This window comes from Eubalaena glacialis, chromosome X (assembly GCF_028564815.1).
Source record: "Eubalaena glacialis isolate mEubGla1 chromosome X, mEubGla1.1.hap2.+ XY, whole genome shotgun sequence".
NCBI classification, from domain to species: Eukaryota; Metazoa; Chordata; class Mammalia; order Artiodactyla; family Balaenidae; genus Eubalaena; species Eubalaena glacialis.
The window spans coordinates 73,136,745-73,280,923 of record NC_083736.1 but is presented as its reverse complement, the minus strand read 5'-3'; the positions used below and the strand labels follow the sequence as shown (position 1 = coordinate 73,280,923).

The following is a 144,179-nucleotide window of genomic DNA, read 5'->3' as shown; positions in this document are numbered from 1 at the left end:
CTCCCTACTTCCAGTTTTAATATTCTAATATCTGCCCTTTGCATTGCTGTTAAGTCAGGACTTTTCAACCTTCACTGAACTTTGGAATCACCTGAAGAACTTGAAAAACCATGTCTGGATCCCACCTTTAATGATTTCAATATGCACCTAAAGTTGTGAACAATAGAATTAGAGAGATCTTTCAAAACATAAGTTTAGTCAAGTCTATGTAGCCTGCAGCAAAATGTTTCTCATAGTGTGGTATAAGAAAACCACATTCCTCAGAATCATCTGGATAACTTAATAAATATGTAGATTCCTGGACTTTTCCCCAGACCTTTAAAGCTGGGCAAAGATATTTGGATTTTATATGAGTAGCTTCAGATACCACACTAATTTTTGAGAAGTGCTTATCTATAGGTTAAAATCTAAACTCCATATTCATTCTCTGAAACAAAATTCTGTAGATCATTTTTTTCACACTTTTTAGTTACATCCAACTGTCTCCACCATTAACCCTACTTACATGTTTGTAGTTTCCTGGATGTATCAGCTTTGCATTATCTTGCCTTTTTTTTTGTACACACTTGCAGGCTTACATCATCCCACCATCTGCTTGACAAATAATTACTGATATTTCAAGTAAAACTCCTCTAAGATGCCTTTTGTGACCTCTTCCTCCCTTAGAGAATGAAACACCATTTTTCTTTATGACCTAGATGGTACCTACTACCTATTTTATTGCAGCACTAGTAACAGTTTAGAACTTTCGCCTCCCTTGAAAGTCATAATTGTCAATACTTCTTCAGTGTTCACAATGTTCCAGACACTGTTCTAAAGTGCTTTATATGAACTTACCTTATTTAATCCTTACAACTCTATGAGATAGATTCTATAATCATCCTCATTCTACGGATGAGGAAAATGAGTTGCCAAGTAGTAATTTTCAAAAAGCTACACAGCTAATAAGTGATAAACCTAGATTTTGGAGCCATTGCATAGATGAAGTAAAAGGCTCTTAATAAGAAGAGGATCTGAAAGGAGAGAAGGCAGCAAAAAAGTGAGTCAGTGGTGTGGGTCCCTATAAAAGAAGTCCCACAGATTGGCCCTTCTTATGGTCAAAACCCCCAGAGAGATGGGAGATAGAGTCCTTAAAACTCCCAGCTAGTTTTAGGGGAACCAGAAAACAGAAAAGAGTGGTACCTCTTATTTCTAAAGTTGAGCCAGAGAATTCTCACAGCCTCTCACTGCACCACAACTGGGAAGTTGCAATTCTTAAGTGAGGGTCTAGGATAATGGGACTGAGGGCAGCCTTGTAAAGCCTTACATCTCCATTACAGTGAGTGAAAAAGCACCCCAAACTTTCCCATGCCTCTTATGGGAATAAACAAAGACCAACCAAATGAGAACAATTAAAGGTTATTCAGAGATTGCTATAACTAGTAGTCAGCCACCATCACTTACATTTTTCAGAAGCTCAAAGGCAGGCAAAGGAGTGGGAAACTTTATAATGGAAAAATAGGAAGGCTTCAGATATGTCCTGATTGGAAGCTGTTCACCTTGGGGAAGCTGGAAACAGGCTAACTAGAAGCAGGGCATCCTAGATTAAATCTGTTAGGGGGGCATATTTGGTTTCCTCCACTTAGTTCCAATTTGTAAGCAGGACCAAAAATTAGGGAAGCTGGCAGTTGTTTATCATGTTCTGGTCTTTTTGGACTGATTGTTACAGGAGGTTGTTTGACTTCCTGCACAGTTTACTGCAGAGGTTGGGGTTTGGCTTCCTGAGTTAGCTGTTGCAGGTTATGTGTTTCAGTTCTATTTATATATGAGGATTGGCCTTTGTCTGTTTGTGTATTCAGTTTCACACTCCACTCTAAGAAAGGATCAAAGGTGGTTGAGTGTGAGCCAGCAGATATAGAAACCTTCAAATTCAGGAAATGGATGATGAGAGATGTTATGAACCTGGTGACCAGAGAATAGAGGGATATAGGCATAACATCCGCAGTTTAAAATCAGTTTATTCTTTAAAATAGAGAAAATGCCTATTATGTGCAAAATTTTCCCTCCTTTAACACCTTATTCCTCCAGCTTTCAGGCAGAGACTAAGAAAACTGAGGAGGATTGTCATTCAGCATAACAACATTAACTGGAGCTGCCCAAAGGACTATTAATCTGGGTAGCATAAAAAGTGCACTGATTTTGCAGATACAACACCCTAATATCCATCCCCTGAGAAGACATTTTTCTCATGTCCCCTTCTAAATCCCCTGTAATGGATTGAATGGTGGCCCCTGAAAAGATATGTCCACATCCTAATCCTTGCAACCTATGAATATTAGCTTATTTGGAAAAAGGGTCTTTGTAAATGTAAGGATCTTGAGAGGAGGAAATCATCCTGAATTATCCAGGTGAGTCCTAAATATAATGACAATAATCCTTATTAGAGTGATATTATAGAAAGAAGAGAAGGCACCATGACCATTGAGGGAGAGATTGGAGTGATATGACCTCTTGCCAAGGAATTTCTGGAAACAACAGAAGCTGAAAGAGGCAAAGAATGGATTCTCCCCTAGAGCCTCCAGAGGGAATGCAGACCTGTTAACACATTGATTTCAAACTTCTGGCCTCCAGGGTAGCGAGAAATTAAATATCTGTTTTTTTAAGCCACCCATTTTGTGGTAATTTGTGATGGAAGTCACAGGAAACTAATATTATGCCCCATGTGCAATTTCCCACAATTAAGATAAAAGGGAATAAAACCATCTAGGGTCATGGGTGAAGTCAAAAGAGGAAGAGGTTTCCCCTTACCCCATTAGAGGATGAACACACGGATGCTGCTAAGTTCACAATACAAATGAGAAAGCTAGTGGAATAAAGCAAGAGTCACTCTGAAGTCCCAAGTAACTTTTATAAATTCTGCAATGCAGATATTTTGAAAAGGCAAGTGGCTACACAATGAAATTAACATAGCTGTATGCCACCAGCATTTCTTAAAAATTAAATAAAACACTAGAAAATACTATAGTACATGACACATATTTTTTAAAAGTTTTTAACTCAGAACTCACTCAGGATAGAAAAGCAGTGGGTATTGCTTGAAAACATTGCAAGGTGAATTAAAAACCCACAGCCACCTGGGGCAAAAATTATAATTAAGACATAGAATACATTGCCTAAAGCTTCAGAGGAATACCTGAGGAATGAGTTTCTTTGGGGAATTACAGCATTCAAAAGTACCCATGTATACTAGGTAATTTAGAAAGGCAAACAATGCCAAGGACAAACAGATGGAAAGTTATACTGTGTTCATGGACTGGAAGAATTAATATTGTTAATTCTCCCATACTACCCAAGGCAATCTACAGATTCAATGCAACCCCTATCAAAATAAGAAGAGCAATTTTCACAGAACTAGAACAAATAATTCTAAAGTTTGTATGGAAACACAAAGACCCCAAATAGCCAAAACAATTTTGAGAAAGAAGAACAGAGCTGGAGGAATCATACTCCCTGACTCAGACTAAAAATGCAAAGCTCCAGTAATCAAAACAGTATGGTACTGGCACAAAAACAGACACATGGATAAATGGAACAGAATAGAGAGCCCAAAATAAGCCCATACACTTATAGTCAATTGATCTATGACAAAAGAGGCAGGTTATACAATGGAGAAAAGACAGACTCTTCAATAAGTGGTGCTGGGAAAACTGGACAGCTACATGTAAAAGAATGAGATTAGAACATTTTCTCATACCACATACAAAACTAAAGTCAAGTGGATTAAAGACATAAATGTTAGACCAGAAACCATAAAACTCCTAGAAGAAAACATATGCAGAACACACTTTGATATAAATTGTAGCAATATTTTTTTTGGATCTGTCTCCTAAAGCAAAAGAAATGAAAATAAAAATAAACAAATGGGACCTAACTAAACTTAAAATCTTTTGCACAGTTAAGAAAGCCATAGACAAAACGAAAAGAAAACCTATCAAATGGGAGAAAATATTTGTTAATGATATGACCAATAATGGGTTAATATCCAAAATATATAAACAGCTCATATGACTCAACATCAAAAAAAAAAAAGACCCAATCAAAAAATGGGCAGAAGGGGCTTCCCTGGTGGCGCAGTGGTTGAGAATCTGCCTGCCAATGCAGGGGACACGGGTTCGAGCCCTGGTCTGGGAAGATCCCACATGCCGAGGAGCAACTAGGCCCGTGAGCCACAACTACTGAGCCTGCGCGTCTGGAGCCTGGGCTCCACAACAAGAGGGGCCGCGACAGTGAGAGGCTCGTGCACCGCGATGAAGAGTGGCCTCCGCTTGCCACAACTAGAGAAAGCCCTCGCACAGAAACGAAGACCCAACACAGCCATAAATAAATAATAAATAAATAATAAATAAATTTTAAAAAAAATGGGCAGAAGACCTGAATAGTCCTTTGTCCAAAGAAACCATACAGATCAACAACAAGCACATGAAAAGATGTTCATCATTGTGAATCATCAGAGAAATGCAAATTAAAACCACAGTGAGATATCACCTCACACCTGTCAAAATGACTGTCATCAAAAAGACCACAAATAACAAATGTTGGTGAGGATGTGGAGAAAAGGGAACTCTCATACACTGTTAATTGTTAATTGGTGCTACCACTATGGAAAACAGTATGGAGGTTCCTCCAAAAACTAAAAATAGAACTAACATATGACCCAGTAATTCCACTTCTGGGTATACATACGAAAAAAAAAAAAAGAATTCAAAAAGATACACACACCCCAATGTTCATAGCAAAATTATTTACGATTGCCAAGATATGGAAACAACCTAAGTGTTCATCAACAGAGGAATGGTTAAAGAAGATGTGGTATATATATATTGATACAATGGAATATTACTCAGCCATAAAAAGAATGAAATTTTTCCATTTGCAGCAACATGGATGGACTTGGAGGGTATTGTGCTAAGTGAAATAAGTCAGAGAAATACAAATACTGTATAATATCACTTATATGTGGAATATTAGAAAAGAAACAAACTAGTGAATATAACAAAACAGAAGCAGACTTAGAAATAGAGAACAAATTAGTGGTTACCAGCGGGGAGGGGGAGGGGGGAGGGGAAATTTTGGAGTAGGGGATTAAGTGGTAAAACAATTATGTATGAAATAAATACTATACAAGAATATATTGTACAACACAGGAAATATAGCCAATATTTTATAATAGCTATAAATGGCTTTAAAATAGTGAATCACTATATTGTACTCCTGTAACGTATATAGTATTGTACATCAACTACATCTCAATTTAAAAAAAATTTAAAAAGAAGCCAGAAAATCGTAAAAAAGTAAAACCACCTTTACCAGATAAACAAATGCTGAGGGATTTTGTTACCAGTAGACCGACCATACAATTAATGCTAAAGGGGTTCATGCACGATAAAATGAAAGGACACTAGACAATAATTCAAAGCCATACAAAGAAGTAAAGAATCACAGAATTGGTAACTACACAGATAAATATAAAAGCCAGTATTATTTTATTTTTGTTTGTAATTCCTCTGTTTATTTCCTATGTGAATTAAAAGATAATGAATAAAAAATCCGTGTTATTGGTTACATAATAAAGATGCAATTTGTGATAAAAACAACATATAGGGGTGTTTGGAAAAAGCTGTATAAGAGCAAATTTTTTATATGTTATTTCAGATAAGGTGGTAACAATTAGAAATATAGAAGGTCAATAAGGAAAAAGGGGACTTGAATAACAATATAACCTAAGCATATAAAGGACTCCACCCAACGGCAGCAGAGTACACCTTCTTCTTGAGAGTATATGGACTATTCTCTAGGATAGACCAGATAGGAAGAATAGAAAAACAAAAGCGCATCAACGGAATCAAAGTTTGGTTCTTTGAAAAGATCAACAAAATTTATAAAACTGTAGCTAGACTGACAAAGAAAAAAGAGAGAAGCCTCAAAATATTAAAATAAGGAAAGAAGATGGAGACATTACTATTAATTTTAGAGAAGTTGAAAGAATTATGAGAATGCTATTAATGATTGTAGAACAACAAATTAGATAACCTAAATGAAATGGGCAAAAATCTGAGAAACATGCAAACTACCAAAACTGACTAAAGAAGAAATTGAAAATCTGGAGAGAACTATATAAAGTAAAGAGATTAAATCTGTCATCAAAATTTTCCAAACAAAGAAAAGTCCTGGACCAGAAAATTTTAATGGTAATTTCTGCCAAACTTTTGAAAAAGAATTAACACCAATCTTTCTCAAACTCCTCTGAAAAATAGAAAACAATGGAATGCTTTCTAACTCATTCTATGAAGCCAGCATACCCTCAAACCAAAGCCAGATAAAGACATCACAAGAAAGGACAATTACAGACCAATATCTTTTATGAATATAGGTGTAAAGATATTCACAAAATTACTTGTAAACTGAATGCAACAGCATATTAAAATGATTATACACCACAAGCGAGACTTATCCTATGAATGTGAGTGGTTCAACATAAGAAAATCAATTATTGCAATACACCACATTCATAGAAGGAAATTACAAAAACACATAATCATCTCAATTGATGCAAAAAAAGCATTTGACAAAATCCAATACCATTTCATGATAAAAAAAAAAACTCTCAGAAAACTAGGATTAGAAGGGAAATTCTCCAACATGATAAAGGGGATTTATTAAAAACAACAACAACAACACATTGCTAACATCATTCTAAATTGGTAGAGACTGAAACCTTTCTCCCTAAGATCAGAAACAAGACAAAGATGTCTGCTTTCTCCACTGCTATTCAACACTTTACTGGAAGTTCCATCCATAAAAATTAGATAAGAAAAAGAAATAAAAGATATCCAATTTGGAAAAAATGAAGCAAAACTATTACTATTCACAGATAACATGATCTTATGTATAGAAAATCTCAAGGAATCCACAAAGAAGCAACTAGAGCTTATATTAATTCAGCAAAGTTTCAGGGTAAAAGATTAACACACAAAAAGGCAGTTGTGAGCTCCATAGTTACCTCTAACTAAGATACAAGCAGAGAGTTCGGAAGATGCTGGAAGAGTAAGACGCGGAGATCACCTTCCTCCCCACAGATACATAAGAAATACATCTACACGTGGAACTGCTCCTATAGAACACCCACTGAACGCTGGCAGAAGACCTCAGACCTCCCAAAAGGCAAGAAACTCCCCACGTACCTGGGTAGGGCAAAAGAAAAAAGAAAAAATAGAAACAAAAGAATAGGGACGGGACTTGCACCAGTGGGAGGGAGCTGTGAAGGAGGAAAGGTTTCCACACACTAGGAAGCCCCTTCGTGGGCGGAGACTGCCGGTGGCCGAGCGGGGAAGCTTTGGAGCCACGGAGGAGAGAGCACCAACAGGGGTGCGGAGGGCAAAGTGGAGAGATTCCCGCACAGAGGATCAGTGCCGACCAGCACTCACCAGCCCAAGAGGTTTGTCTGCTCACCCGCCGGGGCGGGCGGGGGCTGGGAGCTGAGGCTCGGGCTTCGGTCGGATCCCAGGGAGAGGACTGGGGTTGGCAGCCTGAACACAGCCTGAAGGGGTTAGTGCACCACAGCTAGCCGGGAGGGAGTCCAGGAAAAGGTCTGGACCTGCCAAAGAGTCAAGAGACTTTTTCTTCCCTCTTTCTTTCCTGATGCGAGAGGAGAAGGGGGATTAAGAGCGCTGCGTAAAGGAGCTCCAGAGATGGGCGTAAGCCGCGGCTATCAGTGCGGACCCCAGAGACGAGCATGAGACGCTAAGGCTGCTGCTGCCACCACCAAGAAGCCTGTGTGCAAGCACAGGTCACTCTCCACTCCTCCCCTCCCGGGAGCCTGTGCAGCCCACCACTACCAGGGTCCCGTGATCCAGGGACAACTTCCCCGGGAAAACACACGGCGCGCCTCAGGCTGGTGCAACGTCACGCCGGCCTCTGTCACCGCAGGCTCGCCCCGCACCCCATAGCCCTCCCTCCCCCCAGCCTCATTGAGCCAGAGCCCTCGAATCAGCTGCTACTTTAACCCCGTCCTGTCTGAGCAAAGAACAGACGCCCTCAGGGGACCTACATGCAGGGGCGGGTCCAAATCCAAAGCTGAACCCCTGGAGCTGTGTGAACAAAGAAAAGAAAGGAAATTTCTCCCAGCAGCCTCAGAAACAGCGGATTAAAGTTCCACAAGCAACTTGATGTACCTGCATCTGTGGAATACCTGAATAGACAACGAAATCATCCCAAATTGAGGAGGTGGACTTTGGGAGCAAGATATATTATTTTTTCCCCTTTTCCTCTTTTTGTCAGTGTGTATGTGTATGCTTCTGTGTGAGATTTTGTCTGTATAGCTTTCCTTTCACCATTTGTCCTAGGGTTCTGTCTGTCCGTTTTTTTTTGTTGTGTATTTTTTTAATATAAAAATTTTTTTTTCTTAATAATTATTTTTTATTTTAATTATTTTATTTTATCTTGCTTTATTTTATCCTCTTTCTTTCTTTCTTTCTATTTATTCTCCCTTTTATTCTGAGACGTGTGGATGAAAGGCTCTTGGTGCTCCAGCCAGGCATCAGGGCTGTGCCTCTGAGGTGGGAGAGCCAACTTCAGGACACTGGTCTGCAAGAGACCTCCCAGCTCCATGTAATACCAAACAATGAAAATCTCCCAGAGATCTCCATCTCAACACCAAAACCCAGCTTCACTCAATGAAGAGCAAGCTACAGTGCTGGAAACCCTATGCCAAACAACTAGCAAGACAGGAACACAGCCCCATCCATTAGCAGACAGCCTGCCTAAAATCATAATAAGGCCACAGACACCCCAAAACACACGATCAGACGTGGACCTGTGCAGCAGAAAGTCCAGATCCAGCCTCATCCACCAGAACACAGGCACTAGTCCCCTCCACCAGGAAGCCTACACAACCCACTGAACCAACCACAGCCACTGGGAACAGACACCTAAAACAACGGGAAATATGAACCTGCAGCCTGCGAAAAGGAGACCCAAAACACAGTAAGATAAGCAAAATGAGAAGACAGAAAAACACACAGCAGATGAAGGAGCAAGGTGAAAACATACCAGACCTAACAAATGAAGAGGAAATAGGCAGTCTACCTGAAAAAGAATTCAGAATAATGATAGTAAAGATGATCCAAAATCTTAGAAATAGAATAGACAAAATGCAAGAAACATTTAACAAGGACATAGAAGAACTAAAGAGGAAACAAGCAATGATGAACAACACAATAAATGAAATTTAAAATACTCTAGAAGGGATCAATAGCAGAATAACTGAGGCAGAAGAATGGATAAGTGACCAGGAAGATAAAATGGTGGAAATAACTACTGCAGAGCAGAGTAAAGAAAAAAGAATGAAAAGAACTGAGGACAGTCTCAGAGACCCCTGGGACAACATTAAACACACCAACATTCGAATTATACGGGACCCAGAAGAGGAAGAGAAAAAGAAGGGGACTGAGAAAATATTTGAAGAGATTATAGTTGTAAACTTCCCTAATATGGGAAAGGAAATAGTTAATCAAGTCCTGGAAGCACAGAGAGTCCCATACAAGATAAATCCAAGGAGAAACACGTGAAGACACATATTAATCAAACTATCAAAAATTAAATATAAAGAAAACATATTAAAAGCAGCAAGGGAAAAACAACAAATAACACACAAGGGAATCCCCATAAGGTTAACAGCTGATCCTTCAGCAGAAACTCTGCAAGCCAGAAGGAAGTGACAGGACATATTTAAAGTGATGAAGGAGAAAAACCTACAACCAAGATTACTCTACCCAGCAAGGATCTCATTCAGATTTGATGGAGAAATTAAAAGCTTTACAGACAAGCAGAACCTGAGAGAGTTCAGCACCACAAAACCAGCTTTACAACAAATACTAAAGGAACTTCTCTAGGCAAGAAACACAAAAGAAGGAAAATACCTACAACAACAAGCCCAAAACATTAAGAAAATGGGAATAGGAACATACATATAAATAATTACCTTAAATGTAAATGGATTAAATGCTCCCACCAAAAGACACAGACTGGCTGAATGGATACAAAAACAAGACCTGTATATATGCTGTCTACAAGAGACCCACTTCAGACCTAGGGACACATACAGACTGAAAGTGAGGGGATGCATAAAGATATTCCATGCAAATGGAAATCAAAAGAAAGCTGGAGTAGCAATTCTCATATCAGACAAAATAGACTTTAAAATAAAGACTATTACAAGAGACAAAGAGGGACACTACATAATGATCAACGGATCAATCCAAGAAGAAGATATAACAATTGTAAATATTTATGCACCCAACATAGGAACACCTCAATACACAAGGCAAATACTTACAGCCATAAAAGGGGAAATCAACAGTAACACAATCATAGTAGGGGACTTTAACACCCCACTTTCAACAATAGACAGATCATCCAAAATGAAAATAAATAAGGAAACACAAGCTTTAAATGATACATTAAACAAGATGGACTTAATTGATATTTATAGGACATTCCACCCAAAAACAACAGAATACATATTTTTCTCAAGTGCTCATGGAACATTCTCCAGGATAGATCATATCTTGGGTCACAAATCAAGCCTTGGTAAATTTAAGAAAATTGAAATTCTATCAAGTATCTTTTCTGACCACAACGCTATGAGACTAGATATCAATTACAGGAAAAGATCTGTAAAAACTACAAACACATGGAGGCTACACAATACACTACTTAATAACGAAGTGATCACTGAAGAAATCAAAGGGGAAATCAAAAAATACCTAGAAACAAATGACAATGGAGACACGACGACCCAAAACCTATGGGATGCAGCAAAAGCAGTGCTAAGAGGGAAGTTTATAGCAATACAAACCTACCTCAAGAAACAGGAAACATCTCGAATAAACAACCTAACCTTGCACCTAAAGCAATTATAGAAAGAAGAACAAAAAACCCCCAAAGTTAGCAGAAGGAAAGAAATCATAAAGATCAGGTCAGAAATAAATGAAAAAGAAATGAAGGAAACGACAGCAAAGATCAATAAAACTAAGAGCTGGTTCTTTGAGAAGATAAAATTGATAAGCCATTAGCCAGACTCATCAAGAAAAAAAGGGAGAAGACTCAAATCAATAGAATTAGAAAGGAAAAAGATGAAGCAACAACTGACGCTGCAGAAATACAAACGATCATGAGAGATTACTACAAGCAACTCTACCCCAATAAAATGGACAAGCTGGAAGAAATGGACAAATTCTTAGAAATGCACAACCTGCCGAGACTGAACCAGGAAGAAATAGAAAATATGAACAGACCAATCACAAGCACTGAAATTGAAACTGTGATTAAAAATCTTCCAACAAACAAAAGCCCAGGACCAGATGGCTTCACAGGCGAATTCTATCAAACATTTAGAGAAGAGCTAACACCTATCCTTCTCAAACTCTTCCAAAATACTGCAGAGGGAGGAACACTCCCCAACTCATTCTACGAGGCCACCATCAACCTGATACCAAAACCAGACAAATATGTCAGAAAGATAGAAAACTACAAGCCAGTATCACGGACGAACATTGATGCAAACATCCTCAAAAAAATACTAGCAAACAGAATGCAACAGCACATTAAAAGATCCATACACCATGATCAAGTGGAGTTTATACCAGGAATGCAAGGATTCTTCAATATATGTAATCAATCAAAGTGATACACCATATTAACTAATTGAAGGAGAAGAACCATATGATCATCTCAATAGATGCAGAGAAAGCTTTCGACAAAATTCAACACAGATATATGATAAAAGCCCTGCAGAAAGTAGGCATAGAGGGAACTTTCCTTCAACATAATAAAGGTCATATATGACAAACCCACAACCAACTGAGTCCTCAATGGTGAAAAACTGAAAACATTTACACTAAGATCAGGAACAAGACAAGGTTGCCCACTCTCACCACTATTTTTCAACACTGTTTTGGAAGTCTTAGCCACAGCAATCAGAGAAGAAAAAGAAATAAAAGGAATCCAAATCGGAAAAGAAGTAAAACTGTCACTGTTTGCAGATGACATGATACTATACATAGAGAATCCTAAAGATGCTACCAGAAAACTACTAGAGCTAATCAATGAATTTGGTCAAGTAGCAGGATACAAAATTAATGCACAGAAATCCCTTGCATTCCTATACACTAATGATGAAAAATCTGAAAGTGAAATTAAGAAAACACTCCCATTTACCATTGCAACAAATAGAATAAAATATCTAGCAATAAACCTACCTAAGGAGACAAAAGACCTGTATGCAGAAAATTATAAGACACTGATGAAAGAAATTAAAGACGATACAAATAGGTGAAGAGATATACCATGTTCTTGGATTGGAAGAATCAACATTGTGAAAATGACTCTACTACCCAAAGCAATCTACAGATTCAATACAATCCCTATCAAACTACCACTGGCATTTTTCACAGAACTAGAAGAAAAAATTTCACAATTTGTGTGGAAACACAAAAGACCCCGAATAGCCAAAGCAATCTTGAGAACGAAAAATGGAACTGGAGGAATCAGGCTCCCTGACTTCAGACTATACTACAAAGCTACAGTAATCAAGAGAGTATGGTACTGGCACAAAAACAGAAATATAGATCAATGGGACAGGAGAGAAAGCCCAGAGATAAACCCACGCACATTTGGTCACCTTATCTTTGATAAAGGAGGCAAGCATATACAGTGGAGAAAAGACAGCCTCTTTAGTAAGTGGTGCTGGGAAAACTGGACAGGTACACGTAAAAGTATGAAATTAGAACACTCCCTGACACCACACACAAAAATAAACTCAAAATGGATTAAAGACCTAAACATAAGGCCAGACACCATCAAACTCTTAGAGGAAAACATAGGCAGAACACTCTATGACATAAATCACAGCAAGATCCTTTTTGACCCAGCTCCAAGAGAAGTGGAAATAAAAACAAAAATAAACAAATGGGACCTAATGAAACTTAAAAGCTTTTGCACAGCAAAGGAAACCATAAACAAGACCAAAAGACAACCCTCAGAATGGGAGAAAATATTTGCAAATGAAGCAACTGACAAAGGATTAATCTCCAAAATTTACAAGCAGTTCATGCAGCTCAATATCAAAAAACAAACAACTCAATCCAAAAATGGGCAGAAGACCTAAATAGACATTTCTCCAAAGAAGATATACAGATTGCCAACAGACACATGAAAGTATGCTCAACATCATTAATCATTAGAGAAATGCAAATCAAAACTACAATGAGGTATCATCTCACACCGGTCAGAATGGCCATCATCAAAAAATCTAGAAACAATAAATGCTGGAGAGGGTGTGGAGAAAAGGGAACACTCTTGCACTGTTGGTGGGAATGTAAATTGATACAGCCACTATGGAGAACAGTATGGAGGTTCCTTAAAAAACTAAAAATAGAACTACCATACAACCCAGCAATCCCACTACTGGACATCTACCCTGAGAAAACCATAATTCAAAAAGAGTCATGTACCAAAATATTCATTGCAGCTCTATTTACAATAGCCAGGACATGGAAGCAACCTAAGTGTCCATCATCGGATGAATGGATAAAGAAGATGTGGCACATGTATACAATGGAATATTACTCAGCCATAAAAAGAAACGAAATGGAGTTATCTCTAGTGAGGTGAATGGAGTTAGAGTCTGTCATACAGAGTGAAGTAAGTCAGAAAGAGAAAAACAACTACCATATGCTAACACATATATATGTAATCTAAGGAAAAAAAAAAAAAGGTCATGAAGAACCTAGTGGCAAGACTGGAATAAAGACACAGGCCTACTAGAGAATGGACTTGAGGATATGGGGAAGGGGAAGGGTAAGCTGTGACAAAGTGAGAGAGTGGCATGGACATATATACACTACCAATTGTAAAATAGATAGCTAGTTGGAAGCAACCACATAGTACAGGGAGATCAGCTCGGTGCTGTGTGACCACATAGAGGGGTGGGATAGGGAGGGTGGGAGGGAGGGAGATGCAAGAGGGAAGAGATATGGGAACATATGTATATGTATAACTGATTCACTTTGTTATAAAGCAGAAACTAACACACCATTGTAAAGCAATTATACTTCAATAAAGATGTTAAAAAAAGGCAGTTGTGTCTCTATACAAGAGCAATGAAAAATATGAAAAAAAATTAAGACAACAATTCCATTTACAATAGCATCCAAAAGAATAAAATAACTAAGCATAAATGTAACCAAGGAGATGAAAGACTTATACACTGAAAACTGCCAATTACTCATGAAGGAAATTAAAGACCGGAGTAAATGGAAAGACGTCCTGCATTCATGGAATGGAAGGCTTAATGTTAAAATGGCAGTACTGTACCCAAATCAATCTACAGTTTCAATTCAATCCATATCACAATTCCAACAGCATTTTCTTGCAGAAATGGCCTATTGATCCTCAAATTCATATGGAAGTGCAAGGAGTCCCAAATAGCCAAAAGAATCTTGAAAAAGAAGAACAAAGTTGGAAACTCACAATTCTCAATTTCAAAACTTACTACAAAGTTACAGTAATCAAAACAGTGTGGCACTGGCATAAGGGTAGACATATAGACCAATGTAATTGAATTGAGGGCCCAGAAATAAAACGTATACATCTATGATCAATTAATGTTTGATGATGGTACCATGACTATTCACTGGGGAAAGAATAGTCTTTTAAAGAAATTATGCAGGTACACCTGGCTATCTACATGGAAAATAATTAATATGGACCCCTATCTCAAACCATATACAGGTACAGAAATTAACTGAAAATGGATTAAAGACATAAATGTAAGAGCAGAAACTATAAACCTCTCAGAAATAAGCATAGAGTTAAATCTTTGTGTCTTTGGATTAGGTAGTAGTTTCTTGCACCAAAACACAAGCAACCAAACATAAAAAGAGATAATTGGATTTCATCAAAATTAAAAATATTTGCACCTCAAAGAAGACTATCAAGAAAGTGAAGAAACAACATACAGAATGGGAGAGAATATTTGTAAATCATGTGTCTGGTAAGAGTGGAGTATCTAGAATATATAAAGAACTCATAACTCAAAAACAAAGACACAAACAATCCAATTAAAAAATGGGCAAGGACTTGAATAGACATGTTTACAAAGAAGATATACAAATGGCCAACACACACGTAAAGATGTTCAACATCATTAGTCATTTGGGAAATGGAAATCAAAACCACAATAAGATACCACCCCACACCCCTTAGGATGGCTATTATCAAAACAAAAAAATCAAACAAACAGATATTAACAAGTGTTGGAGAGGATGCGGAAAAATTAGGACTCTGTGCACTGCTGGTGGAAATGCAAAATTGTGTAGCCCTGTTGGAAAACAGTTGATCAGTCCCTCAAAAATAACATAGAATTATCATATGACCCCAAACATATACTCCTAGATATATGTACATGTACACACATGTTCATTGTAGCCCTAATCATAATAGCCTAAGGTGAACACAGCCCAAATGTCCATTAACAGATGAGTAGTTAAATTGATATATACAAACAATAGAATGTTATTCAGTCATAAAAGATTAAAGTACTGATACGTGCTATATCATGAATAAATCTCCAAAACATTATGCTAAGTGAAAGAAGCCAGACACAAAAGGTCACATATTGTACGATTCCATTTATATGAAATGTCAAGAATAGATAAATCTATAAAGACAGAATGCAGATTGTTGGTTGCCTGGTGCTTGGGGGAGTTGGAATGGGAAGAAACTGCTTAATGAACAAGGAGGTTTAATTTCGTAAAATAAACAAATAAGCAAACAAACAAAAAGCTGCAGCATTACCTCCTGTCTGAGTTTCTAGATTGCCAATCTGCTCTACAAATTCCAGACTTTCCAGTCACCATTATCGTGTGAGTCAATTCCTTAAAATAATTCATACATATTTATAATTCAGATATAAAATAATTCCTACATATATATAGGACATATATATATATATCTCAGATATGCATATATATGCTATTTGTTCTTCTGTTCCGTTCCTCTGAAGAACCCTCACTGATAGAGATTTTGGTACCTAGAGTGGTTTTACAGGAACAGAATCTTAAAGATTGAGTTTTTCTCTTTTGGTTCTGAGGTTTCTGGAATTGTTTCTCTAATCTTATCAGATTTAAATGCATTAATGACTCTATTTCCAATGGTAAAAAGGGAATCAATAGTCCAGGAATTATGTGTTAATAGAGAAATGCAAAATATCGCCATTGGAACTCCTAATAAAATACTTATAAAAGGCAAGGTCCTGGGTGACCATGTATTTGATGCCTTAGAACATTTTTGTCAAACTCACAAATATAATGAGATTGGTAGACTCTTCCTAATTGCATTAGAGAAAGTGGGGAAAGGAAAAAAATACTATTTTGTAAAATTTATTTTCCGGTTATAAACATATATGGAGAAATTGATTATGTGTATATAAATGTGTATATAGAGAGATAGGTGTAGACAGAGGTGCATACACATATAGATGTGTATTCATTTATTTATTATCATGATTTAGGATGTGTGTGTCACTGGAGATCATAAGCAACAAAGTTGGAAAGCCATTATTGTAATGGATTGAAACAGATGACCCAAACCTAAAATTAAGGCCTTTTTACATTCTTTTTTAAAAATTATACATTTTTTCAGACTCTGTGTGTGTGTGTGTGTGTGAGAGAGAGAGAGAGAGAGAGAGAAAGAGAGAGAGAGAGGCTGGCTAAAGAACATTTGGATTGTTCTGAGTCCCTTCCTTCTATGACAGGGGTGTAATAATGAGATTAGAATATATTTCAAGTTAGTTTTTAAAAAACAGAAGTATTGTGTATAACATAGCATAAGTAAGCAAGGTATATTTCAATAATCTTACCTTACTTATACAGAGATAGTCTCCTATAGCAGCATTGACCTGATTTAATTATCTAATACGAAGTCTGTTTATTAAATCAAGTACATTATAAAGATGAGTCATTAATAATTTGTTGGTATAATTTGGAGAGATAATCGATACATCAGTCTATGAGCCTTTGTGTTAAGAAAAGATATATGGTATCTGAGATGTGGAAATATATTGTAAAATATGAATATATACAGTTAATAATTCCTTAGGCATAAATACTTGTTCCTCTAGTGCAAAGGCTTTCAAACTATTCTTGTTTGAGTCTTAGGAGTTCCCTAGAATTATTTGATGTTTGGCAGAGTACGGGGGAGAAAATAGAGCCAGCCTGACTCATACTCCCCCAAATACACATATACACACACACCTATTTTAATCAGAAAAACTCCATGTGCATGTCTTCCATACCGGTCACCTACTTCATATTTACCTTGAAGAAAAAGTTGTACCGATCAGGTTTAAAAAGCACTAACTGGTGATTGCTTCGTAACCAGAAGTGATCAGTATTGGAAATAGAAATGTACGTTTTTGAAAAAAATCTTGAAGTATGCACTTTATAATGATTTTTTTGTCACTTCACCAACTTCTCTTTCAAGATGACCCGAAGAGAGGCATAGTAGAAACATCACTGGATTGAGTAAGAAACCCTAGACTCTTGACATATTCTTATTTTGCAAGTTACCAGCTTTGTGTCCTAGGGTAAATCAATTGAGTTTTCTGGATTTCAATTTCCTTTTTGGTAAAATGAGGTTGGTTTAGACAAGATTAAAGTAGCAAATAGGTTTTAACTCTTGTGCCGAATCTGGTGATTGTTATTGCCTTTCTAAAGTAATGTGTTTAGAAGGAATCTGAGGCACAGTAGGAAAGAGCACTGTGATCCTTTAACAATATCTTCCATGGACAATGGAACGGGTAAGGAAAGCTTTTGGGCAATTTATTTAATATCCCTGGGCTACATGATCTCTTAAAATCCTTTCCAATCTTAAGGAATGTAACATATTTTTTAAAAAAGTAAAAAAGTACATCAAGTAAAATGTAAAGCATATGAATAAATGACAAAATGCAATAAATTTCTGAGCAGATGGAAAATCAAATGACTTGAATGGGGCAGGGAGGGAGGGATGAATAGGTGGAAGAGAAGGGACTCTTAGGATAATGAAATTATTATGTTACTGTAATGTTATGTAACATTATAATACTCTAATGGATATGACATTACACATTTGTCAAAACCCATAAAACTGTAAAACACAGAGTGAAGCCTAGTGCAAGCTATGAACTTAAGTAAATAATAATTTATCAATATTGGTTCATCAATCATAACAAAATATACTCCAATAATGCAAGATGTTAATAATACTGGAAACTGGGAGATGGAGAGGAATATATGAGAATGCTCTGTGCTTTCTGCTCAATTTTTCTTTAAACCTAAAACTGCTCTAAAAAGTAATCTATTAATTAATTTTTAAACTGAAAAAAATTACATGGACCACTCATTACCAAAGCAGACTGCCAAATAATGGCAGTAGGAAGTTTCAAAGAAGAATAAAAATATATTAAAGGGACTTCCCTGGTGGTCCAGTGGTAAAGACTCCGCCTTCCAATTCAGGGGACACGGGTTTGATCCCTGGTCCCAGAACTAATATCCCACATGCCGCCGCAGAGCAACTAAGCCTGCACACCACAACTACTGAGCCCACGTTCCTCAATTAGAGAGCCTGCGTGCAGCAAACTACACAGCCCACGTGGTCTGGAGCCTGCACGTTGCAACAAAAGATCCCACGTGCTGCAACTAAGACCCAACGCAACCAAAACAATCATATATATATATATATATATAGAAAGACTTGCCTACCTCCCTAGCTTCTTATCTTATCACAAGCACCCCCACATTTGTAATATGTGTGCTGACCACGGATAGTCTCTACCTTAGCCATGCTGAAGTACTTATAGTTTCTTTAATGCTCCATGATGTCTCTTGCATTCAAGCCGGGGAACATACTGCTGCACTCCCCTTACTTTTTTACCTAACTCCTTCTTAGCCTCTATGCCTTAGTTTATATATCACTTCCTATAGGAAAGTATGCCTGATCACCTCCTACATACAACACATAATGAGGTACCTCTCCTAAATCTTCTCTTAGCACCACTTACCCTTCTGTATTAGAAATGCCTAGCAATTTGTACATCATCCCACACTAAACTATTAGTTTCTTAAAAGTAGAGATAATGTCTTGTTCATGGCAGTATTCTCACCCCTAAAAAAGTGCCTGCTATCAATATACAGTACGTGACTAAAAATATGGGTTGAATGATTAATTATAATTACCCCTCATAGTAGCACCTTAAAATTTAGACATTACAAGATGTAGAGAAAAAGATTTTTAAAACAAAGTTCTTTGATGACCAGGAATGCATTTTTTTCTTTTTTATTTCCTCAGAGCATATCAAATCCATTGTAGGAAACAAAAAATGTAGAATGGAGTTGGAAAGGCTATTTGCCATCAGCTATGTAGACCGATGTACCACTTGCTGAGGTGTCAGTCACTATACCAGGTGCTTAATTTGTGGTTTTTCCCACCTCCACTTCAAGCTAGTTATTATAAATTTAATACACAGTCTTCTCCAATGCTTTCACTTAATATTTTACTAATACTTAGAAATAGTTAAAACCACATGTGATTTGCATATGTTTCCTCTATTGAGAGGAAAAGTGAAAAGAAATGGAATTATCCATAATTTATCCCAAGCTCCATCTACATGAACAAACCTGTTTGTTTTGACTGACTTAATCAATTGAAGTCAGGCCAGAAGCTGTCAATCCAATACCTCATTTGACTTTTTCCCCTGAGTGAGCTGATAAAGTCAGCATAAGAATCAAAATGCTTTGTGAGTGAAGAGACAGATTTAAATTGGACAAGCAAAATCATTGAAGTAAAATCTGTACTTCCTCTTTGTTCTTCTAAATTGCTTGCATGTATTTGCCTCAGAATTCCATTTCAAAGCTCAGACTTTATGCTGTCATAGCAACAGCAATATTCAGTAGGACCAGGATTTAATTTTTAAATGTAAGTAAATTTTACAAAAGTATTCAAGTCCCAGAATTTGACTGTATAGTCAATTTTTCAGAAAGGTATTTATTTCATATATGGGCCCTAAGAGTAGAGATGGGCAGAAAATGAAGATTCCTTTCATGATAATTTTTAGGGTGACGAACAACCACAGATGTTAGAGTTACTAAGACTTAGGTAACTGCCATTTCCCAGCTGTGTGACCCAAACAAGTTACAGAACTTCAGTTTTTCCATCAAAAATATGGACATGATAATATCTACTGTATTAGTTAGTGTTCTCCAGAGAAACAGAACCAATAGAAAAAACACATCCATTTAAAATAATTGGTTCATGTGATTGTAGTGGTTGGCAAGTCTGAAAGTTTGAAATTTGCAAAGCAGGCCAGCAGGCTGGAAATTCCAGCAACAGTTGACGTTGCAGTCTTGAGTCCAAAGGCAGTCAGGAGGCATAATTCCTTCTTCCTCAGGAGGTCTAGATCGTTTTCTCTTAAAACCTTCAACTAATTGGAAAAGGTCTGCCCACAGTATGGAAGGTGACCTGTTTTAGTCAGTCTGTTGACTTAAATGTTGACCACATCTAAAAAATACTTTCACAGCAACATCTAGACTGGTGTTTGACCAAATATCTGGGAATTTTAGCCTAGCCAAATTAACACATAAATTTAACCATTACACCTACTTCTCATGACTGTTGTGAAGATTAAGTAAAATTATGTAGGCATATGACCTAGCAGAGTGCCCAGAGTTGATGCACAGTCTTCACTATGCCCAGTCACAATCTAAATAATTAGGATTCGAGTGAAGAAAAAAGTGAAGAAGGAAAAGGTGCTCTATATGCTCTGTAGCTATTTTTTCTTTACTTAAAAGTGGGAGAGTAGAAATAAAGTTGCTAAAACAAGTATCCACTACTGTCTCTCTGCCTCTTCTCCTACATTAATTCAGCAGTAATGCAAATTAATTACTCCAGTAGTAATATGAATTAATAACTCAAGGTCTTCAAGAATCTCAATGATTTGAACAATTTCTGAAATTGAGACATTTTCTTTGTCCTTTCATTTTTAACTTTGGTCATTAGGTTAACCTTCCCACAGTATATTTTAATAAGAAACCTAGGAAGATCACCTACTTTTAAGGCTGTGTCATTTTGATAAAACTTTGAGGGAACTTATTTTTCTCATAAATCCCATGGTATGATAAGTTGGAGGGATTGAAGGCATACTATATTTCCATGTACATTCCAAGCATGTTAGACCCAAAGAAAAATAATGTTAAAATGTTTTAACTTGTGGAGGAAATGAGATATATTTTATCATGAAAGACAATCATGCTGTGCTTTTGTAATGGTGTAGTAAGGAGTATGGCAGAACTTCCCCCATCAAAACAGCAATTTGACTGAAGAAAATTCAAAAGTAACTGAAAGTTCTGAAAGTTGTCCTAAGGGCATATAGCTATACTGGAATAAGAAATGACACCAGGAGGGGCAAGATGGCGGAAGAGTAAGACGCGGAGATCACCTTCCTCCCCACAGATACATGAGAAATACATCTACACGTGGAACTGCTCCTACAGAACACCCACTGAACGCTGGCAGAAGACGTCAGACCTCCCAAAAGGCAAGAAAATCCCCACGTACTTGGGTAGGGCAAAAGAAAAAAGAAATAACAGAGACAAAAGAATAGGGACGGGACCTGCACCAGTGGGAGGGAGCTGTGAAGGAGGAAAGGTTTCCACACACTAGGAAGCCCCTTCGTGGGCAGAGACTGCGGGTAGCAGAGGGGGGAAGCTTCGGAGCCACGGAGGAGAGCGCAGCCACAGTGGTGCGGAGGGCAAAGCGGAGATTCCCGCACAGAGGAGCGGTGCCGACCAGCACTCACCAGCCCGAGAGGCTTGTCTGCTCAGCCGCCGGGGCGGGCGGGGCCTGGGAGCTGGGGCTCGGGCTTCGGTGCTAGCCGGGAGGGAGTCCGGGAAAAAGACTGCAGCTGCCAAAGAGGCAAGAGAATTTTTCTTGCCTCTTTGTTTCGCGGCGCGCAAGGAGAGGGGATTCAGAGCGCCGCCTAAACGAGCTCCAGAGACGGGCGCGAGCCGCGGCTATCAGCGCGGATCCCACAGCAACAGGGACGCAGAGGGAAAAACGGAGAGATTCCCGCACAGAGGCTCGGCGCCGAGCAGCACTCACCAGCCCGAGAGGCTTGTCTGCTCGCCCGCCGGGGCGGGCGGGGGCTGGGAGCTGAGGCGCGGGCTTCGGTCGGATCCCAGGGAGAGGACTGGGGTTGGCTGCGTGAACACAGCCTGAAGGGTCTAGCGCACCACAACTAGCCGGGAGGGTGCACGAGAAAAGGTCTGCAGCTGCCGAAGAGGCAGGAGACTTTTTCTTGCCTCTTTGTTTCGCGGCGTGCAAGGAGAGGGGATTCAGAGCGCCACTTAAACGAACTCCAGAGACGGGCGCGAGCCGCGGCTATCAGCGCGGACCCCAGAGACGGGCATGAGATGCTAAGGCTGCTGCTGCCGCCACCAAACAGCCTGTGGGCGAGCACAGGTCATTCTCCACACCGCCCCTCCCTGGAGCCTGTGCAGCCCGCCACGGCCAGGCTCCCGTAATCCGGGGACAACTTCCCCGGGAGAGCGCACGGCGCGCCTCAGGCTGCTGCAACGTCACGCCGGCCTCTGCCGCCGCAGGCTCGCCCCGCCTCCTCCGTACCGCTCCCTCCCCCCCGGCCTGACTGAGCCAGAGCCCCCGAATCAGCTGCTCCTTTAACCCCGTTCTGTCTGGGCGGGGAACAGACGCCCTCAGGGGACCTACATGCAGAGGCGGGTCCAAATCCAAAGCTGAACCCCGGGAGCTGTGTGAACAAAGAAGAGAAAGGGAAATCTCTCCCAGCAGCCTCAGAAGCAGCGGATTAAAGCTCCACAAACAACTTGATGTGCCTGCATCTGTTGAATACCTGAATAGACAACGAATCATCCCAAATTTAGGAGATGGACTTTGGGAGCAGGATATATTAACTTTTCCCCTTTTCCTTTTTTTTGTGAGTGTAGATGTGTATGCTTCTGGGTGAGATTTTGTCTGTATAGCTTTGCTCTCACCGTTAGTCCTAGGGTTAGGTCCGTCCGTTTTTTTTTTGTTTGTTTTTTTTTTTTTGGCTTAAAAAATTTTTTTTTCCCTAATAAATGTTTTCTTAATAATTTTTTCCTTATTTTCTATTTTTAAAAAAATTTTTAATAAGTTTTTTCATATTTTTTATTTTAAAAAATTAAAAAATTTTTTTTCTTAATAAATTTTTTCTAAATAATTTTTTTCTTATTTTTAGTATAAAAAATTAATAAATCTATTTTTAAAAATTAAAAAAAATTTTTTTTTTCTTAATAAATTTACTCTTAATAATTTTTTTTCTTATTTTTTATTATAATTGCTTTATTTTATTTTATTTTATCCTCTTTTTTTCTTTCTTTCCATTTTTTCTCCCTTTTATTCTGAGCCGTGTGGATGAAAGGCTCTTGGTGCTCCAGCCAGGCATCAGGGCTGTGCCTCTGAGGTGGGAGAGCCAACTTCAGGACACTGGTCCACAAGAGACCTCCCAGCTCCACGTAATACCAAACGGCGAAAATCTCTCACAGATCTCCATCTCAACATCAAGACCCAGCTTCACTCAACGACCAGCAAGCTACAGTGCTGGACACCCTATGCCAAACAACTAGCAAGAGAGGAACACAGCCCCATCCATTAACAGAGAGGCTGCCTAAAATCATAATAAGGCCACAGACACCCCAAAACACACCACCAGACGTGGACGAACCCACCAGAAAGACAACATCCAGCCTCATCCACCAGAACACAGGCACTAGTTCCCTCCACCAGGAAACCTACACAACCCACTGAACCAACCTTAGCCACTGGGGACAGATACCAAAAACAACGGGAACTACGAACCTGCAGCCTGTGAAAAGGAGACCCCAAACACAGTAAGATAAGCAAAATGAGAAGACAGAAAAACACACAGCAGATGAAGGAGCAGGGTCAAAACACACCAGACCTAACAAATGAAGAGGAAATAGGTAGTCTACCTGAAAAAGAATTCAGAATAATGATAGTAAGGATGATCCAAAGTCTTGGAAATAGAATAGACAAAATGCAAGAAACATTTAACAAGGACGTAGAAGAACTAAAGAGGAACCAAGCAACGATGAAAAGCACAATAAATGAAATTAAAAATACTCTAGATGGGATCAATAGCAGAATAACTGAGGCAGAAGAACGGATAAGTGACCTGGAAGATAAAATGGTGGAAATAACTAATGCAGAGCAGAATAAAGAAAAAAGAATGAAAAGAACTGAGGACAGTCTCAGAGACCTCTGGGACAACATTAAACGCACCAACATTCGAATTATAGGGGTCCCAGAAGAAGAAGAGAAAAAGAAAGGGACTGAGAAAATATTTGAAGAGATTATAGTTGAAAACTTCCCTAATATGGGAAAGGAAATAGTTAATCAAGTCCTGGAAGCACAGAGAGTCCCATACAGGATAAATCCAAGGAGAAACACACCAAGACACATATTAATCAAACTATCAAAAATTAAATATAAAGAAAACATATTAAAAGCAGCAAGGGAAAAACAACAGATAACACACAAGGGCATCCCCATAAGGTTAACAGCTGATCTTTCAGCAGAAACGCTGCAAGCCAGAAGGGAGTGGCAGGATATACTTAAAATGATGAAGGAGAAAAACCTACAACCAAGATTACTCTACCCAGCAAGGATCTCATTCAGATTTGATGGAGAAATTAAAACCTTTACAGACAAGCAAAAGCTGAGAGAGTTCAGCACCACCAAACCAGCTTTACAACAAATGCTAAAGGAACTTCTCTAGGCAAGAAACACAAGAGAAGGAAGACACCTACAATAACAAACCCAAAACATTTAAGAAAATGGGAATAGGAACATACATATCGATAATTACCTTAAATGTAAATGGATTAAATGCTCCCACCAAAAGACACAGACTGGCTGAATGGATACAAAAACAAGACCCATATATATGCTGTCTACAAGAGACCCACTTCAGACCTAGAGACACATACAGACTGAAAGTGAGGGGATGGAAAAAGATATTCCATGCAAATGGAAATCAAAAGAAAGCTGGAGTAGCAATTCTCATATCAGACAAAATAGACTTTAAAATAAAGACAATTACAAGAGACAAAGACGGACACTATATAATGATCAAGGGATCGATCCAAGAGGAAGGTATAACAATTGTAAATATTTATGCACCCAACATAGGAGCACCTCAATACATAAGGCAAATACTAACAGCCATAAAAGGGGAAATCGACAGTAACACAATCATAGTAGGGGACTTTAACACCCCACTTTCACCAATGGACAGATCATCCAAAATGAAAATAAATAAGGAAACACAAACTTTAAATGATACATTAAACAAGATGGACTTAATTGATATTTATAGGACATTCCACCCAAAAACAACAGAATACACATTTTTCTCAAGTGCTCATGGAACATTCTCCAGGATAGATCATATCTTGGGTCACAAATCAAGCCTTGGTAAATTTAAAAAAATTGAAATCGTATCAAGTATCTTTTCCGACCACAACGCTATGAGACTAGATATCAATTACAGGAAAAGATCTGTAAAAGATACAAACACATGGAGGCTACACAATACACTACTTAATAACGAAGTGATCACTGAAGAAATCAAAGGGGAAATCAAAAAATACCTAGAAACAAATGACAATGGAGACACGACGATCCAAAACCTATGGGATGCAGCAAAAGCAGTTCTAAGAGGGAAGTTTATAGCAATACAAGCCTACATCAAGAAACAGGAAACATCTCGAATAAATAACCTAACCTTGCACCTAAAGCAATTAGAGAAAGAAGAACAAAAAAACCCCAAAGCTAGCAGAAGGAAAGAAATCATAAAGATCAGATCAGAAATAAATGAAAAAGAAATGAAGGAAACAATAGCAAAAATCAATGAAACTAAAAGCTGGTTCTTTGAGAAGATAAACAAAATTGATAAACCATTAGCCAGACTCATCAAGAGAAAAAAGGAGAAGACTCAAATTAATAGAATTAGAAATGAAAAAGGAGAAGTAACCACTGACACTGCAGAAATACAAACGATCATAAGAGATTACTACAAGCAACTCTATGCTAATAAAATGGACAACCTGGAAGAAATGGACAGATTCTTAGAAATGCACAACCTGCCGAGACTGAACCAGGAAGAAATAGAAAATATGAACAGACCAATCACAAGCACTGAAATTGAAACTGTGATTAAAAATCTTCCAACACACAAAAGCCCAGGACCAGATGGCTTCACAGGCGAATTCTATCAAACATTTAGAGAAGAGCTAACACCTATCCTTCTCAAACTCTTCCAAAATATTGCAGAGGGAGGAACACTCCCCAACTCATTCTACGAGGCCACCATCACCCTGATACCAAAACCAGGCAAAGATGTCACAAAGAAAGAAAACTACAGGCCAATATCACTGATGAACATAGATGCAAAAATCCTCAACAAAATACTAGCAAACAGAATCCAACAGCACATTAAAAGGATCATACACCATGATCAAGTGGGGTTTATTCCAGGAATGCAAGGATTCTTCAATATACGCAAATCAATCAACGTGATACATCATATTAACAAATTGAAGGAGAAAAACCATATGATCATCTCAATAGATGCAGAGAAAGCTTTCGACAAAATTCAACACCCATTTATGATAAAAGTCCTGCAGAAAGTAGGCATAGAGGGAACTTTCCTCAACATAATAAAGGCTGTATATGACAAACCCACAGCCAACATTGTCCTCAATGGTGAAAAACTGAAACCATTTCCACTAAGATCAGGAACAAGACAAGGTTGCCCACTCTCACCACTATTATTCAACATAGTTTTGGAAGTGTTAGCCACAGCAATCAGAGACGAAAAAGAAATAAAAGGAATCCAAATCGGAAAAGAAGAAGTAAAGCTGTCACTGTTTGCAGATGACATGATACTATACATAGAGAATCCAAAAGATGCTACCAGAAAACTACTAGAGCTAATCAATGAATTTGGTAAAGTAGCAGGATACAAAATTAATGCACAGAAATCTCTTGCATTCCTGTATACTAATGATGAAAAATCTGAAAGTGAAATTAAGAAAACACTCCCGTTTACCATTGCAACAAAAAGAATAAAATACCTAGGAATAAACCTACCTAAGGAGACAAAAGACCTGTATGCAGAAAATTATAGGACACTGATGAAAGAAATTAAAGATGATACAAATAGATGGAGAGATATACCATGTTCTTGGATTGGAAGAATAAACATTGTGAAAATGACTCTGCTACCCAAAGCAATCTACAGATTCAATGCAATCCCTATTAAACTACCACTGGCATTTTTCACAGAACTAGAACAAAAAATTTCACAATTTGTATGGAAACACAAAAGACCCCGAATAGCCAAAGCAATCTTGAGAACGAAAAATGGAGCTGGAGGAATTAGGCTCCCTGACTTCAGACTATATTACAAAGCTACAGTAATCAAGACAGTTTGGTACTGGCACAAAAACAGAAATATAGATCAATGGAACAGGATAGAAAGCCCAGAGATAAGCCCACGCACATATGGTCACCTTATCTTTGATAAAGGAGGCAAGCATATACAGTGGAGAAAAGACAGCCTCTTCAATAAGTGGTGCTGGGAAAATTGGACAAGTACATGTAAAAGTATGAAATTAGAACACTCCCTAACACCATACACAAAAATAAACTCAAAATGGATTAAAGACCTAAGTGTAAGGCCAGACACTATCAAACTCTTAGAGGAAAACATAGGCAGAACACTGTATGACATAAGTCACAGCAAGATCCTTTTTGACCCAGGTCCTAGAGAAATGGAAATAAAAACACAAATAAACAAATGGGACCTAATGAAACTTAAAAGCTTTTGCACAGCAAAGGAAACCATAAACAAGACCAAAAGACAACCCTCAGAATGGGAGAAAATATTTGCAAATGAAGCAACGGACAAAGGATTAATCTCCAAGATTTACAAGCAGCTCATGCAGCTCAATAACAAAAAAACAAACAACCCAATCCAAAAATGGGCAGAAGACCTAAATAGACATTTCTCCAAAGAAGAGATACAGATTGCCAACAGACACATGAAAGAATGCTCAACATCATTAATCATTAGAGAAATGCAAATCAAAACTACAATGAGGTATCATCTCACACCGGTCAGAATGGCCATCATCAAAAAATCTAGAAACAATAAATGCTGGAGAGGGTGTGGAGAAAAGGGAACACTCTTGCACTGTTGGTGGGAATGTAAATTGATACAGCCACTATGGAGAACAGTATGGAGGTTCCTTAAAAAACTAAAAATAGAACTACCATATGACCCAGCAATCCCACTACTGGGCATATACCCTGAGAAAACCATAATTCAGAAAGAGTCATGTACCAAAATATTCATTGCAGCTCTGTTTACAATAGCCAGGACATGGAAGCAACCTAGGTGTCCATCATCGGATGAATGGATAAAGAAGATGTGGCACATATATACAATGGAATATTACTCAGCCATAAAAAGAAATGAAATGGAGGTGTTTGTAATGAGGTGGATGGAGTTAGAGTCTGTCATACAGAGTGAAGTAAGTCAGAAAGAGAAAAACAAATACAGTATGCTAACACATATATATGGAATCTAAGGGAAAAAAAAAAAAAAAAGAGGTCATGAAGAACCTAGTGGCAAGATGGGAATAAAGACACAGACCTACTAGAGAATGGACTTGAGGATATGGGGAGGGGGAGGGGTGAGATGTGACAGGGTGAGAGAGTGTCATGGACATATATACACTACCAAATGTAAAATAGATAACTAGTGGGAAGCAGCCGCATAGCACAGGGAGATCAGCTCGGTGCTTTGTGACCACCTAGAGGGGTGGGATAGGGAGGGTGGGAGGGAGGGAGATGCAAGAGGGAAGAGATATGGCAACATATGTATATGTGTAACTGATTCACTTTGTTGTAAAGCAGAGGCTAGCACACCGTTGTAAAGCAATTATACTTCAATAAAGATGTTTAAAAAAAAAAAAAAAAAAAAAAAAAAAAGAAATGACACCAGATGTTAACTTAATTCCACAGGAAGAAATAAAGAGACCCAAAATGATAAATAAGGTTAATATGCATATAAAACCCCTCTGTATTTATACAGTCCTCTCCCTTGGGGTAATAAAATTTATCCCTTTGCATATAAGGCCCCTCAATTGCAGGGTTTTTAGATCCTTTTTTTTGTCCAGAGGAATCCCCTTTATATTTCATATAGTGGTTTAAAAAAATGAAGCATAAAGGTTATGGGGTGTCATAAGAAGGGGACTGAAGAGCTCTTCTTCTAGTACAGGTGACAGAGGTGGGATGGAAGAAACGCTTAGTGGTCTGTCATCTTATGCTGAAAATGATCTTAATTTAAAAGGCTTCCTAGCAGAGTAAGATGCCTGCTCCCGTTCTCCAGATACCTCTTGCATGATCACCATTAGGTTCCATAATCTGGAAACTTGAATGAGCCATTAGGAAATGCAGGCATTTCCCACACCAGCTAGAATAGTCACGTGATACAAGGAATTCCATTCAATCCTGGGGTTCCTGCCTGTCAGGAGGAAGTTAGGAATTCTTCTCACTGCTTCCCAATACCTCTTCCCTTATAGGCATTTCTGGAAAACCTTAGTAGAGCAAAAAGAATTTTGCAATCCTGCTTAACTCCCTAACATACCCCAAGAGTCACAGTAGATGGTGCTGTGTGAATATATATATATATATATATATATATATATATATATATATATACACACATATACATATATATATACACATATACATATATATATACACATATACATATATATATATACACACACACACACACATCTGTATCTATATTGGTTTAATTTCATACAGACAAGTAGATGGTTATATATTGTTCCCTAAATACTACTACTACTACTACTACTAATGAAGCTGTTTCTAAACCTTCTTGTTTCTTGGTTCTAGAAACCAAGAGAGCTTTAACATTGGGGAACCATGCTACTACCCTGCTTAGTGTGCTGCTTGGGAATTGGAGGGAACAGAGCAGACCAGCACACCAATGGAGGTGGAGACTTTGGGGAGTAGGTATCTCAGAAAATGAGTACACACTCCCAACCTCAGAAAGTTGAATCAAGAGCAATCTAGGAAAGCAGGGGCTCTGTTGCTCATGGAATACCAGAGACCCAAACCCCACCTTCCCTCTGCTTTGCTTTCAGGCTTGTGTACTGGTTTCACTGGCTTAGTTATTGCAGCTTCCTACTATCTCTTGGAGTTTAGTGTGTCTTTAGGACAGTGCGACATCTTTAGTCCTTCTTAAAAGAGGCCTCAGGGGCTTCCCTGGTGGCACAGTGGATAACAATCTACCTGCCAATGCAGGGGACACAGGTTCGATCCCTGGTCCGGGAAGATCCCACATGCTGTGGAGCAACTAAGCCCACGGGCCACAACTACTGAGCCTGCGCTCTAGAGCCCATGAGCCACAACTACTGAAGCCCACGTACCTAGAGCCCGTGCTCTGCAACAAGAGAAGCCACTGCAATGAGAAGCCCGTGCACCGCAACAAAGAGTAGCCCCCGCTCGCCGCAACTAGAGAAAGCCCATGTGCAGCAACGAAGACCCAACACACACAAAAAATGAATAAATAAAATAAAAATTTAAAAAGGGGGGGGGCCTCAGCATAGCCTTGAAGGCAGCTCCCTAATATTCAGAATTTCACTTGTTTTTCTTGTATCTACAGGACATATAGTACTCAGCTGACAAAAAGAAAGATTTCAATTTGGCAAGACTCAATAAAACATTTTACTTTAAATATACATATATGTTAATTGTAAGGTATAGTCTAGTAGATATACACATCTCAAAAATGTCATCTAGTTAAAGAATGTCTATTTTTGACAGTGTTAACTTATTTGATACTAAAAGTAAAAATGCCCACATAAAATATTGCAAGTATCATCATCTGCATTTGATAAAGCTCAGGAGAAAATATTGAAAAATGTTTTAGCATTTTCCAGAATTTATTACAAAATACCTTGTTTACTTTAGAGTTCTCCATAGCATATTTTTGTACACAAAACAATGGAGTAGTTGTTTGACTCTAGTGTGTATTGCAAAATTCAGAGTCCTAAATAGGAAATTTAGAAAGTTTATTCAAATTGTTTTCTTTCTATTATTTTCTCTTTTCTCCTTCCCCACCATCTAAAAAATATATTACCCATCTAAAATTATTATTACACTATTTAGAAACTCCACGAACACAAACACAAAAATTATGTTTCTGACAGTACTGAGTTTATTTTAAAGCATTGCATTATGTTTGAATCTCAGTAAACAAAGCCATGTCTTCATTGTATGTTGATTTTGGCAAAGAGCACAGACTTGCATACATCAAATGATATAATAAAGTAATTTAAAGTAAAAGGTGTTTTCTTTTAGTAATGTGAAACTAAAGTACAATAGTAATGTGGAACTAAAGTACAATATATGTGTCTTCTGGGTGATTTAGGCCATAATGTTTCCTGTCTTCTTAGAAGTTTTCAAAATTAACATTTTTTAAATTGATCCTTTTATCTGATACTTATGCTATTCACTGGAATAGAGGCATAGAAAAGATTTTCTCTGCTTAGATTAATGTACTCATAAAATATATGTCTAAGCTGAAACAAAAAGGTCAAATATCTGAGAGATAGTGGCATTCGTGATCACAAGTTGTTTTAAAAGGGGAAAAATGAGTTCCAACCTATTTTAAAATATTTAATTAAAAGTCTGAGCTCTTTGCAAAAGGATGCCATTTCTAACTTATTTGCCATCCCACTTCCATAACATACATATGCATATTTCACTGGGGCAAGCAACTTAGTAACATGACTGCATCATAGCTGTGTAGTTAAGCAAGAAATTTGTCAACTGAATACATCTTTATTTTGGTGGGAGGTCATCTGTGCTGATCACTGAAACATGCAATGAAAGGCTACATTTAGAAGCCTAGAAAACCTGTGGTTCAGTACATAGAAGTTTTAACTACAAAAGAATGGAAATGTTATAATTACCATCAGAAATTACAATGTCTGACATATCATAAACATTATCTGCAACTAGTTTTTAATCACAATAATTTCACATCAAAAAGGTACATATTTTTGTTCACTAAAATTGAGGCAATTTGGGAACAAGAGACAGATTCTTTCTTTCTCGCTCATCTTTTAAAGTTACTCAATGTAGAGCTACAGATATACTTAAGCTGCAATAATAATATCAAAAAAGGGAACAGGTGTTTGCTTTTTAAAATCACTGAAGTACATAAAATGCCTTAGCAGACAACAATACTATTGCATGACACCTACTTAAAATTTTAAGTTCATCTCCCATTCTCCTCATCATAATGTTCACATTTTAATTATGTATTCATTTTGATTGTTTGCATGTGAAAACAACAACTATCTATTATTTTAACATTAAGCCTATTTCTTTTGAAGCCAAGATAATTTTGCTATTTTATAAAAAGCAGTGGAGACTCCTTTGTCAGGATGCTTAAGGCAGAATGTTTAAGGTTCATGCTTGCTGCTTTGCCTGAGCTTCTGCTTCCTGAAATGAAAAACAAACAAAACAGATTTAAATATCACAAAGCAGGCATCCATGTGTATTTTGGTTAGACTATATTACCTCAAATTGCTAAGAATATTCAAAATCAGAAAAATAGCCCCCAGAAAAGACTGCTTAAAAATTCTTAATAGAAAAATTAAAAAATAGAAACTTCTGCCTAGAAACAGATGTCATAGAGGACTGTCTATAATTCCATAAAAGCAAGTGATTTACAATTATAGTTGACATTTTATTTAAAAGTAGCTAAGTTCCATTTTGAATGATTTTTCACAAAAATTGAGTGTTCAAAAACATTGTCACCTACAGTTTACAGTCACGTGAGTTTTGTTTAAGGATTAAGCTACCTAGAAAATGTGTTATTTGCTAAAATATTGTTGCTTTTAAATTTCATGGCAGTAGGCTCGAAGAGGTAAGGTTGTCTTTCTATTCCTGTGGATGGTGAGTACTTCTAGCATAGGAACTCTGACCTACAGTTGTGCTCTGGCACTTAACATAGTACTCGACACAAAATACACTTCAAGGAAAGTTTCTGGAAATAAGGATGGGTGGCAAGAGTGACTCTGGTGAAAGAAACCTCAGACTTGAGCTGTAGAAATCATGTATGCTAGACAATGTCACTCTAAACATCTGTCACTAATTGAGTACTTGACAGTCTCAGGAGGAGTGACAGCAGCTGCATATTCCAAAATGAGCCTCTGATGCTAACCCCAGAAGAAGGGGAAAAAACAAACAAAAAAAAGATGCTATATTTTTACCAAAAAAAAGAGAGGTAGAAATGATAGAAAGAAGGAAACCAGAGGACAGTGTAATTCATTCTTAATACATCCTTAACAAAACATATGTAATACACTACTGACTCACCTTCCAAAACTCTTAGTCAAAAAACAAAAACAAACGTCCCTAAGCTCTTTTGAAATTTCTAACATGGTGTTTGGCTGTCTTAATGAATATATCTTAGACCCACATTATGTATTTTGTTTCATTTTATAGAACAAGCTTCCAAAAATTTCCTCACACAGCACAATGAATTTTATACTAAAACCCCTCAATGGGGCGTCCCTGGTGGCGCAGTGGTTAAGAATCCGCCTGCTAATGCAGGGAACACGGGTCTGAGTCCTGGTCCAGGAAGATCCCACATGCCACGGAGCAACTAAGCCCGTGCACAACAACTACTGAGCCTGTGCTCTGGAGCCCGCGAGCCACAACTACTGAGCCCACATGCCACATCTACTGAAGCCCGCACGCCTAGAGCCCGTGCTCCGCAATCAGAGAAGCCACCTCAGTGAGAAGCCCGTGCACCAAAACGAAGACCCAACGCAGCCAAAAATAAATAAATAAATTAATTAATTAATATAAAAAATAAAAATAAATAAAACCCCGCAGTGGCATAGTATATATAGGTGGGGAAGCAGTGGTATAAAAATGTGAATATGTGCTAATGTGAAGTCTTTCTTCTTATGAGCACGTAATGCCTCTGAGTAACTAGTATTTTGGAGACAGCTTAGTTCCCTAAAGTCACACTTATCAATCTTTGCTGTAATTTGTCATAAATTCCTTAGCTCTCACTTATCCTTTTTAATGGAAGAAATTACTAGCACAAAAATCCAAAACAAAAGGCAATTCAAACTTCTTTGTAATTTGTCTTTAAGAATACATCATATTTAAATTATTTACTTTTCTAATTATGTTTTATTCATCAAATATGTAAATTGTGCTACAAGCTTTATTATTATCTAAAAGTAAGTAGCCAGTATTTATAGTATCATGAGTTATTTAATCAACCAGAGAGCTTTAGAAACAGGCATATGATATGTTCTCGCCCTCTACTCCCACTATATACATCATTCTATAAATGCATTGGTTTTGAGTTAGATAATCCCGGGTTCAAATTCCAAATCTGCTACTCAATTATTATGTAGCCTTGGACAAATTACTTAAATTATCTAAGCATCAGTTTCCTCCTCTGTAAAATGGTATTGAGGACACCTAGCTCATAAGGATGGAGTAAAGATAAAATGAGATGAATGTGAACTGTGTAGCTCAATGCTTAGTCCATTGCAGGTATCCAGACTTCTTTCCTGCCGTTTTCCTTTCCACTTTCTGCCTAGTCACTAAGACCAACACCACAGCTAAGTGTTATTAACATACAGTTTCTCTTGGAGATGCAATAAAATGGGATGGGCTTAGTGGAAATAGGAATGCTTCAAATCTCACAGCAGAAGCAGATTTTCATGGCCCCTCCCTAGAGCTAGGTGGTTTAACCAAAGCCAATGAGAACACTTCTTTAACCAGCATGTTCTATACCCTCACCTACTAGTGAACACGGCTTTTCCAGAGGAGTGGTATTCCTCTCAACATGAACATCACTGGATTTTTATTTTTTAGTAAAAATATATCAGTTATTTTATTCCATATCAAAACTATCAACTATACTGCAATGTAAGAAATGCTAGTGCTATGAAATTATCTTCTGTATTAATAGAAGAGTAAAGAGCAAATATTTATATACCATGTTTAACTGCATCTAATATACAAAAGAATTAAAAAAAATGATTTGTCTTACAGAGGATTCCTTGCCTTATGGAAATATTTGCCATTGGGTACTTTTAAATATCAAGCTTTCCAGTGCACTGGCTTTCAATAATTTTTAAATGTAAAGAGAATGTATTCTAATTATTTGGAAAATAAAGAAATGGAGAAAAAAGGAAAACATTCATATCATTAGCTATGGTTCCTTTCAGTCTCTTTTGGTCCTATACATAGATTTTAAATGTAATTATCAATAGAATGTTAATTACACAGTAAAAACAATTCTGTAGCTCATTATAATGTATCTTTTCACAAACTCTCATTTTTTAATGAGAGCATGAGTTCACTCAGTGGATAAATTCATTTTTGTTGACCCTATTTTTAGACATTTAACTTGTTTTCAAATTTTTTAAGATTATAAATAGCATTTTGATTTATTTTTTTATCCATAAAGACTTTTCCATGTAAGGAATTATTTCATTAGGCCTTAATACCCAGTAAAATTACTGGATGAAGAACTATAAACATTTTTGAGGTCCTTGATATATATTTGCTATTTTGGTTTTCAAACAGTAGTACCAATTTATGTCATCACCAGTAATATATGAGAGAATATGTTTTAATGCACATTTCTCAGCACTGAGCATTATCACTTTGTTTTATCTTTGTTAACTTCACAGATGAATATTGTATCTCATTTTATCACATTTCTTCTTATTATGAATGCACTTTTCCAATGTGGGTTAATTAGTTGTATTTCTTATTGCGTATACTTTCTTTTCAGCCAGTTCTTTCTGGAAGACTTATTGTCCTGTTAAATTAAAGGGGAAAACTCTGAAAGCTGAGCTGAAGGATAGAAAAATCATCCTTCTGATATCAAATTTATCACTTTTAGTCTTGGGAAAAACCTATTAAATACTAACATTCAAAATATCCCTATTACCAATCCACCCTTCAACTCCACTGTCAGTTCCAGACCTTTTTTCTTTATCCCGATCTATCAGCGCCCTCTAGTTCAATCCTTGATAACATCTGCTGTTCTTTTACTCTATTCCTACTTCTAGGGTTAAACAAGGATGAAAAAAAACCCACTGTAAACAAGCTGACTGGCTCCACTGTGGGCTCATCAACTCTAACTTCAACTGGGACTTTCATCTTGCTCAGCCATCCTTCCATTCATGATCTTCACCTACTCTTTAGCTTATTTTCAGCAAATGGATCTTTTCAATTCTCAAATTTCCCATCACTCCTAGCAGATGATCATTCTTCCTACCTCAAACTAAAGATAAGACATTTTCAAATGTGAACTTCCCTAACCTCCCCACACATTAAAATTTCTATTTTTATCCTTCTCTCTTCATTCTATCCAGTCTCAGAAGAAAACTGCATGCCCTCTCTTTTCCAAGACTAACTCCTCCCTTGGATCACTCACTTTTCTGTTTCCTCCATGACTTTTGCTTCATTTCCCTATCACCCAGGTTAGAAGCCTCAGAGATAGCTTCAATCCTTCCCAGTTCTTTGCATACATAAACATCTCATAAATTGCCAAATCCTATCACAAGTGATTTTTCTGTGTCTCCTAAATCCATCTTTTCCTTTCTGTAACTGCAGTCCCACTTTAGGCCTTCTCCATTGCTTTTCTGGACTATTAAGGTACCCTCTAATGTGTCAGCCCATCTCTAATATCTCATTTCTCCAATGTTTCACAATCCACACATCTGCCAAATTTATTTTCTTGAGACATAGATCAAATCACATCTTAAAATACAAAGATGATCACATCATTGTCTTCCCTCATTCCCTACCATGGCTTTTAGATGCCTAGAGAATAAAGCCAAAAGTATCTAGCACAGTATTCATAATCTGGCCCCATCCTACCTAGCCAATCTTACCTCCTAATGCATCTCCCTTATTTAATATGTCCTATAGTAGATTCGTGCTGCATTACACTCTGCTCCCTGAACATACCATTGGGTGCAGGTACATCCCAATGCAGTGGTTCCTATTGCAGCCACTGTGAAAGACGCCTAGTGTTACTTCAGTGTTTTAGAATCCCTAACAGTTCAAATGCCAATTCCTCTGTGGAACCTTCCCCAAACTCCTTAGTAGTAATTTATGATTATTTCCTTTGGATGCTTACTGTACTTTATTCATACCAACCATACAGAATTTACCATACTATATCATAATTATTTGTAGACATATTTGTTGTATAATTATTCATATACATGTCCCTCACTAGGTTATAAACACTTTGAAGGTAGAGATTATGTTGTATTCTCCGTATTTGCCCTACCATCAATATCAAGTCAATGTTTGACACTCAGTAAATATTTACTGAATGAATAAATGAATGAATGGCTCCTACTTTTCACTGAAGGAAAGAGAGTCATCAGTCACAGAAAACAGACTATCCTTCCTTTTATACTTCCTCTAATATGCACTGAAATCAATGACTTAACTTGGGTTTTACTAACTTGTTTGAAGAAAAATGCCTTACCTAAGATTTCCTACAACTTAAATTATACAAAGCCTAAAATAAGACATTTTATCCATGGGAAAAGAAAGTTTGGCAAGAAAACAGAATTTCATAGTGACTCAGACAACAATGCCTCTAAACAGTCTCTAGTGAAAATACAGACAATAACACAGACTCTCAAAACTGAAGAAGGAGCTGGAGTTTGAAGAATCTGTTTAACAAAAATTAGCTTCTGAGAGCAAAATGTAAAATGATAGAGCAGGGGACATACACTTTTATTAAACCAGCCTTTGTGGAGAAGAAATATGGCAAAAGGCAAACGTATATTTAAAGTCCGTAGCTTTGAGACATTTTTTTAAACAGGCGACTTAATTTTTTATATTTTTCTTTGTATGATCTTCCCTGGGAACACCACCACTTGAAAAATTAATTTGTTGTTGGCAGGGGAAAAGCTCCAAATTCAGCCAGCAGTTTAGTGACAAGTTTTGATACTCAAATGCTCTTAGTTAATTTGAATAGGTGACTCTAGCATTTGCTGTCACACAAGGACAATAGATACTGACAAGAAGATTACTATGAACTAAGATGCTTTCTGTCCATGTAATACCATACATGACAACTGGAATAATGGCATCTTTAAAATTGTTAACCACTTATTTGCGAATGGGTCAATGAGAAATTTGCTGCCTTGGGCAGCTTGACAGGGAAGTCACTCGGCCTACCTTCTATCCACATACTTTACGTATTTAATTATGCACATCTGTCTGCCCTACTAGGGATTAAGTGCATGCGGAGCAGGGACATTTCTTTTTAGCTATGTTGCACTGTCTCTGGCTTAATCTGAGTACTTAATAAAGTGGAAATCTTACTGATTAAAAAAACCCAGCAGCAATAAAATGGCCTATAAAGAAGGGGAAAAATGAACCATACCTTTGAACCAGGTGGGGCTGTCAAGCCTAAAAAGGCATACACTGCATTATTTTCTCTGGCTTCAAAGAAGGCATCATAGTCCTTGATAAAAGAAGGCAACAAGAATTAGCAATATGCAACCAACAAAGGAAAGAAAAGGGGAAATTAATTCAAAATTATCTGACTGGTCAATATCTTTGATGGCAAACAGGCTAGCTGACTTCAATAATGCTAGACTTCTGGAAAGAGTAGTAAAGCGGCAAGGCTTATTGGATCCCAATTAATGTGGGTTAGAAGATATGCTGATCTGTGAGACAGAAATAGCAAAAGGACTTATTTCATACTGCATAGAACTTAAATCTGCCTCAGGGCAAGCAGCTTTCTCCATAGCCCAAACCAGCCAACTATTTGCCAGTAAGAGGTTGCTTACTTTTGGGAGGAGGCTGTTGTTCCAGTTTGTCATTATTTCTCTTGCATTATTTATTAAGGTAGAGATGCCCTCAGAACCTACAGCAGGCCAGATTTTAGCTATCCCATGGCCATAAAAATAGTAAATCTGTGCTGTGTTCGGAGGAAGGGTATGAGATTTTCATGAAATATGACTGGAAGAGCAAACAATCCAGGGATCCAATAAAAGCTTCACATGACTAAATTCAGTTGGGCTTCCCATTGTCATCCTCTAAACCACCATGCATGCTCCAAAAGTAACTAACAGAACTGCCTATATTTGACTATGACATATAATCAGTAGGAAATATACTTAGAAAACACAGCCATTGTCTATACCTGGCCTTAGTTTGTTTGACTTAAAACACACAGAGTGGGACTTCCCTGGCGGTCCAGTGGTTAAGACTCTGCGCTTCCAATGCAGGGGGCACAGGTTCTATCCCTGGTTGGGGATCCCAAATGCCTCATGGCATGGCCAAAAAATAAAAAAATTAAAAATTAAAAAAAAATTTTCTCTAAAAAAACCCAAAAGCACAGAGATAAGCTTGGCATTTTGGCTGAGTTATTAGAGGTAAAATGCACTCATAATTTGCTGGCTTCTCTAGAGATTGCCTCACCAACAGATCACCAATTACAAGGTTCTTTTCTAGCATATATAGTTCCTGGTACTTGGAGGATCTGGAGGTATAAAGTTTACGGCCTCTCAAGCCATTGATGGCCCTAAATTTGACCCCTACCTCAAGAAACATCAGAATTTCTCTCATTTAGGGACTCTTTTAACACAGCCAGTATTGTTTAGAGCCACAGAGATCTCCTCAAGGGTTGTCTCAAAGCATCTTTTTGTGTACCCTAGATGTTGACAAAGGAATAAATCATAAACAACAGGCATTTATGACCAGCCTCTTATACTCTTTGAACTCACTATTCAAAAGTGAAACTAACTGGATCTTGATACAAAATCCATACTGAGACACATGACCTATAAGTTACTCAAGGTAAACAAGCAATATACATCATATCTATACTCAACCACTTGGAAGTAACCTCAAAATGCTAGTTAAAAGAACCTAACAGTTATACAAGAGACATTTCTTACTATCATCAAATCAATAAAAACAGTCTGTGTCAATCTTTAAACTCATGTGAAAGAAAGCAGGTCTTCAAATACATTGAAATCTGATCATGAAATACTATGTAGGGTAATCTAGTTATCTCTGTTTCAGGTGTTTGGGGATCACAGTACATTATTTATTGGCCCTGAACTTAGCACACACAAACAGATTTGTAGCTCTGAGAGAAAAGAACATCAGCTTCTCAATTAAGCAGGATTAATTAATTTATTGTACAAATATGTATTGAGCACCTACTACATGCCAATCACTGTTCCTGGTGCTAAGAATACAAGAGTAAACAAAACATAGTCTGCTTCTTCTATAGGAATTCTCTTGAGGAAAAATATACTTTATTTACATCTTTGGGATTCCAATAACATTAATCCAGAATGTATTCTACCATATATTTGTATCATATTAATTATTTCATGAAAATGTGCTTTAGTTCTTCATATACACAGCATAAGCTCTTTCAGAACAAAGATTACCCTTAAAAATTTTGTATCATCTATAGCAGAGCTTCATTTATGTTGGCAGGGTAATTGTGTCAGTCACATCCTAATCTGGAAATAGAACCTAAGCTATAGCTCAATGATTCTAAAAAGGAGGTAATTTTCCCCCAGGGACGTCTGGCAAAATCTGGAAACATTTTTGTTTTTTCACAACTGGGAGGGTGCTACTAGCACTCATGGATAGAAGCCAGGGATGCTGCTAAACATCCTACAATGCACAGGGGAGCCCCCATAAACCCAACATATCAGTAGTGCCAAGGCTGAGAAACCTTGAGATAGTTTAAACAAGGGAATTTAAAACGAAGAACCACTTACAAAAGATTAAAGAGCTGAAAGGCAGACAGGAGACGGTGAGGCAGCCCAGAGACTAGAAATAGCAGGAAGCTGCTACCACAGCTAGTGCTGAAGGGAAAAGTGGAGAAGGTAGTATTACAGAGCTGGTACCACAAAGGAGATGTAGCCACTGTCATGGACACCTCCAGAAAAGGGGGGATACCTTGGCTTTTCCTCTCCTCCTGCCCTCCACTCATCCAACCAGTGCCTCCTATTATTGGCCAAACCTAATAGGCAGCCAGTTGGCAATGGACACTGGGAAATATAATTTGCTGAAGTCAGCCTCCCACAATACAGAATGAAACAAGAAAAGAACAAAGATGGGATCTTTGAGTAAACAGGAAAATTAACAACGCAGTGGTTTAATAGAAAGAGTAAGAACTTCAGAATAAGACAGATCTAGGTTTAAATTCTAGCTGCATCACTTACTAATTGTATGATTTAGGAAGTTAGTTAACCTCTTCTAGGCCTCAATATCTTCATCTATGAAACAGGAATAACAATATCTACACCTCGTGAGATTAGTATGAGAACTGACTAATATAATACACATAAAGTATATAGCACAATAGCTGACATATAATATGCTTTCTATGAATGGTCGCTATACACTTTTCTCCCTAACGTCTGTATAGGCACAAATCTTAATTATTGTTATGACTCCTAACTCAGTGCCTGGCACACAGCAGGCACTCAATAGAAAATGGATTCCTTTTCCATTAACAAATATTTGTTTGGTTGCGCTCACCTCCTGCACCTTCCTTTTCATCTTCCCATTTCTCAGTGATACTTGCCTTGTTTTCCATAACATACTCCATTCCCTTGTAGTGTGGCTTCCGAGGGAGAAATAAACCAGGTAAATTTGGCTTCTCAAACATCACCCTTATAACCCAAAATGTGTTTCTTTTTAAAAGTCAAACAAATTGAAATTCCTGCTTCAAAAAGGAGAGCGTAAGACAATATATGCTGGCTTAGATTGGACTGGATGACCTCTGAGGCCTCTTTCAGCCCCTGAGAGTCAACAATTTGCAGAAATTTCAAATATAGAGGCACTGAGGTTTCACCATCTAAATGAATAGCCTAATTGTCTTTTCCTTATCTACACAGTATGTCTTTACACATTGGCCCTGTTTGCAGCAGCAGAAGAAATCTTCTGGCCCCTCCTCAGAAGTGACAAATTCAATTCACAGAGAAAATATTTTATGCTAATGGACTTCTCAATTTTGCCATACCCTCCCCTAGGTGTTCTCCTTCTCACTCCCATATAAACACATGAGTTAGAAGATTTGGATTGCTGGCTCTAAAAATATTTGTTCCTCAATTATGCTAATTCTGAGGACACAGCAAAGCAAACAGTTCTTTACTGGAAATTCCTATAGCCCTTACATATGCTTTCTGTACCATGTCATCACATGGATGTGGCCTCATAACCACTCTCTCTGTTTCAGGTGTGTTTGATTCTACCCACACAACACTCCCAATCAGCTCTTTAAGAAAAGAGGCTTTGTTTTATACATACTTGTACTTGCCATGGTACCTAGAATGGCCACAGGCTACAAATTACTTAAATACACAGTGAATGAACATTGAAGGGAACTACTTCATGGTTTAAATGAAGGCTAACCAAGATGACAAACTTGAAAGCACCAGTCACAAAGTAAAAACTCTACTCTTGTTTCCCTCATCCATACATTAGTTCAATTAGCTAACTCAAAATTTTAAGAAAATTCATTAATAATACCTAAATAAAAGTTTTACTACCTTGAAGCAGAAACTAAGATATTCCTCTTTTTAAACTAATTTTAATCTAAATAAGTAAAACAGCTCACCTCTTTTCAGTGGCTTCTTCATGGACATACTAGAAATAATATAAATGCTCTGGTCTGTACTTATACATTCACAGATAATCTTTTGGTGAATGACTCATCCATTTGCCTTCTAGTAGAAGGTAAAATACCCCAGCTGCCTAGGATGGATGTAGAGGATGAACAGGAGAAATGACTGTGTGTAGATTTGGGGTGGGAGTAAAAGAAAGAGGATGGGTTTGAGGCAATCCATTTTTGAAAAAACAAGAATTTTAATTGGTTCCTTACCCCACGGTACTGGCTTTCATTGAAAATCTGAGGTGGCAGGGGGTACCCTGTGGCTGGTCGACTGTTTTCAGGTACATTTTCTCTCATCCACTTCCGATTCTCTTCATTGGCTGCAATATCTTTTTCTTCAAATCCTATTTTGTTAGCTTCTAGGAAACCAAGCACATCTTGCTGTTTCTTCTTAATCTAGGGCCCAAAGGACAAGAAGTTATATTGTTGAACAAACAGCTTTTATTATTTTTGTTTATCATATTCAACAAAAAAGTGTTAATGAACTAGCAGAAATGAATTCAGACATGGATCAAGATTTGTGGTTTAACAGAAGATATATAGTTTTCCCTCTATTATTTTGTTGTTAATGATATCTCACAAGTGGATTGACGAGCTTTCAGTTCACAGGTCCTTTTATCAACCCAACTTTTTATTTTTTTCACTGAAATGCTCACATCTAATCATGAAGAAGAAAAGCTAGCTGATGCATATCAATAACCTCAAGTGCAATTAACTCAAAAGTTTGAGTAGTGGGAAGGTGTGTTTTCCGATTATCTACAAGCCTCTCTTAATTTTAGCCTTTGTTGAAAGTCATTCCAAATGACCTGAGTCTACTTCCTGTCTTAATAAGCATCATACAGTTAACAGAAATGAATCTTTCCTTGAGAATGTTACAAGACTCTATGTGTCAATTTTCATCATTTGGAACAGAAACTGAACAAGAAAACAAGAGTCTTTTTCATGAAAGTGCCGAGCTACAACAACACATATAATCAAGATGGGGTTTTGTCTTGTTTTATAATCAACCTGTCACATTTTCTCAGCTAACACTTTATTGAAGATCAACAGAGGTTCCAACTGTGATGCACTAAAATCTAAAATGATTGTCCGAAACTGTATTTAATAGCTATTCAACAATATTTCTTTGGTGCCTCTTAAGTATGTAAGAAATTTATCAGGTTCTTTAAAATGTCTAAAGAAAAATAGCAGATTCCCTCCTAAAATTACAATCTAGAGGGAGGGATTAGACATAGATATATTAAAAATTTCAATTATAACATGGTATTTAAATATGAAGCTAAGGTGGTCAGGTGAGAGGAGTCAAGTGAACGACAGAGCCAAGAGTGCAAGGAACTTAGAAGAGAGAGCAAGCGCTTATTGCTATGAGTGATGCCACTTAGACTAAGCTTAATAATGACAGCACACATGCTGCATACTACATCCATCTATATTGCATGCAGTCTATGGTTTTAGTGAAAGCATGATGTACTTAGTAAAGTTTAATATAATTGTCCAGCTGTGAAAAATGAGCTCACAAATATTACAGCATATTGAACTAGAACAATAAAGGTACAGTATTACAAAATAAACTTGGAAACTTTCTAAATGGATGCTCATAATTTCTATGACTAAATTCTGACACATAATTGAAGTCTCTAAATGAATAAACACTTGTGTGGGTGTGTATTTTGTCTTTTTAAACAGGTTACAATTTGTGACCCAGTCAACTTCTGCAAAGAGAAATTCAGATGTATAAATTCCTTCCAATTGGTTCTGTTTGTTTCAAATGCTGCCACAAGAAGGGCTATGCTAATTTGTAGTTAAATAATAAGACTGTCTTTGCCTAGCCAGTGCCTATCGATTTAAGAGTGGGGTGAAGGAAGCATGAACAAATAGAATTTAAAGCTGCCTTTTCAATCTTTTACTAATCTACTTACAAAATACACCCAAAAGGAAAATCAAGTCTGAATCCCCAGTTAGTCTGTTTGGCACTAGACTACTGCAGTGTTGCCACTGTGTAGTCATTTGGTAACCAAAGAGATCTGTGTGCATTTTAAATGAATACTGTCATGAGTCCTTAAGCCACTGGCTTCCTACTGCTTAATCTAATGGTATAACCACAGCAAGAGACACTTGTTTTCAGCTTGCCTGTTTTGCAATATTTTAAAAAATGCTTTGGTCACAATCAGCCATGTAAAACTTGTAATTCATATCTCTTTACCAACAAGTCTACAACAAATCTAGGGTAAGACTATTAAGAATTTTCTTGTTGATCTCCCACCTCTACCCCTAGCTCCCTGGAGTTCTCCTGACAGATGTTCCAAGATGTGGCAGCATAAGAGCACAATGTAAGGTTTGCTATTTTACTGCTGTCTGCCTCCCCAAATACTGTTATTATTTTCTTTTTCAGTTGCAATTCTACCACATTATGTATAGAGAGACATTAAGGCTCAAGTAATTTCAGAAGTAGAGCCTTGTGTGAAAAGAGGAGAATGTAGATATTTAAAGGTAGTTTCTCAAAAACAGCTATGTCTTAAGGTGGTCACAGTAAAGAAAGTACAGTCATGCCTAATTTTCTGGGTTAAAAAGGCTTTTCTTTATCAGTTCTGAAAAATCTCATCTATCCAGCCCTTTCTTTTTAAATTTTATCTTTATTGGAGTATAATTGCTTTACAATGTTGTGTTAGTTTCTGCTGTACAACACAGTGAATCAGCTATATGTATACATATATCTCCATATCCCCTCTCTCTTGAGCCTCCCTCTCACCCTCTCTATCCCACCCCCCTAGGTCGTCACAGAGCATCAAGCTGATCTCCCTGTGCTGTGCAGCAGCTTCCCACTAGCCATCCATTTTACATTTGGTAGTGTATATATGTCAATGCTACTCTCTCACGTCGTACTAGCTTCCCCTTGCCCTCCGTGTCATCAAGTCCGTTCTCTACATCTGCATCTTTATTCCTGCCCTGCCACTAGGTTCATCAGTACCGTTTTTTTAGATTCCATATATATGAGTTAGTGTACGGTATTTGTTTTTCTCTTTCTGACTTACTTCACTCTGTATGACAGACTCTAGGTCCATCCACCTCATTACAAATAACTCAATTTCGTTCCTTTCTATGGCTGAGTAATATTCCATTGTATATATGTGCCACATCTTCTTTATCCATTCATCTGTCGATGGACATTTACATTGCTTCCATGTCCTGGCTATTATAAATAGTGCAATGAACATCAGAGTGCATGTATCCCTTTGAAGTATGGTTTCCTCTGGATACGTGCATAGGAGTGGGATTGCTGGGTCGTATGGTAGTTCTATTTTTAGTTTTTTGAGGAACCTCCATACTGTTCTCCATAGTGGCTGTATCAATTTACATTCCCACCAACAGTGCAAGAGGGTTCCCTTTTCTCCACACCCTCTCCAGCATTTATTGCTTGTAGATTTTTTGATGATGGCCATTCTGACCGGTGTGAGGTGATACCTCACTGTGGTTTTGATTTGCATTTCTCTAATAATTAGTGATGTTGAGCATCTTTTCATGTGTTTCTTGGCCATCTGTTTCTTTTTTTTTGGAGAAATGTCTATTTAGGTTTCCTGCCCACTTTTGGATTGGGTTGTTTTTTTTTTTGATATTGAGCTGCATGAGCTGCTTGTATATTTTGGAGATTAATCCTTTGTCAGTTGCTTCGTTTACAAATATTTTCTCCCATTCTGAGGGTTGTCTTTTCCTCATTTATGGTTTCCTTTGCTGTGCAAAAAGCTTTTAAGTTTCATTAGGTCCCATTTGTTTATTTTTGTTTTTATTTCCATTTCTCTAGGAGCTGGGTCAAAAAGGATCTTGCTGTGATTTATGTCATAGAGTGTTCTGCCTATGTTTTCTGCTAAGAGTTTTATAGTGTCTGGCCTTTCATTTAGGTCTTTAATACATTTTGAGTTTATTTTTGTGTATGGTGTTAGGGAGTGATCTAATTTCATTCTTTTACATGTAGCTGCCCAGTTTTCACAGCACCACTTATTGAAGAGGATCCAGCCCTTTCTTATCTGGAGCTTTTTCCAGAGTCAGAAGGAACTGCAGTCTCTCTCCAATTCCTTCAGACATGGCTGTATGTGTAGACCCAGGAGGCTGTGAAATAAGGAGCACTGGGAGTACCATCTACCCTAAAATTCAGTTCTTCTGATGCTTGAAACTCTACCATGACCGATTTACTAGTTTGGTCTTCATAGAAAGGGCAGGCAGTGTGCATGTTTGGAGTGGAGGGAGGGACTGCCTGGAGAGAAGTAGGCAAGGAAACAGTGAAGTTTCTTTGTCTGCCTTAGAATTTTGCCAGAGTTGTCCCTATATAACTCTAATAGAGGGGTACACAAAAAAGCTGCAGGAATGGCCTCCCAAGATAATCCCAAGAGGAAATTTCCAAGCCTTATTATATGTTAGTACTGGGTTAAGATTTGTACCAGATAAAGACCTTTAAGGAGAAAGGGAGACTAAGACTTGTTGAGTGCTTGCTGAGTACCAAACTCTTTGTGAGGCTATGTACATATATCCCCTGAAATCCTCACAACAATTCTGAAAGGTTAGTATGATTAACCCCATTTTACAACAAAGGAAATTGAGGCTTAGATAGGTTAAGATACCTGCCCAAGAAGAATGATCTATTAATTGCCTGTACTAAATTACAAATCTAAAGCTATGTGACTGCAAAACCCTGTTCTTTTTCACTACATGCAGTACATATTAGAATTCCCAATCTAGCTGGGGAAATAAGACGGACATATATGAAAGAGTTCTTCTCAACTATGTGATACAAAATAGAAAGACAACAAAAGCTGAGATATCTTATGTTCTCTTCCAAATAGCCTCATTTACTGAATTTGATTTCCTAGTTATTATGGTCTCTTTCCCCTTGACCAGTCTAAACTGACCCCATTGAATTCCTAACCCCACCAACTTGTGGGCTTGCTTGCACATGGGCAGCATGCACACAGAAGAACTGAATGGAATGTCATGAGGCCTCTGGTTTCTTGTTGACTACACTGAGAACAATGTAGCCCATGTCTCCCCTTTGTCAAGAGCTCGGTCACTTAATAGTTCTGAGTGGGCAAAGCTGGTATAGAGGCATATTTCTGTACTTTAAATGTACAGAGAAACAGATGAGAAAGTGCAAGGGCATCAGACCCCTCCCATTCTTTATTTTTTTTAAATAAACAATGTACCCATCACTTTAAAAAAAAAAAAGTCCAACAACCTTTTCAAAGAGCAAAATGATCTGAACACAATGCACTACTCACTTGAAAGTAAAAACAGGGACTTCCCTGGTGGCGCAGTGGTTAAGAATCCGCCTGCCAATGCAGGGGACATGGGTTCGAGCCCTGGTCCGGGAAGATCCCACATGCCACGGAGCAACTAAGCCCGTGCACCACAACTACTGAGCCTGCACTCTAGAGCCTGCGAGCCACCACTACTGAGCCTGCGTGCCACAACTACTGAAGCCTGTGCGCCTAGAGCCCATGCTCCACAACGAGAAGCCACCACAATGAGAAGCCCGTGCACCACAATGAAGAGTAGCCCCCGCTCGCCGCAACTAGAGAAAGCCTGTGCACAGCAATGAAGACCCAATGCAGCCAAAATAAATAAATTAATTAATTAATTAAAAAAAAAAAGAAAGTAAAAACAAGCTTTTACTGAGTCAGTAACAGCGGGACTAAAGTTCCTTCTGACTCTGGGAAACAGTATGGACAGAGAAAAGTGCCAGATAAGAAAGGTATTCAGGAATCATTCCCAAATAATTATTCCCAAATTCTCATCTTATAAAGATGAGATTATTCAGAACTGAAATTTCATTTAGTCAAGAAAAGCCCTTTTAATTCAGAAAATTAGCACGACTGTACTTTCATCTCTTGCAGGTGAACTTCATCCCCACATAGTCTTATCAAATGTACATGCTGAGTGAAGTGTTAGCAGATTAATAAATAATAGACAAATTTGGCAAAAGGCTGAAAGTCACAGAATCAAAACATACTGTAATCCTACTGCTGCTACACTGGTTCCCTGTGGCCAATTTCAACCTCACCCCCTACTGCTTAACTTTCAAGGTTCTGCATAATGTTCTATCTTCTCTAAAAATATGCATTCCCCGGGCACCCCACAACATATCAAGCTGCCTTTATTTTTCCCTGAGTTTGCTGTGCCCAAGACCTTAGTGCTTTTCTCTTTGTTACCTTCTACTGCAAGTCTCCCCTCTCTCCATTGATGCAATTCTAACTTATTCATCCAGGTGCACTCCCTCTGTGAAACCCTTGGTGGCCACTCCAGCCTTCTCCCTCTGACCTCCTACAGTCAGTATCACCCAGATTGGAGCTTAATCAAATAGTACCAATGATTGCTAATCTTTTCACATGTCAAAGTCTCATCTCTTCAATTAGTTGCTAAACCACCTGAAGGTAGGGGCCATGCCTTTTGTTTAAGCTTTCCTACATAGTGCTCACCTCATAGGCTGGACACAAAGTAGTTAATACTGATTGATCTAACAACTTCGTTTTAAATCCAGGACCTCCAAAATGCTTGTTTTTAGTTTTTCATTTTAATAAACTTCAATTTTGGAATAATTTTAGATTTACAGAAAATTTGAAGATATAATATAGAGAGTTCCCATATAACTCTCACTCTGTTTCCCCTATCGTAACACCTTACCTCACAGTGGCACATTTGTCACAGCTAAGAAACCAACACTGATACATTGGTATAGTACTATTAGCTAAACTCCAGACTATTTGGATTTCACCAGTTTTTCCACTAATGTTTGTTTCTTTGTTTCAAGATCCCTTCCAGGATACCACATTACATTTAGTCATGTCTCTTTAGTCTCCTCTGGCCTGTGACAGTTCCTCAGACTTTTCTTGTTTCCCATGATCTTGACAGTTCAGAGGAGTATTGGTCAGGTATTTTGTAAAATGCCCCTCAATTCAGGTTTGTCTGATGTCTTTTGGATGATTATATTTCCACACTCTATGTTTTGGAAGCAATTCAATAAATCAATTATACATCAATAAATCTGGAAAAAAATAACTCCAGCTATATAAAGCAAGAAAAGCTCTCTTTTAAAAACTCTTACAGCATACTGTGAATCTTACAATACTTTCTAAGAAAGTTTCAAAAGAGTCAGGGAAGTTTGAGAAAAGTAGGTAGCTATAATCTGAAACCTATAAGAGCCTATTCTAAAGTAATATACATTAGTCTTTGTGGCTGACTGGGCTGGATTTCTCACAGATTAAATGTTATCTGGAAATATGTCTTCAAAAAAATTCCCAGGATTAAACATTTCATGCATCATATTAGATTGATGGGTTCTCCAAAAGGAATTGGAGAAAATGCCATTTAATGGTGGGTTTTAGTTATGTTTTAGCTACTGTTTTCAATATCAGATATTTCCTGCACCCTTGAAGTACTAATGACTGGAATGTACAATATGACAATATAAATTCCAATTACCTAGGATTTGAGTGCAGGGAAATATTGTTGGTTATTACTGTTTGCACATAGACTCTCATTCATCCCTAACTAGTAAAGTAAGTCTTTATTCTCCAAATTACCACTTGGCAATCCAAGAACAAAGCTGATTATAAAATACAGCCTTCAGAAATCTCCAGACCCAAACAGAGCACCTCATTGCTAGCACATTCCATGGTAGGGAGATAGCAGCTGCTCTAAACAAAGCTTAGAAGAATTAAAGCTCAAAAGTTTCACAAGATTTAGAGCTTTTGGACTCACAGAAGCTATGGGTTCATCCAGCATACGTTGGGGTATCAGAAGGTATTCAGGAATTATTCCCAAATTCACAGGAATTTTGAGTTGTGGCTGTGTTCAGACAAGACTGGGAGACAGATATTGTCTTATTATTCATACCAGTTATAGAAAGCCAATTAAGTGACAGCTGCTAAAGCAGGTGTTTTGATACATTATTTAACTTAATATTCATAATAACTCTATAAGGTAAACATTATTACCCTCATTTTACAGATTAGAATATTGAGGCTCAAAAAGGTTAAGTAAATTTACCCAAAGTCACAAAGTTAGTCAGTGGCAGAGCTGGCATTCAAACCTAAATGTCTCTAACTCCAATGATTAAGTTTGTTCCAATACATTGCCCTGTCTAGCTTCAAGATATTTTGCATGGATTTCTTTTCTTAAGAGATTTTTATATAAGGTCGACAAGCTCTTACAAAGAGTAATACCACTTTTTGATGTGTTCTTACTATATAATTTAATTCTAAATTCTACTTACCAGACCATGATTTTGTTCCCATTATCATCCAAATGAGTATGCACACAATCTATCAATCTTCAAATTATTATGAACAAAAAGTGACTGGAATACCCAATTCCAACTCTAGGATCCTCTGCTGCTAGGAAAGGATTAGTGTCAGACTCTTGCCTAGGTGATGTTAGACACTACCATTCAGTCAGGAATGCAGTTCATGGACTGACCAAGATGACGGAGTAGGAAGTCTCTGAGCTCACCTCCTCCCTCAGGCACACCAAAATTACAATGATTTACAGAGCAACTGTCAATGAGAACAACCTGAAGACTAGCAGAAAAGGTCTTCAACAACTAAAGATATAAAGGAGAAACCAAAGAGACAGGTAGGAGGGGTAGAGATGAGGTATAGTCAAAAGACCCATACCTCCGGGTAGGTGACCCACAAACGGGAGGATAAATACAATTGCAAAGGTTCCTTCCAAGGAGTGAGGGATCCAAGATGCACAACAGGCTCCCCAGCCCCAGGGTCCTGCACCAGGAAGATGACCCCCAAGAACATTTGGCTTTGAAGGCCGGTGGGGCTTACTTTCAGAAGAACCAGAATGCTGTAGGAAACAAGACACTCCACTCTTTAAAGGGGTACACAGAAGCTCACACACTCCAAGACACAGGGCAGAATCAGTTATTTGAAAGAAGCCTGGGTCAGACCAACTTTCTGATCTTGGAGAACCTCCTGGAGAGGCAGGAGGCAACTAGGAATCACCCTGGGACAGAGACTCTGGCAGTAGCCATTTCTGTGAGCTCATTCTACTTCAAGGACAATGGTGCCAGTAAATTCTTATTTTTTGTGTTTCCATCTCTTAAAATTTCTTTTTAATTTTGTATACAAATTTTAAAGATTATTTTCTATTTACAGTTACTACAAAATATTGGCTATATTCACCCATATTGTACTTCCCACTCACCCACCCCTGTATTGCCCTTCCCCCCACCCCACTGGTAACCACTAGTTTGTTCTCTATATCTGTGAGTCTGCTTCTTTTTTGTTGTTGTTATATTCACTTGTATTTTTTAGATTCCACATATAAGTGATATCATACAGTATATGTTTTTCTCTTTCTGACTCATTTCACTTAGCATAACGCCCTCCAAGTCCATCCATGATGCTGCAAATGGTAAAATTTCATTCTTTTTTATGGCTGAATAGGATTCTATTGTATATATATACCACATCTTCTTTATCCATTCATCTGTTGATGAACACTTAGGTTGCTTCCATATCTTGGCTATTGTAAATAATGCTGTTATGAACATCAGGGTGTGGTATCATTTTGAATTAGTGTTTTGGGTTTTTCTGGATATATACCCAGGAGTGGAAATGCTGGGTCATGTAGTAGTTCTATTTTTAGTTTTTTGAGAAACATCCATACTGTCTTCCATAGTAGCTGCACCAATTTACATTTTCACCAACAGTGTACATGGGTTCCTTTGTACACAGAAAAAAATAGAGTTTAAAACACAGAATTGGAAGATATAACAATTGTAAATATATATGCACCCAATATAGGAGCACCTAAATACATAAAGCAAATATTAACAGATAAAGGGAGAAACTGACAGTAACACAATAATACTAGGAGACTTCAACACCCAACTTACATCAATGGACAGATCATTCAGGCTGAAAATCAATAAGGAAACACGGGCCTTAAGGGACACAATAGACCAAATGGGCTTAATAGACATATATAGAACATTCCATCCAAAAGCAACAGAATACACATTCTTTTAAAGTGCACATGGAACATTCTCCAGGATAGATCACATGCTAGGCCACAGAACAACTCAGTAAATTTAAGAAGACTGAAATCATATCAAGCATTTTTCTGACCATAGTGCTATGAGACAAGAAATAAAATATAAGATAAAAAGCTGCATTTTCTTTTTTTTTGATTAATTTTTATTGTAGTAGAGTTGCTTTACAAAGTTGTGTTAGTTTCTACTGTACAGCAAAATGAATCAGCTATACATATACATATATTCCCTCTTTTTTGGATTTCCTTGCCATTTAGGTCACCACAGTGTATAAGTAGAGTTCCCTGTGCTACACAGTATGCCCTCATTAGTTACCTATTTTATACATGGTATCAATAGTGTATATATGTCAATCACAATCTCCCAATTCCTCCCGCCCCTCTTTCCCCAATTGGGAGATCAGGATTGACATATATACACTACCCTGTGTAAAACAGATAGCTATAGGAACCTGTTGTATAGCACAGGGAGCTCAGCTCGGTGCTCTGTGGTGACCTAGATAGATGGGATGTGGGGGAGGGAGGTCCAAGAGGGAGGGGATATATGTATGCATATAGTTGACTCACTTTGTTGTACAGCAGAAACTAACACAATATGGTAAAGAGACTATACCCCAATTTAAAAAAAAGCTGCAAAAAAAAAAAAGACAAACACACGGAGGCTACACATTATGTTACTAAACAAACAATGAATCACTGAAGAAATCAAAGAGGAAATTAAAAAAATACCTGGAGACAAATAAAAATGAAAACACAATGGTCCTAAAACTATGGGATGCAGTGAAAGTTGTTTTAACAGAGAAGTTTATAGCAATACAAGCTTATATCTCAGAAAACAAGAAAAATTTCAAATAACAGTCTAACCTTACATCTAAAGGAACTAGAAAAAGAAGAACAAAGTTAGTAGAAGAAAAGAAATAATAAAGAGCAGAGCAGAAATAAATGAAATACTGAAAAAAAACAATAGAAAAAGAAACAATGAAACTAAGAGCTGGTTCTTTGAAAACATAAACAAAATGATAAACCTTTAGCCAGACTCATCAAGAAAAAAAAAGAGAGAGGGCCCAAATCAATAAATCAGAAATAAAAGGGGAAAAGTTACAACCAACACAACAGAAATACAAAGGATCATAAGAGATTGCTATGAACTATTATACATTAATAAAATGGACAACCTAGAAGAAATGGACAATGTCCTAGAAATGTACAATCTCCCAAGACTGAATCAGGAAGAAATAGAAAATATGAACAGAAAGATTACTGGTAATGAAATTGAGTCAATAATTTAAAATACTCTCAACAAACAAAAGTCCAGGACCATATAGCTTCACAGGTGAATTCTAACAAACATATGCAGAAGAGTTAAAACCTATCCTTCTCAAATTATTCCAAAAAACTGCAGAGGAACTTCCAAACTCATTCTATGAGGCCAGCATCACCCTGATACCAAAATCAGACAAAGATATCACACAAAAGAAGAAAATTACAGGTCAATATCACTGATGAACATATATGCAAAAATCTTCAACAAGGTATTAGCACAGCAACTCCAACAATATATTAAAAGGATCATACACCATGATCAAGTGGGATTTATCCCAGGGATGCAAGGATTTTTCAATATCAGCAAATCAATTGATGTGATACACCACATTAACAAATGGAAGGAAAAAACCCATATGATCATCTAAATAGATGCAGAAAAAGCTTTTGATAAAATTCAACATCCAATTATGATAAAAAACTCTCCAGAAAGTGGGCATAGAGGGAACACACCTCAACGTAATAAAGACCATATATGACAAGCCCACAGCTAACATTATACTCAATGGTGAAAAGCTGAAAGCACCTCCTCCTAGATCAGGAACAAGACAAGGATGCCCACTCTCACCACTATTATTCAACACAGTATTAGCAATCCTAGCCACAGCAATCAGACAGAAAAAAAAAAAGAAATAAAAGGAATCCACATTGGAAAGGAAGAAGTAAAACTGTCACTGTTTGCAGATCACATGATACTACATATAGAAAATCCTACAGATGCCACAATAAAACTATTAGAACTCATCAATGAAGTTGGTAAAGTTGCAGGATACAAAATTAATATACAGGAATCTGTTATATTTCTATACATTAAAAACAACTTATCAGAAAGAAAAATTAAGAAAACAACCCTATTTACTGTCACATCAAAAAGAATAAAATACCTAGGAATAAATCTAAGTAAGGAGATAAAAGACCTGTACTCGAAAAACTATAAGAGACTGATAAAAGAAATTGAAGATGACACAAACAGATGGAAAGATATACTGTGTTCATAGAGTGGAAGAATTAATATTGTTAAAATTAACATACTATCTAAGGTGATCTACAGATTCAATGCAATCCCTACCAAAACACCAATGGCATTTTTCACAGAACTAAAACAAATAATTCTATAATTTCTATGGAAACACAAGAGACCCCAAATAGCCAAAACAATCTTGAGAAAGAGGAACAAAGCTGAAGGTATCAAAGTCCCTGATTTCAAACTATACTAAAAAGCTACAGTAATCAAAACAGTATGGTACCAGCACAAAAACAGACACAGATAACTGGGACTGAATTGAGAGCCCAGAAGTGCACCCATTATATGGCCTATTAATCTATGACAAAGGAGGCAAGAATATACAGTGGGGAAAAGAAAGCCTCTTCAATAAATGGTGCTGGTATAACTGTACAGCTACATGTAAAAGAAGCAAACCAAACTACTTTTTCACACCATATACAAAAATAAACTCAAAATGGATTAAAGATTTAAATGTAAGACCTGAAACCATAAAACTTCCAGGAGAAAGCATGGGCAGTATGCTCTTTGACATCAGTCTCAGCAATACTTTTTGGATATGTCTCTTCAGGCAAGGGAAACAAAAGAAAAATAAACAAATGAGACTACATTAAACTAAAAAGCTTCTTGCACAGTGAAGGAAACTAAACAAAATGAAAAGGCTGCCTACTTAATGGGAGATTACAAACAATATATCCAATGAGGTGTTAATATCTAAAATATACAACAAACTCAAACAACTAACATCAAGAAAACAAGCTGATTAAAAAGTGGGCAGAGGACCTGAATAGACATTTTTTTCTAAAGAAGACATACAGATGGACAGGCACATGAAAAGATGCTCAACATCACTAATCATCAGGGAAATCAAAACCAAAATGAGATATCACCTCACACCTGTCAGAATGGCTATTATCCAAAAGACAACAAATAACCAGTGTTGGCAAGGATATGGAGAAAAGGGAAATCTCATGCAGCAACGCTGGGAATATAAATTGGTGCAGCCACTATTTAAAAACAATACTGAGTTTTCCAAAAATATTAAAAATAGAACTACCATACAATCCAGCAATTCCATTCCTGTGTGTTTAGCCAAAAAAAATGAAAACACTAATTTGAAAAGATACATGCACCCCTATATTCATTGCAGCATTATTTACAATAGCCAAGATATGGACGCAACCTAAGTGCCCATCAATAGATGAATGGATAAAGAAAATGTGATATATATACACACTGGAATATTTAAAAATTTTTTTTTATGTTGTGTATTTTATTTATTTATTATTAATTTTTTTGGCTGCGTTGGGTCTTCATTGCTGTGCACGGGCTTTCTCCAGTTGCGGCGAGAGGGGATTACTCTTCATTGTGGTGAGAGGGCTTCTCACTGTTGTGGCTTCTCTTGTTGCAAAGCACGGGCTCTAGGCACTTGGGCTTCAGTAGTTGCAGCACAGGGACTTAGTAGTTGTGGCTCATGGGCTCTAGTGTGCAGGCTCAGTAGTTGTGGCACACAGGCTTAGTTGCTCTGCAGCACGTGGGATCTTCCCGGACCAGGGACTGAACCCGTGTGCCCTGCATTGGCAGGCGGATTCTTAACTACTGCACCACCAGGGATGTCCCTACACACTGAAATATTACTCAGCCATAAGAAAGAATGAAATCTTGCCATATGTGACAACATGGATGGCCCTAGAGGGTGTTATACAAATGAAATAAGTCAGACAGAAAAAGTCAAATACTATATGATTTCACTTATATGTCAGATCTAAAAAACAAAACAAATGAACAATCATAACAAAAGAGAAATAGAGTCATAGATAAGGAGAACAAACAGGTAGTTGGCAGAGGGAAGGGAAAGCTGGGGAGGAGAGAAATAGGTGAGGGAGATTAAGAGGTAGAAAGTTCCAGTTACAAAATAAATGAGTTAAGGGTATGAAATGTACAGTGTGGGGGAATATAGTCAATTATTATGTAATATCTTTGTAAGGTGATGGAGGGTATCTAGACTTATCATGGTGATCATTTTGAAACGTATAGCAATATTGAATTACTGTGCTGTGTACCAGGAACTAACATAGTGTCATAGGTCAATTATACTTCAAAACTAAACAGTAAAACAAACTCATAGAAAAAGAGATTAGATTTGTGGTTACCAGAGGCAGAGGTTGGAGGGAGGGGACATTGGATGAAGGTAGTCAAAAAGTACAAATTTCCAGTTATAAGGTAAATGAGTACTAGGGATGTAATGTACAACTAAGAAATATAATTAAAACAGCTATATACTATATATGAAAGTTGTTAAAGACAGTAAATCCCAAGAGTTCTCATCACAAGGAAAATGTTTTTTTTCCTATTTCATTAATTTTGTATCCATATGAGATGATGGATATTCACTACATTTATTGTAGTAATAATTTCATGATTATGTAAGTCAAACATTATGTTGTACACCTTAAACTTATACAGTGTTGTATGTCAATTATATCTCAGTAATACTGAATAAAAAATAAAGTTGCATCTTTCTGTGAAAAGAAAGTAAAAGAAAGAATGCAGTGCCTAAGTACACACTGGGCCTTAAGGCCATTGTTCTTACCTTAATATCAGTAAAAATAAAATTAAATAGAGATGTTATTTATGGGCTCAAGGAATTTATAAACTATAAGATTATAAATTCCATACTAGCAGGCGATTTAAGCAATGGAATATAGCCATCCCTTAATCAAAGACTGGTCTCTTTCTGCTGCAGGGAAATGTGTGGATTAGGAGTGGGCTGATAAAAGGAAACAAAGGGACACAGACCCCGATTTAGGGTGTGCTTACAATGGACCGCAGAATTTTATATGTAGCAGGTCCCTCTCTGCTTTGCACCAAATTTACTCTTACTCTAAATTATAGTATAATAATATTATTGACTAAGTGTTTTTTATGGGCCAGGCACTACACATGCTTACATTATTTAATTATCACAAAAATCTTATGAGCTGCTATTATTTTCATTCCAGATTCACAGATGAAGAAACTAATATTCAAGTAGATTAGAAACTTTCTCCTAAGCACACACTCGCCCAAGATCTGTCAAAGTAAAAGGCACCACTTAAACACTAAGCATAATGAATAACAAAATATTACCATACTTGTTATCTCATGCTAATTAGACTGTCAACTTAATGACGTCTCCGTGAGTGCAGAAATGGCTCATAATTCTTTTGTATCCTTCTTAATTCCAAAGCTTGGTCTAAAGTAAGGGCAAGAAAACCTGTTGATTATTTTAAAGTTTTTATACACAGGATAGATTTTCCTCGATGACCCCTTCAGTCCTTTCCCACTCTGAAGTACTGTGATAATGAAACAAAGAAACATGCCAAAAGCAATAAAAGCCTCCTGGAACTTTAAGACTTGGTAAGAAAAAGTTACCATGAAGAATCAATGATTCATATTAATTCCATTGCTTATACCAAAAGAAGAAAAATTACCTTCATTTAAAACTGTCATATGTTTGGACAAATAAAATATGAAGTTGAGAACAGTCCAAAGTGTTTCCACAAAAGTATCAGTGACTTGTGACCAAAGGTGCCTATGGGAAATGAGTGCTGAGGGGGAAATAGAGTAACAGGTGCTTGAGGCTGTTCTGGCAGCTTTAGGAGTGTCCTTAAAGCAAAAGCCTTCCTTGAAACAAATCACACTGTTACAATACAATCAAACATCAAAGCTAAATATTTGTGAAAAGTACTAGTCTAACATAGGTGGATTTTATGTTCCATAAAATTTCAGATTGTTTGCACTAAGAATTTAAAAATAAACAGACCAATTCATTTCAGCTTCCACCTCCCTGCCTTAATCACTATCATTATCAACTCAGTAGAGTGAGTTACTATACAGATTTCATTCCTCTTTAGGAGAATTTTGTCATAATAGAAGGAATGGAATTTGGTATATGAAGAGGTATAAAATGAAGAGGTATAAAACGCTGGTGATTTTATAGTCAGCAAAGATGTTCTCCAACTCACCACCTCTCTATGAAACAAATTCTGGCAGTGAGGAAACCTAATTACAAAAACCACAGCTTTCTCTTAAAGCCACACTTCCTGCAAATGCTACAGGGCTTCGAATTCCAGTCAGACAGATTCTCCAGGCAGCCATATAAGGGTAAGCAAAAACACACAAATCCTCCAACAGGCTGATGTAAGGTCACAGGGCAGGCACATGAGAACCAAATATGGTAGTTAAATTCTCCAGCTCACAGCAGATACTTAAAAAAAAAAAAAAAAAAAAACCTGCAACCATGAACTCCAAGTTCTTGAATCACAAGAAAAGTAATAAGCAATTAATCTATTTTTATTAGTGTTGACTGGATGACAAATATGATCCAGCCTACCGTATATTACACCAGCTCTGCCTTTTTCATCCTTTCCTTTTCTGCGGCAGGAAAGGCTACTGTGAAATGTGCAGCCGAAGTGGGCAACAGGGTATTACATCTAAATAAACTAGTCCAACCTGCCTACAGAAAGAAATACAGATTTCCCAAAAGCTCCATGAGAATAGTGTCTGCCCCATGGTAAGGAAGGCACTGTCCTACACTATGACTAAGAAAAATATCCATATAAGTGACATCATTTGATACTAAGGATAAGTCCTGTGGGGATCCTTGTCCTCATTTAAACTCAAGAATAGAACAACATAAAGAGAAGATAATTTCCCCTACTTCTCACTACCAAAACCCCATGATTAACAGCAGGTAAGATACTGTCCTTTTTTCCAATGATCATAGAATTCTAATTAGCATTATCAATATGCCTTGGTAATTTTGAAAGCTGCTAATTCAGTCAAAGTCAAATAAAACCAAAAGCATTTTGAGAGGGTGCATCAAGAGCCATGGAAACCTTCATGTTCCTTGATCCAGTAATTTCACTTCTGGATTCCTAGTCTAAGTAAGTAATCCAAAAGAGGGTAGAAATTGTGTGCCTGAAGAGGTTATGCAATGTTTTGGTGTGTTTTTCTTGTTTTCATTAATTTGTTTGTTTTTTAGTGGTGGAGAATTGAAAGTTGCCTGCATGTCCAACCATTTGTACTTAGTTAAATAAACAGTGATGTGATCATTCAAAAGATTGCTATGAACACATTAAAACTGACCACTGTACAATTATGTAGCAACAAGGAAAAATAGTTATGATATAAAGAGTGAAAAAAGAAGTCTACAGAATCATGTTTTTGCTGTGATTCCAACTGTGAAAAGGAGAACTATGTATGTTTTTAAAAGACTAGACAGGAATTCAAACACAATTATTATGACCTCTTAGAACAGGAGTGAGGGCTTAGCACCTTGCTCAGATGACTAATTAAGCTGTGTTGGGATTATGAGATTACGGGAATTCCCCCTGCCAAACTTTTCCAGTGGTTTTATATAGCTTTACATAATTTTTAAAAATATTTCAAAAAAATCAATTCATGTATATTGAGCTCATAGTAGAGGCAATACAATATAATGGAAAGACCACTGACTATGGCCCCCATGATCCTCACCTCCTGGCATTTACTTCTTTATAGAATCCCTTCCCCTGGAGTGTGGGCAAGACCTGTTACTTGCTTCCAATCAGTAGAATATGGCAAAAGTGTTGGGATGTCACTCTAGTGATGATGTTATTACACAAGGCTTTATCTTTCTAGCTGACTCACACTAGAGTCTCTCTCTCCTTTGTTGGATACAAACAAGCAACTGCCAAGAGTATAACAGCTTCAAGGAAATGAATTCTGCCAACGACCACATGAGTTTGAGATGGATTCTTTTATAGTGGAGTCTCCAGATGAGAAACCTGTCCTGGTTGACACCTTGATTACAGCCTTGTAGGACCCAGCTAAGCTATACCAGGACTCCTGACCTACAGGTACTGTGATCTAATAGATGTGTATTATTTTAAGCCACTAAATTTAGAGTAATTTGTTAAACAGCATAGAAAACTAATACAGAACCCAAATGACTTGGGTTTGAATCTCAGATCCTTCACATATTATCTGTGTGACAGAGCAAGTTGATTAACCTCTCTGACTCTCAAATTCCTCATTTATTAATTGAGAGTAATAATACTCGCTCCCAGAACTCTTGTACAGAAAATTACAGACAACAGAAGCAATGTGCCTTTAACACTGACTGCCACAAAATATGCTAGATTGTAAATTATAAGGTCTCTCAAGGCTGAAACCTTATCTATCTTGCTTATCATTCTATACAGTGCCTATAATCATATCTGACCCATAGCAGGTGTTCTATAAATATGCACCAAATGAATAAATAAATGAAGATAAACTCTCAAGGAAATGTAGCTACTTTAAATATACATAAGGAACTGTAGTTATACATAATTGAAAGAGAACCCCTGCCTTCAAGGTACTAAAAACAATGAATTACACCATAGTGCATCAATCACAATATAGGACAGCCTTTCTGGAGCAGTATGATAGTGAGGATATGCAGATAAGGAGCCAGATTCTGGAATCAAACATAAGAAAATTGTATCTGCACAATTCAATGTAATCTTTTGATAAACTGCTATCAATATCAATAGAAAATATACTTATATGAAGATGATAAAAGAGGTATTTAAATCAAGCAGTGTAGTCACTAGATAGTCACGATGAGTGGTTTGTAAAATGCTAGACTGATGCCTGAACATTCGTAAAGTCTAATGACTTTCCTCAGTCACTTCATGGGGCTCTTGAGAAGTAAGGTGGGCTATTTAGCACATCCAGGAAATGTTTGAGGGACCACTCAGAGACTGTAAAATTCTCCATGAGAAGCCTCAGAAAGATGCAACTATTTATTGCATTACAGCAAAATCCCAGCATTGTGCTCAGAAAGAGTGTCTACCAAAGTAAAAAATTTTACTCTGGTAACAATCCATTAAAAAGTACTTCTAATATAAGAGAATCTAATAGAAAATTGACTGGCAGTTAAATATTGTCAAGCAATACATTCCTTGAGACCTAGTCAATTTCCATTAAAAACATCCTGCCATATTGTAAAATTGTTCTTTTTCATAGATTGGCTTCTTTTTCTGGCATCTATTAAAAGGCTCCCAATTGATAAATAAATCTGAAGCAGTAGAAAAAATTCCAAAGTTAAGTCAATTTGAATCACAAAACCTATACTCACAACACTCAGCTAGTGTTCACTGTAAAAATCCACCAATATTTGTTTCTGTGAAAAAGGGAAGACCAAAAATATTGTTGAACAATGAGTAAGGAAGTCATTGACTCAATCTCTGAAAGTCCCCCAAATCATTTTGTGAAGAAAAACAATAATACGCACACAGACAAAGACACATGCACATTCTCAGAAATGCAATTTCTAATCACTCTAGGTTGAAAGAAAATGATTTCTCCACTTCCTTTTACTTTTTCAGAGGGAAAGGAAGCTGTATTTACATATGTCCTACTGAATTTTTAACCCAAAGACATCTCTTTGCTATGACCAAATTCTCCCTCAGTACAATAAAAATACTTTAAGGCAATTACTTTTTCAAATTCAAGAGTCATATTATTGTAGCAATAGACGGAAGGGGAACAAAACATAAAGAATGTTTCAGGGAGGTCTGACCTATTGCTAATAGCATCACTCAAAGTAGGCAGAGAATCTCAGTCTAATACCCACCATGAAGCAAAGCATCGAATGCAGAAAAGAACCATAATCTTTTCACATTGATCAAATTCATGGAAATGGCACAAAATGCTCCAGTTCATCTTCCTTAAATTCAATTTATTTACCCTTAAAATTACTATTTTATCAAATCTGTAATAACAGGAGATAGTGAATCTTTGTATACGTTATTTAATGGGGCAATTTTCACAAATAATTGTCAGATTTTAGATCACAGGGTCAGCTTTCCAAATAATTAAAACCTTATCTAACTAAATAGCATGCTTTATTACTGTCATATAGTGAGACAAATAGGTATGACTTTACTTTTTTTCATACTGAAAACAAATATAGCCACCCAATTTAAAGCTAACCCTCAGTTACAGTCTATTTAAGGTAAAGGACTTTAAGTGGCCTTACACAAACATATGATTACATGTTTTTTGCTTTTTTTATGGAATTTGTGAGAATATCCACAAAGAAATGTATATTACTAAATGTTGTTTAACAATCTAAAAGTTTTTTATATGAATGTTTCTTCAGGGTTATAGGCTCAGTTGGTAGATAATTCTTGGTCTGGCTACCTTCACATACACAAAAAACTGCATGTCCCTGGTCACTCTCTCTAGACCCTTCTGGGAAAATAACTGCTAACCACATCCAGCTAATGGTGGGTCCATAGCATAATCCTTACACCTAAAGGGCTGCCTGTGATTTCAGAAAACACAAAAACAAAAAAAACAAATACTACCATTTCACACTAACTTCGCTGTAGTACTGATTTTTTTCCTCTATAGTTGGTGAGGTGATTAATATTTCATAACAAAGGAAATTAAACACTTTCCTTTCAAGGGAGCATGGCAACTCAGAGAATTCTGTATCCTGGCCCAAACAAATGCATTTGCCATAGGAGAAAGAATTAGTCTGAAGCCTTAACAGTGTGCCCCACATGAACATTCCAGAGAACAATATGAATGTACTCCCAGACTCAAGCCATAAAGCATATTCCAAACTGTCCAACTGAGAACAATTGCCATGTATTACCTAATTAGTTAAATAAGATCAGGATCAAATGGTCCAAGAAATTAACCAACTAGCAAGCTAAGGCTGCTAAAACAAAAGAGGCCTGGGTCAGGTAGTTCTGTGGGCTCATCAGTGACTTTTTGGTGCAATTTAATTGCTACCATTGTTATTTGGACTATGACCATCGAGAACAACAGCATGTCCAGCAATAGGAACTGCTATCAAGGATGGTGAAATGTCTGCTATTTTTACTCCACTTGCAAACTAATAAGTAAACCTGCCACAGTTTTAAGGATGGTGGCAGAAAACATGAGATTTCTGGGTCATAGCAACAGCAGTAGCCAGAGTACCAGCATTTTCTTGTACCTATTCCCTGATCCTCAATTCTTATAGGGTGACACAGGGCGCCAGGTTAGGGAACCTGGATCTTTCATACTGAGCAGTAAGCAAATCTTCCCTTTGCTTTAGAGAGAGACACTATCTCATTTTTTCAAGGCTGTTTGCATCCTTGAAAAGATAATACAGAACAAAAAGTCATTGCCTCTGCTTACAAGATGTACGCAAATACAAGAGATGAATGGAAAACTGTCTGCCAGCATCTACCATGTACAACCTATTTGGCTATTATAGAGTTCTCAGCTCTTGTCTTATACATTTCTGAAGGGGAAGCTAATATCAACATCAAATGCAGTTTTGGGTGATAAAATCCTGTAATTTCACCACCTGGCTGAATAGAAAATTGTAGGAGTAAAGTTGTATAGCAATTCAGTTAAAAATAGAAATCATGGATTCTGTAAGACTGAACTCTTCTACATCCAGGGATAACACATTCGTTCAGCAGTCCCTCATAATATGGGTTGTTTATTTGTAAAATCAATTCTTGTGACCAATGTTACATCTTTAACTTCTCTCACTCTAAACCCAAATATCCATATGTGAGCCAAAAGACAAAAACTAAATCATGATCTCATTTTAAAGTCTAGACAAGCTGCAAAGCATTTATTCTCTCTGTAAACATGCTTTTACCCTAAGGATTTTGTTCCTGATTCAGGAAGTGATTTGTTGAAATAAATCTAATACTAGTAAAGTTTAAAAAAGAAAAAAGAAAAAAAACTGGCAGTTATCTTTACAGAATTCTTTTTGAAAGTAAAGTATATGAAAGAAGGATTTTAATGTCTGGTGTTACTACTAAAATGCTATGTAAGGATAATTGCTTTTTATTTTGTTCTGTTTCGATTTTAATCAATATTAAAAGGAAGCATAAATTGTAAGGAATGTAAATTGCAGAAATTAAAATACTCATTTTACCTTATGATTTTTAAAGTGTTTCACTGCTTACAACAGATTATAGGACATTTTCCATGGGAAGCCAATAAGATATATTCTCTTCATTAAAACTTATACGCACAGGAGAATGAATTATTCCAAGGAATCACCTCATGATCTGATAGTAGATAATTTACTGACATATATCTAATTGCCCTAAGCATCTGACTCACTCATTCTATAGTAAAGAATCACAGGTATAATTAACAGAAAACAAGTATTGAATCCATGCCTATCATGGTCTTTCTAAAATTTGAATGTTACTTATTAACTCTGTGCAATCTACCAAAGCAATAAAATCTCATAATACCTGTTTGTTGATTGGCAGATATGCAGTTTCCTTAAGCATTAATGGATCTTTTAAAAGATCTACATGAGAAGTATTTGTTAATGATTCTTCATCATAGTATCCTGCAAATTTTTAACATTAGGTTTGAGACACATAAACACTTCGGTGACTAGTCTTGTAGGGGAACAGGGAAAAATCACTAAATATACTTTTCTTAGTGTAAAAACAAGTAAAAGTGTTGAACATAGTTTAAAGAGATTTGCTGCTATACTGTACTTAATTTTAAAATAATTTTAAATATTTTTTTCTATTTTCTTCAGTCCATGAAATCTCCCCCCCCAACCCCGAAATCTTGTAGATAAGTTCTTGTTCCACAGCCTAGCTCTTCAGGGAACCTAAAAGGAGAAAACACCATTCCTGTTTTAGAAAAGTTTAAAATTTAGTAGGACACTAAATTCAATTTGCTACACTTCAGTAAAATATTTGTGATAGGTAAATATTTTTAAATATTTATGTCATGTGCTAAATATTACACTAAGTACTTTACATGCATTATCTCATTTTAATAGATGAGAATACAGCTCTTAGAGCAGTTAACCTTTCCCAAGAAGCAGCTTGACTCCAGCTGCTTGAATCCACCACATTATACAAATGGAAGTTAAGTAATTAAGTAAGGTATAAATAAGAAAATAATGCTAGTATATTTTAAATAATTAGGAAAGTTTTCATTCTAAGGATTGAAAAGGAGTAAGGTAACCAGTAGTCAATGAAAAAACCAATGGCTTTAGAAAAGTATAAAATTAAAATATAAAATTACTTTCTTTTAAGACTTACAGAAACATACTTTAAGCAGTTTTCTCCATTTTAGTACATATTTTTGTCTAATACATTTTCCCAGCATTACTTTCTTTTCAAATCTAGAAGGAAAATTAAAAATGGATTTAAAATGTATAAAAAGCAAGCAATAATCTTACAATTTATTAGATTGCCCAACTTAGTTTATGATAAAAAGGAGAGAGCTAGGTGTTCCCTGCTTTGGGAAAGTCCCGGGAAATTTCTTTAATTATGTAGTATTCATTTAAAACCAGCAGGCCTTTTTTTTTTTTTTTTTTTTTTTTTTGAAATATCAGAAATTTAGAGTAAGATCTATGGTATAAGTTAAAACTGTATTTCGTTTCTACTCTCCACCAGATGGTATGTTATAGAATATATTTCCCTTGAGGCTGTACTGAATATATTAATTTCTAAATAAACACAGCTGCTGACCAGTTCGGAGAACAATTCTCATTACAACTTCTGATCAGTATGATCTGTGGCATTCATCTAGATGAAGGTGTGTTTAGTGAAGGTCTGGAAATTCTGGTCTTTCTTATCGAACCACTGTGAAGTCGTTTGACCAAAAGTTAAGGGTGGCATTTTTTTTTGTAACTACTACATGTGTAGACACAGATGGAATTTATTTGCAATGTTAAAATTTTCCATTGAAAGGACAGCTGCAATTATTTCACCCTTTTCTATCAAGATATCTGGTATATCGGAGTAATTTTCCCTCTAGCCTAGCACAGAGTAGGGCCCTCACCAAACCCTCCCTCACGGCAAGAGAACTGATTTATATGGCATGGCCTGGTCTAGAAAGGAGATACCCATAATTTCTGTTTATTCAGCAGGGCAGCAGCAGGACACAGAATGAAGGTCTCTAGCTCTTCCATCCAGCAGAGGGAAGGAACACATTTGGATACATTCAATACATGATTCTAATAAATCTACTAGTACAATTGAAAAAAAGACATGCTTGTTTGTGAACACCATTTAGTGAGGGGAAAAAAAGCTTAAATTAAGGTCTAAATTCTGCATTTTTAATGCACATATGGCTCCCCTTATGAAGAACAACAATTTGGCCCTGAAAATTTGTTCTTTAAAGGAAAAAAATTTAGCTGAAGTTTGTAAACTTTATATAAATTAGGCTACTGTATACCAATGAATGCAAACTTTCACCAACCATACCAAAAAATTAATTTTAAAGGAGGAGGAGGAAAAAAGAGACGAGGAAGAGGAAGTACAACACCAAATTTGCATTATAGAAGGTATTATGCCTTAGATTAGAATAATCACAAGTCCATAATTCTAAAACATGGAGACCAGAATGCTGCTTAGTAGATTGAATTTTAAAAGTTAAAACCTCTACTATAGGGAATTCCCTGGCGGTCCAGTGGTTAGGACTCCATGCTCTCACTGCTGAGGGCCCAGGTTCGATCCCTGGTCGGGGAACTAAGATCCCACAAGCCACGTGGTGTGGCCAAAAAACAAAAACCTCTACTATATTAAAAATATTTTAAATTTATTTTTACTTATACACTGTGAAATTCACTCGCTTGGTATGCATTTCTATGGATTTTCACAAATGCATAGAGTCATGTAACCACCACCACAATCAGAACAATTCTCTGACTCCCCCCCAAATTCCCTTGTGCTACCCCCTTGCAGCATTAGTTTTTATAATTAAAATTTCAGTTCACAGATATTCTTCTTAACTACTAGTTACTTACTGGTTTCTCGGTTTCTCTCAACCCTTTTGCTGAATTCTTATTATTAGCTTTTTCACGGAAACAAATGGATAAGGGTCTGTATGTCAGGTCAGCAAGTATTTATGAAACACTTGTTCTGGGCCCAGCATTGCACTACATTCTCTGGGGACTACAAGAGAAGATAAAAATACTACATAAGAAGGGAGCTAATAGGCATGTGAAACTTTACAGCAGTACAAGACGTTATTTAATGGAATGCTTAATTGTGAGATTATGAAAGGGATTCTTAACTTAGAACTTAGGGTCTGTGACTCCCCTAAAATGCGTATGTGTATGTCTTTGGGAAGAAGCTCCAGAGCTTCCATCAGGTTATCAGGTTGACTAGAGTGAAAGATCCATAGGTGTTTTAGAAAGGAAATAACAATGGAAGAGGCAGGATGGAAATGATTGCTGGTAAATCTTACAATCCAATAAGCAACAGAAAGACAACCTTCACATAGCACTTTAAGCTTTTACACCCATTACTTTCATTTGAACCAAGAAGCATTTGGAGAAGGTTCTTAAGCCATGAAATGAGATGAGGGAAACAATGTTTGAGGAAAATTAGAAGAGCAGTAGTATGCAGGATGGATGGGTTGAAATGGATGAGTTGAAAACAGACTATGGGTAAGAAGTTATTGTTTAGGTTTAAAGGGTCCAGGGTCAGTTGGAAGGTGTGAGCTGTAAAAGTGCAGAGGAAAATCTAAGAGACATTATTAAAAGAAAAATTGATAGGCTTCACTGATGGATAGGTTGGGAAAGTTTAAGGAATAAGATTTATTTAATCAATCACTCATTTAACATGTATTTATTGAGCCAAGCCTATTAGGTTCCTGGCACTTGTTCTAGGCATCAGAGAAAGAGCAATAAACAAGACAGACAAGGAAGGTTCCTGCCCCCACAGAGTTTATAATCTAATGAGAGGAAACAGTTTATAATCTAATAATAGGAAAACAAATTAATAGACAAAATAATTTCAGACAGTGATTAACTGATAAATTCTATAAGTTATCAAAGTATCAGTATGAAAGATGACTTCCAGGATACAAAGGGACAAGTGCAAGGGAACTAAATATGTACTAATTAATGGACTAGGCTTTTTAAGACAAATTATCTCATTTAATTAAAAGATGATACTTACAATAACATGGAACCACTGGCAAACACAGGACATTGTGAAGGCAGACCTTCGATATGCTTGTGTATTGTATATGTTGGGGGGGGCAGTATATCTAAGAAGGGAAGAATGGTGAGGGGAGTGGCAGAGAGTAAAGACGATGAGTTAAGTTTTAAATAAATTGAGCTAGAAGATTTCTATTTTCAGGAGAAAACAACCCATGAGTATGATAACAAATGTATTATCAGAATTTTTTAAAAACTACCTTGGTACAGCAAAACAAGATGATATATTCAGTAAATGCTATCTTTACAAGTGAAGAGGTTTTAGTTTATTATAAACATATAATGGCTATTCACAGTAGAGAATGAAGAATTGGTAAATCAATTCATTGTGCTTCTCTTTTGCTTTCTACTCTCACAGTTAACTGTTGAGAAAAAGCATGCTTGCTCATCCTACTAGTCCTTGTGTGGAAAAAGAATTCTGAAAAAAATATATACACGTATTAACATATAAGTCTTGTTATCCCTACTAGATTACAATCTCCTCAAGGGCAGGTCACATACCTAATTTATGTTTGTGTCCCTCAGAATACCAAACAGAATGCCTTATACATTGCTAGTACTCAATAAATACTTTCAAGTAAAGACCCCTTCAAGATCTTATTTAAAACACAATGCATCACTTTGATGGTTCTCCTGTCCTGAGAATACTAACTGGATTTATTCTATTGGCACTGTTACCACTGTAAGCAGTATTTTCATTTTTTAATCAAAGCCTGTTTTGGTCTAATTCTAAATAAGAAGAAAAGGAACTCAAAAAAAGCAGAATATACGAACTTTCACGCCCAAGAACTAAGCCAGAAAAGAGGCAGGCAAAGGAGTGAAGTAAGTAAAAATGCTTTGCTAGCATCTCTGACTACTCCTAGGATTTTATTTTCCTCTCCCCAACTCCTAAAATGTCCTCTGTTTGTGGACAGTAAAGACTCTTTCTTAAAGCTGTTAACCAAATACTTGATGTATGAGCCACTGGAAGAGCTATGTAGAATTGGTTAAAGTTCAAAGATTACTATATATACACAACTGGTTTTTGCTCTCTGCCTATCTATTTTGAGAAGGGAAACAATTCAAAGATGAAAAATATACCTTTGGACTACAGGCATGAAATTATGTGCTGCATATAGGCATAACACCTCAAGGTTCATAAAAGATGAGGCTCAGTTAAAATTTTCATGTTGATCAACACTTTAAAATTAGGTGGTGCCTTACTACTTATCTACTGTCTCACAACTGACTGGCAGAGATGGCTTCATGAACATAGCTCAAGTAAACATGACCATAGCTCAAGTAAACATGACCTGCCTAGTCCTGTAATTTATGTGTCCTTCCACCACTCCTTTTTCTTGGCTTTTCTCCCACTTTTTTTTTTCTTTTGGTCTGTTTCATAGAGTTATGAGGGTCTATATAGGAAAGGCACATATGTTAAATATAAAGATTTTAGAAGTCAGGATGGGAAACCAATCTTTGACAGACAAAAAGCACTCAATAAAAAAGAGGATCAAAATGAATTAATATATATAAAGTGCTTTAAACAATGTCTGACACATAGGATTCAATTAATGTTAGTTGTTGTTATTACTGAAGTTATTATTATATCCAGAGGTGAGAGAGGCAGTATTGGTGTATTGGCAATAATACTGGACTTTGAGTCAGAAAGCTTGTTTAAAAATTTGTCTATTCTACCTACTAGATATGTAATCATAAGCAAGTCACTTAAATTTCTGGGCCTCTGCTTCCTAATGTCCAATAGAGTAACATGGGTGCTTACACTTATAAGTTATCATGAGTATTACTGCAAATGTATCTGAAAGAACTTTGTAAATATAATCAAATAAAGATGTAATTCAATATAATCATCCGACTTTTCTTTCACTATCATACTCCTCACTTAAGTCTATCTAATCCCCATGGTCTCAAAGTCTCCAGGCTGTGTCTGCTTTCTTACTATAGGTTCCCTGGTACTTCAAAGCCATATCAGTAATTCTTTGCACTATTATCCTATTCTCTCTCTCTCTCTCTCTCACACACACACACACACACACACACAAAACCACAAAACTTACTGGACTTCAGATTAGTTTCCTTCCTTTTCTCTTAAAATCCTATGTATTATATCTCGGTTGGTTCCATGGACTGAGACTAATTTCAAACACTGCCACTTCTTTTAGAAAGTCAGTATTCACTCTCCAAATTATGTAGTTTTTAGCCCTTTAAAAAAGACCTGGCTTTGTCTTCCCAGGTCCTCAGCTCCGCAGTCTTAGTTATACATAGCTACTTGTTGCTTTTTGATGCTGTACCTGTTGTTCAAAATGCAGCTTCTTGAGTCATATTCCCATAGATCCTAATTCAATAGGTTAACAGCATCCATGAATGAAATTTTGAACAAGTATCCTGTGAGATTTCTGAAGCAGGTGATCCCCATACTACACTGTGAGAAACAATGAAATGTTTATTGAACACCTAACATTGAGTCACTCACCAGTCCCCTAGTCATATCTTTGCTCTTACTGTTGCCTCTCTCAGGAATGATCTTTCCCTTTCTCTGATAATGAAAATATTGCTTATTTTTTGAGATCCAGCTCAAATGCAGCCTCCTAGTCCATTTCCCCCATACCCAGCAGATGTGCTCTTTTCTATTGAACAAGCTAGGGGACATTATCAGCACTGGGGTACAAGGAAGTAGAGTGATGATAGGGTCTTTAGCTTTTATAAACTGAAGTTTTACATCTGAGTCTGTGCCCTTTAGTTAAGTTTGCTATAAAGCCTGTAAATTGGGTAGACTAATAGAAAAGTAAAAAATACTCAGCATCTGATTGGTCAGGGCAGTAACTCAAACCACATAGAAACTATAAAGGAGGACTGGCAGCCATGTCAGGACCAACGATTGAGAATGAGAAATAAACAAATAAAAAATAGTTGTCAGCTAGAAAATTGTACAAGCTCAGTAAGGATTAGTCAAGTGATAACATCTCAGTGGTCTCAGGGAAAAAGATGGCTAGTGCACAACTGCCTAAGTGAGTTTGTGTGGTTGGTGTAGGTTATAAAATAACAAGGAGAAAAGAAGGGAAAGAGGGAGCTAAGAGCAGAGATGGCAGGGACACTTGAGAAGGATGGAAGCCATGAGTACAGTTAATAAGTGGCAAAATAGAGATCTGAACCCTGATCAATCTGATTTCTCTGTACTAGTGGATTTTCAAACCTTAATGTGACTTGGAATATAATTCAGGAGTTCTAGACATGGCCCAGGGATCTGCATTAAAAAACACCCCTCTAGGTGCAAGTGGGCAGTGTGTAAATCATATATAAGAAACTGAACTACTGCTTCTCAGTTTGCTTGAGGCACTATTTCTCTCCTTCTCCCTATTTCCACTTCAGCCTTTCAGAGATACCCAACTACCTAGGAACCCCAAGCATTAAAAAGATAAATTCTCTGACCTCTTTCCCTCTGTCCTCTTTGCCCCATTCTTCCAAGATCTGGGTTTTTAAAATTAGAAACTCCTTTTTTTTTTGCAGAAATAGACACACAGTCGTAAAGAACAAATGTATGGATACCAAGGGGGGAAGGAGGGAGTTGGGATGGATTGGGAGATTGGGATTGACATATATACACTATTGATACCATGAATAAAATAGATAACTAGTGAGAGCCGACTGTACAGCACAGGGAACTCTACTCAATGCTCTGTGCTGACCTAAATGGGAAGAAACTCCTTTAAACTTCCCAAAGGATAAGGACAACTACCTTTCTGAGACAGCTTGGTAGGTGGTCTCTGATAGGCATACTAGATCCCAAACCCTTAAGCTCATAAACACATGTTTACTTTGCTAAAGTTAAACATTATCATCATCCCTTACATTTTATCAAGTGTCCACTATGCACTAGGCACAGTGTGAAGCATATCACATTTTCTCTTAATCTTCAAGAGAAATCTGTAAGGTTGATATTATTATATTTATTTGACAGATAAAGGAACAGAGTCTCTGAGAGGGAAAAGTTGAGTAACCTACTCAAGACAACCGCCAGTAAATGGTGGTTTAAACTACTACATGGGATTTGAACTTATGCAGCCTGTGGAAACCCAGGTGTTTCATGACTACTTGCCAGCTCATAAATATCTGCAGTAACTACTGGCATGAGGCAAAGACACTGATGCACAAATTTTAAAGGTAGGGAAAAAGGACACAGCCTAAAGCCCAGAATTAAAATCCTTCATGATATTAAAACATGCCTGGTAAACCTCTACCACCAAGTTTTACAGTCATGATCAAGTATTTGTGTGCCTCAAGATCCAGAAAGGTTTAATAATTTTAGAGGGAGACAGGATTGGGGAGATAAAAAGATGAGTAATTCCAATTACGTCTCATCTAAAAATTCTGAAATTTCCATAAAGTCTATTACTATGTTAAATGTCCTGGAGGAGCTGCTTCTGCCCCGTGCTCTCTCCCTCTGCCTTTCACTTCCCAGCTGCCAAGATCTTGGAAGCTTTGAAGCTCAGCAAAGAAGGGAAATCCATTGAGAACAGTCTGTAAAGGAATAAAAATTATAGTATTGGGCTCGAGGGCAAGATGGCGGAAGAGTAAGACACGGAGATCACCTTCCTTCCCACAGATACATTAGAAATACATCTACACGTGGAACTGCTCCTACAGAACACCCACTGAACGCTGGCAGAAAACGTCAGACCTCCCAAAAGGCAAGAAACTCCCCACATACTTGGATGTGTGGATGAAAGGCTCTTGGTGCTCCAGCCAGGCATCAGGGCTGTGCCTCTGAGGTGGGAGAGCCAACTTCAGGGCACTGGTCCACAAGAGACCTCCCAGCTCCACGTAATACCAAACGGCGAAAATCTCTCAGAGATCTCCATCTCAACATCAAGACCCAGCTTCACTCAATGACCAGCAAGCTACAGTGCTGGACACCCTATGCCAAACAACTAGCAAGACAAGAACACAGCCCCATCCATTAGCAGAGAGGCTGCCTAAAATCATAATAAGGCCACAGACACCCCAAAATACACCACCAGACGTGGACGTGCCCACCAGAAAGACAAGATCCAGCCTCATCCACCAGAACACAGGCACTAGTTCCCTCCACCAGGAAGCCTACACAACCCACTGAACCAACCTTAGCCACTGGGGACAGATACCAAAAACAACGGGAACTACGAACCTGCAGCCTGTGAAAAGGAGACCCCAAACACAGTAAGATAAGCAAAATGAGATGACAGAAAAACACACAGCAGATGAAGGAGCAGGGTCAAAACACACCAGACCTAACAAATGAAGAGGAAATAGGTAGTCTACCTGAAAAAGAATTCAGAATAATGATAGTGAGGATGATCCAAAATCTTGGAAATAGAATAGACAAAATGCAAGAAACATTTAACAAGGACGTAGAAGAACTAAAGAGCAAACAAACAGTGATGAACAACACAATAAATGAAATTAAAAATACTCTAGATGGGCTCAATAGCAGAATAACTGAGGCAGAAGAACGGACAAGTGACCTGGAAGATAAAATGGTGGAGATAACTACTGCAGAGCAGAATAAAGAAAAAAGAATGAAAAGAACTGAGGTCTCAGAGACCTCTGGGACAACATTAAATGCAACACCATTCGAATTATAGGGGTCCCAAAAGAAGAAGAGAAAAAGAAAGGGACTGAGAAAATATTTGAAGAGATTATAGTTGAAAACTTCCCTAATATGGGAAAGGAAATAGTTAATCAAGTCCTGGAAGCACAGAGAGTCCCATACAGGATAAATCCAAGGAGAAACACGCCAAGACACATATTAATCAAACTGTCAAAAATTAAATATAAAGAAAACATATTAAAAGCAGCAAGGGAAAAACAACAAATAACACACAAGGGAATCCCCATAAGGTTAACAGCTGATCTTTCAGCAGAAACTCTGCAAGCCAGAAGGGAGTGGCAGGATATACTTAAAGTGATGAAGGAGAAAAACCTACAACCAAGATTACTCTACCCAGCAAGGATCTCATTCAGATTTGATGGAGAAATTAAATCCTTTACAGACAAGCAAAAGCTGAGAGAGTTCAGCACCACCAAACCAGCTTTACAACAAATGCTAAAGGAACTTCTTTAGGCAAGAAACACAAGAGAAGGAAAACACCTACAATAACAAACCCAAAACATTTAAGAAAATGGGAATAGGAACATACATATCGATAATTACCTTAAATGTAAATGGATTAAATGCTCCCACCAAAAGACACAGACTGGCTGAATGGATACAAAAACAAGACCCATATATATGCTGTCTACAAGAGACCCACTTCAGACCTAGGGACACATACAGACTGAAAGTGAGGGGATGCATAAAGATATTCCATGCAAATGGAAATCAAAAGAAAGCTGGAGTAGCAATTCTCATATCAGACAAAATAGACTTTAAAATAAAGACTATTACAAGAGACAAAGAGGGACACTACATAATGATCAACGGATCAATCCAAGAAGAAGATATAACAATTGTAAATATTTATGCACCCAACATAGGAGCACCTCAATACATAAGGCAAATACTAACAGCCATAAAAGGGGAAATCGACAGCAACACAATCATAGTAGGGGACTTTAACACCCCACTTTCACCAATGGACAGATCATCCAAAATGAAAATAAATAAGGAAACACAAGCTTTAAATGATACATTAAACAAGATGGACTTAATTGATATTTATAGGACATTCCACCCAAAAACAACAGAATACCCATTTTTCTCAAGTGCTCATGGAACATTCTCCAGGATAGATCATATCTTGGGCCACAAATCAAGCCTTGGTAAATTTAAGAAAATTGAAATCGTATCAAGTATCTTTTCCGACCACAACGCTATGAGACTAGATATCAATTACAGGAAAAGATCTCTAAAAAATACAAACACATGGAGGCTACACAATACACTACTTAATAACGAAGTGATCACTGAAGAAATCAAAGGGGAAATCAAAAAATATCTAGAAACAAATGACAATGGAGACACGACGACCCAAAACCTATGGGACGCAGCAAAAGCAGTGCTAAGAGGGAAGTTTATAGCAATACAAGCCTACCTCAAGAAACAGGAAACATCTCGAATAAACAACCTAACCTTGCACCTGAAGCAATTAGAGAAAGAAGAACAAAAAATCCCCAAAGCTAGCAGAAGGAAAGAAATCATAAAGATCAGATCAGAAATAAATGAAAAAGAAATGAAGGAAATAACAGCAAAGATGAATAAAGCTAAAAGGTGGTTCTTTGAGAAGATAAACAAAATTGATAAACCATTAGCCAGACTCATCAAGAGAAAAAGGGAGAAGACTCAAATCAATAGAATTAGAAATGAAAAAGGAGAAGTAACCACTGACACTGCAGTAATACAAACGATCATGAGAGATTACTACAAGCAACTATATGCCAATAAAATGGACAACCAGGAAGAAATGGACAGATTCTTAGAAATGCACAACCTGCCGAGACTGAACCAGGAAGAAATAGCAAATATGAACAGACCAATCACAAGCACTGAAATTGAAACTGTGATTAAAAATCTTCCAACAAACAAAAGCCCAGGACCAGATGGGTTCACAGGCGAATTCTATCAAACATTTAGAGAAGAGCTAACACCTATCCTTCTCAAACTCTTCCAAAATATTGCAGAGGGAGGAACACTCCCCAACTCATTCTACGAGGCCACCATCACCCTGATACCAAAACCAGACAAAGATGTCACAAAGAAAGAAAACTACAGGCCAATATCACTGATGAACATAGATGCAAAAATCCTCAACACAATACTAGCAAACAGAATCCAACAGCACATTAAAAGGATCATACACCATGATCAAGTGGGGTTTATTCCAGGAATGCAAGGATTCTTCAATATACGCAAATCAATCAACGTGATACACCATATTAACAAATTGAAGGAGAAAAACCATATGATCATCTCAATAGATGCAGAGAAAGCTTTCGACAAAATTCAACACCTATTTTTGATAAAAGCCCTGCAGAACGTAGGCATAGAGGGAACTTTCCTCAACATAATAAAGGCCATATATGACAAACCCACAGCCAACATTGTCCTCAATGGTGAAAAACTGAAACCATTTCCACTAAGATCAGGAACAAGACAAGGTTGCCCACTCTCACCACTATTATTCAACATAGTTTTGGAAGTGTTAGCCACAGCAATCAGAGAAGAAAAAGAAATAAAAGGAATCCAAATCGGAAAAGAAGAAGTAAAGCTGTCACTGTTTGCAGATGACATGATACTATACATAGAGAATCCTAAAGATGCTACCAGAAAACTACTAGAGCTAATCAATGAATTTGGTAAAGTAGCAGGATACAAAATTAATGCACAGAAATCTCTTGCATTTCTATACACTAATGACGAAAAATCTGAAAGTGAAATTAAGAAAACACTCCCGTTTACCATTGCAACAAAAAGAATAAAATATCTAGGAATAAACCTACCTAAGGAGACAAAAGACCTGTAGGCAGAAAATTATAAGACACTGATGAAAGAAAGTAAAGATGATACAAATAGATGGAGAGATATACCATGTTCTTGGATTGGAAGAATCAACCTTGGGAAAATGACTCTACTACCCAAAGCAATCTACAGATTCAATGCAATCCCTATCAAACTACCACTGGCATTTTTCACAGAACTAGAACAAAAAATTTCACAATTTCTATGGAAACACAAAAGACCCCGAATAGCCAAAGCAATCTTGAGAACGAAAAATGGAGCTGGAGGAATCAGGCTCCCTGACTTCAGACTATATTACAAAGCTACAGTAATCAAGACAGTTTGGTACTGGCAAAAAAACAGAAATATAGATCAATGGAACAGGATAGAAAGCCCAGAGATAAACCCATGCACATATGGTCACCTTATCTTTGATAAAGGAGGCAAGCATATACAGTGGAGAAAAGACAGCCTCTTCAATAAGTGGTGCTGGGAAAATTGGACAGATACATGTAAAAGTATGAAATTAGAACACTCCCTAACACCATACACAAAAATAAACTCAAAATGGATTAAAGACCTAAGTGTAAGGCCAGACACTATCAAACTCTTAGAGGAAAACATAGGCAGAACACTCTATGACATAAATCACAGCAAGATTCTTTTTGACCCAGCTCCTAGAGAAATGGAAATAAAAACACAAATAAACAAATGGGACCTAATGAAACTTAAAAGCTTTTACACAGCAAAGGAAACCATAAACAAGACCAAAAGACAACCCTCAGAATGGGAGAAAATATTTGCAAATGAAGCAACTGACAAAGGATTACTCTCCAAGATTTACAAGCAGCTCATGCAGCTCAATAACAAAAAAATGAACAACCCAATCCAAAAATGGGCAGAAGACCTAAATAGACATTTCTCCAAAGAAGATATACAGATTGCCAACAGACACATGAAAGAATGCTCAACATCATTAATCATTAGAGAAATGCAAATCAAAACTACAATGAGGTATCATCTCACACCGGTCAGAATGGCCATCATCAAAAAATCTAGAAACAATAAATGCTGCAGAGGGTGTGGAGGAAAGGGAACACTCTTGCACTGTTGGTGGGAATGTAAATTGATACAGCCACTATGGAGAACACTATGGAGGTTCCTTAAAAAACTAAAAATAGAACTACCATACGACCCAGCAATCCCACTACTGGGCATATACCCTGAGAAAACCATAGTTCAAAAAGAGTCATGTACCAAAATGTTCATTGCAGCTCTATTTACTATAGCCAGGACATGGAGGCAACCTAAGTGTCCATCGACAGATGAATGGATAAAGAAGATGTGGCACATATATACAATTGAATATTACTCAGCCATAAAAAGAAATGAAATGGAGGTATTTGTAATGAGGTGGATGGAGTTAGAGTCTGTCATACAGAGTGAAGTAAGTCAGAAAGAGAAAAACAAATACAGTATGCTAACACATATATATGGAATCTAAGGAAAAAAAAAAAAGGCCATGAAGAACCTAGTGGCAAGACGGGAATAAAGACACAGACCTACTAGAGAATGGACTTGAGGATATGGGGAGGGGGAGGGGTGAGATGTGACAGGGTGAGAGAGTGTCATGGACATATATACACTACGAAATGTAAAATAGATAGCTAGTGGGACGCAGCCGCATAGCACAGGGAGATCAGCTCGGTGCTTTGTGACCACCTAGAGGGGTGGGATGGGGAGGGTGGGAGGGAGGGAGATGCAAGAGGCAAGAGATATGGGAACATATGTATATGTATAACTGATTCACTTTGTTATAAAGCAGAAACTAACACACCATTGTAAAGCAATTATACTTCAATAAAGATGTTTAAAATAAATAAATAAATAAATATTTAAAAAAAAATGTCCTGTATCCTCTGACAATAGAAGAAAATTCTTCCATGTTATAGGAAAAAAAAACTCAATGAAGAACATTTTGCTGTAACATAAATCTTAAAATAATGTAATCAACAATCACATCTACTGGCTATCTTTGGATGTAAAATAATCAGAACAACATTGGAAGAAAAGAATCATTGAAATCTTAAAAATAAAAGTTTCAGTGAACTATTCACAAATGCACTTTGCAAAATTAATCAAAGACAACTAAAGAGAAAGTGAGGAAAACCATTTCCTCATGCATAATGCAGAATTGATTTTATACTTCTTGCTTTATTATTTTCAGCAAGTGAGCAAGTTAAGATATTTCTACTTTGGCGCAACCTATTTGTAATGGGAAGCTACTTCTTCACGTGCAATCTGAGGAATTTAGAGAGTCAATCACAGGACCACTGATGTTTTTATGCCCTGCTTCAGATGGCCTGTTGAAAATAGATTATTCTGGACCGTAGAATGAGTCCAGGCAGTAGATTTAAACATTAATAGTAAAGTCAAAGATGAAATAATCTGTTGAATGACAGTCTAGAAACAACATAAGCTTTCTCAACAGGATATTCAAAAACATTGAGGTAATTAAGACGGGCCTGCCAAGTGAGAAAGTACAACTGCTATAATTTCTATGGACTCCAGGCTTACCAGTTCAAATTCACACTTTCTTTACCAGCACTAACAGTAGCTGACTTCTGCCCTTCTTATTAGATTAACGGTAACGTAAAATCCTGGGTATGGATACTGGCTCTGCAAATTTACTGGCTATAAGACCTAGGCCAAGTTATTCAAGCACTTTGAGAGTCAGTTTTCCTATATGTAAAGTGGGCATAATACACCTACTTCCTAGAGATGTAAGGGCTAAATGAGAAGAGGAATGTAAAGTGTCTGGCTTTGAGCCTGGATCCCCAGAGGCACTCAATAAATAGAAAATCTTTCCACACCCATCTCCTTTTGTCCTACTCATTCTTCAAACTCAAGCCTTACCTTCCCTAGAATATACTTTAGGCGCACTGGTTTTTCTTAGATCTGAATTATTATAGCAGTAGTTTCTGATATGTGGTCCAGAGATCACTGTGGGGAGGGGGAGGGAGAGGGAAGAACAGTTATTGCAAAGAGCCGACAAATCTCTAAGTACACAAAGCATTTTCTAGAGACTAAAAGAATAAGTTTTGCACTAAAACATACAACTCTTTTCTAATATGTATAGATACTGTTGTGTAAATTAAAATACAAATTCATTTCAAAGTGTTAGCAAATTTATGGTAGTTTTTTTTTTTGAAATCTTAACATCTTTATTGGAGTATAATTGCTTTACAATGGTGTGTTAGTTTCTGCTTTATAACAAAGTGAATCAGCTATACATATACATATATCCCTATAGAAAGTGGTATGGTAGTTTTTGTTATTATTTATTTTCTTAGCCATAGGATAGTAAAAATTTAACTAATATTATGGTAGATTTCCATATTTATACTCTGAAAAAGCTGACTCCCACTATCACGTGTTTCTATTGTTGTATGACATTCTCTAGTTGTTTCGAGCAAGCCTGGACTAGGGTGAAGGAAGTGAGGCACTCACTTCAACTGAAAATTTGAGGGGCACAGAAAAGCTCAGTAATCAAGATAGATAACATGTTAAAGACATTTTTAAAATAAAAATTAATGCAAATATAGATAATGAACAAAATATCAAAATTTTAAATAAGACATGATCTGACAGGGCCAGGATTGTGGGGAGGTAAATGAGATGAGTCAGACAAGTGCAGGGTCAGATTCTGGTTCATAGGCATTTTGAGGATTTGACCCTGAATGTCTAAAGAAGAATGAAATACTGGGTCATTATTTTACAATATGCAGTGTTCATTACAGTTTTTAGCTGGATCTCCAAAAGAGTAAGCTAATCCATGCTGAGAGTGCTTTCACAAAGAAAAAGTTGCCGTTGGCATGCAAAAACCACTGCAAGTATGAGAACTCTGGGGAAGGCATGAGAAGAGAGAGAGAGATGGGTATGCATGTTGAAAGTCTTAATTTAGTAATAGGAAATACAGTTCTGGGAGAGTATCAGTGAAGCAGTAAAAGTCTTACTGTTCGGAAAGGCGACAGCTAGCCTACACTTATTTTCCAGAGGACAGGCAACATCATCTTCTTTATCGTCATCATCTTCTTTATCATCATCATCATCATCACTACTATTTGCTGAATACTTAACGGTATGCAAAACACTACATTAAAAGCTTCATCCTGTTTAGTCATCACAATGATTCTGTGATGTATACGTACTATTACCCCCATTTTATTAACTGAGTTTCAGAGGGAATTAAATGACTTGTATACAGTGTTGAACCTAGTAAAGAAGTTTAGGGACAATATGAATATATCCAGGTATACCTAAAATAATAATAATAATAATAACAATAATAAAAATAATAAAAACAAAAATAAATAACTAATAAAATAATAATAACAATTTAAAAAATAATAAAAACAATAATATCAAATAACACTGAACAGTTTCTGTTTTAAGCACTGTGCTAAGCATATTATCTCACTTCTTAAATTTTATAGCAGCCAAGGAAGTTAGGTATTACTATCACTGTTTTTACTCTGTGTGTGTGTGTGTGTGTGCACGCACGTGCACACACACACACACGCAGTTGACGCTTGCACAAGGTGGGAGTTAGGGGTGTTGCCCCCCGACAGAGTCAAAAATCCCCGTACAGCAGGGGAAATCTCTGCCTCAAAAAAAAATTGATTGATAAATGACTCACCCACGGGCAGGAAGTTGAAACAGTTTGGATAGAATCAGGACTCAAACCCTAGTTCTTGTGATTCCACATATTGTGATCTCTAATTAAACACTAACTTTTCCCAAACTTAGTTAACTTAAAGATCTGTAAAATGAAAAAACAGATACTATATTTATTGAAAAAATCCACCTATAAACGGGTCTGTGCAGTTCCAAACCTTGCTGTTCGAGGGTCAACTGTATAGCTGAAATAAATTTCTAGACCCAAGATGGAGCTGCTCCTGCCCAGGGTGCCGTGTCAGCAAACCCAAACTTAGACCATTTTCATGTCCCTGTAAATATTCCATTTGACCGGAAATGCAGTATATCCAGTCAGCCAATCCCCAAATGCCAAGCCAACCCTGGGCCTTCTTACCCCAAACAAGGTTGACTATGTGGTCCCAACCAATTAAGTATTTTCTATTTTTCTCTTCCTTGTTCATTATTCTTTATCCTATAAAAGTTTCCTGCCCTCTGTCCCATTTTGCAGTTCTCTGAATAGAGACTGCCTGCTTCATGAAGTGTTAAAGTTTGTATCTCCTAAATTGTTTTATCTAATCATTTTTAACCATATATATATATATATACACATATATATGTACACATATATATGAACATATATGTAATATATTTAGCATCTACTTTGTGGCAGATTATTATGCTAAGTACCACATACATTGTCTCATTTAATTTCATTTGCTCGTGCCCCGAGAATACTGCTACTGCAGTCTTGTACCCAAAGCAGCCATTTTTACAACTGGGGTCCTTCTATCAACTTGGCATTAGTCTTTATCTGACTGAGTTCCATATAGTATAAGGTTCCAAAAGGTTCTCATAGAGATATTACTGCTATAACCTACGGAAGCTAATAAGGTTATGAAACCAGAATCAAAAAAGACTCTTGGAATTTAAATGGCAAATATTCACATTCTAATCTCAAAACAAACTGACCAACATGATTGTGTGGTTTTTCTGACAACTACATGTCATTTTTCTATACCAACAACCAATTCTCCAACACCAACTTGGTGTCCATCAATACAATTCTGACACTACCTGTAGTTAGATCAGATCCCACAAATTAGAGGGCTCAGTCCCACAAGACTGCCCTCAATTCATATGCTAACCACAAGTAGAGTTCCCAGGCGAGTCACACTTCTGCCTGGCCAACTACAAATTTAAGCTCCCACAAGCCCCCTTCAGCATCAGTAATTCACTAGAACAACCCACAGAACTCAGGAATGTGCTCTACTTCCTATTATAGTTTATTATAAAGGATACAAATAAGCAACCAGTTGAATAGGTAAATAGGGTGAGGGTTGGAAGGGTCCCACGCACAGGAGCCTCTGTCCCTGTGGAGTCAAGGTGAACCACCCCCTGGAATGTGAATATAGTATTCACAAACTTGGAAGCTCCCCAGACCCTGTCATTTAGGAGTTTTTAATGGAGGTTTTATGTAGGCATGATTGATTAAATCATTGACCATTGGTGACTGAATTCAATCTCCAGCCCTTCTCCACTCCTCGGGGTTGGGGGGGGTGGTAAATGTTCCAACCCTCTAATCTATTGGTTGGTGACTCTGGAGACCAGCCCCCCAATCCTGGAAGCTATCTAGAGGCCCCACCCTGCCAAGAGCCACCTCATTAGCATAAACTCAGGTGTGGTTGAAAGGTGCCATTATGAATAACAAAAGGCACTCCTATCTCTAAGGATACTCCAAAGGTTTTAGGAGTTCTGTGCCAGGAACCAGAGACAGACCAAATATATATATATATACATATACATATATATATATATATATAATATCACAATGTTATTCAAATACTTAAATGATGAGTCATTTTGAAAACTGCTAGCACACCTTAATCTTGCACGTATTGGATATTCTCTTTTGAACTTAACTATACTTAACTTTTCAGCAAAAAATTGACTAGTTCATCACAAAAATTGACTAGTTCATCACAAAAATTGACAACACAATCATCATTTAACAGATAGCAATTCAGTTAAATTGATAACTACTAGCAGTTGTTAAGAGTTAGGAATCCCCCTTCTAATCAGCTATAGCAACAAGTTGACTGCTTTCTAACAGAGGAAAAAATCCCATAATACAGTTTACTACTTTGTTTAGATCCTTAGGTTCAGATAGAAAAGATTAATAAAAGGAAGTGTCCAAAACTATAACCTAATTTTTCTGTTCTAAAAATGACAAACGATAGATACTGATACCTTCAAAGGCTAATAATATACACAAAATGAAATTCAACTCTCCTCACTTAAAAAAAGGAAAAAAAGACACTGTTCTTCACAGCTGTTTTAAATGACAAAAGGAGTTAGGAGTGATAAGTATTTGCTTGACTCCGAATTTACAAATAAAACTTCATCTGCAAGTCCATCTTTTTAGATATGTCTGGTGAAATGTATTATTCTTGTTGGCAGAAAACTATTTTCCTAAAAGATTAAGAGTGAACAATGCTTGTGTTCACAGGCTTCTACTAAAACAATATTTAAACCTATTTCTACATGAAAATTTTCCAAGGGCAATTCAACATGCTTTTTCTGGCTTCTCTCCCTGAAGAGCCACAGACCACCAACTAGCGAACTTATTTGCCTTACTTCAACATATGAACACATTGTTCTAAAGAGCACTGACCTGGGAGTCAGGTGACCTGGAGTCTAGTCCCTGAGCTACAGTTCTTTATATATATAACAAGGAATATGAAATAGCTAATTTCTAAGGACACTTCCAACTCTGCTATGTTGTTGTTCCAAGAAGTCTTCCATTTTAACAACCAGATAATCCAGGTAGGGTAAGGGATGTGCAGTTCTCCCTGAATCTCTATCTCCTCCAGAAACTAGTTGGAAAAGTAAGCCCTTGCTTTACCTGAAAAGTGTTATGTAAAGACATATACCTTCTAGTGGCCACTCTCGATAGAAGAATTCTCTACTCATTTTACATGAATGAAACTGTTGATGTTACAAACAGCTAAAACTCTTCAACCTAGTATGAACTAATTAGGAACTCCAAGGAACCCATAATCTCATTTGGGGGAAAGTAACCACGGAAGACACCTAGCATACTTTTGATCTTAAGGCAAGTGAGAGAAACCTGGCTTTCATCCCATTTGGCTCTAAGTACAAGTACAGGAATCCACAGGCTTATCTTCACGTGTCGAGTCACTTAAGACCACACATTACAGGGATGAAAGAACTCAGGGTTATTATGTTGATAATAGTGGTGCCACCAATGCTATCACCACTTTAAACTTACAGAAGATTTTAGAGTTCATAACGTTTGCCATTGTACTGTCAAGGCTCTATTTGTTCTATCTTCTGATTTCTACTCCATTTTTATTTCAAATTTTTCAATTTGTTCCAGCTACACCAGGGATTGTCTGTATTCCTCAAGTATGCCAAGCTCATTTCCTCCTCTCGGTCTTTGCAGTTGCTATTCCTCTGCCTGAAATGTTCTTTTTCTTGCATGTCATCCACCAGGTTCTTCCTTTTTTCCTTCAGGACTAAGCTTAATTATCACCTGTACAGTGGGACCTTCCCTGACCACACTACCTAAAGTAAGTCTCTTGTTATGCTCTCATGCTAAACCCTGTCTTCTTCCTTCATGGCACTTATCACAAGTTGTAATTACATATTTATTTATGTGTTTACTACTTTTTCCATTAGAATGTAAGCTTAATGAAAGTAGGAGTTATGTCAATTGTGTTCACTGCTGAATCCCCGGGGCCTAGTACAGAACCAAGCACATAGAAAATGTTCAAAATACACTTGATAAATGAATATATATTCACTCATTCATTACAATAACCTAATGGAATAGGTAGAACAAGTATTAGTATATTCATTTTTTAGTTGAGGTCACCGAGGTTCACAGAAACTAGGGAAACTATAAGATAGCTATAAATGGTGGAACTAAAACTCAACCTCTGAACTTTCTACTCCAAATCCAGTATATTTTCCACTATACCACATGGCCGGAAACTCTCTAATTACTAGTAACCCCATGTAATTTAATCATTGATACCTCCTCCATAGCCTCCTAGAAAATGAATTCTAGGCAGTCGAGATGAATATGCATCACAGACTTCCTTAAAAAAGAGTTAACCAATTATCTATGTTCTTTTCAAAAGAGGACCACCATTCCATCCAGGCCACTCAGGATTCCCAAACTTCAGTGGGGCTAATCTTAAAACCTCTAAGTTCTATATGTAACTCACAAGCTATACCTCATGTGTCACACTTCATGTCATTTTGTTGAAAAAAAGAATTTAGAGTTATATACACAAAACATATAAACAAAGTGGATTAGCTATATACTCTGGACTGTTAAAATGGACTGTTCTTGTAAACACATTAATATTAACTATCACAAAAAAAGGTCTATACATATTTATGTGCAATCACTGTAATCGTATTTTCTAGAGCCCTAGTATCTAAAATTGCCTGCTTAGTGAAATATATGAGAGAACATGAACATGTGAACATGGTCACAGTTTATTTTGTAATAACTTCTGTGAATTGCAAGAGAGTACAAATCCATGAAATGAGTGAAGTATGTTATCATATGGGTTAATACTCCAAGCATTAGTTCACCATTCATTGTACTCAGCCCACTCTTGGTTTAGGTGATTTAACAGCATGTCCAGCTTACAATAACTAAAAAACAACAACAGATTTTCAAAAATCCTATGATTTAAAGAATATTTGCAAGTAAAAGATTATTATTACTAAAAGCTTAAAAAGCAAATGAAATCATAGTGCCTTTTAGAGACTTATCAAGACAGCAAGTAAAAAATAACTCATTTCTAAAGCAAAAGTGAAAACATAAGACAACTGGTTTCCTTCAAACTAGGAAGCTGTCAACAGTCCCATCTGATAGTTTGTTCAGGAATTATTGTGCATTCTTCACATAGATTCGAGCCCCAAGGGTTTTGTAAGCAATGAGACAGGCTCTCTGTTCTGAAATAGATCAGCAGAGTAAGGGCATATGGTGGTGGGAAATGTACAGAAGAGAACATTTTGGTTGCTTTTAAGCAGAAAAATAAAATAGAACTCTTAAATGAGAGACTAATTGATTGCCTTAGTAATAGCTCTGGAATTTCCTTCAGATCAAAATAAAATGTGGCAGTTTAAAATCCATTAAGTATCTAAAAATTTGCACCATGTTTTTAACTGGTGTTGGGGGTCTAACAACCAATTTCTCAACATTTGGTCTTTGGCCTTCCATTTTTCACAATGATATCTCTGTTGTAAAAGCCCAAAGCATTTATTTCAGGTACAACTTTACGAATTTCCTCACAACAGGCTTGAATGATCTGTAATATAGGCAATGTTAAATCCATTCTCTTTACCTAAGAGAAACAAAAACAGTGACAGAGTTAAGTAACTTGGCCAAGAATATATGACTTATCAATGGCAGAGCTGGGAGTTCTATTAGTTCCTTATTGTCACAAAAACAAATTACCACAAGTTTAGTAGGTTAAAACAATGCAGATTTATTCACTTACAGTTCTGGAGGTCAGAGTTTGAAATTAGTTTCATGGAACTAAAATCAAGATGGTGGCAGTGCTGGTTCCTTCTGAGGGCTCTAGGAGGGATTCTGTTTTCCTTGCCTCTTTTAGTTTCTAGAGGCCACCTGCATTTCTTGGCTTATGACGCCTTCCTTGCATCACTCTCAACCTATTTCCATCATCATGTCTCCTATTTTCCCTTCTGTCATCAAATCTTCCTCTGCTACCCTCTTATAAGGACCCTTATAATTACATTTAGTGCCCACCTAGATAATCCAGAATAATCTCCCCATCTCAAGATCCTTAACTGAATCATAGCAGCAAAGTCCCTTTTTCTGGAACCTGTGAAGTTTACCCTTTTTAAGGTAATCTTCACAGATTCCAGAAATTAGGACTTGGATATCTTCTAGAAGTTCTATTTACTAACTTAGGAGTTAATAGTAGTAGTTATTAGTATACATTAACCAGAGTTTTCTGACAATGGAACAATCTATTTGAAGAATTACTAGAAGTATCAATGGAGAAGGTCAATATTTAAAAGGCTGTTAAAAAAACATGTTTGCATTGGATAAAATGTTAGACAGATTGGGCTATAGGTCCCGTTCACCTAAAAAATTATATGGGTCTTGAATTAGACTTCACTGATAGATACAATTCCTTTCACATAAAATCTTACACTAATGTTGCTTATTTTATTAAGGCAACAACATCACTGAGAAAAGTAATTGAGCAACAAGCATTTACTGAACATCTCTTCTGGGCTAGGGACTGAAGACATATATGATATAGTCTCTATCCTCAGAGAGTTTAATGGAGTAATCAGAACATAGCTAACAATATGATGAGTATCCCTTATGAAACATATAGAAAATAAATGCTAAAGGAGTTTAGAGGTAGAGAGAACTGCCTTACTTTAAGTAGCCAGAAAAGACTTCATTAGGGAGGAGGGGTAAAGATGGGTAAGACCAAGGCCTGTGGAATGGGAAAAGAATGATAACTCAGGTGGAGGAAACACTGGAAGCAAAGGCACAGAGGTGAGGATATACCTGGCACATGCAGGAAGTAGTAAACTCAGATGTCTGGACCAAACAGTGCCTCTAGTGCAGCGCTTTCCATTGACGGCACACAAGGTGATTTTTAGTACATGATTAAAGATGTTTCTTTAATTGTATGTGTTTATGCTAATGTGTAATAGAAAAAATAGGTAATTAGCACATTAAATCCATGATTTTACTGAAATCATTGTTTGGGATAAATCAAGTGCTTTATTCACACATGCATTCATTTATACATCCACTAAGTCCATAAGCATGTATTCATTACATAGTTCTGGGGACTGGGCACTGTGCTACAGCCTGAGAATACAACAAAGGTGCACAAAACAAAGACCCTGAGCCCAAGGAGTTCACAGTCTAGTGGGAAAGACAGATATAAACAGAAAATTATAATACTGGGTTGGCCGAAAAGTTCGTTCAGGTTTTCATATGAAAAACCCGAACGAACTTTTTGGCCAATCCAATATGCCATGATATAAAAATATGCACAAGGTGCTACTAGATTATAAAAAGACACATAACCTAAGTTGAGGGTGTCTTCTGGAAAAGATTAAAGTATATTTAGGAAGGTTAATATGAGGATCCTGTGTGGAATGGATTGCAGAGGGAGAGACAATTGAGAGAATGATTTTTCTCCCAATAAAAGATAAAGTATCAATTTAAGTCAGCTGGCATTTACCCTGTAGTTCTCAGAAATATATACATTATCAAATGGATGCTAAGATTCCTAATTCATGTCCTCCTATTTCTCAAGATTAATATTATCAACATAACCTCACTCATTATGGGAAAAAAAAAACTTCATAGGAGCAAAAGGTCAGCTAATATTTATAAATACATAGGTTTCACCAAAGAATATCCAAAAGAACCTTGGGCTGAATGAAGATGCCTAAAAATGTGACAAAGGCCTAATTTTAAAAAGAAACTTCATTTTTTTCCGAAGAAAAATTAAATTACTGCCCATACTTAGGTTAAGGTACAGCAATCTTCTTTCTGAGGCCTTGACTTTATTTACAATATAATTGGTAGTGGCCCAAATTTTGGTTAACAGTCCAACTAGGATCATTATGTTTCCTTACTCTTAATTATATAAAATTAATAGAACTGGTATTGGGGTGGCAGAACTTTCTTCAGGCTTGAAAGGCTTGAAGAAAGGCATGGGTGTTGAGTGAAATATAGTCTCCATTTGTGCAGGGCTTTTATGAGGCTGCCAGGTTTACTTAGCTCTACATATCACTCATCAGGTCATTATCTGATCTATTATCTTCTTTAGAAAAGACAGAAATTGAGTCAGCTTTAAGCAGCAATCTCCAAGAAGAAACTAACACCACCACCCCCTCATGGTTTCTGTAATGACTTTGTTTTAAAAAAAGAAAAAACTGGGGACTTCCCTGGCAGTCCAGTGGTTAAGAATCTGTGATTCCAATGCAGGGGGTAAAGGTTTGATCCCTGGTAAAGAAACTAAGATCCCACATGGCATGAGGCGCAGCCAAAAAAATTAAAAAAAACACAAAAAACAAAACAAAACTGTGTTCCCAGTCCCAGAGTTGGGGAAAAAGACTGTTGACAAAAAAAAAAAAAAAAAAAAAAAAGGCTGAACAAAGGATGATTAGTGGTCCTTTTATTATACTATGTCAAAAAATGGAGTTTAAGACAAATGCAGTGGAATCATAAGGGAGACTCAAAATAAGCTTTTGTATAAAATTAAGTTAGTATATACAAGCCATCTTAATCTCACAGATTGTGACCCAAAAAAATGCCTTTTAGTGTCTATTCTTGATTCACTCACAGTTTTGCTTCGAACTATGTAGTTTGGGGTTAAGCACATAACCTGTGCCTCAGCTTGTATTCCTGGTTCATAAATTTTACTTTAAAGAAGCCATATTTGGGGTATATATAATACGGTTTCACAAAATTTGTTTAAATTTTGGGAAGGTCTTGAGACCGGAACCTATTGTAAATTTGCCTGAAATAGCTGAAAAATACCCAAAGAGAGTAGATATTTAATATTTTACAAATAAGCATAAGAGCTACTGACACAGATTCAGAAGAAATGAAGGGTAGGGAGAAAATCATCCAAAAAGAGTGATTATCAATGAAGAGAATGTGATCATTTTCAATAGCATAAAATTCTCTTTCTAGAACACAACAATATTATACATTTTTAAGTTTTTATATGTGTCAACTCCAATTTGGAAATGTGAATGTCACAAACAGCATTATTAGCCTATTTTCTAGAGTTGAGTTGAAGGTCCTGTATAATCTTTTCTTAGTACCTTTTTCCTACCTTAAAATATAACTTCTTCGGGTCACAACTTTGTTATTAAACGTCACATTCAACTAACTGCATATCACTGTGCATTCTTACAAGGGCATAGAAAAGAATCAGAGAGAGAGGGAGAGAGGAAGGGGGGAAATGGAGGAAAGAAAAGAGAGAGAGAGAGAAGGAGAGAGACAACATAAGAGTCTATAGTATTTCTCCTTAACAGGTTAGTTAATTTTCAATGGAAACAGAATGATAGGTAAAACTCTCTCATGTGCAATATTAGGATTTCAAAAGAAAACAAGGAGTTGAGGTTCTCTTGAAGCCTAATCTTGGACTACTAAAAACAAAATGCAAAATGCCAACTTATAAAAGAAAAATAGAAAAGACCATTCTGCCTTAAGAGTTTTACCAAAATGTTTCAGGCTGCTAAAGAAAAATTCTTTCCTTTCAAAGAAACTCAAAGCACTTGCTATTCATCACATTTTTAAAAATCTAACTAACATTCATGGGAAGTGGAGATAAGGTCATTTCTTCTATTTTACAGGGGGAAAAAAAGCATAGAGATTAATCATTATCCTAACACCTGTACTCCCTGATCCAAGGCTCCCTTGTTGATTAGTACACTAATGATTGGAAGGATTCCAAACAAATTACTATTAAACAACATTAAAAAGTCACAGCCTTCAGTTCAGAGTTCTAAAACAGCTGTGTTTTCTCTACAACAGTAAGTAGTATAATTCATAATTTTATAACAAAATATTTTTCTCAAAATTGAACCTTTTAAAGGCATCACATTAGTTCTTACATTAGCCATGCCATATGATTTTTTTCATTAATAACACATTCAACTATTATGAATGAACAATGCCCAATACTTGGACTTAGGGGATTATTGACTTTAAAATGGTTTTTTTCATGATTTTTTTACTCTGATGCTGATTTTGAGATTAGTATAAATTCAATAAATCACATCTCACAAAATAACCAATATATGGGAATATTCTCTTATGGCATGATCTTAGAGTGTACTAATCTACAGGCATGAACAATGCCCAGAATGCTTCCTAAAAAAGAAGAGGGGCAGAAGAGAAGAAAAAAAAAATCAAACCTATTTTAAGCTTTCCAAAACAAGGTAGGTTGTAAACTCTTTCAGGATGAACACCTTGTCCCCCACAGAGCTGAATATTTTTATCAGCAGGTATTCAGGAAATATGTGCTGAATTGATTACTGGTGGATCTCTATGTATTGTACAGTGCTTTACTTCCTTTGCTTCCACGGCTTCAAGAATCTAATCCTTCTCTTCACTATACAAAAAGATGTAAAAAATAACCTTCATTGGTCACCCAGATTTCCACAATCTTAGTCCCAGAGTCTAGAAAAACAAGGAATAGAAAGTAGTACTGCAGCATATTATCAAGGGAGGTTGTATATTTCCTTCTTTGGAGAGTTTTCTAAGAGAAAATTGATTACGATCTGTCTGGGACAGTTCACAGGCAGTCCTTATGTGTATAGACTGGATGACCTCCTATGATTCCTTCTACCCAGATGCTTTTAATATTTTATTTTTAGCATGTTTGATGCTGAGAAAAATGGAAAAGACTGAAAGTCATTTTTTTTTCACAATGAAGAAGGGACTTCCAGTGTTATACTCTAGGTTTCTTAATAACAAGTGACATTAATCAAAAAATAGATTAATTTTTACCATGTCCTTTCTATCTAGATATAGTTGCTTTAGCCCACTAAAGCACTGTTATAAACATTTGAAAGCCATAATGCTATTTTTTTTTTTTTTTGGCCACCACACGCAGCCTGTGGGATCCTAGTTCTCTGACGAGGGACCGAATCCGTGTCCCCTGCAGTGAAAGTGTGGAGTCCTAACCACTGGACCGCCAGGGAATTCCCCATAATGCTATTTTAAGAACAGTCTGGTACTAGGAGAAAATTTATCCACAAGAACAATAAGGCCCAACTGGATTTCGATGCTTATTAATCTTGGTAATGGATGGAACCATTTTTGACCAGGTTCAAATGCTTGTGGTGGGGAGAGTTAGAAATATGTTGGGAGGGGGAAGGAGGAGCTAAAATTATCTTTATTTATCTAATGATTTGGTGGAAACGTAAGGATAAATATTGATTATTTCAGCATTTAGCCTCTTTGCTATATGCTTGACCAAAGGCAAACACTGAATAGCCTCCACACTGGAAAGTCTGGCTCAAGACATGATCCTTATCAAATTTAACATAGCAGTGGCATGAATTAAACCCAAAGTAAATAAAGGGCATTGATACATAGAACCCTGAACCAAACATTAAACCATACTGTTGGTTTAATCCTATAATCCTTGGAAAAAAAAGAAACAGCCAAGGAGAACAGGAAGGGAGAGCAAACATAAAATGGTTGGGGTGTTATAAATAAAAGAGTTAATGAATACACCTCAGATTTTTGTAAGGCATAATTGTTTACACAAAAGATCAAGGTCAGGGTGGTCCCAAAGTGAAGGGATTATAGAGAAGTCTAAAAGGCACTTTTCAGATAATGAAAAAGGGGTGTAGTATGCTTTGTTCCAGAATCCCAAGGTAACTGGTAGAAATAGTTAGGCAGTGATACCACAAATCTTTAATTTGTCATCACTGCTACATTTGGCTTTAATCATAACTGTATAATAATCATGCCTGTGAAAAATGTTCACATATAAGAAGAAAGTGCAAATTGTGCCTACGATCTACTTCCCATACCCTTCTCTAGTGAAATGGCAGGAAAACTAAGTAAAGCTTGAATTGAACTAATAAACTATTGTTGTTTTCAGAATAGTTATTCAAGGAGGAGATCATCATCAGGGTGACTAGAAGGGGTAGACAAAGTACTTTGAGACATTCGTTGGGAGGTAGAATATGGATTCCTGTGAGACAGCATACCAACTTTCAGGCAAGTAGTACCTGAAGTACTTCTGCCTTTGAGCCCCGCAAATACAACTCTTTATTTGTAGACTGTATAACATAGTCCCTAAAATTGACATCTCCATACTACCTCACTTCCTCTGGCTCAGGGAAGAGGCTGAGGAATCTTTATTCCTGGCTTTTTTTCCCTTGAGGACCTGGGTCCAGAGTCCAGCCCAGTGGATGGCAATAAATGTTTTCTCAATGAATTAATAAATTTGGGGGTGAAAGGAAGAAAATTCCCAACACAGCCTATAGGTCCAGCATTAGCAGGGCCTGCCCATATAATTTATTCAAACTGTCTACCCTATGTAAGGCTCTGCACTTGAGCATCTCTGCCAAGTGTTTATATGGTATGTATGTATACATATACTATTAAGTTTGTTCAATGTTTTGACTTGGCTTTAATATCTGTTCTTTTATGTACAGAAACCTGCCTTATGTAACTTTAGAACAATTACTATAGTAGAAACAATCTCTATAGCTTGAGAAAATACTTAGAAAAAAAAATTAATGCTGTTATACACAACAACATGCATCTGTCTTTTTTATCATATGCTTTTACATATAATAAGGGCTCACAAGTAATCATATGAAATGAAAATTGCTATACATTTTTATTAAAACAAAATAGACACGTAAATTAACGTCCACCATTGCAACTTCAAATATTTTCATGAAGCCTTATAAGGACATCAAATGGTGGTACTTTTGCAAACGTGGGTATAGAATTAGGTCATAATTATCTCACTCATTAGGAGATTGTCTAACTACCTTTCCTTTTAATAGCTTACTGGAGAAATACATGTTTTGACAACCCAAAAGTTCAGGTTATGCAATTTTCTTCCCACAGAATCTCTTAACATAAGCTGTTGCACAATATGGTATCTAATTCTTATAATGATAGCCCCCTTTTAGATGTTCTCTATATATTCCAAGCAATAAGACGTTTATGCACTGTGACCCTAGTTTTATACATTAACCTGAAAGTACAATTCTAATACTTCTCTATTCAACCACGTTATGCAGTGAAAAACTAAAATCCATCTCTGTAAATGAATGATTTTCAAAAAGTAATTAGATATTTATTTATAGTAAATCTACTCAGGTATCCAGACATGAATTATTTAGATAATATTGTGTTAGATGCTTTGTGTTTCAAAACATCACATGGTACATCACTTTTCATGAAATCTAGAGTCACTGAATTTCTGAAAGAATATACATGCTGTGTGGTTGGTGGGACCTCCCCCACACAGTCCCTGACATTTGGGCAGTGTAAGGATCCACTGGTATGTGCAGCTTTAGTTCAAGGTCAACTTTTTGGTAGAGTCAGACTAAATGCCAAGACAGATATATGCATACACCTCTCTTAAGCCACCATGCAGACCCTGATCATAACCATACAATAAAAGGGATACAAATACATACCAAACAAAAACCATTCTTCAATTTCAACTTCAAAGTATAATGATAAGTCCTAATGCAACTGGACAAAAGTAAATGTTTAGTCACATTCTCCTACAATATTTTTATATTTGCCTTTCAACAACTTCTTTTTTAAAAAATCACATAAACACCAAGTCTGGTATAGAATTGGCCTTATTCTGGATCTTGTCACACTTCCTACTTATTCCCTTTAAAACTCACCAGGTGTGGGGGCGCCTTCAAGATTGCGGAGTAGTAAGAGATGGAGATCACCTTCCTCCCCACAAATACATCAAAACTACATCTACATGCGGAACAATTCCTACAGAACAGCTACTGAATGCTGGCAGAAGACCTCAGACTTCCCAAAAGATGCCCTCAGGCGACCTACATGCAGAGGGTGGCCAAACCCAAAGCTGAAACCCAGGAGCAGTGTGAACAAAGAAGAGAAAGGGAAATTTCTCGCAGCAGCCTCAGGAGCAGCAGATTAAATCTCCACAATTAACTTGATGTACCCTGTAATGTGGAATACCTGAATAGACAACGAATCATCCCAAAGTTGAGGTGGTGGACTCTGGGAGCAACTGTAGACTTGGGGTTTGCATTCTGCATCTAATTTGTTTCTGGTTTTATGTTTATCTTAGTTTAGAATATAGAGCTTATTATCATTGGTAGATTTGTTTATAGATTTGGTTGCTCTCTTCGTTTTTTATCTATCTATCTATATATATATTTTCCTTTTTTCTCTTTTTGTGAGTGTGTATGTGTATGCTTCTTTGTGTGATTTTGTCTGTATAGCTTTGCTTTTGCCATTTGTCCTAGGGTTCCGACTGTCTTTTTTTGTTTTTTTCATTTTGTTTTTTTTGTAGTATGGTTTTTAGTGCTTGTTATCATTGGTGGATTTGTTTTTTGGTTTGGTTGTTCTCTTTTTTCTTTCTTTCTTTTTCTCTTATTACTTTTTTATTTTTAATTTTTAATATTTTTTTCTATTTTAATAATTTTATTTTATTTTAATAATTTATCTTTTTCTTTCTTTCTTTCTTTTTTTTTTCTCACTTTTCTTCTGAGCCATGTGGCTGAAACGCTCTTGGTGTTCTGGCCAGGTGTGAGGTCTGACCCTCTGAGGTGGGAGAGCCGAGATCAGGACATTGGTCCACCAGAGACCTCCTAGCCTCATGTAATATCAAAGGGCAAAAGATCTCCCAGAAATTTCCACGTCAGTGCTAAGACCCAGCTCCACTCAATGACCAGCAAGCTACAGTGCTGGACACCCTATGCCAAACAACTCACAAGACAGGAACACAACCCCACCCATTAGCAGAGAGGCTGCCTAAAATCATAATAGGGTCACAGACACCCCAAAACACACCACTGGACGTGGTCCTGCCCACCAGAAAGACAAGATCCAGCCTCATCCACCAGAACACAGGCACCAGTCCCCTCCACCAGGAAGCCTATGCAACCCACGGAACCAACCTTACCCACTGAGAGCAGACACCAAAAAAAAGGGAACTACGAACCTGAAGGCAGCGAAATGGAGAACCCAAGAACAGTAACTTAAGCAAACTGAGAAGACAGAAAAATACACAGCAGATGAAGGAGCAAGGTAAAAACTCACCAGACCAAACAAATGAAGAAGAAATAGGCAGTCTACTTGAAAAGGAATTCAGAGTAATGATAGTAAAGATGATCCAAAATAGAACGGAGAAAATACAAGAAACGTTTCACAAGGACCTAGAACTAAAGAGTAAACAAACAATGATGAACAACATACTAAATGAAATTAAAAATTCTCTAGAAGGAATCAATAGCAGAATAACTGAGGCAGAAGAACGGATAAGTGACCTGAAGGATAAAATAGTGGAAATAAATACTGCAGAGCAGAAAAAAGAAAAAAGAATGAAAAGAATTAAGGACAATCTCAGAGACATCTGGGACAACATTAAACGCACCAACATTCGAATTATAGGGGTCCCAGAAGAAGAAGAGAAAAAGAAAGGGACTGAGAAAATATTTGAAGAGATTATAGTTGAAAATGGGAAACTATATGGGAAAGGAAATAGTCAAGTCCAGGAGGCACAGAGAGTGCCATACAGGATAAATCCAAGGAGAAACATGCCAAGATACATATTATTCAAAGTATCAAAAATTAAATACAAAGAAAAAATATTAAAAGCAGCAAGGGAAAAACAACAAATAACAAACAAGGGAATTCCCATAAGGTTAACAGCTGATCCTTCAGCAGAAACTCTGCAAGCCAGAAGGGAGTGGCAGGACATATTTAAAGTGATGGAAGGGAAAAACCTACAACCAAGACTACTCTACCCAGCAAGGATCTCATTCATATTCGACAGAGAAATTAAAAACTTTACAGACAAGCAAAAGCTAAGAGAATTCAGCACCACCAAACAAGCTTTACAACAAATGCTAAAGGAACTTCTCTAGGCAGGAAACAAAAGAGAAGGAAAAGACCTAAAATAACAAATCCAAAACAATTTAAAAAATAGTAATAGGAACATACATATTAATAATAACCTTAAATATAAATGGATTAAATGCTCCCAACAAAAGACATAGACTGGATGAATGGATACAAAAACAAGACCTGTATATATGCTGTCTACAAGAAACCTACTTCAGGCCTAGGCACACATACAGATTGAAAGGGAGGGGATGGAAAAAAGATATTCCATGCAAATGGAAATCAAAACAAAGATGGAGTAGTAGTTCACATATCAGACAAAATAGACTTTAAAATAAAGACTATTACAAGAGACAAAGTAGGACACTACATAATGATCAAGGGATCAATCCAAGAAGAAGTATAACAATTGTAAGTATTACACACCCAACATAGGAGCACATCAATATATAAGGCAAATGCTAACAGCCATAAAAGGGGAAATCGACAGTAACACAATCATAGTAGAGAACTTTAACACCCCACTTTCACCAATGGACAGATCATCCAAAATGAAAATAAGTAAGGAAACACAAGTTTTAAATGATACATTAAACAAGATGAACTTAATCGATATTTACAGGACATTCCAATGAGAAACAGCAGATTACACTTTCTTCTCAAGTGCTCATGGAACATTTTCCAGGACAGATCATATCTTGGGTCACAAATCAACCCTTGGTAAATGTAAGAAAACTGAAATTGTATCAAGTATCTTTTTCAACCACAATGCTCTGAGACTAGATATCAATTAGAGGGAAAAAATCTGTAAAAATACAAACACAAGGAGGCTAAACAATACACTACTAAATAACCAAGAGATCCCTGAAGAAATCAAAGAGGAAATCAAAATATTCCTAGAAACATATGACAATGAAGACATGATGACCCAAAACTTAAGGGATGCAGCAAAAGCAGTTCTAAAAGGGATGTTTATAGCAATACAATCCTACCTCAAGAAACAAGAAACATCTCAAATAAACAACCTAACCTTACACCTAAAGCAATTAGAGAAAGAAGAACAAAAAAACCCCAAAGTTAGCAGAAGGAAAGAAAACATAAAGATCAGAACAGAAATAAATGAAAAAGAAATGAAGGCAACAATAGCAAAAATCAATAAAACTAAAACCTGGTTCTTTGAGAAGATAAACAAAATTGATAAACCATTAGCCAGACTCATTGATTAAAAAAGGGAGAAGATTCAAATCAATAGAATTAGAAATGAAAAGGAGAAGTAACAACTGACACTGCAGAAATACAAAGGATCATGAGAGATTACTACAAGCAACTATATGCCAATAAAATGGACAACCTGGAAGAAATGGACAAATTCTTAGAGAAGCACAACCTTCTCAGACTGAACCAGGAAGAAATAATAGAAAATATAAACAGACCAATCACAAGCACTGAAATTGAAACTGTGATTAAAAATCTTCCAACAAACAAAAGCCCAGGACAAGATGGTTTCACAGGTGAATTCTATCAACATTTATAGAACAGCTAACCTCTATCCTTCTCAAACTCTTCCAAAATATAGCAGAGAGAGGAACACTCCCAAACGCATTCTATGAGGCCACCATCACCCTGATACCAAAACCAGACAAAGATGTCACAAAAAAAGAAAACTACAGGCCAATATCACTAATGAACATAGATGCAAAAATCCTCAACTAAACACCAGCAAACAGAATCCAACAGCACATTAAAAGGATCATACACCATGATCAAGTGGGGTTTACCCCAGGAATGCAAGGATTCTTCAATATATGCAAATCAATCAATGTGATAAACCATATTAACAAATTGAAGGAGAAAAACCATATGATCATCTCAATAGATGCAGAGAAAGCTTTTAACAAAATTCAACTCCCATTTATGATAAAAACCCTCCAGAGAGTAGGCATAGAGAGAACTTACCTCAACATAATAAAGGCCATATATGACAAACCCACAGCCAACATCGTCCTCAATGGTGAAAAACTGAAACCATTTCCTCTAAGATCAGGAGCAAGAAAATGTTGTCCACTCTCACTACTATTATTCAACATAGTTTTGGAAGTTTTAGCCACAGCAATCAGAGAAGAAAAAGAAATACAAGAAATCCAAATTGGAAAAGAAGAAGTAAAGCTGTCACTGTTTGCAGATGACATGATACTATACATAGAGAATCCTAAAGATTCTGCCAGAAAACTACTAGAGCTGATCAATGAATTTGGTAAAGTAGCAAGATACAAAATTAACGCACAGAAATCTCTTGCATTCCTATACACTAATGATGAAAAATCTGAAAGAGAAATTAAGGAAATACTCCCATGTACCACTGCAACAAAAAGAATAAAATACCTAGGAATACACCTACCTAAGGAGACAAAAGACCTGTATGCAGAAAACTATAAGACACTGATGAAAGAAATTAAAGATGATACAAACAGATGGGGAGATATACCATGTTCTTGGATTGGAAGAATCAACATTGTGAAAATGTCTATACTACCCAAAGCAATCTAAACATTCAATGCAATCCCTATCAAACTACCAATGGCATTTTTCACAGAACCAGAACAAAAAATTTCACAATTTGTATGGAAACACAAAAGACCCCGAATAGCCAAAGCAATCTTGAGAAAGAAGAACGGAAGTGGAGGAATCAGGCTCCCCGATTTCAGACTATACTACAAAGTTACAGTAAACAAGACAGTATGGTACTGGCACAAAAACAGAAATATACATCAGTGGAACAGGATAGAAAGCCCAGAGATAAACCCACACACATATGGTCACCTTATCTTTGATAAAGGAGGCAAGAATATACAATGGAGAAAAGACAGCCTCTTCAATAAGTGGTACTTTGAAAACTGGTTAGCTACATGTAAAGGAATGAAATTAGAACACACCCTAACACCATACACAAAAATAAACTCAAATGGGTTAAAGACCTAAATGTAAGGCCAGACACTAGAAAACTCTTAGAGGAAAACATAGGCAGAACACTCCATGACATATCACAGCAAGATCCTTTTTGACCCATCTCTGAGAGAAATGGAAATAAAAACACAAATAAACAAATGGGACCTAATCAAACTTAAAAGCTTTTGCACAGCAAAGGAAATCATAAACAAGACAAAAAGACAACCCTCAGAATGGGAGAAAATATCTGCAAATGAAGCAACTGACAAAGGATTGATCTCCAAAATTTACAAGCAGCTCATGCAGCTCAATATCTAAAAAACAAACAACTCAATCCAAAAGTGGGCAGAAGACCTAAATAGACATTTCTCCAAAGAAGACATACAGATTGCCAACAAACACATGAAAGGATGCTCAACATCACTAATCATTAGAGAAATGCAAATCAAAACTACAATGTGGTATCACCTCACACCGGTCAGAATAGCCATCATCAAAATATCTACAAAGAATAAATGCTGGAGAGGGTATGGAGAAAAGGGAACCCTCTTGCACTTTTAGTGGGAATATAAATTGATACAGCCACTATGGAGACCAGTATGGAGGTTCCTCAAAAAAGTAAAAATAGAACTACCATACCACCCAGCAATCCCACTACTGGACACATACCCTGAGAAAACCATAATTCAAAAAGAGTCATGTACCACAATGTTCATTGCAGCTCTATTTACAATAGCCAGGACACGGAAGCAACCTAAGTGTCCATCAACAGATGAATGGATAAGGGAGATGTGGCACATGTATACAATGGAATATTACTCCGCCATAAAAAGAAACAAAATTGAGTTATTTGTAGTGAGGTGGATGGACCTAGAGTCTGTCATACAGAGTGAAGTAAGTCAGAAAGTGAAAAACAAATACCGTATGCTAACACATATATATGGAATTAAAAATAAAAAAGAAATGGTTCTGAAGAGCCTAGGGACAGGACAGGAATAAATACGCAGACATAGAGAATGGACTTGAGGACACGGGGAGGGGGACGTGTAAGCTGGGACGAAGTGAGAAAGTGGCATGGACATATATACACTATCAAAGGTAAAATAGATAGCTAGTGGGAAGCAGCCGCATAGCACAGGGAGATCAGCTTGGTGCTTTTTGTCCATCTAGAGGGGTGGGATAGGGAGGGTGGGAGGGAGATGCATGAGGGAGGAGATATGGGGTTGTATGTATATGTATAGCTGATTCACTTTGTTATACAGCAGAATCTAATACACTATTGTAAAGCAATTATACTCCAATAAAGATGTTTAAAAAACTCACCAGGTGTTTGTATTATTGCCTGGCCCAGTCTCTATATCACCACCACCACGCCTGAGTGCCTCTCAATATTGCTCTGAAGATTTAATTTAAGACCTTTATTTCTAAATTTTTTAAGTAGAAACTTATTGAAAAATCTTCACCCCAACCACTGCCTTTTTTTGAGTTCAAAATATTTAGTTGATGTGCAAGACCAATTAATTATGTTTAAGTTTCTGAAAGTATGAGATCAGATTCTACAATTTTCAGTAATAGATTTCCAATGACGATACTTGCAGAAGTTTTCTTCCATAATACTCTTAATTTTATGTCATTTATATTTCACTTGTGAGGGTGATGAGAAACAAACAAAGGTTTAGTGAGCTACTCAAATCACACAGGCAACAGGCCATAATGCATACCTCACCCTAAATCTACATGCTCTAGCTAAAAACTTAAAATCCCTTCCCAAAACAATGTGTCTTATCTGCTTTGAGTTAGACTGTCTTACACAAGGTAATTTTCTTATATTGGGATAAAAGTACATGTTCTGCAATCTAACTAATCATATACACTAAGCTATTATGACTTTAATTATCTGCTGTAAAGAATTTTAAGTTTTCTACATGATGTAACAGGCCACTAGAATTATTCTTGGTACTGGTATAGACCAATTAAGAAGTACTTTTCATGATTTTCCAAGTTCAGAAGAAAAGCAATTTTACAATGACTTTTAAAGTACTTTCATAGCTACATTCATACTGGGTAATTAATAAATAACACTCAGTAGGCAGAATAGCATAAAGGTTAAGATTATGGGCTCTGGGATCAGACAGACACGAGGGGTGCTCTGCTAGCTCTCTGACATTGCTAGCTCTCTGAGCCTGTTTCCTCTTCCTAAAAATAGGCAAAATAACAGGGGATTAAGAGGTGCAAGCTACTATGTGTAAAATATATAAGCTACAAGGATATATTGTACAGCACACGGAATATAGCCAATATTTTATATTAACTATAAATGGAGCACAACCTTTAAAAACTGTGAATCACTAGTTGTACACCTGAAACATATAATATTGTAAACCAACTATATCGCAATAAAAAAGAAGGAAAGAAAGGAAGAAAATAATGGGCATAATAGGAATACTGACTTCATTGGGTTGTCACAAGAATTAAATGATATAACACACCTAAAGTTCTTACCACTATGCCTGGCACATTTTAAGTGCTCAATGAATGATAGCTCTTATTATTATCAACTAAAGCTGACAACTTATTTGCATGAGAAATTAAAGTGCAATGCTTTATCATATTTTTAACATATTAAGTACTTGTCTACGCTCATCTTGCTTCCAAATCACACTGGATAGAATGGTTTCTCATATAATACAGCCATTATTAAATATATACTTACTGTTTTAATATCAGTGTTGAGAAATATGCTGCACTTATGGTGAAACAGTTGGCTGAGTGGTGGTGAAACAAACAGACAAGATTTTCCCATGTTGTAACTCTTAACTGGGATGAACATTCTCTGGTGTTTAAAAGGTGAAGTTCTTTTTGTCTTGACTCACTGCTGGAAATCCCCTCAGCAAAACTGTTTGGCTCTGCTCCAACTCTGTGATCGGGTCTTATTTCCAGAAAGGACTAAGCCAAAAGGACAGAACTCAAAGACTAGATTCCAGAACCAGAGTTTACAAGTCATAGATGTACTGCTTTCTTGATCAATTTATATTTATAGAATCATAAAAAGCCACATTTTAATTATGTTGGTCTATAACCGCACAAAGATACTTTTCAGGGAAGAGAACCAAAGTCATAAAAGTTCAATATGTGTCACAATTGCTATTTAAAAATGTGCCCTTAGTTAGGCAATTTTATTTAAAAAAGAACTAAATTGTATATGAAAATGTTGCTACTAACCTATCTCCCTCACTTCCACCTAACTCTCACATGCAGATTATGGATAAAGACACATTTGCCTAGTTAGGCATCATCCAGTCTTTCTCTTTCTTTTCAGGCATCATCCAGTTATTAAATGGCAGTTATAGATTCCCAATCACATGATAAGATTTTAATGTATTATTGACACGATTTCTGTTCAATATCTATACTCTAAAAGGGAGTGCAAATAACACAGTGTTTAGGAGCCAGTTCTGGAGTCAGAACAACCTGGGTTCTAATCCCAGTTCTGCCATTTGTAACTGTTTGATCTTGAGCAATGTACCTAGTTTCTGGGTCTTAGAGATATCCCTTCCACTTACATGAAATGGATCTAATACTAGTACTTACCTCAAAATGTCATCACAAGTATTAAACTAATTGAGATAAAGTATGTAAAGCACTGGGTACAGTGCCTGACATACACAATGCATAAATAAATGTTAGGCTTTACTATTACTAAAGTCAAATCTTGATTAGTCACATTAATGAAAAGTAATGAAACAAAAATCTAGCAGCACTAATACTGAATACTTTTAAATGTATAATTTTTTAATTTGTCGTGATATTTTACAATTTATATTTAACTTTTGCCTGATGTTCTGGCAACCTGAAACAGTTCAAACAAACTAATAAAGCCAAAATGTGAGGGACTGAGCTAGAAAATAATCCCCTTGCTTAGAATTCTTCTCTATTGGCCAAGTGTGAAAAGTCAGCTTTGCTCTCATATTAATAAAAAGAGTCATCATAAATGAGCTGCCCCTTCTCTCTAAACATATGTTTGTTTAATTTTGGTCTGCATCAGAGGAAGTAATTAAGTACTGGGTTTAAAAGGTTTCCTGGCGGGCTGCAAATTAGAGCTGAAAGCAAACAGATGGTCAGATAGTCATCAACAGATTCTCAACCTGTTTAATTTTATCGGTAAGAAATGAAACACAACATTCACCCTTGAAAATTCAATTACAGCAGAAAATATTCCTGTAAAAGATATATGTTTTATGGCACAATATATATTTTAGAAAAGAAGTAAGAAATTAACTACAGAGAATTAGAACATTCTATCTGATTGTGTCTGGGGCTTCAATTTATGTTTTTTTTTCCAGCTCAACCCAGGGGGAGGGTTGACCTTAAGGTTTATTGATCAAAACCCTTTCCTCAATAGAGTAACTAGTCTTTGAGCTAAAATGAATCTATTTTATCCTTTTCTCCTACCAGATTAGGAAACTTTTACTAAACTTCTGCAATATATTCTTTTTTATAACCATTCTACTTTCAAGTACCAAATAATCATCATCATTGATAACTGTGTTTCCCAAACCTCTTTAAATTGGGCCAAAGTATTCCAAAGGCTTTGCCATTGTTGCTGTGAGTTTAAGGAAATCAGTCACCAAATATAGGGCACCAATCTGAAGGCAATGATCTTGAGTTCCTGCATTTGCCACGGGAGAGCTGCCATTTTCCATTGTTCAGGGCATCCAAAAAGCATATCCAAACAGTCATCTCATGAAGAGTTTCTAATTTTGCTCTTAGTTTATGAATACCTTTACACAGCATTCAAACAAACCTTGGCAGCTATGACAAAGACCATAGTATACATCAAACTGATGTTCAATTTATAAATACAAAGACAGAGAAGCTACCATATATGACAGACCTACAGCTAACATCATACTCAATGGTGAAAAGCTGAAAGCCTTTCCTCTAAGATCAGGAACAAGACAAGGATGTACACTCTAGCCACTTTTTTCAACATAGTTTTGGAAGTCCTAGCTATGGCAATCATAGAAGAAAAAGAAATAAAAGGAATTCAAATTGGAAAAGAAGTAAAACTGTCATCGTTTGCACACAACATGATACTGTACACAGAAAATCCTAAAGATGCTACCAGAAAATTTCTAGAGCTCATCAATGAATTCAGTAAAGTTGCAGGATACAAAATTAATACACAGACATCTGTTGCATTTATATACACTAACAATGAAAGATCAGAGAGAGAAATTAAAGAAACAATCCCATTTACCATCACATCAAAAAAAAAAAAAATAACAAACTTAGGAATATACCTACCTAAGGAGACAAAAGACCTGTACTCCGAAAACTATAAGATGCTGATGAAAGGAATCAAAGACAACACAGACAGATGGAAAGATATACCATGTCCTTGGATTGTAAGAATCAGTATCGTCAAAATGACTATACTACACAAAGCAATCTACAGATTCAGTGCAATCTCTATCAAATTACCAATGGCATTTTTCACAGAACTAGAACAAAAACATCTTAAAATTTGTATGGAGACACAAACGACCCCAAGTAGCCAAAGCAATCTTGAGAAAGAAAAACAGAGCTGGAGGAATCAGGCTCCATGACTTCAGACTATACTACAAAGCTACAGTCATCAGAACAGTATGGTACTGGCACAAAAACAGAAATATAGCTCAATGGAACAAGATAGAAAACCCAGAAATAAACCCACACACCTATGGCCAATTAATCTATGACAAAGGAGACAAGACTATAAAATGGAAGAAAGGCAGTCTCTTCAGTAAATGGTGCTGGGAAAACTGAACAGCTACATATAAAAAAACTGAAATTAGAATATTCTTTAACACCAGACACAAAAATAAACTCAAAATGGATTAAAGACCTAAATGTAAGACCAGACACTATAAAACTCTTAGAGGAAAACATAGGCAGAACACTCTTTGACATAAATCACAGCAAGATCTTTTTTGATCTGTCTCCCAGAGTAATGGAAATAGAAACAAAAATAAACAAATGGGACCTAATTAAACCCCAAAGCTTTTGCACAGCAAAGGAAACCATAAACAAAATGAAAAGGCAACCCACAGAATGGGAGAAAATATTTGCAAACAAAGCAACCGACAAGGGATTAATCTCCAAAATTTACAAACAGCTCATGCAGCTCAATATCAAAAAAAACAAACAACCCAATCAAAAATAGGCAGAAGACCTAAAGAGACATTTCTACAAAGAAGACATAAAGATGGCCAAGAGGCACATGAAAAGACACTCAACATTGTTAATTATTAGAGAAATGCAAATCGAAACTGCATTGAGATATCACATCACACCAGTTAGAATGGCCAGCATCAACAAGTCTGCAAACAATAAATGCTGGAGAGGGTGTGGAGAAAAGGGAAATCTCCTACACTGTTGGTGGGAATGTAAATTAGTACAGCAAGCATGGAGACCAGTATGGAGGTTAGTTAAAAAACTAAAACTAGAGCTACCGTATGATTCAGCAATCACACTCCTGGGCATATATCCGGAGAAAACCATGGTTGGAAAGGATACATGCACCCCAATGTTCACTGCAGCACTGTTACAATAGCCAAGACAGGGAAGCAACCTAAATGTCCATTGACAGATTAATGGATAAAGAAGATGTGGTACATATATATAATGGAATATTACCCAGCCATTAAAAAGAATGAAATAATGCCATTTGCAGCAACATGGATGCACCTGGAGATTATCATACTAAGTGAAGTAAGTCAGACAGAGAAATACAAATATCATATGATATCGTTTATATGTGGAATCAAAAAAAAATGATACAAATGAGCTTATTTACAAAAGAGAAACAGACTCACAGACTTAGAGAATGAACTTATGGTTACTAGGGGGGATGTGGGGGGGGAATAGATTGGGAGTTTGGGATTGACATATACACACTGCTATATTTAAAATAAAATGCCTTTCCATGAAAAAAAAAAAGAGACAGAGCAGCAAAATACTCTTCACCTAAATGCAATTACTTTTGAATCATATAGATAAACAACTGTGGCTTGTTGTTCTATATCCATATTATCCCAATGAAGAAAATACTGCCTAGTGACTAATGATTTGGCAATCACAAGTGTTCATTTTATTTGCTTGTTTCTATAACTCGTGCACAGAATAATGCCATAGAGGAAAATCACATATATTTCATTTACTATATGGACAATCCAAGCTACAACTAGTTTATGTTTTAGCAGTCATAAAAGAGATCATTTTACAAAAGTTAGACCATAAATAATACCCTCAGAAATCTACAATCTATCTACCACAATCTTAAAATTTCTACACCAAGCACACCTAAAATGCATAGAGACCGTGAAATGCAGATTATTATGGATCTGAGGAAAAGAAGTATGGGAAGAAAACTCCAAACCGGTTATAATTCTCCAAGCTATCATCTCTCTAGCAATCCTGATCAAAGGCCAATGTTAATTTTTATTAAAAGTTATTGAAATTTATTAAGTTTATTATGGGTTCTGTGCTTACTATTCTTTTTCCATTAAATGCAAACTTACAGGACATTACAATTTCGAGGAAAAAAATATGGCATATATTATTGTGTTACAATAGGTCAAAACATGCACGAACAGTTCTGAACAGGCAGAAATCACTTCCTACAGACAGACAACTTGGGAGTTGCATTCTTGCTAAATAGTTTTCATAAAAAAAAACAACAGTATTAAGACCTGAATTTTCATCTTGACCTATACTAGACCAGTTCCAAATGTGCATCTTCTCTATCTTCCCGGCCTTGAGTGAATTTAGCCCACTTACTGACATTCACCTTTAGACATGCTATCCCTCCTCTACACTAGCTCCTCATTTTTCTATTCTTCTGTATGTATATGCCCAAGCAATTCCACTTACAGGACTTACTCCCTTCTGTACCTCTCACCTCATGTTCACATTTATCTCTGCATGCCTCCTAGCTGTCATGCATCACTGGGAGGATGTATTTCTTTAAACATATGTCATTTGGATTCAAACAGCTTGTGTTGAATTCAAGCTCTGTGGCTTACTAGTTGTGTGACCTTGAGAAAGTTGTTTAACCTCTCTGAACCTGTATTTCCTTATCTTGAAAATAGAGATAATCACTGTATCTAACTCATAGGACTAGAAATTGCCAAGAAAAAATGAGATAGTACCCAACACACTTAAGTGTTCCTACTTACTAACACTATTATGGCTACTATCAAGAAATCCATTGCAAAAACCAATATACCTGCTTTCATTTCTAAACTTTTGAGAAGCAAGTGCTATACCTCTGTATTAGAGCACAGCTGAGTACAAGTTTGAAAAGTTTCTTTTTTTAATTGGTCTATGAAGGAAAGGGAGTCTTGAGTTAAGGTCACACTAAGTTGCAATCATCATAGATCCTCCCTCGCCTGATAAAACATCTAATATTGGTTATTTTTATGAAAATCACTAGCAGGAGTAAGAAAACAGTCAAAGATTCACAATCCAAAACCAAAAGCTTTCTTTTAAATGCTCTTCAGAAAACTACACTTAGTCATTTATAGAAGCATCTCACTTTGTACAATTGCTGGATTCCTGTTAGGATGTTTGCCCCAAAATTTCTAAATCGTATGTTAAAAACATGACAGCTTTCTTAAAGGAAAAACCTTAGTATTGCAAACCGAAGAGTCCCCATTTATGTTATAAAGGAGCTCTTCTGAAGTATACTCATTTTATCCTGTTTTAATATTATTTAAAAGTACTATAAGGTTATAATAAAATAAGAATTTATTTTGGCAATATGCAGTAGAATTTTGATAACAGGTTCATAGGAACTATAATTACTGCAACAACAAACAAATCTATAATTACCCATAAGAAAAACAATTGAAACAAAAAGCATAAATATTTCTTATTTGCATAGTCTTCAACAGTGGAATCTAATAATGTACATAGTAGGAGACAGTAGTCATTTTTAAGGCCCTAAGAAACTTAAGTCTTAACAGAGAGGTATAATTGTTCTTATTTGAATAGAAATTCTGAAAGGAGTTTCTTCTTGAATCTGCTTTTCGGGGAGAGGTAGAAGAGCAAGAAAGCAAAGAATAAATAGCAGTATTGAAACTGCATGTCACCCAAACTGAAATCACCAAAACTAGCTTCCAGATCTGTCCACCCTAATTAGGGATTTAACTAAAGGTATTAAGCTGATCTTTTAAATTTTACAATTATTTTATTGGTATTGAGACTCTGGGCAGTTTGCACATTATTTTAAATATCATAATATATATGGAAAATAATAAGGCAAGAGGCTCATAAAGTGAAGTTCAAAGACAATATAAAAAGTTATCTTTTTTTCAACCTAAACTTGCTCCAAAAATGTAACTTTAAGTATTCTATTTCAAAACTGTCTAAACACACCCACATGTGGTAGCCAGAGAAGACAAGTTGAAGGTTCAAGCTTCTTGTGATTTCATGCAACTTTCAGTTCTCTTCCAAACCCTCTTAGGGGGTAAACAAAACAAAAACAAAAACACAACAACAACAAAAAACATGGGATAGCTGCTGCTCTGAAGCTCAGAAGAGGGAGTGGGTTCATACATTCTACATTCTGAGCCCACACATCTGCTCTTGCCACTGTTGGCTTTTCTCCTGAGCTTTGAAACACAGAGACACTTTCATTTACCATGGATATACACTCAGCTTTCACTCCAGCTTAGCCTATTGCTCCCCACAACTGCTGAAAATTGTTATTCTAAATTAAGAGCACGGGGGATGAGAGAGGGTTGTCCTATCATTTGAAGAAGCCACCACTGGAATCTGCAACTACACAAGAAGGCACTTGTTAGTTCCCTTCCAGTTCTCAATGTATTTGAAGCAGTTAGAAACTGTTTGAAGTAACATCTTTTGAAAGAAAAGCAAAGGTCAAAATAAGGGACACAATGGAAGGGAAAAACAGGTCCCTTGTCACATTGTTTTAAAAACCCCCCACAACTTTATATCATTGTTCCCAACTTCTGCTCCCATTCTGTCTAGTTCTAACAGACTCTTTAGGCTGAAGTTAAATACCCCCTCTTACACAGTGGCAAAATATAACTTTTTGATTACAAGGGTCTCACTCTGTGAAATATAATCACAGTGCCTCAGTAGGCCTCCACTCCGTCATCATCAGTAACAGCATGTTTTACATCCTTTACAGATGTGCACTCCTGCCCCTGCCTCAGTACCTACAGCAAATATGTGAAATGTCCCACTCTTGAAACTTACCAGTGTGAGACTTTCTTGACGTCTTCACCTAACCCTAAAGACCCTATACCACCATCTCCCATTTACCAAAACTCGGTAGCTTTCTTTTTTCTTCAGAGAAGAAATGTGGGCCTAACATCACTAGGCAAACAAAGGTAAACTCCATGGAAAAATGAAATCGATGCAACAAAGAGAAGAAAGGGAAGAAGGGGGTGGGGTGGGAAATGCGGGTGTCTACCGAAGGAGAAGCTGCCAGACTAACTTCTGCAATTTAACGGTTCTGGGGCAGCAGGAGACTGATGTGTAGAAAAACAACAAAGGTGGGCTTCCCACCCTCCTTACCGCCGTGGAGCCAGAGGAAGAGGCAATATACACACGGATCACCATCTTGGTTGGGAACAGCGGCTGTAGTTGTTTGTCCTGCAAACGGCTGGAGAGCAGCTGCAGCAAAGGCTGGAATCAAGCTAGGGGCCTTACAGAGGTTGGAAGAGAAGGGTGGGGGAAGGTGGAAGGGGAACTCTCCAGAGCCCCGCCTCCTCTCTTGGCTGCTTTCACTGGGCTCAGAGGGCGGCAGTCCCAGCCCCAAACCCCGGAAGGCACAGGCTCGTTTGCATCATTTCTAATTTTTTTTTTAAATTGGGAATCTCGAATAGCACCGCGAGATCTGTTGAAACATTTATTTTTGACTATTCCCTCCCTGAGAAGAGGGAAAGGAGAAAGAAAAAGAAAGAGGGAGCGTTGAATTAAATTAGATTGCAATGAAGGATCTTTTCCCACGTAGACTCAAAGTTCTGCGTGTAACTTCCTGCTCAGAAATGTATGCAAATAAGATGTCTTCTTTAAAAGAGGAAGTTCTGCGTTGAATCCAGACACTAGTGATAAAGCCCAAGTTCTCAAAGCCTTGTGCATTTTAAGACTCCTATTACGTAGTGATTGTTCTGATGTTAGCTGGTGGCAGGAATTGGACCTTGAAGCACTGAGCGCTGCCTTGGAAGGTTTAGGAAAAGTGTCAGGTTTCCCAAAGCCCAGAAACAGCAGGATTGGTTTTCTTTTTGAGTTTTGCTTTTTGTTAAATTACGGAATCCTGCTTCCGTGAGAATTCGCAGGAAACCTGATTGACTGGCAAACTCAAGAATGGAGGAAGAAACTGCAAATCAAAAAAATTGAAAATACAGTGTAAGAACGTGAATGATTTCTGTTATGTTTTGTTTGCTTTCTAACTGACTGTGGAAAGGGAGTTTGGATCATATGTTGCAGGAGATGTGGAAATGGTGAACAGAGAGAGCAAATGGTTATTTGTAGCTCTAGGGAAATGAGCAAACAATTGATAATGCCCAGAGAGGGACCATATACTTCAAGAGTGTAATTTCACCTTCCTAAATTATGTCAAATGAATAGAAATAAGGAACTTGCAAGATGAATGAGAGTGGAGAGAGGGTGCCAGTCACCTGTCCTACTTCTTTACCTTTACTTTGAAGTTTGTCCTCCCTCTCCATTCTAGTGGTTTATCATCTTTGTCTAGGTTCAGTAATTGTAACAGCTTCCTAACTGTTCCCTGTTCACAGATTCTCCCTTCTCCAAACTCTGTGATCCATACAACAACCTCAAAAAGTGGATATTATAACATCAATTTTTCGGATGAAGAAACAAACCCAGGAAAATAAGTAATTTTCCTAAAGTTATTTAGCTAGTAACTTCCAGAGTTAAGATTGGGCTTCAAGTCCAACCAACTCCAAAGGCCACCCTCTTAAATATCATTTTAATACACTGCCTGTCACAGGGAAAGTACTCAATAATTGTTAGCTATTTTTCTTCCTAAAATATCAGTTTCATGTGTCACTAAAGACAATGTAGGCTGAAATACTTAAGATAGGTTTCCATTGACTATCAAACCAAACCTAGATTATGTTTCTAAGGAGCTCCCACCATAATCTGGCCCTACACTATCCATACAGTCTTACCCATTGCTCCCCCAAACTAACTTCCTTGAATAATCATTGTTGACTCCCCACTGCAATAACCATACTTACTACCATTTCCATGTCTTTGCTCTTCCTGTTCCTTTCTTTGCCTTTTCCCCACATCGTCATACTTTTCTGCCTTCTCCATCTGTCCAACTGTTACCTTTATTAGATGCAAATCAAAATCTTTATACAAATGATCAGGCTGAAGTAAGTCAGGGTGACCTAGCCACCCTCATCATGGTCAACATCAGGGTGACTGTTATTGTGCTTCCCAGACCACAGAACAGGAAAATCTTCCTTCAGGTTGTGATTTGGCATAATGGGCATAATTTGCCATATAATAACATAATCTAACCTACCACCTCTTAGTGGTCAACATATATTCTATTTGGACCTATAGTTTATTTTGAATTGATGAAAAAAAAATAATAAAGAGAAAGAAAGAAAAACTCTTCTATGTATTCTACATGCCCATATGAAAAAATTAATATCTCCAGAGAACTGAGTGGCAGACAGGATTAGCGATGAGTCCAGTGGATCTTATCAGGAACTTTGAGAATGGGAAGACAATTCCTGGTGTTTCATTTCTTTTAAGTACAAATGTATTAATCTAAGTGAAAATTTTCCCCATAAATTCATATATAAATAAAATCTATTGGTCCTTATTAACAATACTTGGGATACAAGGGGCAGGGGGGCTTTACCAACGATTTTATCCTAGAAAATAACATTGTAGGTTATATTATACTTGTTCCTTACTATAGTCAACCATCTCTGGAATGTACATTTTAGAATGGTCATTTTTGCTTCATTTTAATACTTCATAGAGCAGTCTCCAAAACCATCTGTTCATATAATTCAACTGGAAAGGTTAAGGTCTGATTAAAGAAGATGGATCAAGGGTTTTCAAACAGTATTTGTGACCAATTGCCACAGGAAATCTATTCATTTTTTAATGAAATAATATTTTTCAAAAATTATAAAATGATTTTATACTGTGTGCAGAAAACTTAACAAACATTGAAAAGAAAAAAAATCACCCACACCCCCAGTATCTAGAGATAACTACTTTTTTTTTTTTTTAAATAAATTTTACACTTTATTTATTTATTTATTTATTTATTTTTGGCTGTGTTGGGTCTTCGTTTCTGTGCGTGGGCTTTCTCTAGTTGTGGAGAGTGGGTGCCACTCTTCATCGCGGTGCGCGGGCCTCTCACTATCGCGGCCTCTCTTGTTGCGGAGCACAGGCTCCAGACACGCAGGCTCAGTAATTGTGGCTCATGGGCCCAGTTGCTCCGCGGCATGTGGGATCTTCCCAGACCAGGGCTCGAACCCGTGTCCCCTGCATTGGCAGGCAGATTCTCAACCACTGCGCCACCAGGGAAGCCCGATAACTACTTTTAATATGGTGGTGTAAGCCTTTCCGACCTAGTCAGAGATAGATAGATGAGGATGGGTTGAGGGGTTGAGAGAAGCGGTAAAAAGGAAGAGAGAGAGAGAATGTATTTTTCAAATTTATTACAAGATACATACTATTTTTTAAATGGCTCTTTGTCACTTAGAAAATATATTTTAAAACTTAGCACAGGTCAGAAAATATTATCCTACATGATTTTAATGGTTTTACATGATTCCATTTTACAGATGTACCAAAATGTATTTAAACATTTCTGTATTATTGAACATATTGCTTGTTTTCAATTATTCTGTGTAGTTAGGACCGCAGTATACATTTATCAATAAATCTTTGCCCACATCTATAAAAATTTTTTCAAAGTAAATTCCTAGATGTGCAATTGCTGGCAAACTGGATAGTTACTCCAGCCTATTGTTATAATGTTATAATTTGGACCCAATATTGCCCTGATCTGAGAGGAAAAGAATGTTGGTTTCATTGAAAAACTAGCTGATGTTTTCCCAATCACAAGAATTCAGTTGGGGAGGTTTGAGTAGAGGCTTTATGGCCATGGTTGTAGAGAATGGAATCTAAGGACAGTTCTTAGCAGGTTTTACTCTCCTCTTCTCCCTCACTGATTTTCCTGATATAAGTCCCTAACGTTTGGAACTTTTCTGAGGTGGCAGGTAAGTTCCTACATATACTTCCCTGTCCCATACCTCCTTTGATGCACCAGGCACTCATACTGGTAATGGCATCAGAATGAGTACAGCACTATCCAAAAACATACATTTTGGTTCCCTGTGCTGAATTTTTGGGCCAACTGCTGAGCTGGAGGGCATAGGACAGTTTCAGTGAGATGTACATACAGTGGTAGAATTGGGGTGTATGTCATGGGCATAGGTGAACAGATAGAATATGAAGGTTACAGAATTGAGGATATCTGTCACATGGAACGGTTCCACACAGGAGTCTAATAATTTCTGGTAGATATGGGTCATGCATATGACATAGGATAAGAACTAGAAGATGTCTCTCATTCAGAAATTCTACCTCAGGTTTCAATCTCCATGCTTCACTACTCTGAAACATTTTTGCTCTATTCACTAGAGGTTCTGCTTTATGATGAGAAAACTCTCCCACATCAACCTTTTTTCTGAATTTTCCTTCTATCTCCTTGCCTTAACTGATACTTACTTCTTCAGGACAGCTTTTTCCTTTCACAAGTGGAGACTGCTTATGCTCTCACACCCCTCTCAGGGTTAGTTGTCTCCAGGTGGGTTATTTTCATTCCGCATGCTGAAAGAGAAGGTCTGCCAAAAGCTTCATTATCTTGCTCAGCAAATGCCCACTCTGAGCAAAAGCAGTGCTAACTCATCACTGAGCTCTTTGAAGTTAAAATTCATCCCCTTTTCTTACACTGGTAATTCCTCACTTTCTTGTCAAGGTCTTTGAAGTTTTTAAGATTTTGTTAAGTGTCTTCTAAAATTCTAAATTGCCTTTAGTAAGAGGGTTGTTCAGATTACCCGGTCCACCATTGCCAGAGCAGAAATTTCCCTTATTTTTAAACTGTGAGAAAGTAAAAATATTATTTACCCTATAACACAGAAAGAAGACTATAAAATCACAATTAGGAAATATTTAATGAAATATCTACAAAATATTACCATGTCAACTTCTTTAAATATTAAATTTGGTATTCATAAAAATTTCATTTCATTTGAAAATAATTTGGAGTTTAGATTTTTTTCTACATCAGCAGAATTCCCAAGTATATATAATAGTTGCAGAGAAATAACTGTCAAGCATAATTTAATCAATTACTTGGTGCTGAATGATTTTAAATTTAAAACAAACTATAAAATCTTAATAATAGTTGTATAAATATTTATATCTAGGTAAGAGGGTAGGTACATTTGAATTTTTATATTTTGATACACTGTGGAGTAGTGTCTCCAAAATGAGAGTGCCTGTTTTATATATTTTTTAACATCTTTATTGGAGTATAATTGCTTTACAATGGTGTGTTACTTTCTGTTTTATAATAAAGTGAATCAGCTATACATATACATATATCTCCATATCCCCTCCCTCTTGAGCCTCCCTCCCACCCTCCCTTTCCCACCACTCTAGGTAGTCACAAAGCACTGAGCTGATCTCCCTGAGCTATGCGGCTGCTTCCCACTAACTATTTTATATTTGGTAGTGTATATATGTCCATGCCACTCTCTCATGTCGTCCCAACTTACCCTTCCCACTCCCAGTGTCCTAAAGTCCATTCTCTACGTCTGCGTCTTTATTCCTGTCCTGACCCTAGGTTCTTCAGAATCATTTTTTTTTTTTTAGATTCCATATATATGTGTTAGCATACGGTATTTGATTTTCTCTTTCTGACTTACTTCACTCTGTATGACAGAATATAGGTCTATCTACCTCATTACAAATAACTCAATTTCATTCCTTTTTATGGCTGAGTAATATTCCATTGTATATATGTGCCACATCTTCTTTATCCATTCATCTGTTGATGGACAATTACGTTGCTTCCATGTCCTGGTTATTGTAAATAGAGCTGCAATGAACATTGTGATACATGACTCTATTTGAATCATGGTTTTCTAAGGGTACATGCCCAGTAATGGGATTGCTGTGTCATACAGTTCTATTTTTAGTTTTTTAAGGAACCTCCATACTGTTCTCCATAGTGGCTGTAGCAATTTACATTCCCACCAACAGTGCAAGAGGGTTCCCTTTTCTCCACACCCACTCCAGCATTTACTGTTTGTAGATTTTTTGATGATGGTCATTCTGCCTGGTGTGAGGTGATACCCCATTGTAGTTTTCATTTGCATTTCTCTAATGATTAGTAATGATGAGCATCCTTTCATATGTTTGTTGGTAATCTGTATACCTTCTTTGGAGAAAAGTCTATTTAGGTCTTCTGCCCATTTTTGGATTGGGTTGTTTGTTTTTTTGATATTGAGCTGCATGAGCCGCTTGTAAATTTTGGAGATTAATCCTTTGTCAGTTGCTTCATTTGAAAATATTTTCTCCCATTCTAAGGGCTGTCTTTTCATCTTGTTTATGGTTTATTTTGCTGTGCAAAAGCATTTAAGTTTCATTAGGTCCCATTTGTTTATTTTTGTTTTTATTTCCAATTCTCTAGGAGGTCGGTCAAAAAGGATCTTGCTGTGATTTATGTCATAGAGTGTTCTGCCTATGTTTTCCTCTAAGAGTTTTATAGTATCTAGTCTTACATTTAGGTCCTTAATCCATTTTGAGTTTATATTTGTGTATGGTGTTAGGGAGCGTTCTAACTTCATTCTTTTACATGTAGCTGTCCAGTTCTTACAGCACCACTTATTGAAGAGGCTGTCTTTTCTCCATTGTATATTCTTGCCTCCTTTATCAAAGATAAGGTGACCATAGGTGCGTTGGTTTATCTCTGGGCTTTCTATCCTGTTCCATTGATCTATATTTCTGTTTTTTTGCCAGTACCATACAGTCTTTTTTTTTTTTTAATCAGTCATCAATTTTATACACATCACTTTATACATGTCAATCCCAATCGCCCAATTCAGCACACCACCATCCCCAGCCCACCGCAGTTTCCCCCCCTTGGTGTCCATACGTTTGTTCTCTATATCTCTGTCTCAACTTCTGCCCTGGAACCCAGTTCATCTGTACCATTTTTCAAGGTTCCACATACATGCATTAATATACGATATTTGTTTTTCTCTTTCTGACTTACTTCACTCTGTATGACAGTCTCTAGATCCATCCACGTCTCAACAAATGACTCAATTTCGTTCCTCTTTATGGCTGAGTAATATTCCATTGTATATATGTACCACAACTTCTTTATCCATTCGTCTGTTGATGGGCATTTAGGTTGCTTACATGACCTGGCTATTGTAAATAGTGCTGCAATGAACATTGGGGTGCATGTGTCTTTTTCAATTACGGTTTTCTCTGGGTATATGCCCAGTAGTGGGATTGCTGGGTCATATGGTAATTCTATTTTTAGTTTTTTAAGGAACCTCCATATTGTTCTCCATAGTGGCTGTATCAGTTTACATTCCCACCAACAGTGCAAGAGGGTTTCCTTTTCTCCACACCCTCTCCAGCATTTGTTCTTTGTAGATTTTCTGATGATGCCCATTCTAACTGGTGCGAGGTGATACCTCATTGTAGTTTTGATTTGCATTTCTCTAATAATTAGTGATGTTGAGCATCTTTTCATGTGCTTTGTGGCCGTCTGTATGTCTTCTTTGGAGAAATGTCTATTCAGGTCTTCTGCCCATTTTTGGATTGGGTTGTTTGTTTCTTTAATATTGAGCTGAATGAGCTGTTTATATATTTTGGAGATTAATCCTTTGTCCGTTCATTCGTTTGCAAATATTTTCTCCCATTCTGAGGGTTGTCTTTTCGTCTTGTTTATGGTTTCCTTTGCTGTGCAAAAGCTTTGAAGTTTGATTAGGTCCCATTTGTTTATTTTTGTTTTTATTTCCATTACTCTAGGAGGTGGATCAAAAAAGATCTTGCTGTGATTTATGTCAAAGAGTGTTCTTCCTATGTTTTCCTCTAAGAGTTTTATAGTGACCAGTCTTACATTTAGGTCTCTAATCCATTTTGAGTTTATTTTTGTGTATGGTGTTAGGGAGTATTCGAATTTCATTCTTTTACATGTAGCTGTCCAGTTTTCCCAGCACCACTTATTGAAGAGACTGTCTTTTCTCCATTGTATATCTTTGCCTCCTTTGTCATACATTAGTTGACCATAGGTGTGTGGGTTTATCTCTGGGCTTTCTATCTTGTTCCATTGATCTATGTTTCTGTTTTTGTGCCAGTATCATATTGTCTTGATTACTGTAGCTTTGTAGTATAGTCTGAAGTCAGGGAGTCTGATTCCTCCAGCTCCGTTTTTCTCCCTCAAGACTGCTTTGGCTATTCGGGGTCTTTTGTGTCTCCACACAAATTTTAAGATGATTTGTTCTACTTCCGTAAGAAATGCCATTGGAAATTTGATAGGGATTGCATTGAATCTGTAGATTGCTTTGGGTAGAATAGTCATTTTCACAATGTTGATTCTTCCAATCCAAGAACATGGTATATCTCTCCATCTGTTGGTATCATCTTTAATTTCTTTCATCAGTGTCTTATAGTTTTCTGCATACAGGTCTTTTGTTTCCCTAGGTAGGTTTATTCCTAGGTATTTTATTTTTTTTGTTGAAATGGTAAATGGGAGTGTTTCCATAATTTCTCTTTCAGATTTTTCATCATTAGTGTATAGGAATGCAAGAGATTTCTGTGCATTAATTTTGTATCCTGCAACTTTACCAAATTCATTAATTAGCTCTAGCAGTTTTCTGGTGTCAGTTTTAGGACTCTCTATGTATAGTATCATGTCAGCTGCAAACAGTGACAGTTTTACTTCTTCTTTTCCAAATTGTATTCCTTTTATTTCTTTTTCTTCTCTGATTGCCGTGGCTAGGACTTCCAGAATTATGTTGAATAATAGTGGTGAGAGTGGACATCCTTGTCTCATTCCTGATCTTAGAGGAAATGCTTTCAGTTTTTCACCATTGAGAATGATGTTTGCTGTGGGTTTGTAATATATGGCCTTTATTATGTTGAGGTAGGTTCCCTCTATGCCCACTTTCTGGAGAGTTTTTATCATAAATGGGTGCTGAATTATGTCAAAAGCTTTTTCTGCATCTATTGAAATGATCATATGGTTTTTATTCTTCAATTTGTTAATATGGTGTATCACATTGATTGATTTGCGTATATTGAAGAATCCTTGCATCCCTGGGATAAATCCCACTTGATCGTGGTGTATGATCCTTTTAATGTGTTGTTGGATTCTGTTTGCTAGTATTTTGTTGAGGATTTTTGCATCTATATTCATCAGTGATATTGGTCTGTAATTTTCTTTTTTTGTAGGGTCTTTGTCTGGTTTTGGTATCAGGGTGATGGTGGCCTCATAGAATGAGTTTGGGAGTGTTCCTTCCTCTGCAATTTTTTGGAAGAGTTTGAGAAGGATCGGTGTTAGCTATTCTCTAAATGTTTGATAGAATTCACCTGTGAAGCCATCTGGTCCTGGACTTTTGTTTGTTGGAAGATTTTTAATCACAGTTTCAATTTCATTACTTGTGATTGGTCTGTTCATATTTTCTGTTTCTTCCTGGTTCAGTCTCGGAAGGTTATACCTTTCTAAGAATTTGTCCATTTCTTCCAGGTTGTCCATTTTATTGGCATAGAGTTGCTTGTAGTAGTCTTTTAGGATGCTTTGTATTTCTGCGGTGTCTGTTTTAACTTCTCCTTTTTCATTTCTAATTTTATTGATTTGAGTCCTCTCCCTCTTTTTCTTCATGAGTTTGGCTAATGGTTTATCAATTTTGTTTATCTTCTCAAAGAACCAGCTTTTAGTTTTATTGATCTTTCTATTGTTTTCTTTGTTTCTATTTCATTTATTTCCACTCTGATCTTTATGATTTCTTTCCTTCTGCTAACTTTGGGTTTTGTTTGTTCTTCTTTCTCTAGTTTCTTTAGGTGTAAAGTTATATTGTTTACTTGAGATTTTTCTTGTTTCTTTAGGTAGGCTTGTATAGCTATAAACTTCCCTCTTAGAACTGATTTGCTGCATCCCATAGGTTTTGGATCGTCGTGTTTTCATTGTCATTTGTCTCTAGGTATTTTTTGATTTCCTCTTTGATTTCTTCAGTGATCTCTTGGTTGTTTAGTAACGTATTGGTTAGCCTCCATGTGTTTGTGTTTTTCACATTTTTTCCCCCTGTAATTCATTTCTAATCTCATAGTGTTGTGGTTAGAAAAGATGCTTGATATGATTTCAATTTTCTTAAATTTACTGAGGCTTGATTTGTGACCCAAGATGTGATCTATCCTGGAGAATGTTCTGTGCTAACTTGAGAGGAAAATGTAATCTGCTGTTTTTGGATGGAATTTCCTATAAATATCAATTCAATCTATCTGTTCTATTGTGTCATTTAAAGCTTCTGTTTCCTTATTTATTTTCATTTTGGATGATCTGTCTATTCGTGTAAGTGAGGTGTTAAAGTCCCCCACTATTATTGTGTTACTGTCAATTTCCTCTTTTATAGCTGTTAGCAGTTGCCTTATGTATTGAGGTGCTCCTAAGTTGGGTGCATATATATTTATAATTGTTATATCTTCTTCTTGGATTGATCCCTTGATCATTATGTAGTGTCCTTCCTTGTCTCTTGTAACATTCTTTATTTTACTGTCTATTTTATCTGATATGAGTATAGCTACTCCAGCTTTCTTTTGATTTCCATTTGCATAGAATATCTTTTTCCATCCCCTCACTTTCAGTCTGTATGTGTCCCTAGGTCTGAAGTGGGTCTCCTGTAGACAGCATATATATGGGTCTTGTTTTTGTATCCATTCAGCAAGCCTGTGTCTTTTGGTTGGAGCATTTAATCCATTCACATTTAAGGTAAGTATCAATATGTATGTTCCTATGACCATTTTCTTAATTGTTTTGGGTTTGTTTTTGTAGGTCCTTTTCTTCTCTTGTGTTTCCCACTTAGAGAAGTTCCTTTAGCATTTGTTGTAGAGCTGGTTTGGTGGTGCTGAATTCTCTTAGCTTTTGCTTGTCTGTAAAGCTTTTGATTTCTCCATCGAATCTAAATGAGATCCTTGCCAGGTAGAGTAATCTTGGTTGTAGGTTCTTCCCTTTCATCACTTTAAGTATATCATGCCACTCCCTTCTGGCTTGTAGAGTTTCTGCTGAGAAATCAGCTGTTAACCTTATGGGAGTTCCCTTGTATGTTATTTGTCATTTTTCCCTTGCTGCTTTCAATAATTTTTCTTTGTCTTTAATTTTTGCCAATTTGATTACTATTTGTCTCAGCGTGTTTCTCCTTGGGTTTATCCTGTATGGGACTCTCTGGGCTTCCTGGACTTGGGTGGCTATTTCTTTTCCCATGTTAGGGAAGTTTTCGACTATAATCTCTTCAAATATTTTCTCTGGTCCTTTCTTTTTCTCTTCTTCTTCTGGGACCCCTATAATGCGAATGTTGTTGCGTTTAATGTTGTCCCAGAGGTCTCTTGGTCTGTCTTCATTTCTTTTCATTCTTTTTTCTTTAGTCTGTTCTGCAGCAGTGAATTCCACCATTCTGTCTTCCAGGTCACTTATCCGTTCTTCTGCCTCAGTTATTCTGCTATTGATTCCTTCTAGTATAGTTTTCATTTCAGTTATTGTATTGGTCATCTCTGTTTGTTTGTTCTTTAATTCTTCTAGGTCTTTGTTAATCATTTCTTGCATCTTCTCAATCTTTGACTCCATTCTTATTCCAAGGTCCTGGATCATCTTCACTCTCATTATTCTGAATTCTTTTTCTGGAAGGTTGCCTATCTGCACTTCATTTAGTTGTTTTTCTGGGGTTTTTTCTTGTTCCTTCATCTGGTATATAGCCCTCTGCCTTTTCATCTTGTCTATCTTTCTGTAAATGTGGTTTTTGTTCCACAGGCTGCAGGATTGTAGTTTTTCTTGCTTCTGCTATCTGCCCTCTGGTGGTTGAGGCTATCTAAGAGGCTTGATGGGAGGCTCTGGTGGTGGGTAGAGCTGACTGTTGCTGTGGTGGTCAGAGCTCCGTAAAACTTTAATCCACTTGACTGTTGATGGGTGGGGCTGGGTTCCCTCCCTGTTGGTTGTTTTGCCTGAGGCAACCCAACACTGGAGCCTACCTGGGCTCTTTGGTGGGGCTAATGGCAGACTCTGGGAGGGCTCACGCCAAGGAGTACTTCCCAGAACCTCCGCTGCCAGTGTCCTTGTCCCCACGGTTAAATAGAGCCAGCCCCCGCCTCTGAAGGAGACCCTCCAACACTAGCAGGTAGGTCTGGTTCAGTCTCCCCCAGGGTCACTGCTCCTTCCCCCGGGTCCCGAGGTGCACACTATTCCATGTGCACCCTCCAAGAGTGGGGTCTCTGTTTCCCCCAGTCCTGTCGAAGTCCTGCAATCAATTCCCACTAGGCTTCAAAGTCTGATTCTCTATGAATTCCTCCTCCTGTTGCCAGACCCCCAGGTTGGGAAGCCTGACGTGGGGCTCAGAACCTTCACTCCAGTGGGTGGACTTCTCTGGTATTAGTGTTCGCCAGTCTGTGAGTCACCCACCCAACAGTTATGGGATTTGATTTTACTCTGATTGTGCCCCTCCTACCATCTCACTGTGGCTTCTCCTCTGTCCTTGGACGTGGGGTATCCTCCTTGGTGAAGTCCAGTGTCTTCCTGTCGATGATTGTCCAGCAGCCAGTTGTGATTCTGGTGTTCTCGCAAGAGGGAGTGAGAGCACGTCCTTCTACTCTGCCATCTTGGTTAATCTCCTCCTGTTTCCTGTTTCCGGCCCACCCTCCCCATGACTGTTGCGGCTTCGGCCGCCGGGGCCCCTCCAGAGCTGGCAGCCTCAGTGAGGCCGCCCTCCCCTCAGACTCCGGGGCAGTTCTGTGACGGCGGAGGGAAGAGACCCCAAGCCAGGAGTTCCAGCTCTGCCCATACAGTCTTGATTACTGTAACTTTGTACTATAGTCTGAAACCAGGGAGCCTGATGCCTCCACTTCCGGTTCTCTTTCTCAAGATTGCTTTGGTTATTCGGGGTCTTTTGTGTTTCCATACAAATTGTGAAATTTTTTGTTCTAGTTCTGTGAAATATGCCATTGGTAGTTTCATAGGGATTGCATTGAATGTGTAGATTGCTTAGGGTAGTATAGACATGTTCACAATGTTGATTCTTCCAATCCAAGAACATGGTATATCTCTCCATCTGTTTGTATCATCTTTAATTTCTTTCATCAGTGTCTTATAATTTTCTGCATACAGGTCTTTTGTCTCCTTAGGTAGGTATATTCCTAGGTATTTTATTCTTTTTGTTACAACGGTACATGGGAGTGTTTCCTTAATTTCGCTTTCAGATTTTTCATCATTAGTGTATAGGAATGCAAGAGATTTCTGTGCATTAATTTTGTGTCCTGCTACTTTACCAAATTCATTGATTAGCTGTAGTAGTTTTCTGGTAGCATCTTTAGGATTCTCTATGTATAGTATCATGTCATCTGCAAACAGTGACAGCTTTACTTCTTCTTTTCCAATTTGGATTTCTTGTATTTCTTTTTCTTCTCTGATTGCTGTGGCTAAAACTTCCAAAACTATGTTGAATAATAGTGGTGAGAGTGGACAACATTTTCTTTTTCCTGATCTTTGAGGAAATGGTTTCAGTTTTTCACCATTGAGAACGATGTTGGCTGTGGGTTTGTCATGTATGGCCTTTGTTATGTTGAGGTAAGTTCTCTCTATGCCTACTTTCTGGAGGGTTTCTATCATAAATGGGTGTTGAATTTTGTCAAAAGCTTTTTCTGCATCTATTGATATGATCATATGGTTTTTCTCCTTCAGTATGATAATATTGTTTATCACATTGATTGATTTGCATATATCGAAGAATCCTTGCATTCCTGGGATAAACCCCACTTGATCATGGTGCATGATCCTTTTAATGTGCTGTTGGATTCTGTTTGTTTGCTAGTATTTTGTTGAGGATTTTTGCATCTATGTTCATCAGTGATATTAGCCTGTAGTTTTCTTTCTTTGTGACATCTTTGTCTGGTTTTGGTATCAGGGTGATGGTGGCCTCATAGAATGAGTTTGGGAGTGTTTGTCTCTTTGCTATATTTTGCAAGTGTTTGAAAAGGATAGGGGTTAGCTCTTTGCTACATGTTTGATAGAATTCGCCTGTGAATCCATCTGGTCCTCGGCTTTTGTTTGTTGGAAGATTTTTAATCACAGTTTCAATTTCAGTGCTTGTTACTGGTCTGTTTATATTTTCTACTTCTTCCCGGTTCAGTCTCAGAAGGTTGTGCTCTTCTAAGAATTTGTCCATTTCTTCCAGGTTGTCCATTTTATTGGCATATAGTTGTTTGTAGTAATCTCTCATGATCCTTTGCATTTCTGAAGTGTCAGTTGTTACCTCTGCTTTTTCAATTCTAATATTATTGATTTGAGTGTTCTCCTTTTTTTTCTTGATTAGTCTGGCTAATGGTTTATCAATTTTGTTTACCTTCTCAAAGAACTAGCTTTTAGATTTATTGATCTTTGCTATTGTTTCCTTCATTTCTTTTTCATTTATTTCTGATCTGATCTTTATGATTTCTTTCCTTCTGCTAACTTTGGTTTTTTTTCTTCTTCTTTCTCTAGTTGCTTTAGGTGTAAGGTTAGGTTGTTTATTTGAGATGTTTCTTGTTTCCTGAGGTAGGACTGTAATGCTATAAACTTCCCTCTTAGAACTGCTTTTGCTGCATTCCATAGGTTTTGGGTCATCGTGTATTCATTGTCATTTGTTTCTAGGTATTTTTTTTATTTCCTCTTTGATTTCTTCAGTGATCTCATGGTTATTTAGTAGTGTATTGTTTAGCCACCATGTGTTTGTATTTTTTACAGATTTGTTCCTGTAATTGATATTTAGTCTCATCGTGTTGTGATCTAAAAAGATACTTGATACAATTTCAATTTTCTTAAACTTGCCAAGGCTTGATTTGTGACCCAAGATATGATCTATCCTGGAGAATGTTCCATGAGCACTTGAAAAGAAAGTGTAATCTGCTCTTTTTGGATGGAATGTCCTATAAATATCAATTAAGTCAATCTTTTTTTAATGTATCATTTAAAGCTTGTGTTTCCTTATTTATTTTCATTTTGGAGGACCTGTCCATTGGTGAAAGTGGGATGTTAAAGTCCCCAACTATGATTGCATTACTGTCGATTTCCCCTTTTATGGCTGTTAGCATTTGCCTTATATATTGATGTGTTCCTATGTTGGGTGCATAAATATTTACAATTGTTATATCTGCTTCTTGATTTGTTCCCTTGATCATTATGTAGTGTCTTTATTTGTCTCTTGTAATAGTCTTTATTTTAAAATCTACTTTGTCTGATATGAGATCTGCTACTCCATCTTTCTTTTGATTTCCATTTTCATGGAATATCTTTTTCCATCCCCTCACTTTCAGTCTGTATGTGTCCCTAGGTCTGAAGTGGGTCTCTTGTAGAGCACATACATACAGGTCTTGTTTTTGTATCCATTCAGCCAGTCTATGTCTTTTGGTTGGGTATTAATCCATTTACATTTAAGGTAATTATCGATATGTATGTTCCTATTTTCTCAGTTGTTTTGGGTTTGCTATTGTAGGTCTTTTCCTTCTCTTCTGTTTCCTGCCTAGGGAAGTTCCTTTAGCATTTGTTGTAAGTCTGGTTTCGTGGTACTGAATTCTCTTAGCTTTTGATTGTCTGTATAGGTTTTAATTTCTCCGTCGAATCTGAATGAGATCCTTGCTGTGTAGAGTAATCTTTGTTGTAGATTTTTCCCTTTCATTGCTTTATTATGTCCTGCCACTCCCTTCTGGCTTGCAGAGTTTCTGCTGAAAGATCAGCTGTTAACCTTATGGGGATTCCCTTGTATGTTATTTGTTGTTTTTCTCTTGCTGCTTTTAATATTTGTTCTTTGTATTTAATTTTTGATAGTTTGATTAATATGTGTCTTGGCATGTTTCTCCTTGGATTTATCCTGTATGAGAGTCTGCATTTCCTGGGCGTGATTCACTATTTCCTCTCCCATATTTGGAAAGTTTTCAACTATAATCTCTTCAAATATTTTCGCAGTCCCTTTCTTTTTCTCTTCTTCTTTTGGGATCCCTATAATTGAAATGTTGGTGCATTTAATGTTATCCCAGAGGTCTCTGAGACTGTCCTCAATTCTTTTCATTGTTTTTTCTTTATTCTGCTCTGTGGTAGTTATTACTAATATTTTATCTTCCAGGTCACTTATCCATTCTTCTGCCTCAGTTATTCTGCTATTGATTCCCTCTAGAGAATTTTTAAATTCATTTATTGTGTTGTTCATCATTGTTTATTTGCTCCTTAGTTCTTCTAGGTCCTTAAACGTTTCTTGTGTTTTCTCCTTTCTATACCTAGGATTTTGGATCATCTTTACTATCATTGCTCTGAATTCTTTTTCAGGTAGACTGCCTATTTCCTCTCATTTGTTTGGTCTGATGGGTTTTTACCTTGCTCCTTCATCTGCTGTGTGATTCTCTGTCTTCTCATTTTGCTTATCTTACTGTGTTTGGGGTCTCCTTTTCGCAGGCTGCAGGTTCGTAGTTCCCGTTGTGTTTGGTGTCTGTCACCAGTGTCTAAGATTGGTTCAGTGGGTTGGGTCAGCTTCCTGGTGGATGGGACTGGTGCCTGTGTTCTGATGGATGAGCATGGGTCTTTTTTTACTGCTGGGCAAGACCACGTCCAGTGGTGTGATTTGGGGTGTCTGTGACCTTATTCTGATTTTAGGCAGCCTCTCTGCTAATGGGTTGTGTTGTGTTCCTGTCTTGCTAGTTGTTTGGCGTGGGGTGTCCAGCACTATAACTTGATGGTCATTGACTGGAGTTGGGTCTTAGCACTGAGGTGGAGATATCTGGGAGAGCTTTTGCCCTTTGATATTACATGGAGCCAGGAGGTCACTGGTGGCCCAATGTCCTGAACTTGGCTCTCCCAACTCAGAGGCACAGGCCTGACATGCAGCCAGAGCGCCAAGACCCTTTCAGCCACATTGCTCAGTTGAAAAATGAGGAAAAAAAAGAAAGAAAGAAAGAGAGAAAGAAAGAAAGAAAGAAGAAAGAAAGAAAGAAAGAAAGAAAGAAAATAAAGTTATTAAAGTAAAAAATTTAAAAATTAACAAAAATTTTTAAAAATTAAAAAGTAATTAAAAAAAAGAAAAAAACGGACAGACAGAAGCCTAGAACAAATGGTAAAAGCAAAGCTATACAGACAAAGTCACACAAAGAAGCATACACATGTCCACTCACAAAAAGAGAAAAAGAAAATATATATATATATTAAAAAAAGGAAGAGAGCTACCAAATCAATTAAAAAATCTACCAGTGATAGTAAACTCTAAATACTAAACTAAGATAAACACAAAACCAGAAACAAACTAGATGCAGAAAGCAAGCCCCAAGTCTACCGTTGCTCCCAAAGTCACCGCCTCAATTTTGGAATTATTTGTTGTCTATTCAGGTATTCCAGGGATGCAGGGTACATCAAGTTGATTGTGGAGATTTAATCCACTGCTCCTGAGGCTGCTGGGAGAATTTCCCTTTCTCTTCTGTGTTCACACAGCTCCTGTGGTTCAGCTTTGCATTTGGTCCTGCCTCTGCGTGTAGGTCACCTGAGGGCATCACTTCTTCACTCAGACAGGATGGGGTTAAAGTAGCAGCTGATATGGGGGCTCTGGCTCCCTCAGGCCAGGGGGAGGGAGGGGTACAGAATGCGGGCGAGCCTGCAGCGGCAGAGGCCAGTGTGACGTTGCCACAGCCTGAGGCTTGCCTTGTGATCTCCCGGGAAAGTTGTCCCTGCATCACGGGACCCTGGCAGTGGCGGGCTACACAGGCTCCTGGGAAGGGAGGTGTGGACAGTGACCTGTGGTTGCACACAGGCTTCTTGGTGGCTGCAGCAGCAGCCTTAGCATCTCATGCCCGTCTCTGGTGTCCATGCTGATAGCTGTGACTCGTGCCCATCTCTGGAGCTCATTTAGGCGGTGCTCTGAATCCCCTCTCCCCGTGCACCCTGAAACAATGGTCTCTTGCCTCTTAAGCAGGTTCAGACTATTTCCTGGACTCCCTCCAGGGTAGCTGTGGTGCACTAGCCCCCTTCAGGCTGTGTTCACACAGCCAACCCCAGTCCTCTCCCTGGGATCTGACCGAAGCCCAAGCCTCAGCTCCCAGCCCCCACCCGCCCAGGAGGGTGAGCAGAGAAGCCTCTCGGGCTGGTGAGTGCTGGTCGACACCGCTCCTCTGTGCAGGAATCTCTCTACTTTACCCTCTGCACCCCTGTTGCTGCACTCTCCTCTGTGGCTCCGAAGCTTCCCCCCTGCAACTCCCCGTGTTTGCCAGTGAAGGGGCTTCCTAGTGTGTGGAAACATTTCCTCCTTCACAGCTCCCTCCCAGAGCTGCAGGTCCCATCCCTATTCTTTTGTCTCTGTTTTTTCTTTTTTCTTTTGCCCTGCCCTGGTACTTGGGGAGTTTCTTGCCTTTTGGGAAATCTGAGATCTTCTGTCAGTGTTCAGTAGGTGTTCTGTAGGAGTTGTTCCACATGTAGATGTATTTCTGATGTATTTGTGGAGAGGAAGTTGATCTCCACGTCTTACGCCTTCGCCATCTTGAAGGTCTCCCAGTGCCTGGGTTCTTGATGGTATTCAAAGAGCCTTGATAGTTAGCTGGAACCACAAACAATGTTATTCAATGATTCCCTGGTCCCCACCTTTCCACCTGCTCTGGCAGATGGGAGACTAGGAATATAACATTTTTCTTCTATTAACAGACAACACATTATTACAGAAATATCTAAATCCAAAAACAAAAACAAAAACAAAACCCCCCCACGCTCTGAAGGTCTTACTGTTGTTCTTTCCAAACGTCAGCTGCAAGGGCAATATCTGCAGTGGAAATAGGGTAGGTCAATGACAGAGTGTTGTACTTAGGATTTCTAAGCCTGTCTCAGTCACCTGCTATATGGTGATGTGCATCAGCAGGACACAACTTTAGGACTTGGTGCCAGAAATTGTCTTGGTTGGGTCTAGAATTCTGATTTCCCCCAAGACATTATGTCCATAGTTGTGGCCGCTAGAGGGTGCCACATACCCATGGGAAAAAATGTTCTGTGCTTGGAAAAGCAAGACCTAACATTGTTAGCACTGTACAGAATTCCAGAAGAGTTAGAATGTCATTTCATCCATTGTCCCTGAACAGTAACAAGAAAATATTTCAGGGAACAATGGGACTCCAGGCAAAAGAAACAACTATTTCTAAAAACCTTTTGATACCTAGAGTAAGGGCCACTGGCCCCTTATTCTTTCATTGGTTATCACTGATTCCAGAAGAGTAGTGAGTCAACCTGTGAAGATAACTCATTTTTCATTAGAAGAAATGTGATGAAGTTAGGGTGGAGGGTGATTTCCCAGGTATTATTTCTTCCAAAGAGAGGCCTGCTTTGAGGTCCCATTCTCTCTCTCTCTCTCTCTCTCTCTCTCTCTCTCTCTCTCTCTCTCTCTCTCTCTCTCTCTCTCTTTCTCTCACAAACACACACACACACACACACACACACACAAACACATACACATGCAAACACACCACGATTTATGTAATTATAAATCTGAAAAGGGCTTCAGAAGTCAGTCTAAACCCCTAGCTCCCTCCACACCCTAGTAATAATAACCTCATCAAGTAGTTGCCTAGGCATTGCTTGTGAACACCTCCAGTTACAGTGAACTCACAATGCCTGAGGCATTCCCATTCCATTTTGGGGTCAGCTCAAAACTTTAGAAAAAGAATTTATGAGGTTGAGCTGAGAACTATTTTCTTTTATTTTTCTTTGATACTAATAATTTCCAGTTATTAACTCATGTCTATTCTTGTGAAAGCCTTTGTAACAGGAGGACTTCTCTCCTCCAAGTTTATATTTCCAGTTTTTCTAACCATTGTTCATATGCTGTGATAGATGTCTAGAGGTCTCTCCTCTAAATATGCTCTGGTTTGTCAATCTCTCTCTTCTGCAAAGGGTGATCTCCAGAACTGAATATCATGCTCCAAGTATGGTATGACTAGCATCATGTAGAGTACTATGGGGTTCTCATTCTGGACCCTGTGTTTCTCTTTTAGCCCTCCTATTAGTGGGGAATGGTTATCTTATTGTGCATTTTCCTGTATACTAAGAAGTTGTGCACTTTTTCATATTTTTATTGTCTTTTTGATATTTTATTTTGTGGTATATCTGTTCAGAACTTTTGCCCATTTTTAAATTTGTTTGTCTTTCTTTGTCTCTATCCCAAATAGCAGCTTTGTGTCCCTTATCTGTGCTGTAAATAACGTCTTCCACCCTGACTTAATAGTTTCATGTTATAAACAATAGCTCTTAATTTTAAGATATTTAAATATATCAATCTTTTCCTTTATGGTTAGTTGGCTTTATGTCAATTATTTAAGAAGTCTTTCCAGACCTGGAGGGCATGAAAATGTTCTCATATTCATTTAAAAAAGCTTTATTGTGGTGGGTTTTTTTTTGTTACTTTTAGAGCTACAATCCACCCGGAATTGATTTGCATGTAAGGTAGGAGATAGAGATAAAATTTAATTTTTTTCCAAATAGATATCAAATTATTCTAGCACTAGTAATTGAAAAAAAAAACATTCTTTTTGCACCACTTTGCAATGTCACCTTTGTCAAAGATCAAGTGATCATACATGCATGTGTCTGCTTCTGGTATCTCTATTCTGTTCCACTTGTCTGTTTATCTATCGTTGTGTCAATACCACACTATCTTAATTACTATCAATTTAATATCTTGAAAACTTGTAGGGCAAGTTCTCCTATTGTGGTCTTCTTCATTAAGTGTCTGTTTGTAGTCATTTATATTTTCTTTTAAAAAGTTAGAATGTCTGTAACTGCAATATAAAAACACAATTGGAGGAGCTTCAAGATGGTGGAAGAGTAAGATACGGAGATCACCTTCCTCCCCACAAATACATCAGAAATACATCTACATGTGGAACAACTCCTACAGAACACCGAATGAACGCTGGCAGAAGACCTCAGACCTCCCAAAAGGCAAGAAACTCCCCACGTACCTGGGTAGGGTAAAAGAAAAAAGAAAACACAGAGACAAAGAATAGGGACGGAACCTGCACCAGTGGGAGGGAGTTGTGAAGGAGGAAATGTTTCCACACACTAGGAAGCCCCTTCGCCGGCAGAGAATGCGGGTGGTGGAGGGGGGCAGCTTCGGAGCCACGGAGGAGAGCACAGCAACAGGGGTGTGGAGGGCAAAGCGGAGAGATTCCCGCACAGAGGATTGGTGCTGACCTGCACTCACCAGCCCTAGAAGCTTGTCTGCTCACCCGCCAGGGCAGGCGGGGGCTGGGAGCTGAAGCTATGGTTTCGGAGGTCGGATCGCAGGGAGAGGACTGGGGTTGGCAGTGGGAACACAGCCTGAAGGGGGCTAGTGCGCCACAGCTAGCCGGGAGGGAGTCCGGGAAAAAGTCTGGAGCTGACGAAGAGGCAAGAGACTTCTTCTTGCCACTTTGTTTCACCGTGCGCAAGGAGAGGGGATTGAGAGCACCGCTTAAAGGAGCTCCAGAGACGGGCGCGAGCCGCGGCTATTAGCGCGGACCCCAGAGACGGGCATGAGACGCTAAGGCTGCTGCTGCAGCCAACAAGAAGCCTGTGTGCAAGCACAGTTCACTATCCACACCTCCCCTCCCAGGAGCCTGTGCAACCCGCCACTGCCAGGGTCCCGTGATACAGGGACAACTTCCCCCATAGAACACACGGCGCGCATCAGGCTGGAGCAACGACACGCTGGCCTCTGCTGCAGCAGGCGCGCCCTGCATCCGTACACCTCCCTCCCCCCGCCCTGAGTGAGCCAGAGCCCCCGAATCAGCTGATCCTTTAACCCTGTCCTGTCCGAGCGAAGAACACACGCCCTCAGTTGACCTACATGCAAAGGCGGGTCCAAATCCAAAGCTGAAACCAGGGAGCTGTGCAAACAAAGAAGAGAAAGGGAAATCTCTCCCAGTAGCCTCAGGAGCAGCGGATTAAATCTCCACAATCAACTTGATTTACCTTGCATCTGTGGAATACCTGAATAGACAATGAATCATCCCAAATTGAGGAGGTGGACATTGGGAGCAACGATTTATATTTCTTTTTCCTTTTTTCCCTTTTTTTGAGTGTGTATGTGTATGCTTCTGTGTGGGATTTTGTCTATATAGCTTTGCTTTTACCATTTGTCCTAGGGTTCTGTCTGTCCTTTTTTTTTTTTTTAATACATAAAATTTTTTTTTCTTAACAATTATTCTTGTTTTAATAACTTTATTTTATTTTATTCTTCCTTTCTTTCTTTCTTTTTTTTCCTCCCTTTTATTCTGAGCCGTGTGGAGGACAGGCTCTTGGTGCTCCAGACAGGTGTCAGGGCTGTGCCACTGAGGTGGGAGAGCCAAGTTCAGGACACTAGTCCAAAACAGACCTCCCAGCTCCGCATAATATCAAATGGTGAAAATCTCCCAGAGATCTCCATCTCAACGCCAAGACCCAGCTCAACTCAACGACCAGCAAGCTACACTGCTGGATACCCTGTGCCAAACAACTAGCAAGACAGGAACACAACCCCATCCATTAGCACAGAAGCTGCCTAAAATCATAATAAGGCCACTGACACCCCAAAGCACACCACCAGATGTGGACCTGCCCACCAGAAGGACAAGATTCAGCCTCATCCACGAGAACACAGGCACTAGTCCCCTCCACCAGGAAGCCTACACAACCCACTGAACCAACCTTAGCCACTGGGGACAGACACCAAAAAAAACGGAAACTACGAACCTGCAGCCTGTGAAAAGGAGACCCCAAACACAGGAAGTTAAGCAAAATGAGAAGACAGAGAAACACACAGCAGATGAAGGAGCAAGGCAAAAACCCACCAGACCTAACAAATGAAGAGGAAATAGGCAGTCTACCTGAAAAATAATTCAGAATAATGATAGTAAAGATGATCCAAAATCTTGGGAATAGAATGGAGAAAATACAAGAAACATTTAACAAGGACCTAGAAGAACTAAAGAGCAAACAAACAGTGATGAACAACACAATAAATGAAATTAAAAATACTCTAGAGGGGACCAATAGCAGAATAACTGAGGCAGAAGAACGGATAAGTGACCTGGAAAATAAAATAGTGGAAATAACTACTGCAGAGCAGAATAAAGAAAAAACAATGAAAAGAATTGAGGACAGACTCAGAGACCTCTGGAACAACATTAAACGCACCAACATTCGAATTATAGGGGTCCCAGAAGAAGAAGAGAAAAGAAAGGGACTGAGAAAATATTTGAAGAGATTATAGTTGAAAACTTCCCTAATATGGGAAAGTAAATAGTTAATCAAGTCCAGGAAGCACAGAGAGTCCCATACAGGATAAATCCAAGGAGAAACACACCAAAAACATATTAATCAGACTATCAAAAAATAAATACAAAGAACAAATATTAAAAGCAGCAAGGGGAAAACAACAAATAACACATAAGGGAGTTCCCATAAGTTTAACAGCTGATCTTTCAGCAGAAACCCTGCAAGCCAGAAGGGAGTGGAAAGACATATTTAAAGTGATGAAGGAGAAAAACTGACAACCAAGATTACTCTACCCAGCAAGGATCTCATTCAGATTTGAGGGAGAAATTAAAACATTTACAGACAAGCAAAAGCTAAGAGAATTCAGCACCACCAAACCAGCTTTACAACAAACGGTAAAGGAAGTTCTCTAGGCAGGAAATACAAGAGAAGGAAAAGACGTACAATAATAAACCCAAAACAATTATGAAAATGGTAATGGGAACATACATATCGATAATTACCTTAAATGTAAATGGATTAAATGCTCAAACCAAAAGACATAGATTGGCTGAATGGATACAATAACAAGACTTGTATATACGCTGTCTACAAGAGACCCACTTCAGACCTAGGGACACATACAGACTGAAAGTGAGGGGATGGAAAAAGATATTCCATGCAAATGGAAACCAAAAGAAAGTTGGAGTAGCAATTCTCATAAAGACAAAATAGACTTTAAAACAAAGACTATTACAAGAGACAAAGACAGACACTACATAATGATTGAGGGATCAATCCAAGAAGAAGATATAACAATTGTAAATATTTATGCACCCAACATAGGAGCACCTCAATACATAAGGCAAATACTAGCAGCCATAAAAGGGGAAATCGACAGTAACACAATCATAGTAGGGGACTTCAACACCCCACTTTCACAAATGGACAGATCATCCAAAATGAAAATAAATAAGGAAACAGAAGCTATAAATGATACATTAAACAAGATGAACTTAATTGATCTTTATAGGACATTCAATCCAAAAACAACAGAATACACTTTCTTCTCAAGTACTCATGGAACATTCTCCAGGATATATCATATCTTGGGTAACAAATCAAGCCTTGGTAAATTTAAGAAAATTGAAATCGTATCAAGTATCTTTTCTGACCACAGTGCTACGAGACTAGGTATCAATTACAATAAAAAATCTGTAAGAAATACAAACACATGGAGGCTAAACAACACACTACTTAGTAACCAAGAGATCACTGAAAAAATCAAAGAGGAAATCAAAAAATATGTAGAACCAAATGACAATGAAAACACAATGACCTAAAATCTATGGGATGCAGCAAAGGCAGTTCTAAGAGGGAAGTTTATAGCAATACAATACTACCTTAAGAAACAAGAAACAACTTAAATAAACAACCTAACCTTACACCTAAAGCAGTTAGAGAAAGAAGAACAAAAAAAAAAACCAAAGTTAGCAGAAGGAAAGAAATCATAAAGATCAGATCAGAAATAAATGAAAAAGAAATGAAGGAAATAACAGCAAAGATGAATAAAGCTAAAAGGTGGTTCTTTGAGAAGATAAACAAAATTGATAAACCATTAGCCAGACTTATCAAGAAAAAAAGGAAGAAGACTCAAATCAATAGAATTAGAAATGAAAAAGGAGAAGTAACAAATGACACTGCAGAAATACAAATGATCATGAGAGATTACTATAAGCAACTATATGCCAATAAAATGGACAACCTGGAAGAAATGGACACATTCTTAGAAATGCACAACCTTCCGAGACTGAACCAGGAAGAAATAGAAAATATGAACAGACAAATCACAAGCACTGAAATTGAAACTGTGATTAAAAATCTTCCAACAAACAAAAGCCCAGGACCAGATGGCTTTACAGGCGAATTCTAACAAACATTTAGAGAAGAGCTAACACCTATCCTTCTCAAACTCTTCCAAAGTATACCAGAGGAAGGAACACTCCCAAACTCATTCTACGAGGCCACCATCACTCTGATACCAAAACCAGACAAAGATGTCACAAAGAAAGAAAACTATAGGCCAGTATCACTAATGAACATAGATGCAAAAATCCTCAACAAAATACTAGCAAAAAAAATCCAACAGCACATAGAAAGGATCATACAGCATGATCAAGTGGGGTTTATCCCAGGAATGCAAGTCTTCTTCAGCATATGCAAATCAATCAATGTGATACAATATATTAACAAATTGAAGGAAAAACACCATATGATCATCTCAGTAGATGCAGAGAAAGCTTTTAACAAAATTCAACACCCATTTATAACAAAAACCCTCCAGAAAGTAGGCATAGAGGGAACTTTCCTCAACATAATAAAAACCATATATGACAAACCCATAGCCAACATCATCCTCAATGGTGAAAAACTGAAACCATTTCCACTAAGATCAGGAACAAGACAAGGTTGCCCACTCTCACCACTATTATTCAACATATTTTTGGAAGTGTTAGCCACAGCAATCAGAGAAGAAAAAGAAATAAAATGAATCCAAATCGGAAAAGAAGAAGTAAAGCTGTCACTGTTTGCAGATGACATGATACTATACATAGAGAATCCTAAAGAGGCTACCAGAAAACTACTAGAGCTAAACAATGAATTTGGTAAAGTAGCAGGATACAAAATTAATGCACAGAAATCTCTTGCATTTCTATACACTAATGACGAAAAATCTGAAAGTGAAATTAAGAAAACACTCCCGTTTACCATTGCAACAAAAAGAATAAAATATCTAGGAATAATCCTACCTAAGGAGACAAAAGACCTGTAGGCAGAAAATTATAAGACACTGATGAAAGAAATTAAAGATGATACAAATAGATGGAGAGATATACCATGTTCTTGGATTGGAAGAATCAACCTTGGGAAAATGACTCTACTACCCAAAGCAATCTACAGATTCAATGCAATCCCTATCAAACTACCACTGGCATTTTTCACAGAAATAGAACAAAAAATTTCACAATTTGTATGGAAACACAAAAGACCCCGAATAGCCAAAGCAATCTTGAGAACGAAAAACGGAGCTGGACCAATCAGGCTCCCTGACTTCAGACTATACTACAAAGCTACAGTAATCAAGACAGTATGGTACTGGCACAAGAACAGATATACAGATCAATGGAACAGTATAGAAAGCCCAGAGATAAACCCATGCACATATGGTCACCTTATCTTTGATAAAGGAGGCAAGAATATATAGTGGAGAAAAGACAGCCTCTTAAATAAGTGGTGCTGGGAAAACTGGACAGCTACATGTACAAGAATGAGATTAGAACACTCCCTAACACCATACATAAAAATAAACTCAAAATGGATTAAAGACCTAAATGTATGGCCAGACACCATCAAACTCTTAGAGGAAAACATAGGCAGAACACTCTATTACATAAATCACAGCATGATCCTTTTTGACCCACCTGATAGAGAAATGGAAATACAAAGAAAAATTAAAAAATGGACCTAATGAAACTTAAAAGCTTTTGCACAGCAAAGGAAACCATAAATAAGACAAAAAGTCAACCCTCCAAATGGGAGAAAATATTTGAAAATGAAGCAACAGACAAAGGATTAATCTCCAAAATTTACAAGCAGCTCATGCAGCTCAATATTAAAAAAACAAAAAACCCAATTCAAAAATGGGCAGAAGACCTAAATAGACATTTCTCCAAAGAAGATATACAGATTACCAACAGACACATGAAAGAATGCTCAGCATCATTAATCATTAGAGAAATGCAAATCAAAACTACAATGAGATATCATCTCACACCGGTCAGAATGGCCATCATCAAAAAATCTACAAACAATAAGTGCTGGAGAGGGTGTGGAGAAAAGGGAACCCTCTTGTACTCTTGGTGGGAATGTAAGTTCATACAGCCACTATGGAGAACAGTATGGACGTTTCTTAAAAAACTAGAAATAGAACTACCATATGACCCAGCAATCCCACTACTGGGCATATACCCTGAGAAAACCATAATTCAAAAAGAGTCATGTACCACAATGTTCACTGCAGCTCTATTTACAATAGCCAGGACATGGAAGCAACCGAAGTTTCCATCAACAGATGAATGGATAATGAAGATGTGGCACATATATACAATGTAATATTACTCAGCCATTAAAAGGACTGAAACTAAGTTATTTGTCATGAGGTGGATGGACCTAGAGACTGTCATACAGAGTGAAGTAAGTCAGAAAGGGAAAAGCAGATACCGTATTCTAAGACATATATATGCCATCTAAAAATAAAAATGGTCGTGAAGAACCTAGGGACATGATGGGAGTAAAGACGCAGACCTACTAGAGAATGGACTTGAGGACACAGGGAGGGGGAAGGGTAAGCTGGGACAAAGTGAGACAGTGGCATGGACATATATACACTACCAAATGTAAAACTGATAGCTAGTGGGAAGCAGTCGCATAGCACAGGGAGATCAGCTCGGTGCTTTGTGACCACCTAAAAGGGTGGGATAGGGAGGGTGGGAGGGAGGGAGACGCAAGAGGGAAGAGATATGGGGATATATGTATATGTGTAACTGATTCACTTTGTTATAAAGCAGGAACTAACACACCATTGTAAAGCAATTATACTCCAATAAAGATGTTAAAAATAAAAGACATAAATGATAGCAGGGAAGAAATCTAAATGTATTATTTATAAATAATATACATGTATATAGAATATCCAAGAAGTCTATGGATAAACTACTTTAAATAATAAATGAATTTATTTAGCAAAATAACTGGTTGCAAGATCAATACATAAATAAAATGCTATTCCAACATGTTAACATCAAACTTGGGAAATGAACTTTTTGAAACATCATTTAAATAATATCAAATATATCAAATTCCTACATAAATCTATTTCTTGATGTAGGTAGTAGTTATACAGGTGTGTTTATTTCAATTCATCAAGTTGTACCTATGATTTACACACTTTTTTGGGGTATATATGTTGTACATATGTTATATACTTGAATAAAATATTTTTTTAAAAAAATAATAATCACAGACGTCCAAAAATATGCATGAACCTTAGAAAAATAACATTGAATGAAAATATTAAGTTCCAGAAGATTATAGATAGCATTAAGCCTTTTTATAAAGTTAAAACATCTAATATTATATATATAACATATATAATACATAAGATATATATCTTCAGAATACATACAAATGCAATAAAGCTAAATAAAACAGAAAGCCAGGCAACAGCGAACACAGGATTCAGGGTAGGTGACCCAGGGGAATGGAACAGCAAGGGGAAAATATATGGTTAAAAGTCAAATTACTGTCAAGACCTAAGTTTCCTTTTGGGTGTTGGGTTTGTGCATGCTATTATATTATAAATACTGATTTACTAAATAAATAACTAAAAGTAGTCTATGTATGAGACCAATGAATAGAGTATGTCATTAAAAATGTTTATAATGAATTCAATTCTGAGCATCTGTGATCCAACTTTTTTTTTTTTTTTTGGCTGCACTGGGTCTTCGTTGCTGCACGTAGGCTTCCTCTAGTTGTGGCGAGCAGGGGCTACCCTTCGTTGCAGTGCATGAGCTTCTCATTGTGGTGGCTTCTCTTATTACGGAGCACAGGTTCTAGGCGCACAGGCTTCGGTAGTTGTGGCTTGTGGGCTCGTTAGTTGTGGTGCACGAGCTTAGTCGCTCCACGGCATGTGGGATCTTCCTGGGCAAGGGCTCGAACCTGTGTCCCCTGCATTGGCAGGAGGATTCTTCAACACTGCAACACCAGGAATGTCCTGTGATCCAACTTTTTAAAAATTAAATTTTAAATTATGTTGAAAAACATTTTATGTCAACTTAAAAATGTGTGAGAGGATATAATTTTTTTTCAAAATTCTTTCATGGGTTATGCAAGAAAAATGTTTAAAGCTGACTCATCTAGAAGACAGTTTTTCATCTTAGATTAATAAAATTAATTTTTTCAGCCCTCTAAAAACTAAAATATATCTGCTCATTATCCTTTCTACTACTCTAGTAACTATAAAGAAACAAACTAGACCTGTGTTTCCAAAACTATTTTATAAAATATTAGTTTGAGTAATGTTGATAAGTAATGTGCACACACACACACACACACACACACACACACACACACACACCCCACAAAATAGTTCTATGTTACCTTTTGGGAAAGACTGTGTACTGTGTTATGCTATTGGAAACATATAACACACTTTAGTGTATTAAAACACTGAAAAGTCCTGCAGTAAATACATGTGAAGGCATGTTTAACTTTGCTTAATCTCATGTTTCCTAAATTTATTTGGTCATAGAAAAGTTTGGGGTGTGTGTGTGTGTGTGTGTGTGTGTGTGTGGTTTTATTGTATGTTTGTTTTAGCAGCACTATCCTATTAACATTCAATGTTCTGAGGGATACCAGTTAGGTAACAGTGGTCTACTGGACTAACATAATATATATAATATATTCTTAGTGAACCCATACTGACTTTTAGTGATCACCATTTCCTTTCAAAGTACCTTTTAGTACATTTAGAATCTTTCTTAGAATTCCATTTTTTCACTCAAATAAATAACGTGGTATCCTCCCATCGTCAGTCTTATGGAACCTCTTTTATTCTTCTTAAGATTGCTAATAATCATTCATCAATTTCATTCACTAACATCCTCACTACTCTTGTTCCCCCATGCCTCATAGAGCCTGAGAATTAGGATAAGTGTACCATGTGTGAATACCAAGTCTACCTGTAAGTATTTGGAATGGGGTGATATACTATAATAAAGCAGATAAATGCTAATATTATGAAAAGGTTGACTGCAGAAAAGAACACTTCTACTTTTAGGTGATAAGACTGAAAAGAAACACTTTGGGAGTGGTTATTATGTGCCAACCACTGTGTATACCACTATATGTCCATTATTTCATTTAAACCTTCATGAAAATCCTCTGAAATAACTATTATTGTCCCTGTTTGACAGAAAACTAAGCACAGTGTTTAAGTAACTTGCTCAAGTTACTTAATGTAATGTAATCTAATGTAACTAGTAAAGAGAGAAGCAATATTTCAAAAGTAGGTTTATTTGATTTCATGTGCACTTTTTTTCACATTCTTACTTATTGATGTATAGTTGATGTACAATATTATACAAGTTACAGGTGTACAATATAGTGATTTACAATTTTTTTTGTCAATTTGTTCTTAACCACTATGCTATAATGCCTCCCTGAGGACAAAGACCATATTTTATTTATATTTTGATACTTCAGAATGCCTAGCATAGTAGTTGCTCAAAAAGTATTTGCTGAATGAATGAATATATAAATAACTACATTTCAGCTAGGCCAAGGGACTTTCATGCATTCAAGTAATTTATGTGCTCTAGGATAATATCCCTATCATTCTTGGAATTTCGATTCCAATTTATTAGTGTTGTTCTACGTAATGTTGTTCTTCTATGAAGTCTGACTAAATGCCACTAATGTATTTCAAAATTAATCATTGAAATTCTGGAAATTAAACCAAAAGGAGATTGTAAAAACAGCTTAATAGATTTCTGCATACCCTTGAATAAAGGACTGTAGGATGTGTGAAGTCTCCATGGATAAAGGCATCAGTGTAATGAACAAAGATTTTCTTAAAGTTTAGGTTCTTATTTTCCACTACCGAGACTCTATTACTTTACTGGAGAGTGCTCATCTTAGATATCACTACGTATTATGATAGTATTGGTATCATTTGTTAAGAATTATGGAAAAATTATTTCTAATTTTTCAAGGTCTCTCAGTTCACCATCCTAATTGAATACCTACTATACTTCAGGGATTCACAATCTCATAAAGACAAACACATCTAAGTAAATAATTCTACTACAAGGGAGTTACAAATGCAATAAAAGAGGCAAAAGCAAGATGCTATAGGAAAAGATTCATTAAGACAAGGTGTACCTGAAAAGGTTATATTCATTCAAAAGACAATTAATTGGGCAACTATCACATGCCAGGCACTGTGCACGTTATGAAACAGACAGAGATGCATTAACATAAGATTCCTACACTTAAGTTCATACCTCTGCAGGATTGACTGACAAGAAACAAAAATTATGGTACTAACTGTGGAGTGTTATAAAAAACTGCATATAAAATAATGTGGGAGCACAGTAAAGGAAAAGACTTAATCTTGTACGATATAAAATGAGGAAGGTTTGCTGAGGAGTTAACTTTTAAAATTTTATTTATTTATATTGTTTTGAATATGTAATATACTCAAATGGTTCAAAAATATAACAATAAATCAAGGTTTATATTAAGTCCCATCCCCTCCCCATCTACACCACTCTTCCCTTTCCTACAAGTAACTACTTTTATTAGTTCTTGTGGATACTTCCAGTGTTTATGTAAATACAAGAAAACGAAGATATATGTCATTATCACTTCCATCCTTTATTTATTCAAAAGGATGAATTATTCCTTTTCTTACTTTTTTTCACTTAACTATGTATCCTGGAGGTCTTCCCATATCAGTATATATAGAGAGGTTCCTTTGTTTTGTAAACAGATGCATAGTATTCCATTGTATTGGTATCCCATAATTTACTAAACTAGTGATGGACATTTGGGCTATTTCTAATCTTTTATTAATTACAAACAGTATACCAATAAATATCCTTGTATACATATGCAAGTATACCTGTAGACATAAATTCTCATTAGGAGTGCTGAGTCAAAGAATAAATTCATTTGTATTTTTGATAATTACCAAATTATCCATAGGAATTGTCCTACCAAAATATATGAGAATGCTTGTTTCCCAAAGCTGATTGGTAAAAATTCTATTTGTATCTTAATGTATATTTCTCTTATTATGAGTGAGGTTGAGCATTTTTTATATATATGGGGAATTCATATTCCTTTTTCCCTGAACTGTGCATTTATGTCTTTTTCTCCTTTTTCTAATGGATTACTTGTCTTTTTCATATCAATTTCTAAGGCCTCTTAATAAACTAGGAAGATTAGCTCTCTTCTGTGATATCAGTTGCAAGTATTTTTCCAGCTTTTCATTACTCATTTGAAAAAAATTTTTTTTCATGGTTTTTGTCCCTGTCATGCAGAAGATATTTTTTAAGTAGTTGACATTATCAATCTTTTCTTTTTTGGCTTCTGGATTTTAAGCCATAGTTAAAAAGGCCTTTCCTATCCCTGGATTATAAAAAACATTCACTGGTGTTTTCTTTTTGTCTTTTTGTAGCTTCTTTTTTTTTTTTAACATTCGGAGTTTATTCTGGGTGTTCAATGTACATTAGTATATTCTCCTTGTATCTGTTTCTTCCTTTGCCTTTTATTGGAATACCTTAAAGCAAATCCAGACATCATGTCTGTTCACTCCTAAATACTTCAGTATGCATGTCTAACTGATAGGA

At 37.1% G+C, this 144,179-nt stretch overlaps 1 protein-coding gene across 1 annotated transcript; it reads right to left on the bottom strand.

Annotated features, from left to right (window-relative positions):
- Positions 1-31,445: 31,445 nt before the first annotated feature.
- SH3BGRL (SH3 domain binding glutamate rich protein like) lies at positions 31,446-111,979 on the bottom strand. Its single transcript, XM_061178490.1, has 4 exons — positions 111,729-111,979; positions 43,193-43,378; positions 38,717-38,797; positions 31,446-32,760 (listed from the first exon to the last, which is right to left on the bottom strand). The coding sequence occupies exons 1-4, from the start codon at positions 111,771-111,773 to the stop codon at positions 32,728-32,730; spliced, it is 345 nt and encodes a 114-aa protein (XP_061034473.1). The 5' UTR covers positions 111,774-111,979; the 3' UTR covers positions 31,446-32,727.
- Between the last annotated feature and the right edge of the window lie 32,200 nt (positions 111,980-144,179).

Excerpts from the sequence above, each read along its gene's own strand:
- SH3BGRL (XM_061178490.1), bottom strand. The coding sequence starts at position 111,773 with ATGGTGATCCGTGTGTATATTGCCTCTTCCTCTGGCTCCACGGCG. Across the intron at positions 43,379-111,728 it reads CTTCCTCTGGCTCCACGGCG|ATTAAGAAGAAACAGCAAGA; the intron begins GTAAGGAGGGTG and ends TTTGGGCCCTAG. Across the intron at positions 32,761-38,716 it reads CAGCCCCACCTGGTTCAAAG|GAAGCAGAAGCTCAGGCAAA; the intron begins GTATGGTTCATT and ends TTTTCATTTCAG.